General features: G+C 37.4%; 1 protein-coding gene across 1 annotated transcript; it reads right to left on the reverse strand.

The window, feature by feature from the left end:
* Positions 1–660: 660 nt before the first annotated feature.
* tmtopsb (teleost multiple tissue opsin b) lies at positions 661–72,309 on the reverse strand. Its single transcript, XM_030123876.1, has 4 exons — positions 71,733–72,309; positions 53,014–53,342; positions 23,790–24,023; positions 661–1,812 (listed from the first exon to the last, which is right to left on the reverse strand). The coding sequence occupies exons 1-4, from the start codon at positions 72,118–72,120 to the stop codon at positions 1,534–1,536; spliced, it is 1,230 nt and encodes a 409-aa protein (XP_029979736.1). The 5' UTR covers positions 72,121–72,309; the 3' UTR covers positions 661–1,533.
* Positions 72,310–144,179: the final 71,870 nt, after the last annotated feature.

Below are 144,179 nucleotides of genomic sequence, written 5' to 3' on the forward strand. Positions count from 1 at the left end.
CCCTGAAAAATCTTTCTTGCAAAATGTTATTTGTAAAAAGTAATACTGTGTTCCATTGCCAATTAATATCCTGAAAGACAAGAGCAACTTTGTTTTAGTTTTCTCAGAAAAGGGCATTTTTCAGATAGGTTTGGTTTTTTAAGCCATTGCAGCATCTGTTTAATAACTTTGTCTCTATTAAATCTCAAAAAATCTGTCCACTATTCAATTAGGAAAATAGAAAGTACAGAACGTTCAGTTAAATATCTCATGTATTTGTTAATGTGTGATCCAGGTTTTCCCTCCTCTCTGTTAAAGTGACTTTACTGGGTTGCATTGTTTAATTTATTACCGTACACCTCAGCTTGTTTATCCAGAACCTCTGCTGTCAGAATCCGGGTCAGATTCTGACCCCACAGCTCACAATTTCTTGGCTTTGTGGGACCAGGTCCAGACCATACCAGGTTTGTGCAGCTGAAGGCTTAACACCTGTGCCCGACTTTATCTGAAACATCATTAAATGGAACAAAAGCTCTAGAATATCAGGTAAAAATAGGAGACAATAAGGAGCCTATGCCTTCAAGTTTTTACCATTATTCAGCTAAAACACAAAAGTATGTGTGCATTATGTATTAAAGCAGAGGTGGGTTTAATACTACATGGTCTCCTGAGGTTCTCTCATATATAAAGAACTGCGATATAAGCTCTAAAATCGGTCCTACTATTAAATACAAAATAGACTTTATTTCATAGATAAATTAATTAAATATTTGTTTGTTGATGCAAAGGCTTTTGGCTACAGCAGTGATTTATAATTAATCCATCTAGACATGATATTTAGTGTTTCAAGGTCAGAGAATATCGTTTCTTGGTCATGTTCTTTGTCACCATGTCGTAAACTCAAAGGCCAGGAGCAGAATAAATAAGGGGTGTAGCATTTAAAGGAAGAATGTTTTCAGCCGCTGCATTTATCAACACCAGATCATTCAGACACTGTAACTTGTGTGATACGACTGTTGATGAATCATACGTAAACACTGTCGTAAAATGACGTAGATTGATAAATGAGGGCCTGTGTGTTCTGACCCTCTGACCTGCATTCAGAGGCTCAAATGCATTTAATGTAATTATTTGACCTGGTGTTGCATGAAGGCATAACTCCACAAGTCAGTGCAAGCGTCCCCAGAGGTAAGTGAGCTTTAATGCAACATTTGTGCTTCCATGTATGATGGCTGTGAAAGGAAAGCAATCGCCTGAACATGAAACACTGTTACAAGTTCAGCCTTCGTCTTACGCTGGCCTCTTGCTTGTAGCCTGTGGTAATAAGGGTGAATCTGGGATTTTGTGTGTTTGCAGTCTGTGGAGAGCAATAACAACTTCCCCTGGGATCAGAGCAACCCAGTTCGTATTTAAGACTCCCACTGAGCTCACTTTGCACTCAGTCTTTTCTGTTAATAAGAGGATTTGTGTATCAATTAGAGACTTGCACTCTGACGCTTTTCTCCTCTATGTAAATGTTCCTTCTCAGCACATGCTGCTGTGATTTGGTTGTTCTTATTCCCTGTAGTGAGCCACTAGGATCACTTTCGGTTTGGGACTGTTGGCAGCAGCGCCATGGAAACCACCGGAGTCTGGGTTTGACGGAGACGGAACTCCTTGACTTGCTTCCCTGGTGGAGTCGCGGATTGATAAGGATAGGGCAGGAGCAGATACACGGTGGTCCTTCTCCTGGCGTAGGGTGCGTAAAGTCCTGGTCACTCGTGACAGTGTCTTTATGGTGGAGCCGTGCTCTGGAGAGGAGCATCTGAGGAATGCCCTGAAACACCTGTAAAACTGTACACACACAAGCACCATATTATTGATACTGTAAAGCACAGGTGTCAAACATGCGGCCCGGTGGCCAAATCCGGCCCACCAAAGGGTCTATTCTGGCCCACGGGATGAATTTGTGAAATGCAAAAATTACAGTGAAGATATCAACAATCAGTGGTGTCAAAATTATTTTAATTAAGGTTCCACGTTCAGACACATACAGTCCAATAAGATTTCAAGTGGGTCAGAACCAGTAAAATATTATCATAATAACCTATAAATAATAACAACCCCAAATTTTCTTTGTTTTTTTGGTGTAAAAAAGTAAAATTACATGAAAATGTTTACATTACCAAACCATACTTTTAACAAAAAATGTGAATAACCTGAACAAATATGAAAAAATGGAAATGTCTTAAGAAACGTAAATGCAATTTTACAAACATTCTGCCTGTTACTAAATGTTTTGTGCGATTGTAATGCACATGTGTAAATGATAAACTGATAAAAACGAGGCAGAATATTGTTAAAATGTTAAAATTGCACTTGTTTTTCTTATGACAATTCAAGTTGTTCATATTATTTCGATTTTTAAGGAAACTTTGTAGATGTAAACCTGATCATTATATAATTTTACTTTTTTCACTGTTATTATTTTACTGGTCCAGCCCACTTGAGATCAAATTGAGCTGAATATGGCCCCTGAATGAAAATGAGTTTGACACCCCTTCTGTAATGTGACAGTATTGAAATCCATTTATAGGTTCAGAACATTCCCTTTAACTTAACTCTTTAAATTCTTGAGCTTCTCTTGCAAATTTAATGTAAAGTTGACAGTAGCTTGAAGATCATGTCACAGCAGGTTGAGCGATATATGATTTGGGTTGGATAGAAGCAAATGAACATTAGGGATGCTTCAATATATGTTTGTTCATTTATGTTTTAAAATAAGCCCAATACTTGATTCAACAAAATGGCATTTATTATTGTTTCTATTTCTAAAACCAATTTGAAACACAAAATGACTTGTTTTCATGTTCTCCATTTTGTACTGAAACAAAATTTAATGAGAAACAGACAACAGGGTAATCCAATCCCCCTGGATTAGCTGGAAAATGTATCATTCAAAGCTGAAAACAGAGATATTTTTCAAAACTAATACAAAGTTGACTTTTTTAGAGATACAAGGTTCTCATAGCCCCTTAAACATACACCAAAAATGCCAAATAGATTTAACTTAGCAAAAATTCAGATCCTTGTTGCAGGGGTCAGCAACTCTGGTCCCCAAGAGCCACTATCCTGCATGTTTTAGATGTATCCCTCTTCCAACACACCTGATTCAAATGATAAGTCTATTATCAAGCTCTGCAGAAGCCTGATAACAACTATCAGGTGTGCTGGAAGAGGGAAAAATCTAAAACATGCAGGATAGTGGCTCTTAAGGACCAGGGTTGGGCACCCCTGTTCTGTTGGATAGTAGTTAAAATGTTTCAACAAGTTCTGCAACAAGTTTTTTTACCCAGTTGCAGTGAGGAGTTTCTCATTTCTTTCCCCATAAAGACCCACTGCTACTTTTGTGTCAGTTCCCAAATAATTTTTTTCTCTCATTTTAACCTTTCGTAAGTGGTTTATCACCATTTATCATAACATTATCCTCTGTATTTTGCATTTTTCCTATATTTAATTTACTAATCATGTACTTTAACCATCATGCTGAGATTTCACTTGTGGATTATTACAACAAAAAAGAGAGAAAACTGACTTTTTCAGTAAAATCTATCATTAACTGAACATAAACCCAGTGTGTCCATCTACTGTCATTGATCCAACTCCATGGCTTTTACAAGTGAATCAATGTTGTAGAAGATGATGGTGTCTCCACGTTCACTACAGAGCCTCTGAACGTCCAAATGGGTCATATCTGATGACCATGAAAAGATGACAAACTGCATTTTACACCAATTATTGACATGGATTGATAGGATTAGTGGATCAACAGGTATTAACCCTTTCATGCATGAATTATGAGAACCTTAATCAAGATATTTTTTCCAAAGTGTTTTTATTCCTCTGTAGGCATGAAAAAAACAAAAACAAACAAAAAAAACAACAATGTGATTTAATTTTTTTTTTTATGAACCTATTTTTTTCATGGAGTTCCAAACATGTCCACTCAGCTGGACATCATGCATTTAATTTTAGAAGCAAAGAAACATGTATTTAATGATATACTACGAGGGAAAAACATTTTTAATGCTGCTAATCTGATGTTTTCTCACATTTTAACAGTACCTGCATGGAGATAATATGCAAAAAAAAAAAAAAACCTAAACAAAACTGTTAAGTACAGTTTAATAACAATTAGCTTTTTTTTTTTTTTTTTTAAACAATCAAGTATGTTACTGCAGATCAGGTTTATCTAGAACAGCAAAATTACAGTAAAGGTATGAATTACAGTGTATGGGATGATACATAAGCGTCCACTCTGTTGGCTGATATGGAACTAAAACAGCAAAATCCATAAATATACAAGAGAACCCATTCGAACAGCTGTCCACAGTAGGGACCACTATGCATGAAAGGGTTAAACATTTACATCAGTAGATTCTTTTGGTCTACAGTGTATATTTGGGTCTTTATGAGTTAAACAACCATCAAGGATTGGACTGTGTTTCAATGAAAAAAAGTCATGTGGTCTGATGAGTCCAGATTGACCCTGTTCCAGAGTGATGGGTGCACCGGGGTAAGAAAAGAGGTGGATGAAGTAATTACCCACCGTGCCTAGTGCCTACAGTACAAGCCTGTGGGGGCAGTGTTATGGTCTGGGGTTGGTTCAGTTGGTTCAGGTCTACGTTCGGTAACGTTAAGTGTCCATTAAATGAGTTCATCTGAACCTGACTATACTGAATGACCACAATGAACATCAGTAGATTTTTTCTTTGCTGATGACACAGGCATATTCCAAGATGACAACACCTGGATTCAACAGGATCAAATTGTGAGAGAGTGGTTCAGGGAATAATGAGACATCATTTATACACACGGATTGGACATCACCGAGTTCAGACCTGAACACAGTGAGAATCTTTGGGATGTGATGGAGCTGACTTTACACATCAATCTGACTCACCACCATCAATACATGATATTGGTGAGAAATTGTGTAGCTATGGGCATTTATTGTAATATTGTACATTATGTGGCATAAATAATGCAACAATGAATATGTCTTGTAATAAAAACTAAAGGTGAGCCAATGAAATATTGTATATGTGCATTGTTATTATTATTTTTTTAGCTAGGCAGTGTGTGATATATTAGAATATGATGGACTGCTGATGGATTAAACTGCCAAACAGTAGATATATAATACACAAGCATAAATTAAAACACACACATTAATACAGCACCAGCACTGCAATATTAACCCCAAAACATCATATATTACTAAAACCCTCACAAGGACCATACTTACTACACGTTTTCATACTAGAGCTACATTTTGTGGATAATCCTTTTACTTTTTTGATGTTCTGATTACATAACCTGGATGGAATTTTTTCAGGGTGTGGAAGATCTGAAGAGTACTTCCATTACTGAGTAACAGCAGGAGGTCTATCAGCTGCATGATCTACACTGTTACCCATGAAATTGGAATAAAAAAGTTTGACCTGTTCTAAAGAAATAGTTATATGACAATGTGATTTATTCTTGATAGATATGGTGTAACTGGGACCCAGTATGTAATCATTGGTCAAAGGTGATTACTACTGATGTGTTTAATTAGGAATGTGTCTGAAAAAATTATTCCACCTGTTTGTTCCAAAGATAAGGACTGAATTAGGGAAGAAATCTTTTAGGTTTTCAGCTCCTGATGCCTGGAACAAGCTTCAGTCTGAGCTCCATCTGCAAACGCTGATTCCTTTCAATGGTTTTAAAGAAAGAGCGGAATCCTTGGTTATCAAGGCTGTTGGTCTGTAAATGTTGTGATTTATTGTGTAAGTTTTAGTTTGCCTGCAAATGCTTTTCTTGTAAACTGAAATGATGTGACTGTATTGCTACCATCTTGGCCAGGTCTCCCTTAAAAAGATATCCCTCATCTCAGTAGGATCAACCTGGTTTAATAAAATAAAATTAAATTAAATCAAATTAAATTAAATGAAGTCAAATTAAATAAAGTAAAATTAAATAGAAGGTGGTGCAGTGGATGGCACTGTCGCCTCACAGCAAAAAGGTCCTGGGTTTGATACCAACCAGGGTCTTTTTTGTGTGGTGTTTGCATGGTCTCCCCATGTTTTTTCTCCATCCAAAGACATGCACTGATAGGTTAATTGGTCAACATAAAATTCCCCATAGGTGTGAAAGTGAGAGTAATTGGTTGTTTGTCTCTATATGTCAGCCCTGTGATGAAAGGACAACTGGTCCAAGGTGTACCCCGCCTTCACCCATAGGTAGCTGGCATAGGACCCTAGTGAGAATAAAGTGGGTTCAGAAGTTGAACGAATGAAAACAAAATAAAATAAAACAAGCGGTGCCAGGCGCACCAAAACCTACCCCTCACACTTATTGTATCTTATTTTGGCATAGATCCACCTGATGTCATCATGTCTATGCATATGCTGATGTCAGCATATCAATTTCCTCTATATAAGTGCCAAGTTTGAAGTAAACTGAAACAAAATTTCACCCATTATAAATAAATGGGAGAAGAAAAAATGCATAAAAAATTTGAACTTTGACTTACTTTTCCCAAAATGTAACCACATCTATTCTGGGTCACAGGCAAGCTATAAACCCAATTTGGTATGAATTCAACCAACGGTTTTGCTACTACAGACATTTGAAATTTCACCCATTATAAGTAAATGGGGGAAAAAAAAAAAAAAAAAAGATTTTAAAAATTCATAAAATTTTTTACTTGGCCTACAGTTCCCAAATATATTCAGATCTAGTCTGGGTCACTGGCATTGCATAAACCCACTTTGGTTTGAATTCAACCAAGTGTTTTGCTGCTACAGACATTTGAAATTTTGCCCATTATAAGTAAATGGGGGAAAAAAAGATTTTAAAAAATTCATGAAAAATTTAAACTTTGACCTACTTTTCCTAAAATGTAATGACATCTATTCTGGGTCACAGACAATCTATAAACCAAATTAGGTATGAATTCAAGCAATAGTTTTGCTGCTAGAGTGTTAACAAACAAACAAAGAAACAAACTGAACCAAAAACCATACCCCCTGCCCCCAGTCGGGGGGTGGGGTAATGAAACTGGGCGACAGTGTGTTAAAGTCACAGTAACAGCTGTTGTACCAGTGTAATATGGAGAGCACGATAAAGAAGGTACAAATTCAGATTAATTTCACTGATCCTGAGGGTAAACTCATTAAAAAATGCAGCTAGTGCCTGTAGTGTTTATGGTTGTGATTCTAAAACAGTTGCACAGTAAGCAGCAGTGGTGAGTGATTGGCATTCAGAGTAGTTTCTAACCAGTGTTCAGCCGTAGTGGAGATGCTCAGGTCTGCCTTGTTTCCTCTTTGGGCCCCCAGCAGGCAGCGTGCTCCCCTGGATAAACGTAGTGTACTTAGTATACTCTCAGATACCACACGTATACTTAAAGTCTACTACATTTCCCCAGGGCGCCGCAGATCAAACAGCCGCGCTGCTTTACACTCAACAAACTTTACCGTTACATCAACCACAGCGAGGCAGGAGTCATGAAAGTACGACTGAGACAAAGCAACATCCTCTGACTGACAGGCAACGTTTGTGATGCATTTTAAGTAAAATATTTAAGCTTCATTACATACGAGCCAATTAATTTTTATTACCCGGAGGAAATATTGCAGCTTTAGAAATTGGCTCTGTTTTAAATCTTAGACTGTTTCAAATCCCTGTGTGTTAATCTAGTGGAGAGCTCTGCGAGTGGAAAAGGAAAGAGCTGTTGGTTTTCAAAGGAAAACCCCAGAGGAAACAAAAAGGGTACATGTGTGAAGTGGGTGGTTAGTGTGAAGAAGAAAGGGATGTCTGAGGTGAATGAGGGGAAAAAGAAAAAAAGACAACACAGGGAGGTATAGAAGCAGAGGGACACGCTAACATCACGAGGGATAACAGCCGAGATATCTGACAAACAGACTGGGATCTAGAGACTTCGAGGACCCGTCACCTGTCGCTTTAAATCTGCCTGGGACTTTGTGGCTTTGACGTTAAAACACATCTACAGCACAGCAGCGCACATGAACATTAATGTACAGACATACACGTGAAAAAGAACAAAGAATATTTATATAAAAGACGATAATGGTTGACCCATCTTTTGAATATACCTTGGCATAATTTGTCATCCGAAGGTTTCACACAATGTTGCTTTTCACTGAAACTCACAATCACGCAACAAAAACAGACACTTCAATTACTCATAAAAAGCGTTTTTGAGAGGCCAGAACAAATGAAATTGCTGCTGTCATTTACTGTTTTTATCCACCGAAAGACTATGTTTACTTGCACAATAATAATACATGATTATAATGAATACATACATTCTGTTTGGATATTTTGTTTTATTTTGGATTTGGCATTTTCTCATTAAAATGTGGAGAAACATCAGGCCCTGCTGGGTGCAGAATCGGCTCGTTTGAAGGATTTAGATGCCAACTGTGAAGCACACCTGTTATAATATTTATTATACCATTAAACATGGTGCCAATTGATATTTATCCTCTTAAGAAACATATATTTTGTCGGCTTCCTGATTAAACCTGCTATGTGACTTTTGGCAAATTTTACAGGAGAAACTAAAAACTGTTTATATAACAGGAAACTGTGAAATATGACAAAAAAATATCTGTTCCCTTAATGTTGGTACTTATGATGGAATGTAAACAACTTTCACAGGAGACTGAAATTTGAAGCTATAATAGGGGAGATAGCAGGTTTTTATTCCCAACCAAAAATGTCACTTAGCAGGTTTTATCAGGAAGTCGACAATTTATACACTGTTTTTTTTTTTTTTTTGGCAAAATAGTCACAAATACATACGTATATGCTTACTCTGCATCAACAACAAAAACAATCATAAAAGGAGCCAATACACAGTTAGATTTTTCTGGAATATAATATAATAAACATAATATTTTCTGTCAGATGCAGATAAACACTCATGGTGTGTGCTGATGTTGTCCAGTGTCATTCTGACCAGTGACAAGTGAAGTTCTAATAATGCTGATTACTTTGTTACAATGTCACTTTTAAAGGGGTCATATTTTGCTAAACCCACTTTTATTAGTCTTTGGTTCATTTATTTGTGTATTTGGACCCTAATTGTTAATACAGTTTGAATTTGAACCCTCCAGGTGCTGCAAAGCTATCTTTATATTCAATCCAGCAAAAACTGAGTGGATTTCAACAACCCGTTTTAATTACTTCTTAATTTGTTATGCTTTATGACTAGTTACGTCATGACATTTGCACATACACTACAAATAAAAAGTTAAGGATATTTCTTTTTTTTGTCTTTTTTTGTCATTTTTGCCATTTGTAAATAAAACTGTCTGGTCATTAAAAAATGTGTTTCAATTCAATTCACACACAAAAAAGTAAAAAGCACTGTGCAAGAATCCCAACTGAAAAAAATAGCCCAAAAATTAAAAGTATCCTTAACTTTTTGTTTGTAGGGTATAAAGTCAAGACTTTGGTCGAACATTTCTCAGAGTACACCATAATTGTTTGTCAACAGCAGTGGTTGAAGTCCATACTGAAAATATGTCCAAACTTCGAACTCATTACCATACTTAAGACTATAAGCCGCTACTTTTTTCTCACACTTTGAACCCTGCGGCTTATACAATGATGCGGCTTGAGAATAGATTTTTATGGACTAATGGCCTCCAGGGGGCGCTCTAGCAGGAAGCGCAAAAGCGAGACAGACAGGTAGAAGAGGTGATGCGAAGAGAAGTTTTAAGCTTAACTTAACAATCATTTTGCGTGTCATCATGGAAAACACACAAAGAAATGCATATGATGCAGCTTTTAAGTTAAAGCCAATTGATGTGTCTGTCCATGATGAAAACAGAGCTGCTGCACAGAAGTGCCATTGAGAGCGACAATGGAAGAGAGACTGAGAAGATGTGTGACGGAGCCTTTCTGAGGCTGTTCAACTCCGACACTGAAGAAAACGACTGTAGTGGTTTCAATTCACAGAAGGAAAATGAAGATAGCGATCAATGACTTTTATGAGTTTTTTAACCAGCCGTTTTACTGCTGTTTTACTGCCGAGTTACAGGCACTGTTTGGAAAAAAGCAGTGAAGGTATTTACATACACTACCAGTCAAAAGTTTTAGAACACCCCAATTTTTCCAGTTTTGTATTGAAATTCAAGCAGTTCAAGTGCAATGAACAGCTTGAAATGGTACAAAGGTAAGCGGTGAACTGCCAGAGGTAAAAAAAAAAAAAAAAAAGGTAAGGTTAAACAAAACTGAAAAATAATGTACATTTCAGAATTATACAAAAAGGCGAACAAGAAATGGGTTAACAACTTACAGCAGTTCTGCAGCAATGGAGGTTGATCAAGCCTCGAAAGTTGTTCCTACCAATTCCTCCAGGTGTCCCAATGATTCTGAATTCCCTCCAACCCCCTCTGTCTGCAGAAAAGTAGTGTTGGAACACACTTTGGTACCATACCATTGTGAGCATTATTTGAACAGTATTGTACTGCAGAAAGTAGTGTGTTACTACAAAAATGGAAAAGAGGAAAAGGCAATTAACGATAGAGAAGAGACAGACCATCAGAACACTGAAAATGTAGCTCTGTCCTACAGAGAAATTGCCAAGAAAGTCCAGGTGTCAGTAAGTCCAGTTTCCTTCACCATCCAAAGGCACTCAGAAACTGTGAGAAATGCTGACAGGAAGAGGTCTGGCAGAGCCAAAGACACAACAGAATCAGAAGACAAGTTTATGACAGTCAACAGCTGGAGTGAGAGGAGACTCACAGGACAACAGCTTCATACACAGTGAAAATAGTGGTCGTAGTAACAAGTCTGAGTTTCAACTGTGAAGAGAAGACTTCCAGTTGCAGGTTTGATGGGTTGAGTTGCAGCAAGAAAGCCACTGCTGAGACTTCAGAATAAGAAAAAGAGGCTTGGCTGGGCCATGAAACACCACCAGTGGACTACTGAAGACTGGAAGAAGGTGTTATGGACTGATCAAACCATTCACCGTCAGCATTTCCCCCAGTTTCTGAGTGCCTTTGGATGGTGAAGGAAATTGGACTTACTGACACCTGGACTTTCTTGGACATTTCTCTGTAGGACAGACCTACATTTTTAAGTGTTCTGATGGTCTGTCTCTCTTCTATCATTAATTGCCTTTTCCTCACCATTTTTAGAGTAACACACTACTTTCTGCAGTACAATACTGTTCAAATAATGCTCACATTGGTATGGTACCAAAGTGTGTTCCAACACTACTTTTCTGCAGACAGAGGGGGTTGGAGGGAATTCAGAATCATTGGGACACCTGGAGGAATTGGTAGGAACAACTTTCGAGGCTTGATCAACCTCCATTGCTGCAGAACTGCTGTAAGTTGTTAACCCATTTCTTGTTTGCCTTTTTGTATAATTCTGAAATGTACATTATTTTTCAGTTTTGTTTAACCTTACCTTTCTTTTTTTTTTAACCTGTGGCAGTTCACCGCTTACCTTTGTACCAATTCAAGCTGTTCATTGGACTGGAACTGCTTGAATTTCAATACAAAACTGGAAAAATTGGGGTGTTCTAAAACTTTAGACCAGTAGTGTAAATATTTAAATAATCTTTCTGTTTATCATCTTTCTGTGTAAATATCTCATGTTACAATGTGGAAACCTGCAGCTTATATTCAGGTGCAGTCTATATATGTACAAATATTTTTTTCTTTTAAAATTTGGTGGATGCGGCTTATATTCAGGTGTGGCTTATAGTCAGGTGCGACTTATAGCCTGGAAAGTATGGTACCTAAAATGTTCAGTTGTTGGTCGTATTAACGAACACAAGTGACAGAAAGAACAGTCAACAACCTGAAAGGGGTGGGGCATGAAGTGGCTCATTTGGACTTGCGCTTAAAACGACCTTTCTCCTGTCATTTCTCAGAAATAGGGTTGAAGATGGACCTGTGGAGTTGAATTAATGAAGAATTCAGATCCAAGCAGAGCATTTGGGCCCTTTAGATCCACCACCCTGTGCAATGAATTTGCACACGTTTTAATACACGCAAACCTTTGATAGATCTGGCCCAAAATGCGTTATCCCGTTTCTGGGCTAGTTGGTTAAAAGTGTACACTTGCTAAGTGCCGTGTTACAGGGCTGATATTAATGAAGACGTTGGGGGTCTGCATTAGAAGGAGGATATATTCTTGTAGCTTCAGTTCACTTTAATTGTGTGAATTATTTCCTTCGATATATTATTTCTATTTGAAAAAGAAGTTTGATAATATCTTTGATGATATCAGATTTTTCCCCTGGACATTTTGCTCCAACAAAAATGAATTTATAGTGTGAGGATTGATCTGCTCACTGAGTTTTATTCTCTTCTCTCTATGTATGGATATAGATGACCTCAGGACATAATACAACAGAGGATAGAGTGTGTGAGCCTTTGAGAGATGGGTGAATGAATAAGAGCGATATGGGAGGCGGAGTCAGTGAACCAGTGTGTGTATGTGTGTGTGTGATGAGGTATGAGTGTGGTAGAGAGTGGATGAGGGAGCAGAGCTAAGTTTTTCTATACATTCTTTTTGTCCTGTTGTTGTCATGGTTACAGCCAACAGCAGCAATTACAGTTCTGTTAATAAAGTCAGTAAAGTGGAATAACCCAGATTATGAATATAATAATTCTTCATTCTAACCGTATCGCTGACAGATTAATTAATTTGAAGGAAAGAATATTATATAATGTATTTCCTTTGACATATTATGTACATTAGAAGAAAAAAAAAGATTTTGAACACAATTTTGATAATGTCTTTGGTAATAGTGGCGGATTCAGAAAAAAAAAATGGAAGGGGGGGTTGGAGGCAAGTAGGGGATCAATGGGGTAAAGCAAATCAAAATCAAAATCATCATTTATTAATCAAATCACATAAAACTGTATTGTTTTTTTTTAACCACATATTAATAAAATGAATACAAAATTAATACTTTTGGAACCAAATCAAAGAGTTGGTGTTAATAAGGTTGTGCTCAGTTATGGTAAATTCCATCGCATTCCAATGATATAAAATTAGAACACCATATAGACTCATGTCATAAATTTATCTCCTTGAAATGGAAGCGGGAACAGCAGTAACAGCAGGAGCGGAATCGTTTGTATGTTTGTTAACAAATAGTTGTGTTAACATTAATGAATGCAACCAGTCCAGAAACATACTTTGCGTTCGTTATGCCTGTGTGTTTGCTGAACCATCATAAGCTTGCTAATTGCGCTAAAGGGTGTGCTAAAGTTGCATTCACTAGTTAACCCAGAAACGAGCCCCTGGTTAAATAAAGGTTAAAAATAAAAATTAGAAAAGGACTTTTCTACTTAAAACCTACTTTGTTTTCATAAAACTTCAGAGCTTTCTGAGTAAAATATCTTTGTTATTGCATTTTCAATTCTACAGTGATGAAATATTATCGGATATATTGTATATTGCACTACACTATCACTACAAGAAGTGACAAGTATCTTTAAGGACACTTTATTCTAATTCTGATCCTCTCAGATCCACAGCAGACGGTCTAAGCCTGTGCTGCCATATGGACAGGTACTCTGGGACTTTTTACTCAGGGTGGGCGCATGACAGAAATCCATCAGCCACATTGTAACACATGCTCTCCACCTTCAAGTGGCGTTCTTGAAGGACACTCAACACTCTGGGCTGTTTTTGGTTGCTGTCTGAGGTTATTTTCACAACCCAAATTGAAGGCTGATTTGGACGTTTGGTTGGATTAGTGTGACCTGCTGTATTTCATTGACAAAAGAACCTGAAATCAAGGCTCATTATCCTTCGCAGCCTGACATATTTATACACACCTGCTACCTGATCAGAATAGAAATTCAATTTATTTTGTTCCAATAAGACAGTAAAACTTTCCAAATATAATCTTATTCAGATGAACATAAAGAGATAATTCAGTGTTACTGCAAACCAGACAACAGGGTCATTCATATTAGTTAATGTGATGTGAGTTAATGCCTGCTGATGGTTAGTGTCAGACACACTGGAAAAAATCAAAATCTTACCAAGTGTCTTTTTCTCATTTGTAGTCAAAATATCTTATCACGCTTAAAATAAGACAGAATCACCTAAAGAGTAACTTTTTGATTAATTCAAGCCAAAAAAAAAAAAAAAAAATCTGCCAATGGAACAAGTGAAAATTATCTTGGTAAGGTTTCTTGAAATAAGATTTTCAACATCTGTTATCTAAAAATAAGTTCTTATATCTCACTGAAAAGTCACTCTTTAGGTGATTATGTCTTATTTTAAGTGTGATGAGATATTTTGACTAGAAATGAGGAAAAGACTCTTGGTAAGATTTAGATTTTTTCCAGTGCAGATAGTGCAAGTGCTATTAGTTTAACTTTGATTAATGTTTGCTGACATTATTCTATTTTCTTATCTTGCTAGCCAGTTAATTAGGTAGTTTTGCAAGCCAGGCAGTATTTTTCTTTTTTTAGCAAACCTTCTCATTTTTAACAAGTGGTTCCAGGCACAACAAACCCCGCCCCTCACACATATTGTAGCTTATTTTGGCATTTTCGATCCAGCTGATGTCATCATGTCTATGCATGTGCTGATGTCAGCATATCAACTGGTTCTATTTTTGTGCCACGTTTGAGGTAAATTGAAACAAAATTGATGTTTTTATAGACGTGAAATTTCACTCATTATAAGTAAATGGGAAAAAAAGATTGTACAAATTCATAAAAAAAAGTTTAACTTTGACCTACTGTTCCCAAAATATAATCAGATCTATTCTGGGTCACTGGAAATCTATAAACCCAATTTGGTATGAATTCAACCAACAGCTCTGCTGCTAAAGTGTTAACAAACAAACAAACCAAACCAAAAACAATACCCATGCCTCCCCTACAGGAGGCGGGGTAATAACTTCTTGCTGTTTTTGTTATTTCAGAGAAACTGTTACGGAAATATTATTTGTCACCTTCCAGTTTTCAGAAAGCAAGACAAAAACAACTGATATTTCTTTTTACTTCACAAGTTGTGTGGCCTTCTCAGTTTACACCACCCACTGAACATTTTTTTTTTTTTGGTCAATTTTGATACCTCTATCTTATATCTTTATTGATTCTTCAGTGGCAGGTCATTTGTTTTTGTACTTTCTACAGCAACACCATTTCAAATTTCAGAACTGTGTTTTTCCTTAAGTTTGGGCGCTGTGTTCTTTAGATTCCCTTTACAGTATTCTTGACATCTCTCTGAAGCTGCCTCTTCAGTTTCGATGTCTCTACATCCATGCAGTCAGTCTGATGTCCTTGTATGGGGCTCATGTCAAAAAGAAAATGGGATTTGTAAGAATATAGATGATAATACTTCTGCAGCTTAAAAAACGGATCATGGCTCTGATGCAGACTTTTATGAGGAAAATAAGAAAGTGCTGGTGAATGAGGCCTGGCATCTCTTTTGGAATAAAGGCGAAAAAGCATATTTTGTGAATGCCAACATTTGTACTCTATCTTCACATTTACTAAAAAGATCACAGTTTTTACTTTTGTGAAAATCTGTGAAGTAGATCTACCACTGAAACACATTTTGAGGTTCCATTCTACAGTGTTATTTGTACAGTTCTGACTGCCGTCCTTGGGGCATCACATTTATTTCTTCTCATATAATAATGTTCCCTCATCAAATCCTCTTCAATGCATTCACAGACAGGAACTTGATTGAAAGATGCTGTACGAGGCATTCATTTCTTCACATCCAGGCAGTGAATCTGTGCAGCGCTTGAAGTCTTCAACTCGCCTCAACACACTGCTGCCATAGTTATGGGCTGGGAGGAACTGAAGACTGAAAGCGCCACACAGCGAAGACTTGACAGAGGGTCTGTTTATCTCCGCCGGCCCTGAAAGTTCAGTTAGTCGCTTAATCACCCCACCACCACGACCACAGACACACACACACACACACAAGCCAAATAACTTCACAACGCAACAACCAGACAGAGCAGCGTCGTAACATGTCAGTCATCAAAAGACAGTTAAATGTCTTCCAAGCTGAGAAGTGACAAAGAGAAAGGCAGTCAGAGGGAAAAAAGAAAAATGCAAAACACACTGAGGTAGGAACAGATAAAAACGAGACAGATAAAAAGAATGTGTGAGAGAGGAAGGAAAGGTCACCTATGCGTTGTGTCTCCTCCTGATAGTAACATCACATGCTAATCAAAATCAAAGCTACATTACCTTTAAGAGATTAAAAAGAACTTTCTTCTTCTTCCTCCTGCAGTCACCTTTCTCCTTCTTGTCTTTCAGCTTTCTGTCATTACTTTCTACTTATTCATTCACTCTCATTTTACTACTTTTCTGGGTCCCTGGTTGCCCTCAGCTTCTCTTTTCCTTCCCTCTTTCCGTCACACCTTCCCAAAATTCATCTTCTTTTTTCCTTATATTTTCCCCTTTCATTCCTCCATTTTTTCACATCTGCAAACATTAGTCTTTTTTTTGTTTGTTTTGTTTTTGACACGTATTCCTGAATAAACATAACTAGAAAACATTCCTAGCAGTGGAGAATCAAGGATTATCTGTCCTCTGTGCATGTGTTTACACATATTATATTCATTTACTAATGACTGTGGTAATGATTTATTGATGTCCAAATGTTGCACAGAAGACCTTGAAGTTTCCTCTGATATCATTAAAGAAAATGCCTGACATCAACCAGATTAGTTTTATTTATCCTGCGCTGTGTCCTTGAATGTTAGTGATGTGCATCAGTCACAGGGAGTCGGCATGTTTCTTCTGTGTGAAGGTATAAATGAGGAACCAGCGCACTGAGCATGAAGGCCTATTTGCTCCTACATTAACCTATACTGGGTGCAAATCTCAACGCTTCAATTACTTGACGGGGGTTTTGGCCTCTTTGCTTAAATGAGAGGGACCGGTCTAAGTAATTAGATCTAGTCTTTTGTAAGACAGAGCAGCTGATTCTTGTCTACACAAGTTCTGTTAAAGTACTTTTTTTAATTGGGCACTTATCATAAACATACACAGGAGGTTGGCCAAGGAAAGGTTAACATCTAGATTAGTGGTTCCCAACCTTTTTTGGCTCGTGACCCCATGTTAACATAAATGTCTGGTGACCCCAGACATTCAAAACAGTGACATTTTTTTGCTGAAATTAATTTGTTTTTGATCATGTAATAAGTAAGTACGTAAGTAAATTTTATTAATAGAGCACTTTTCACAGTCACAAATAGTTTGCTATACTGTGTTGCAAATAAACGTTAATTTTAGATGATATTTAGTCTATATAATGTATATTATTATGGACGGAGGCAGAAAAGCCAGGTGTAGATTACTGCAAAAAGTGAGAATTTTATTTTCCTTGGTCAGGATATGTACAGTCAGTCCAGCTTGGATTTACAAGGTTGACAGTTAATACTGAACAAACAAGAACTCAAACTATGAATTATGAAAGAGCTGCAGCATCTGAAACCGACCACAATGAACATTTGACAGATAAACAGTACCACAGTGCTTCAGTTTCAGCTTCACAGTTTGTCAAGTCTTTTATGTAATGTGATTGTCTCTGTCAACTCACCATACACTTTTTATTAGTATTTTTTTCCTTTTATCAATTACTAGAAATTTCAAGCAACCCCATTTGAATTCCAGGTGGCTCCACATGGGTTCCCAACCCCAAGGTTGAAAAACACTGATCTAGATCCAACAATTAATTTAAAATCACCTTTTGAAGACTTACATGTTTTGAAAGTACAGTACTTCTAGGTTCCAGCACAAGTTGTATTTTTTTTTTTAGAAAAATGTTTTTAAAATACTTAGATGGTATTACATACATTCTTAGTCTGCCAGTACAATTCAAAGCATAACTTTAATCCTCTTCTACTGGACCTATATTATACATGTGATAAGTTGTAAGATCAATTTAAAAACCTTTTGCTTCTCCTTTTACAGTGGTTACAAATGTCTATTACACTGAGATAAATATGTGTTCAAATGTATTAAATCAGTTTATTATGGTATTTGACTTTGTAGATATTATATATGTAATGTATATACTAATAAATATACTGAATAAACAATTGAAACTTGTAATTATTCTCCCTTGTCCATCCATTACTGAAACACTGAGAAAAACCCTTACTATTTTATGCCCTTATATACTGAAAAAATACAAACTGTTTGCAAAATAGACACCTTAGAGGACCAACAGTAAAGATTTTACAGTTTTATGAAAATTGGAACCACACTTTAAGGCAGGTTTTATAAAGTAGTCAAAAAGAGATGTTAATTTTCTGAGGGGTTTTTACAATTTTACACACACATCTAAAAGTGCTCATTTTGCCTGCAAAATGAGGTATCATTCATCTTTCTACCATAAATAATTGTGGAAGGGCAAATAAAAATGTGTAAGGCTGTCCATGCGTTACTGCTTGGCCAGCCCCACAGTTTTGATTTTGCCCTTTTGTGTGTTCATTTAAGCTTCATAACTACAGAGGCTAAGACCGGGGATGACTGGAAGATGACTAAATCACACTGCCCTGTGAGGAAATCCAAAGACCTCCACACATGATCTTACAAAAGAATAGATTTTTTAAAGTGGGGTCATATGGGGTATCTAGATGGTGTCTGACATGATCCCCTGGGAGAACTAGCACGACAATGGCACCGGCAAGGCTTTGTGCTGCTTTATCTCCTATGAAAAATCCTCCTTTAAAAAAATCAATATCTCCTTAAGTGTATCCTATATTTAGAATATTTCACCACTTTGCCTTGTTGTAACACTGTCCTTTCCTACAGAGGACTGAAACCTCGAAGTGCTCTTAAAACCACCTCATTCAACCAACAATACCAGTGATTCTGCTGCCGTCACAATCAACCAGCCTTCTTGAGTTAAGTGTATATGGCTTGGTGTGTGAGAAAGTTTGTTAAATCCAGTGTGACTGTCATGGAAGTTTTCTAGCACTCTGGACACAATTTGAAGCAAAAATTCTTGAGTCTTTGCACTGGCTCCCTGTTAAGATGAAGACACGCCAACCTGATGGCAGATCATCGCCAGAAAAGGTAGCCGGACTATCAGTCGGCTCCCGTCGCAGGTGAAAACTGAGGAGAAATCACACAATGCTAACAGTGTTCCCTTCATGGAATGAATGCAGTCCATACACTGACTGGCACTCATTCAGATACGATATGAGCAGTTCATGGCCTATTATAGAAGACAGTAATAGTGTGTAGTACCTTGGCATAGCTGTATTCACATGGAAACTTCTCGTTCACTGATTCACTAGTCAAGGGCTTTCCCTCCACCAATCAGACTGGTCTGACTGAACGACAGGTAGTGGCCAAATACACATGTTGAATCAGCCGAAAAGACTGGCGATGACATTAACAACAGCCAATTGCTCAGAACATACCAACCAGACTCATGTCACCGACCTCGCCAGACTGCCCAACGACGTCCGACCGCCGAAAATCAGGTTGGTGTGCCTTTGCCTTTAAATTTGGAATTGATTTTAAGATTTTATATCGTTTGTTTTTTCAGCTTTGAATGGACTGGCCCCACAGTACATCACAGACCTCATCCAAATTTATACCCCAGCATGCACACTGAGGTCTGAGGGCCAGCTCCAGCTCATGACACCACAGACAAGACTTAAAACCAGGGGGGACAGGGCTGTCTCTGTGGTCGGCCCCAGACTCTGGAATGCCCTGCCCTCCACGTCAGAACAGCCCCCATGGTGGGGTGTTTGAAGTCTCATCTTAAGACCCACTTTTGTTCTCTGGCTTTTAACTTTAATATCTATCTATCTATCTATCTATCTATCTATCTATCTATCTATCTATCTATCTATCTATCTATCTATCTATCTATCTATCTATCTATCTATCTATCTATCTATCTATCTATCTATCTATCTATCTATCTATCTATTTTTTTACATATGTAAAGATATAGTGAGACAACAGATCCCACTTCCAGAGTCCTGCTGATGCCTGGTTCGTACAGAACACTAGGTCATCACCATGAAAGGTCAAATTGTCAGTGGTTGGTTTTACGTTCCACTTATGCATGCATTTATCTTTTCCAGTGAGGTTGTACTTTTACAGTATGTATTGATCACAACAGGTGGTATGTTAAAATGAGAATCTTAACATGCATTGTTGAAATTCCCTTGTCATGACAACCACAGAGGCTGATGGAGGCATCTGTAAAAGACAGAAGACTACTGCTCTTTTCATACTAATTCAGTGGAACTGGAACAAAATAGAACAATGCAACAGGTTAAGATTCTTGATGAAAACGGAACAAAGTCTGGCAGACTCTCATTGACATACAGGTGTGTAGAAACCCCTAGTTATAAACTTAATCAGTTAGTTAATTACATAATTTCATAAGTCTACATCAACATCAAAGTGACCAGTAAAAAGCTCCAAATAACTTGTGTTAAGTGACTCTTGGGGTAATACACTGTTGTCCATGAAGTTGGAATAAAGTATTTTCACCGTTTATTATGAGATGATTGTGACAAAGTGATGTATTCTTGATAGATAAAGCGTAAATGGGATTTAGTAAGTAAGAATTTCACCTGGTCAAAGGTGATTACTGATGTGCATACATAGAATAAAAAGAAGAATATGATTTAAAAACTAAAAAATATTCCAACTTTCTGGGCAACAATGATTGTACTGATTAGATTAGATTAGTTTATGTTAGATTAGTTTATTATATTATATTATATTACTTTAGATTAGATTCAATTCAATTAGGTAGAACTTTATAGACCCCCCAAGAAATATTCCCTTTGTTAGAGCCAGTGTTTGTTTAGTCTTGTTTTAGTCAAACGGATATTAAATCCGGGCCATATTTAAACATATAAGTGACAGTAGTGCACTTTAATGGATACCACTACGCTACAAAGTCTGTTCTGAGCTACTGCTGACATGGCAGAGCAACATAGTCTCACTCTTCACAGTATATATATAGACTCTTTTGACCTGTTTACCTTGACACCAGACATTTAAAAACAACTTTTAAAAAGAAGAACTTAATTTAAAAAAAATTCAATAATTTTACAGTGGTGCCATTTTTGTGGTTTTTGATCTAAAATTTTGAGAACTTGCTTGCAGAGTGAAAACAGAGATCTAGTGATTGAATCAGTGTCCTAGCCCCAAGTAGTGATGCAGTAGGACAAATGCGAAAGAACCATTGTATGTAAATATAAATGAGCTGCCTTAAATGAGCTGATGGAAACAATTATATAATAACAAAAGAAAACAAGCAAATAATGAACAGTTTCTACAACTAACACACTACTGAACCCAGGAATCAAACCGTGTTACAGCGACAACACAGTGGAGAGAGACCTGTTGAGCTACAAAACACAGCAAAACCTAAAACATCTACATTTTAAAACATCTAAATCGATACAGATTCTCGCTCTTACTGCAGGCAGTTGTCTCAGTGTCTTTGTCAGTCTATACTCCTTTTTTTTTTTTTTTTTACATGACTTAACAGCAAAACACCTTACACAAATCCCTGCAGGTTAAAACTGATTGACTGAATACGATGAAAAACCGACTTCAAGAAATGTGCAAGCCCAGCAACATTAACAATACATCCTATTAAAGTGTGTCTGTGAGGGTTGTGAGCGGTAGTCGGAAAATCAAAATGTATATGAAATGACAGTTTGTACTCTGTGTTGACGATATATTCATTCAGTACATCCAACATGGAACAAGCCATCTACTGTAATAAAGTGGTGATGGAAATAAGTGCCTCATAAACCCCCCTTGGTAGTTCAGTTTGATGTGTCCTTTTTAAAGTCTATATGATACAAACTACAGCTACAGCTCTGATCCTCTTATCTATACAAACTTCTGAAACTCGCTGAGTCCAACACTTTCCACAATGCCTGTGTAAGATAAATGTACAAGGTAATATTTAGACTAAATGACAGACTCTGTCATCTCATTCCAATTTATTTACCTACTCACGTACACGACACGAGAGGGAAACATCATACAAGGGGAAAGAAACGGAAACTGAAATGCTCAAGTCGTAGTGTGACAGTTAAAGGTCCGCAGAGTTGGAATGAGATTGAGAGCTCCATAAAAGAGTCTGCATCCTAGTCCATATTTAACCCTTAGGGCCCTGTGACTGAATCACATGACATATTCATCATAGCGTTGGAAGTCGGTCACGTAGACTACTGCAATAATTGCATTTGAAAGTGTGGACTTGAAACACTCTCCCACTTTTTATTTGATGTTGATAGAGCAAATACAACCAGAGATATGACGGTTTGAACTCGGAGTAAACAAACATGAATAAAAGTATGAAAATGAGGTGGGGGGGTGTTGTATTTCTGACCATATCCATGTCATTTTGGTCCTTTTTCAAAACGGAAAAAACTGGCTGAATCTGCAGAACCTAATCCACAGACTGCATTAGCATTACAGGTAAGGGTGAGAATGACCCCCCCCTGAAATGGATGTGGAACCCGGGAGGACCGGGTGGGTTAGCGAAAATGCCTAAAGATATGCTTTTATGTCAAATATTTGTTTATAGTTTTAATTTATTACAATTCTGATTTTATATACCTAATATTTGGAACCAATATTCACTTTAAAGTCTTTAAAAAGGTTCGTTAAACATCTTTATGCTATTTATGCAATAAATCATATACATTTTTCAAATCAGATTTTATATTTTTTATATGTTTTTTGGTCTTTTGTGTTGACATAATAGGTTAAAGTGAAAAAATAGTAGGCAGATGTGATAGATGAAGTTGTGCTGGAAAAAAAGATACCAAACATGGGTATAATAAACATTTCTTTATATAGTATATAAAGGCAAAATCAAAAGTACTCAAAAATGGCCAAAATAGGCTCAGACCCCTAAGGGTTTAAAAGCAATTAAAACAAAAACTGCTTTTGAAATATGTTTAATTTAAGCCCGTGTCATTGAATTTTTGCCTCAGGTGCCTGATGTGCTGATGTGTTGATACTGTCTAAAGTCTATACTCTCTGTATTCATGGAATTACCTTAGGTTGTTTTAGAGCATTGGTTAGGTTTTAGTTTAGGAAGAAATAGGGATTGTTTTCATAATCAATTGTACTGTTTGCTTAATGTCTTGGGCCCCTGTTATTAGCTATGGATAGCTTCTGGGGTTACCCTTTTTACTAAATCATATCTTGCTGTAAAATATGAATACAAGTTGCATATATATTTTATATGATTTGTAAAAAAAAAAAAAAAAAAAAAAGTGAACTGAACTGAGCTTAAGATTCACTGGAACACAGTTTGTCTAATTTAGTTAGAACTGTGCAATATGATACAATAATTAGATGACATGTCCCTCTGTAATGAGCAAAATGTGCAATGAAAAATGATGGAGTACTTTGACTTTCAGCTGTTGGTTCATGTCCTTCTGAGACCCATCAATGTATTTTTGTCCTCTGTAGGAGACAAAAGTTTGACAGTTTAACTTAAAAAAATGCTGTCCATTGCAAAAGGACATTCCATTAAAAAAAATACATAAATAAATAAAAACAGCTTTAAAAATGTATCTGAAAAAACTGTTGTATTATGGAGTTTCTAATCAAGACAATTGTTTAATGTAAAAAAGTTAAAATTTTCACTTTCCTGGGTCTCAGGAGGATATTATTGATGAGATCTTGGAGAAACCACATGAGCAGTAGGAACACATGTTACCCTAGAAGAGGAACTCAGCATAAAGACAAGAGTGACAGCATAAAGAAATACCACAACAGAGAATATCACACCTGTTTGTTCATGAATATGTAGATAAAAGGGTTGACGACCGTGGAGAACTTGGCGAGCAGCGAGGGCGTGATGCTCGCTTCTGGAGTAATAAGGTCATGAGGGCCGAAGGTGGCGAGCAGGGCCGCGACCCCGTACGGCAGCCAGCAGACCAGATAGCAGATCACCATGGTGACGACCATCACCAGCACCCGTTGCTCTCTGCGACGTGGCACCACCGAACTCACACTGCTGACCTGAGAAAGACAAAACACACTTTACTGATCCCTAAACCGACACAGAATGAAGTTAATCAGGAGGAAGAAGAAACAATGTTGGAGCTTGTTTGAACTCTTGAACTCATGTCCCACAGTTCAGTCATAATGAGCACTTCATTATGGTTTTTACACCAGCTGGGCTCCATGCAAGTTCCAGTTCCCAAACCTAAATTTGAACAAGACTGTTACAGAAAAAGCTGGTTCAGAATCTGAAAAGTTGGTTCTCAGATGGAACCAAAAATCCTCCTCGCAAACCATGGCATCATCAGTGGTTGTGTCATATTCTAGATTGTGGGAAATAATTTTCATGATCTGCTCAGACCATGGATGTCACACCATACAGCCTAATCTGACCTCAAACAGGCCAGACCAGTAAAATAACAGCATAATAACCTCTAACAGGGTGCTTGCTCTTTATCCAAATGAAAATTCCAGACCTTTACCAGACTTTTTTGAAACTGCAATGTTTTTCCCCAAGACTTTGACTTTATGTACTTTTATACTTGTGTCCCCACTTCTTTGGTTGAAATTGTACCGGTCGTGTGTAGTCGAAAAGTTCATTTTACTAAAAAGTATGAATGAATGAATGCAGAATTTGCAGTAAATTATGTTTTACTCACAGAAACATTTTCAAAACCTATGAAAAGTGCATGAATATCACACAAACAAGTTTCACTAGAATCATTCCAGTACTGACCGGTCAGTGAAATTATATCAAGTTTTTTATATGTTTCCCCATGCATTTCTTATCTTACAAGATTGTGTGCCTTTGAACATACTCTATCATACTCTAAAACAGTGTTTGAAACTGCTACAAAATTTTCTTGTGTTAAACTTAAGTACAGTATGAAAATGTTTACCTTTATAAACTAGGGCTGCACGATTTTGGCAAAAAAAAAAAAAAAAATCCCGATTTTTTTCCTCTAAAAACTCGATTTTCGATTTTGATTTTTGGGTAAAACTACAAAAGACAGCAGAAGTCAGCATGTCGTTTTCGTGAGCAGCCCACAATGCAAGGCACTGCTCTGACCTCAAATCTGTGATTGTATCACGTGATGAACCCACAGAAGTTTATTTTTTCTTAATTAAATCTTTATTGAATGAAGTAGAGTATACAAACAATGTATACAACAAGAAAATAACATAAGTTTGCCAGGGGGAATACACTATAATACAATGTCCAAATCAGAGCAAATACTTATGTTTTTTATACCTTTTTTATACCTGCCTTTTTGTTTCCAGATTTATCTAACAGCTTTAAATAAAGTTCAACATCTTTCAAAAAATAAATAATATTTGGTTTTGTGTTACAGAACTTACATTTGTGAATGAAAAAATTAGCAAGTAAGAGGACTAAATTAATTATTATATATATGTTTTTTTTTTTGTTTTTGTTTTAAATTTATTTATGTATTTATTTTTCCTGGGTATCTGGGCCCACAGAAGTGATACCAGTGTAAGTCAGTGACAGGCATCAGTCGTGCGTGCGTGGACCACGTTAATATGAGTGATCCACATGCGGTTCTATTTAAACTGGGGGATCTGTGCGTGGAATAGACCGACCCAGGACACGCTGGAGGGATTCTATCTGTGGAGCTGGTGCATGTGTGTGGGCACAGGGCTGTGTGGGCTCCTCTGCTGAGGCTGATGACCCCGAGACCCGGACCCGGATCGGAAGAAGACAGTACGGTACGGATCCGTGACAACGGAAGATGAGTGATCCGCATGCAGTTCTATTTCAGTTGCGGGATCCGTGCGTGAAGCCACGACTTACAGTGCTGTAAGTACTGCGGGTTCATTAACAGATTTAAAGTCCAGTCATTACACGGACTTCTGTGACAAACCGCTGTCACTGATAGGAGGAGGAGCCTACGGGAGCCCGCAAGCGCGCGGCCCGCAGGCACGAGAGAGATGAAATCGATTTTACGATTTCCCTTTTTTAAAAATCGTCCTAATTAAAAAATCCGATTTCGATTTAAAATTGATTAATCGTGCAACCCTATTGTAAACTATTTCACAAAAAATGTGAATAACCTGAACATTCATGAACAACCTGTAATTTCTTAAGAACATTAAGTGCAATTTTAACAATATTATACATCATCTTATTTATACATGTGCATTAAAACTTACAGATCACAGTGAATCTATAAAGGCACACAACATTTAGTAACAGGCATCTGGACCTCAAAAATCTATATTATAAAAGCTAAATGGCTTCTGTGTGTGTGTGCGTGTGTGTGTGTCCGGGGATTCACATAATATCCATTAAGAGCTGACTTCTGCACTTTGGCATACTTATACATTTTTGGTCAAGGAAGAGACAAGCGAAAAAAGCAAACTGATAGGACCAGTATTTTGAGAGATATTAGTAATTTTGGAATACAATAGCCTTACAATCACACTGCTATGGCCAGAATACTTTGGCGGTGACTGCTGGACAAATGTGGTACAGCATGCATGAATACACAACAGCATAAAAACCACCACATTTAAAACCTGTGGATCCCCATGGGTCAACACACTAGTATAGCATGTAACTTTATAACCAAAACAACTTGTCAAGACTCAATGACACCCTTGACTGACAAAGTCTTTAGTGTAATTTTTGCACTTTGCAAATTCATTCTGTGAACTGGATTGAACCCTTTGCGTGGCTGGCTTTGTCCCGCAGGCTGTATGTTTGACAACCCTGACTCAAACAGATCTTTCTCTGTATGTATAGTTACAGAAATTACATGATATCTATATGACTTTAGTTAGACAGAATGTTCATTGTGTGTCCTCAGAGAAGTACTAAGGCTTCCACCATGTATTAATCTCTTATCATTTAAACAAAATAACCATTGATAAGTGTGAAATTTCCCTACGGTAGGATACATAAAGTCTTATCTTATCTTATTGCACCATTGCTAGAGATATGAGCCAAAGTAATCCTTTTCCGAAGAAGGGAGACAGATCTACCAGACAGACCTTCCATTGTTTTATCACAGAGTGAGCCCTGAAAAAAGGCTGTTCTTTCAGTTTGGATTTATTGATCATTGCTGTATGATTCACAACTCTATTCTCCATCTTACAAGAATGAATCACCTGTAATAATTCAGATCCTGGTTTCGAGTGATATTATATTAACAAGTGGGAGGAAGAGGAAGACACTGGACATCCTCCCGCTTTGGTTCAGCTTTTAAAACTGATGTGAACGTGGGCTGGTTTGTCAGAAAGCTCTGAGGTTTTGATTGGTTTGAACCAGAACCATGACTGTCTGAAAGCAGTACATAGGACTACCAGTGGAAGTACAGCAGATAATGTGTTCACTGAAGTGTTATTATAGTTTTAACATTCACTTTCATTTTTCTTTGTGCAAAACTAAGTAAAGAGATGATTAGTTTGTGCAGAGTTTTATTTCATTAGTTGCTTTTCCATTGACCGTCAAATTGCGGAAATATAACTTGCACATAAAAATTTACCTAATGGAAAAATGACAATTTTTCGATTAAAAGTTTTTGCGCTGGCAAGAGATGGTTTTTCGGGCGTAGCGCAAATGGTATATCACGCAAAACTGCAATGGAAAGACCTTTTTTCGTAACTAGAGTCAGGTGAATTAAAAAAACGGATGTTGATGTACGTTGCAACAAGCGAAGAAGAAGAAGAAACATGTTGTGGTATGTGTGGACACACCAGGAAACCCAATCATTTTTTTAATTTAGTATGAGATAGAGGGGTAATATATAATAATAATAATGAATATATCTGTAAATCAACACCATATTTACGTTTGTCGCCATGTTTATGAAATGACTTCTCGTGTCATCTTGCGATAATAAACAAATCATCGCATTTGTGATTTAATGGAAAAACTGACATTACACACTACTGTTTTTTTCGACATTTAGTGAATATTGGTAAAGTTTGGCGCAGATGTCCAATGGAAAAGTGACTATTGTTAGGAAAATAAAAAAGAAGCTGATTTTACATGTATCTGAATACATTTTTAAATTTTTATTTCAGTTAATGAGATTATTATGACTACCTGTTTTAGTTTTAACCATAAAGATCCAAACATCCACTGTCTGTTGTACAGGAGTGAATGAGAGGACCCATGTGCACGGTGCTGAAGGGAGGAACAGGAAAATCAGACATGAATGACAAACAAAACCTGAGGGTGGAGGAATGGCAGGATTAGGAGCATGATGGGATGAAAAAGCCTGGAAGAGTCTTTGGAGATGTTGAGGTATGACATGTAATGATCTGGTGCCGCACAGCTGCAGAGGAGACCCTTAAATAGTCGATGGTAAGATGCTGCAGCTGTGTGGAGCGCAGCAGGTGTGTCTGAAAACTGAGGGAGGGCTCAGCGGCCGTGACACTGTTGACATAAACCATCTACTGATATAGATGTTTAATATCTGTTGAACCACTAATCCTACTATATAATGCACGCTGTCCGTCCGATCGATGTTGCAGCATGGGAGGGCGTTTGTACGGATTTTCCTCAGCCTTCACAGGCCCAATCGCCGCGAAACTCGCCAAATGAATAGAAACATTACCTGACTATCTACTAGGCACAATTTTATGTCCGTATTCAAATGTTGTGAGGTATTCTGGGCGATTTTAGCCTCTCCTGCAATCGTACAATGGCACCACGGGTACAAGGCCGCTAGTCCTATCAATACATGTAAATCACGGGTGTAAAATGCAGTTTGTCATCTTTTCATGGTCATCAGATATGACCCATTTGGACGTTCAGAGGCTCTGTAGTGAACGTGGAAACACCGTCACCTTCTATAACATTGATTCACCAGTAAAACCCATGGAGTTGGATCAATAACAGTGGGTGGAGACACTTGTTTTATATTCAGCAATTTATATCTTTGCTGAAAAAGTCACTTTTTCTTCAGTTTTCTCTGTTTTTGATACAAAAACCCTCAACTATAATCTGAGCTTTCATGAACATCTACATGATCAGTAAATTAAATATAGGAAAATACCTGATTTTCACTGAAAAAGTGCAAGGTAAAGAGGATAATATTACAAGAAATGGTGATAAATCACTTAAGAAAGGTTAAATACAGACAAATAATCATTTGGGAACTGCCACAAAAGTAGTACAGGATGTTTATGGGTTAATCTTCATTCGGTAACCCTGCAGTGTCTGACTGGGATAACTAACAGATGAGCGCTACAGTTAAAATATTTAAATGGATGTAGTTTAGATTGTATTTCAGGCACGTTAAATTCTGAAGCTAGAAAATATTGTATTACATTTCTTCTGACATGTAACTGTAACTTTAGTTTAGCCTTAGTTTTCTAGGAAAAGAATGTATGATAAAAAAAAAAAGTTATGGTCTGTACTTTTTTGATGGAATTCTTCCCCTAAGATAAAGTTTGTGGATTTTATGGTTGGGGTTGGTTTCTGTTTTTAATGTGACTAAAACAACCTACAACAATTTAAACATGACTCAAATATAACCGTCACTTTAGCTCCACTGTGAATTAGCATTGATCAGGTCGATGTTAAATTGTTAAAAATCATCACAAATGACACACTGGAAATGGAAAAGTTGTGTTTTTGGTTAAATATATAAAAAAAAAAAATCATGTATTTCAAAGAGTTACTATTATCATTTCCTGTTTGTAGTTCAGTCAGATGAGATAACAGACAGCGTATTACTCAACAACAAAGTAATATCTACTGTTCCTGATGGAAACCTCCAGCAAACGACTTCCGAACATGTCTGCTGATTTGGAGAGTCCTGCACAGGTGGGAGTGAGCTGTCATGACTCCAAAACAGTGGTGTTGAAGAGGCTCCAACTATACAAGCCATACAAGAAGGATTTATTTTTGCAATAAGGGTACACTACAAGATAGTAAATAAATCATTCAGTAAGTTGGAGACACAAGTGGAGTCGTAATCCTCGCTACAAGGTGGAAACCAGTTAGGCGATGCAGAAGACCTCCCACTGACTCCTGAAAGGAGGCTGCAAGCATGAATTTACCCCCCGCGTCTATTCCTGCTGTTTTCTCCTGTTTCTTGCTCTAACTACCTCAATGTGCAAAACAGAAACAGACAGAGCAGAAGTGTTCATTTATAGAACCGAGGCCAAAGGGAGAAGTGTGGTTTTGCATGAAATTAATATCCGAAGCAAACACCTGCGACGAAAGTATGATTTATTCTGCTATCCTATAAATATGCATAACATTGGACGTCTCTGTCACCAAAATGGGTTGTTTTATCATTGTTAACCTTTTAACATTCAGTCTTTTGTGGAAATGTAACCTTAAAAACCAGTGTAAGATAACTGCATAGATCAGACCTCATTTGAAAGGAATCATCTTCTAGCTTCTGTGTTTAAAGTGAGGCTAAAACACAACCTAGACAAGATCACTTTCAACAAATGTAACCCTGTTAAAAGGTTAAATGCAAGTAGTAGCAGCAAATATTCTCCTCAAGTCAGTGAAAAATGCCCCTATTTTTTTTTTACAGAAACTGCAATCTGATTCAACAGCAACAAAATGGTCTAATTTAGATGTAATAAAAAAGTAAACATTGCTATTAATAAATAATAAATAATACACATCTAAAATATGTCAAGAGACAGACCAAAACATAAGAAGATTATTTGAAGTCTCTGTGTTTAGTCGTTTTCTATTTGGCAGTCCAAACACAAGTGTTCAGATGTCTGAGCATCCCTGAACAAACCCACAGGGAGCATGTGTTCAAAGAAACCCCTATTGTTTTTCTCTGAGACGTTTACAGCATGTGACCGAGATAAAAATGAACTGTCTCTGCATGTCATCTTTATTTAACAGTTAAATAATTTAAAAACAAGGGCTGTGTAGAAATCCAATAAAGTCAAATACAGCACGTTGTGGGCGTGGGCAATATAGTCAAATTATCTCCCACCCACAATGGAATAGATATCATCACAAATGCTTTGTTGTATAAAGTCAATTAAGAAACAGTTTCAGTGAACCACACATCATCACATTTGATTATCATTATTTTTTTTAATGAGTCTTTCCATACAAACATTACCTGTTTAGAATTCTGTGTTACCTTCACTGTCTTCCGTGATTCTTTGTGTTGGATTTGTGTAAATTTTCCAACTACATCTGTGTGTGCTACCTGTGTCACACAAAGTGCCCACATGACAAGAGACGTTTGTCATTTTGTCCCAGCCTCATGTCATGTATACACCTACAACTCCAGCCAACGGTGTTATTATTGAAAATGGGCGTGGGTAAATATCTGTTTCTATAAACATCTGGCCATGTATACATATGCATAATGTATTTTAAAGCCAAATACATGTGTACTTTATGTACAGGTATATTGCTATCAGAGCAAGAACCAATAATATATATATACAGCAAGGTTATAATAGTTTTGGATTTTTCATTATAGTTTAGTTTTATTTAGTTTTTACTTTTTTTTCTCTAATTCAGTTAGTTTTAGTTAGTTTTTAGAGCAGGTTTGCTAGTTTTTATTAGTTTTCGTTATTTTCTAAATGCTTAGTTTTAGTTTCTTCATATCTTTTATCTTCTTTACTGTCGAATTCAAATAAATCCCAGATAGGACTCTGCTGCTTTCTCCCAACTTTAGTCTCCATGTTTCCAGGTAGAGTGGGGACCAGAAGACACTTAAACGACAAGTGACGAGAAGTGACGGACCGTTAAATATCAAATGATGCCAGCAGCTAAAATTGCTTGAGGGAAATAAATCGATCTTATATCAATCCGACATTGACAAAGATGAAAACGAAGGGAATTTTATCCAGAATTTTTATAGTTATTTTATTTTACTATTTATTACAAGTTATTATTATTTTTTAGTTAGTTTTGTAAGCACACAATACAGTTTCAGTTAGTTATCGTTTTTTTCTTTTAATTATAGTTTTTATTTATTTCAGTTAACAAAAATGTTTTTACAATTCTAGTGTTCATCATTTCGTTAGTGTTCATTAACGATAATAACCTTGATATACAGTATATATTTGTATTTCACAAAAAAAAAAAAAAAAAATCATCCAGATTCATAAATACATAAAAAATACAAAACAAAAAATACAATACAATAAACCAGCTAAGCACACTCAAAAGTAAAAGACTAAAAACATAAAAGTCTAAATATAAATAAACTGGGGAAAAAGTAACAATAATAATAATAACAATAATAATAATAATAATAATAATAATAATAATAATAGGGGTAGCAACATAAGCATAATGATGCATACTGTAGCATAAATGATAGTAATAGGGCAGTATTCAGCATTTGATGTACAAACTCAAATTTTCTCCATACCAGAGACTAAAGGCAACCAAAATTCATTAAAGAGATGGCCACAGTTATATTTATCCAAGGTCAGTTGTTCTAAAGGTAAAAAAGAAGACAGCTGATCATGGACCCAATAATATTTAAAGGTTCCTTGTGTGATATTTAACGACATCTTGCAGTGAAGCTGTAGATTGGAACCAAATAGAGTCCCTCATTACAACCATAGAACTGTGGTCTATACTCAGACAGTAAATTATGTTAATAATACAGAATATCACATTTTATGAAACAGAAAAACAGGATCTGACCTACTGTAGTAACATGGAGACAACCTGCTGTAGATAAAATGGGCCATTTTTAACAGTTTGCAATTAAATACTAATGAAAACTAATAATATCATATTACAGGGTGTCCCATAAGTCTCCATACATAGGAAAAATAAATGTTTCTTGACATAAACCATTTTTATTTATATAATATGCTCTATATGACTGCCATTTTGTCGGGAACACATTTCAATGCGTGTCTGCTGAAGAACTATAAAGAAGAAATATAAAGAAATACATGTTAGAACCATATATGTATGGAATGTATTATGTCTCCTATGTATGGAGACTTATGGGACACCCTGTAGTAAGTTATCCATAAGGTCTAAAGTGCCATCATTTGCCATGTGAATCTGTGTAAAACTTGGCTGCACAACCTTTATTAAATATACAAATTCTGTAAATCATCCTTGACCTTGCACTGCCTGGAGCCACAGCAGAGAATATGTAGCATAAACTGTAATGGAACTTGTCAGTATCAGGTAATAATACAGTAGAACCTGTCAAAAGATCACAGACATGCTCCATCACCTCTCTAGTGTACATCAGTGATGCTAACCGTGTCACTATCAGGGTGGTGGAAAAGAATTATTTATTAGAGAAAGGTGTAATCGGTGGGAAACAGCTGTGAAAGTGGAGACAGAAGTGTGATACTGGTGTGATTCTGGCTTCAGAAAAGTTGGTCATTCTTGGGCTTTGGTGTCCATTTCCCAGATTAGAATTGAAATTCTCAAAACTACTTATTCAATCTTCACACCATTGTGTCCCTTGTGCACATCAAACAAACAGTTTCTCATTTCTTTGAACAAGTTGCAAATACTTTAGTACATCCATACAAATGATTATGTACAATTCTCTGCTGTTTCTTTATTCTTTATTTTTGATTTATTTTATTTTTTATCAATGTTTTTTTTTAAGTCTCTCAAACATACAAAAAGTAAGACAAACACTGAGACATATAGCAGAGGTATAAGACATCACCAAAAAATAAAAAATAAATAAAATTTAAATAAAAAAAAAATGTAATTAAAGGGTTCCACTTTGTAATTACCCAATCACTTTGTACACAGCACACATTATCCAGAGTCAAGGTGCATTTTCAGCTGTTCTACATAAGAAATAAAAGGATGCCATACCACATTAAACTTCCCCATTGATCCATTCATTGTGTATCTAATCTTTTCAATTTTAAAGAAAAACATGACATCACATATCCATCTGCCAAAGGAGGGGGGTTTGTCATTCTTCCAATTTAAAAGAATGAGTCGCCGTGCTAAAGGGGAGGAGTCAGCTATACTATTTAATTGTGGCCTTTGTAGAGGGAGATCTACTAACGGTACGTCAAAAAGTCCGATAAAAGGGCAGGAGTCAATGGTCAGACCTGAAATTGCTGAAATACCCTTCAAATAATGAAGACAAGAATGCAGTTAGACTGTGATATGGGGGTAGCAGGTGTTTGTCTATATCTGTCACAAATAGGATTAACCCCTGGGAAAATTTTGGATAACTTAACTTTAAACATGTGAAGTCTGTGTACAATTTTAAATTGAATAAGACTATGCTTTGCACAAATAGAGGTGGAGTAGATTCTTTGAAGTATGCTTAACCCCTTTTATTTTTGATTTTGCACTTCTTTTGTTCTTGTGGGCTTTTGTACTTTGCTGCTGTAAACCTGGAATATGCCCTTGTGGGACTAATAAAGGCATCTTTTGTCTTGTCTTGTTTCCTACATAATCAATTGCTTATGTCATGTTGATCAAAATGTATTATAATGAGCCTCTATTGAACAGCCTCACCCCCCCCCCCCCCACCACCACCACCACCACCACAACATTCAGGCATTAGTTCATCACATAAGCCTTTACATGCAAAATGGTTGAACAAGTTGTAATAATATGTCACAGCAGATGCCTGGAAAAGACAAAAGATTCTTTCCACGCTGCATCGCAAGAGAACGTATTCATTGTGATGTGAATGAGAATTTGTGGCACAAAAGACAGGAACGTCAGGAGGTGTAGGAAGACTGCACTGTTATTCCTACAGTACTGTTTTCCTTATGGAGACTGTCCTATGTTCACATTTATACTTCTGTTTTCTTGTTTTTTCTTTGTGCTATGCAGTGCTGTTTTTTCCTTTCTGCATCGCAATGATATGGTGTGTCCACAAATTACAGTCCAAACAATAAGAGCGTAAATGTGCATCTTGTCCAGTCTCTTGCAATCAATCTCTCACATACACTAAGGCGGTGGTTCCCAACCTTTTTTGGCTCATGACATCATTTTAACATCTCAATTTTCTGGCGACCCCAGACACTCAAAAAACAATTTTTTTTTTTGCTGAAATTAATTTGTTTTTGATCATGTAATAGTTTGCTATACTAATGTAAATAAATGTTAATTTCAGATGACATTTAGTCTATATAATGTATATTATTATGGATGGAGGCAGAAAAGCCAGGTGTAGATTATTACACAAAGTGAGAATTTTATTTTCCTTGGTCAGGATATGTACAGTCAGTCCAGCTTGGATTTACAAGGCTGACAATTAATACTGAACAAACAAGAACTCAAACTATGAATTATGAAAGAGCTGCAGCATCTGAAACTGACCACAATGAACATTTGAAAGATAAACAGAACCACAGTGCTTCAGTTTCAGCTTCAGAGTTTGTCATGTCTTTTATGGATTGTGATTGTCTCTCACAAGTCACCATATACTTTTTATCAGCAAGTTTGTTTGTTTTTTTTTTTTAATTAGCAATTACTTGAAATTTCAGGCGACCTCATTTGAATTCCAGGCGGCCCCATGTGGGGTTCCAACCCCACGGTTGAAAAACACTGTCCAAAGCAGACTGTCCTATATTCACATTTGTACTTTTGTTAGTTTGTTTTTTTCTTTGTGCTATGCAGTGCTGTCTTTTCCTTTCTGTATCGCAATGACAAGGTCTGTCAACAAATTACAGTCCAAACAGTAAAAGCATAAATGTGAATCTTGTCCAGTCTCTTGCAATCAGTCTCCCACCTACACTAAGGTGTAACTGACAATTTACAATAACTGTCATCCAAACTTTAGCCATAGTTGACATCAGAACAGAACATCCCTCCAGAGTACACTGGTATATTTGACAACACGACAAAGCATGGACTGTCTCATCCATGCACAATGGCACAGGGACTTGTCATTCTGATGGCACTGACATATTCATTGACACAGATATTTACTTTTTGAGCAAAAGACTGGCTTTTGCAGGTAATCCAAGGGCTTTTGTTGTTTGTATGAATTGTTTAGAAAAATGTAGTTTTGCAAATATCAAGGATGATTTGAGAAATGTATCAAAGCGACTGAGAAAAACTGTAATAGAACCTCCAGAGCTTCTGTTTATTAAATACAATGTAGTTTATCCTGGCAGACTGTAATTGGGGTTAATTAACAAGGCCATCAAATTATTATGCTGTGCAAATGTTTGATGACATTTCCTGTCTGGCCATGAAAATAAATTAAATATGCTTCCCAAAAAAAATAAAAAATTTAAAAAAATAAATAAAAAAAATAAAAAAAAATATGGTGACTTCTGGCTCCAATGCACAACGTCCTGGCTTAAAAATGTCAAAAGTCCACTCTCCCCAGCATAAAAACTACTACATCTACAACACATGGTTCCCCACAGATCACATACTAGTCTAACATAAGACTATAGATGAGTTTTAATGTTTACTAACAACAGTGATGCGTGCGCACCTCGGAGGCAAAAACACAAGTACCAGCTACCAGCCGGCTCACACACACCTCCAGGCTCTCCCCAGGAACTCTTGAACGAGCGAATATGTTTGCTCTAAAACTGTCCATTAACTGTCTCTGTCCAAAAGCCCATCCCATCTTCTCTTTCACGGCCGCATAATTTGACTTAACCGCATCAGGATAGGCTGTCCCATAGTAGAAAAGCAGACTGTCACAGACGGGTGGGGAGCAGAGGTTACGCTAGACATTTTTATTGTCCATCATTTTGACGGACAGGGTCGTAAAAATTCCGTCATAACATATTATTATCCGTCATTTCAAATTTTTATTTTTTAATGATAATGAGATATCTTTAGTAGTATTTAATGTTCAAAAACATCTCAATGATGCAGCAGCTGTAGTTGCTGCTGGCTGATAAACCAATGTGATATCACGACTCGCATAATTCTATACACCACTTTTAATTGGTGTGTTATCTGTAGACATTCTAAGCTTTCCTTGTGTTTGTTTACACAGTGTCAATCCCATGCACTGAGGGTTAGGGTTCAGGTTCTGTGAACCACAGATCTGGGCACAAATTGACGTGCCATAACACATGAAAGGTAGAAAATGCGCACATATAACACACCAAATGCCATAAGAACTGGAGTATAACTTCCTTCTCCGTCATCCTTCACCACATCAGTCCCTCTTTTTTCACTGTGTTTATCAGTGCCATCACATTTACCGGGCTTTAAAAGAACTAAGGAGACTGGGCTGTCTGCACAGTTTGCGCTAGCAAAGTAGCATCTAATTTTGGCTAAAGTTAGTTAAACAACAATTACCCTCAGTATTTTAATCTGTCAAAATGACGGACGGCCTTCAGAATTTTCCGTCATTTAAAAAAAAAAATCTGTCAATGGCGGAATATTTCCGGTATGCGACCTCTGTATAGTAGATCTCCAGTACTTACAGATCTGAAGTGTGCACTGCACAGACCAGCATTCTGAACTACATAATAGCCTTTCATGCATAAAACCTAAACCCCATTGATAATCTTCAGGATGTAGTTGAGACTGTACACAATGGTCCTTTTCTCCCATCAATACAAGATCTAAAACTCTTATGCAACTGGTGACGATAATAAATGTTGTGATATTTATTATGACATTGCATGAATATTGCATAAACAATGCAACAGCAAATGAGTCTTGTAATCAAAGCTAGAGGCTGTCCAATGAAATATTGTGTGTAGGACTATTTTTTTTGCCAACCAGTGTGTGACATGTCATACAGATATGTGCAGAAAAAGTTGAGTAGGTTAAGTAAAAAAGTCATATGTATTAACTCATAAAGACCCAGACATCCACTGGAGACCAAAAGCATCTACTGATCTAAAATGTTTAATACCTGTTGATCCACTAATCCTATCAATACATGGAAATAATTGGTGTAAAATAGTTTGTCATCTTTTCATAGTCATCAAATATGACCCATTTGGATGTTCAGAGGCTCTGTAGTTACCACGGAAACACTGTCATCTTCTACAACACTGATTCACTAGTAAAACCCATGGAGTTGGATCAATGACGGATGGACACAATTAGTTTATGTTCACTAGAAAAGTCAGTTTTTCTTCAGTTTTCTCCATTTCTGATATAACCATCAACTTTAATATGAACTTTTTATGAACATCTACATGACCAGTGAATTAAATATAGGGAAATACAGGATTTTCACTAAGAGATTGCAAACTACAGAGGATAATAGTACAATAAATGGTGATAAATCACTTTAGAAAGGTTAAATACGGAGAAAATTTCACTTGGAAACTGCCACAAAAGTAGCACTGGGTCTTTATGGGTTAAAATGTATTCCATTTAAATTGAGTTCCATTCTTTTATGTGACTTACGAAGTTTCAGCCAGTTTTCACGGTGAAAACTCAGCTTGGTTTCTCCATTTAGACCAAGGGCAAATTACCCATTCAGCCCTCGTGCAGTCAACCTTAACAAAACGCATTTTAAAAGGCCCTCTATGCTTCTCCAGATAGAAGTGAAAAGGTGCAAAGTCTAAAGTCTGATTGTCCATCATGTTGATGGGAAGGACAAAGGAGGCAAGAAAGTGTACAAATCTGTGCAGCACGGAAAGTTAACAGGAACATGATGCCCAACATTTGATCCTGAAGGGCCTGGGTGTTTAAATGAAATCTGTCTAATCGAGTATAGATGATAAAATCAACAGAAACCTTGGATGTTTTTATGTATGAGGGCAGTTGCACAATAAAGGAGTTTTCCTGGCCTGTTACAGACACATTACTGATTCCACACTGGAAAAAATCCAAATCTTACCAAGTGTATTTTTCTCATTTCTAGTGAAAATATCTCATCACACTTAAAATAAGACATAATCACCTAAAGAGTAAGTTTTCAGTGAGATATAAGAACTTATTTTTAGGCAATAGATCTTGAAAAACTTATTTCAAGATAATTTTCACTTGTTCCATTGGTTGATTTTTTTTGGTTTGTTTGAATTAAGCAAAAAAAAATAAAAAATCATTAGGCAAAAAATCTTTTCTGTAGCTGAGACAGAAGAAGAACAAAATTGCTGCTGCTGAAGTCAGTGATAGTTAAGACGGACGTAAACCTGTGGGACATGTAGTGATCAGGGTGTCAGCTGCCAAGGAATAAAGGAATAATTTAGAAGACAAAATGTTCTGCGCTATAAATCTTACACAATATTTTGGAGTTTTATATTACATTTCATATGCATTTTTTATGTATGTGCCCTGCAAGTGAGAAAAATCTGTGCTGTATAAGTGGAGGATTCTCTTACACACAGGTAACCTTACACCTAAGCTACTGAGTGACAGCGCTGCAAACATGTGAGCACAAACACACACAGGAGAATGTGCACAGTCCGCCGACAGCAGAACGATATTAGACACATTCCTCTCCTGAAGCCAGTGCTGATCACCTCCATCTTTTTCTTCTCCGCTTTGCATGAGATTATATTTGTATAGTTCATAACTGACTATTTCCATCATAACGTTTCTCCAAAGCTTAGGATTTTTAGTTCATTAACAGCAACGGTTATCTGCATTGAACTTTTGTTTTCAAATTTGGGCAATATTTGTTTTGGTGAGCACAAACACGAGTTGACAGAGCTTTGTTTTAGTGTGAGTTTATCAGCTGGTAATTTGGATAATAGATTCATAACCTGAAGTGGATTACCGCTAACAATAATTGCAATCAGGGCGCTGGTTCATCGAGGCAAACGGAAACGCTTGCAAATGCAAAACTAATATGTGAAACAAAGATATGATCTGACTGCCTTCAGGGTTTGCTGACAACTCAGCAAACAGCCTCCTCAGCCTTCCCTTTTGTCAGAGTTATGAAGCAGCGTTTGTGCCTTTCCTGAACTACAGGTCTGTGGCCTCATACAATAGTAATCTGGCATTCTTATTATAAATTGTAAATGTAGATTATGTTATTTATTCCATATGTCCTCAGGCTGTTGCTATTTTGACTTACATGTCTTGTAAAAGTTTGTTTTTTCCTGACAAACTTTAGGAGGAAAGGGCGTTTTAGTTGTAATATAGTGTAGTGGTTGAATTGGATCATTTAATCAGACATTAAGGACTTTACTGTAACACTAATGATTCAACACAGGTTAAGACAATTACAGGGACTTTTACCCTGTCCACATGGATACGGATATTTTTCTAAACTTGCCTTTCAAAAGAAAGTCTGTCTACACATAATTTGTTTTACATAATACCTTCATACACACCACAACAAAAACACAAACCCATGTGTTTGATGGACTTTTAGATGATGCACACGACAGATCAGGTACTACTGGATACAGCAGTCGCAGACGCTTATGTCTGTCATCAAGTACAGCAAGGACAACTTAATTTAGAAATATATGTTACCCTAAAAGTATTGATTCATATGATGGCGTATTAGGGCCGCATAAAATAAAAGCGCTTGTCACTACGAGAATAAAGTCGTAATATTCTGAGAACAAAGTCATAATATAATGAGAATAAAGTCGCAGTTTTTAAAAAAACTCATTATTTAATAAATTTAATGTCATACTTTTATGAGATTAACGTCTGAATATTTTGAAAATAAATTCAACCGGGTTTCCAGTTACAAGCGGCGACTTTCACTTCTGTTGGACTGGACGAACCCCAAATGAAAGTAGAACCTCACAAAATGTCCCAAGTTTTCCATTATGCAATGTGTGGGTACGACTTTATTCCCATAATTTATGATATTTTCCCCATCTGTTCGTATTCTCATAATATTATGACTTTATTCTCATAGTGACAAGCATTTTTATTTTCTTATGTGGCCCTAATACGCTGTTGTAGATTCAAGTTTTTCAAGTATATTATTAATATTACATGACAATGGTTCTCCAAACCTTTTTTTAAATGCCAAACCACTGTGGCCCAATTTACAATAGGACTTATACTGTACATAATATATATATATATATATATATATATATATATATATATATATATATATATATATATATATATACACATATATATCTATATATCTATATATATATATATATATATATATATATATATATATATATATATATATATATATATATATAGGTGGCAATTTCAATGAGATGCTACATATACTGTGTCTTTCATAAATTTCAACTTTGTATGTCCTATTGCAAACGTAAATACATTATCTCTGAAAACAAGGATACACTGTTGCCCATAATGTTGGAATGATTTTGTTTTCAGACACATTTTACTGGATAAAAATATTTTATTCCAACTTCTTATGGGCAACAGAGTAATTTCATTGAGATTTTCTTCACCTGTCACTTGAAAACCATAGAATCCAAATGTATGGAAACCCACACAAAAGCTCCCATCTTTAGCCATGGATATGTGACATACAGGCCTATACTTATCTCGTCTTAACACTGGTACACACTGTACATCCAAATGTGTCCAGGCTGACAGCGCTCTATTGCAAAAAATACTAAAGCTCACTAATAAAATGTATCTAAAAAAATTTCACACAATTGTGTTATCATTGCAAGTGTTAGCTCTAAGGAAACCTCTATAGTCTACATAGTTTATATAGTTTATATACTGTATCTGGCACTGTTGGTTTTTCAGGTGTTCACAGGTTCATGTTCAATAGACTAAGTAACACTGGGCAAGTTTGTAAAAATCATTGACAGATGTTTTAAATAAAACCCTGCTTTACTGAAATAAAATACTGTTTTTTAGTCAATAAATCATGCATTCTCAAACCGAGAAAAATCTTTGCAAAATATTTATACTGGCAGAGGTTGTGGATATTTAGTAGTTAAGTGTCTTGGCAGAACACTAAATAAAAATCAGTATTAATGATGAATAAAATTCAAGGAAAATATGTGACCATGTGGGAGAGAGGAAAACTTATCTGGTGCTTATGATTTTTTTCTAAAGATAAGTGAAGTATATTTTAACCTGTTATACTGTGGCATTTATTTGCCAAATGCATTTGCCTTGAAGGAGCCCAGAGACCTGAAAGTGTATGTTTCAAAAGAACTTTGCACAGACTTGAGTGTGCAGGGGCCTATTTCCAATTCTTTTTCTGTTTTCTTGTTTTAGAAGCTTCATTATTTACGAACTGACAGTGGATGAGCATTGAATTCTCCTTCATGTTAGGATGAGTGCGAAGATCTAAAATGTTAAAGGACCAGTTATTGAACTCTGAACTACAGGCCAGTCTCGAAGCCTCCTGTTTTATCTAAAGTTTTAGAAAAAGCGGTCGATGCCCAACTTCAACTGCACCGTAACTCTAATGGCATTTTTGAAAAATTCCAGTCTGGTTTTAAATCGTGTCACAGCACAGAAACTGCTGTTTTAACAATGTTTAATGATCTTTTAATTTCAGACACTGGTCGCTCTGCTGTACTTATTCTTTAAGATTTGACCGAAGCATTTGATACTGTGGACCATAAGGTTCTCCTGTCACGGCTGGAAACATGTGTAGGCATTAAAGGTACAGTACTCAAATGGTTCACGTCCTATTGGACTGGCCTGACTTTTTCTGTCAACCTTGGACCTGGTAATTCCAGTAAAGCCCCTCTGGGCAGCGGTGTGCCCCAAGACTCAATTTTAGGTCCTATTTTGTTTTCTTTGTATTTGTTGCCATTAGGCTCTATTTAAAAAAACAAAAAAACATTCCATTTCATTGCTTTGCTGATGATGTCCAAATTTATCTACCTCTAAATGTACACTACCAGTCAAAAGTTTGGACTCACCTTCTCATTTAAATGACATGAGATGGACCACAGATGGCCAAAAACTGGGAACTCCTTCAAGACTGTTGGAAAACATTTCAGGTGACGACCTCATGAAGCGCATCGAGAGAATGTCAAAAATGTGCAAAGCAGTAATGAAAGCAAAATGTGGCTATTTTGAAGAGTCTAAAATATAAAACATGCTTTGACTTATGTCACTTTTTTTTTTAACTACATAATTCCATATGTGTTCATTCATAATTTTGGTGCCTTCAGTGAGAATCTACAACGTAAACAGTCATAAAAATACAGAAAAAACTTGGTGAGTCCAAATTTTTGACTGGCAGTATAGTCAGATGCAGTTGAAGAACTACATATTGCCTGAATGAAGTTAAAGACTGGATGTCATTGAACTTTTTAAACTTTCCGACAAAAAACAGATATTGGTCTTTGGTGACTCACGTTTGCCTGTTCTCATTATCTCCGCCAAGTGTAATGGCGGAGGTTATGTTTTCAAGGTCTGTCTGTCTGCTTGTCTGTTAGCAAGATAACTCAAAAAGCTATGGACGGATTTTCATGAAATTTTCAGGAAATGTTGATACCGGCACAAGGAACAATTGATTACATTTAAGTGGTGATGGGGGGGGGCTGATCTGCCTTGGTGGAGGTCTGTGCTCTCCGAGTGCTTTTCTAGTTTTAAAAGTGCTTTTAACCAATTCTCTTCTTACTGAGGGGGCAAATGGAGAGAGTGATGGAAGGGAGTCAGAGGATCCAGCCTTACTTCAGCTGGACCACATGGTATGGTTTTAGTTTCCATACAGATTCCAGTGCAGTGACAAAACATGTTACTTAATAAAATAACATGTTTTCACTTGAAGCCTTTTGTTATAAGGTTAGATGAAGCAAATCTCTACTCTATTGCATAACAATTTAATAATACTTTAAAATTGTTATTGACTCCATTTTAGGGCTGCAAGATATTGGAAAAAACTGACATTGCGATTTTTTTTTAACCCTGCGATATATATTGCGATATGAAAAACTACTGAGGAGGATATAATATCTGTGTGGTGCCGACGTAAATGGTCAAACAAATTAGTTGTATTACCTCTTGTTGTGGCGACAGGTGCAAGGCACTGTCAACACAGAACACGTGTTTCAGTATCATCCTTCTTGTAGCTGAAATAATTCCAGATAGCTGACGTTGCTTTTCTTTTTTGCACCAAGTCTTTGTTTACGGTGATTTTCTTGTTTGTTGCTCATTTTTCAATGTTGTTACCAGTGACTCACTCCAAACTGATTAAGAATGATTGTGATTGGTGGATTGCTATGCGCAGTGTGTCTCATACCACTGAACTTAGATGAGAACATGTTGAGTTCATTTGCCTCCTACATTGCAGGACCTGTGATGTGACTATTGTGCATATGTACATCACAATGACGATGCTCAAACGATATATTGTGCAGCTCTACTCCATTTATACATATGGGATTCCACATACCACTCTGTCGATGTTCCCATGCCACCAGTGGCGATTTCTCATAGACTGCAAGGGAAGCCTGGCTTCCCCTAAAATTATGAAAATTAAATGGTTAAATATGTTCGGTTGTGTTGACATTTTATTGACTACAAATGTGTTAGAACACATTCATTTCACAGATGAGTTCATTCAGAATCAGCTTTATCACAAATCAACAGACGCGATGTTGTTCACTTCTCATTCATTCCCGCTGCGCTGTCTTTTCATTTGATCTCTGCTCAGTGCATTTGTCTGTAGATGCTGGGCGTCTCTGGGCTTCAATGGGACTGAGTGGAACAGTTTTTTTCATTGCCTCAAAACTGGACGGTAATTGGATAAATGCCACGATGTTGTCCCGCCCCCAGATGCCGGGCGTCTCTGGGGGTGAATGGAGCTGTGGGCGGAGCTCGGCCGGGCTGGATGCCAGAATCCCACGTGCTGATTGGAGGATCAGTCGAAAGGCTGAATCCCGTTTGATTGACAGCTGTTTTCAGATCTACTCCTTCACTGACACAGTTCAGTTTAATACCATCGTGCATTCTGCTGTGAAATTGAGAGAGAAACCACTACGAAATTACTTGTTAATTTCTTGCACTGTAAATAAAACACACTCATTGTACTTCCTTGTTTCAATTTAACATAATTTCAGCGTTTTCTTGTTTCAGTTGCATAATTTAATCATTTCTCGTTCGAGTTTAATATCGTTTTGTAGATAGTTAAATCAATCAAACTGTCACCTAGGTCGGAGTTAAAGGAGCATCTCTTGTTTAAAAAGGCTGAAGTCCTACACTCGCAACACAATGGGCCAAGGCAATCTAAGCAGCCTAGCTCTGCTGGACCAGTGTCCTCTCAATGAAAAGACGCCTACTTGGTACGATAAGGTCACTGACCATTTTCTTAAAAAGGAACGGAGGTACAAATGTATGTTTAAATAACTTGACATTTTTTTTTTAATTTTTTTTTTTTATGTAAGCCGACAATGAACTTCCCCTGTCTGAAAGACGAGCAGCCGCCACTGCATGCCACCCACCAAGACTTTTTGCCACCCCATGTCAAATTTTCTACATCCGCCACTGGTGAAAATCACTTGGTGTTTTTATGGATAGTGCTTTTAAACTTGACAAGCAAATTAGCTCTGTGGTTAAAACAAGCTTTTTCCAGCTCAGACTTTAAGCTAAACTAAGCCCTACTTGACACCCAGTCAGATCCAAAAAGTTGTGCATGCTCTGATTACATCTCGTTCGGACTACTGTAATTACAGCCTCGACCAGTCTGCAATCCGTAACTACAACTAGTCCAAATACTGCTGCACACCTGCTCACAGGGACTCAGCACCAGGTACACATCACACCTGTACTGTTCTGTCTCCACTGGTTACCTGTTGACTTTAGAATCAAGTTAAACATTTGACTCTTTGTTTTCAAATCTCTGCATGGACTTGCACCTTCCTATTTATCGGAAATACTAATTTTGTACGCTCCAGTCAGGACACTTAGGTCTGTCCCAGGTCTAGACTCAAGACCAGAAGGGACAGGGCTTTTGCTTTTGCTGGCCCTAAACTTTGGTTCTAATAGTTTGGGATTTTTCACTATAGTTCAGTTTTATTTAGTTTTGACTTTTTTTCTCTAATTCAGTTAGTTTTAATTAGTTTTAGAGCAGGTTTGCTAGTTTGTATTAGTTTTTGTTTTTCTAAATGCTTAGTTTTAGTTTAGTTTTTTCATATCTTTTATCTTCCTCACCGTCGTATTCGTATAAATCCCAGACAGGACTCTGCTGCTTCCTCCCAACTTTATTCTCCATAATTCAAGGTAGAGTGGGGATGAGAAGCCGACTCTAAACCACAAGTGACGAGAAGTGACGGACCGTGAAGTGCAACCAGCTAAAACTGCTCAAGCGAAATAAATCGATTTCATATCAATCCTACATTGACAAAGATGAAAATGAAGGGAATTTTATCCGTAATTTTCATATGTTTTAGTTAATTTTGTAAGCACACAATACAGTTTCAGTTAGTTATTGTTTTTTTTCTTTTAATTATAGTTTTTATTTATTTCAGTTAATGAAAATGTTTTTTTTCAATTCTACTTTTTGTTAACAATAAAAACCTTGCACTTTCTCACTGATCATTAGAGCTGCTCCTTCTGTTGAGTTTCAAATCTTTGCTTAAAACTCACTTTTTTGCACTGGCTTTTAATATGAGCTGAGCTGGACGATTTACTGTTATCTTAGAGTTTTAAATTATTGTCTTTAGTGTTTATTTTTAATGTTTTAATATTTTAATGTATGAACCATGTGTCAGTATTGTTTTATTGCATTTACTGTCTTTTACTTACATTCTGTTTCATGATTGTGTACAGCACTTTGGGGCAGTAGTGTCTGTTTTTAAATGTGCTCTAAAAAAAAAAAAAAATACTTGACCTTGAGCTGAAGAACTCTAATGGGAGCAGGTTTAAAGGAATTTTCAATCATGTTCAGCTACACAAAAAAGTATATGTAGAGAAACAGAGTTTTACCTTTAGGGTCAGGTAGTAAAAAACAAAATTCTGTCCATTGAACACACAAGCCGAAAGACCCATAAATGGACACGGGGTTAAATGTGTCTGGCTGCCACATGAGAAAAATGAGTCATCACTCATCCATCACCTTTCCCTTCTCCACCATCACATCTCTCTTTTTCCCTCGTCTCTTTCTCTATCACCTCCACCCCTGTGAAGATCAATCAACGTACCTGCCATCCGTTATAATGTGCCACTGACAGGAAGCAGGACTTCTCACCACACCTTTGTTTTCATTGTTTTTTTTTTACTTTAATTAAATCAGAAGGCATCATCGACTACCTGACATCACCCGAGGCATCAATTTCTCCACATGTCTAAAATCCTCCATTCTTCTTCACTCTATCATAAGTAATGTCTTCAGCAAATGTTTACTTATCACCCGAAAAACGGCACCAAATGAGGAAATGCCTCCATCTTATCTGTCTAGTGGTGAAAGTCAGTGTGTGATGGATGATGAAGAGCAGCATCTGAGCCTCCCTGAGGGAAAACTGCCAAAATTAATTAGTGGAATCTCCTATCATCACTGATGAGAAACTATGAGAAAGACACAATAACTAAAGCTCAGCGACAAAATATGTTCTAAACAGTACAAGACAGTGGATATTTAACTGCTTCTTTTGGTTTTTATAATCATTCTTAGGTCACATAAGGTTTTTTTTTTTTCAAAAGCCAAAAGTTCAAGGAGCGCTCCAGAGTCTTATTTTTCATATTTTCAAACAGAATGATACTGAACATGCAAATTGAAAGTAGAGCCCGACCGATATGGGATTTTTGGGGCCGATGCCGATATTTGGGGACAAAAAAAAGGCCGATATCCAATATATCAGCTGATATCCGATATTGGCTGATAATCGATATATTGCCTGACATATGAAATAAGAACATTGATCTACACAGGATATAATAATCTTATATCAGATTATTGCAAACAGGTGGATTAACAGTTGCATAAATCTTTGTTTTTCTCACAAAGATAATTTACACAACTTTCAAACGCTGTATAATAGTCTTATATTGGACTAGTTCGGAGCGGAGGGGTTAGTAGTCCATCCTTGCTGGAGTATGTGTGTGTGTGTGTCCGGGGGGGGGTGGTCCGTGATTCCGTGATTGTGTGTGTGTTTGTGTGTGTGTGGGGGGGTGATAGCGTGATTGTCCGAGCGGAAGTGAAAGTGAAACTGACACGCTTTACTGTTCCTCTAACTCCCTGGGCAGCACACACACACACACACACACACACACACACACACAGGAGCAGCGAGCGACAGAATCTCCGCAGCAAAAAAGTTAATAAATCGGTTACATATTGGCCAATGTTGATTAATCAGTGATACACTATAATCGGCCCAATTAATCGGCTGGCTGATTAATCGGTCGGGCTCTAATTGACAGGGTGCATTTTTGTTTAAAAAAATGTTATGAGCATTCACAAAGGTACAGTCTTTGTAGCAAAATGATTTTTGATGCAGTTTTTAGCATTCCAGTGAGGAAGGTAGGCACATAACATCAATATACATAACTCTCAAGGTTTCACTTGTTTTTTTAATATAAATATATATATATTTCTTTAAACAGGATTTTTTTTGATGGAGGCCCTGTTTCAGAATATAATAACAAGTTAAGTTTGGTGTGCTTGCAGCCACTGTAGAAACCCACAGAGGCATGGCACATGAGCCAGCAAATGGTGTGGTAAATTAAATTCTTGTGCAAACAGTGCAAATCAACAGCCAGTGTTCACAGAGATGAACACGAGTGCAAGTTGTGGCTGCAAACAAACACATCAAACCATTCCACACTGAGTTAGGGGAGGAAGTGTCACACGGCTGGGATGTGAGTGTAAGCTTTGTATGCATAGAGCTATAGAGCTGCATAACATTTCACATGAGAATAAACGCTGAGCTAATGTTGAACGTGACTAAAAAAGAAGGTAGCTATCAAGTCAAGATCCTCCTGGTGGCCACGAAGAAGGCCATCACAAAGAAAAGGCTTAAGACTGATGCTCTGTCTTATAAACAGTGGCTTTTAATCATAGATGAGATACACTACAAACAAAAAGTTAAGGATATTTTTAATTTTTGGGCTATTTTTTTCAGTATGGATTCTTGCACAGTGCTTTTCACTTTTTTGAGTGTGAATTGAATTGAAACACATTTTTTTAATGACCAGACATAGTTTTATTTACAAATGGCAAAAACAACAAAAAAAGTGACAAAAAAAAAAAAAGAAATATCCTTAACTTTTTGTTTGTAGTGTACTTGCCATGGAGCATCTTACATATAAACTGAAGTTGAAAGAAAATGTCTTTATGAAAAACTGGGGAAAATGGCCGACATTCAGAGACAAATGTACTTAAACATATTCTGACACCAACACAGGCTGTTCTTTTCATTTGTTTGTTTTTCTGTTCTTTTGTTTGTTTTCCTGCTCCTCAACCTGAGGAGATTGTATTGTACTGATAAAAATAAAAAATAAAGAAAAATTAATGAATTAGATAGATAAATAAGTAAGTAAGTAAGTAAGTAAGTAAATAAATAAATAAATAAATACATAAATAAATAAAATAAAAATAAAAAAATAAGAAGGTAGAAAGAAAAAAGTGTGCTAAATCATGGGTGTAGTAATGAAGACTTTAGAAATAGGAAGGATCACAAGGCCAAATTTTCAAGATGCTATCATACTATCATTTTATTTACTTGAACATTTCCTTATATATTACATCCTCCGTTGCTTGCTATATATTGATGCAAAATAAAACACTATGTGGTACTTTGCAGCAGCTATATAAAGGAAGCCATTTAGAAGTTCTCATTTTTAGAATAAGACTGAGGTCTGTCCTTGGTAACAGTGATAGCAGTTAAAGCCCTGGTCAACGTACACACACACACACATATACACACACACACACACACTCACACACTGGCTAAATAAAGACGCTTTGTCTGGTATGATTATCTGACAGTGGGGTGCTTATGTCAAGGTTTAATGAAGTGTCTCAGCAGGCAGTAATGAAGACGGTCGCCTGTAATGCTGTCATTAAGTCCAACCTGCAGACAGAGCCTCTGTGGCCGCTATGTCTAAATGAAGTCTGTGAAATGTTCACACTCAAAACTCCCACTATAAAAACAGATCTTTCTTCTGACCTGCTGCTACCTGGTTCTCAACTTTGTATTAGTGGAACTTCAATCTTCAAGTTTAACTTCACCCGAGTCCACCCACTGCATGATCCTGAATCCTGAGTGCTAAAAGAGGGTGAGTGGAGGTGTGGATGGAAGTGACAGAAATAGTTCAGGTACAGCCACAGGACAAAGAATCACACGACACTTATGCAGAACCATATTAGAGTTTGAAAGGCTAGTTTGGGTTTTTGTACCGCTTTATAAAAAAAAAAAAAAAAAATCACTTTTGGTTTAAGCCGCTTCCTCTGGTTGTCATATGGAACTGACGCCCTGAAGCACTCTTGACTTCCCAAACAAAAAGAATAATTCTGTTGCCAATGTTTGTTGTTGTGTTTTAACCTGCTATTTTAGAATCAAACCGACAAAGTAATCGATTGAGGCAGCACTTTCGCGAGGAAAAATTACATCCCCGGCAGGAGTCTGATTGTTCCGGATAAAAGCGATAAAACAGATTCAGTTCCCTGTCACAAAATGATTAAGGTTTGGCAGACTCTAAATGAAGGACAAGGGGGCCACACACCTCTGATTAGAGGCATTACTGTTGGTTTTTTATACAAATTGTCTAACATTGAGTGATCTACAGTGTTTGACTCTTTTTCAGCATCATGGTGGGAGGGCTAGAGCGGATTTTAAAGCAGAAAGTGGTGTGTTGAGCCATTTTCAATGATCGAATGCAGATTTTTATATATCATACTAAACACTAAACAGTAAAGGGTCAATACACGGTATTCAAAATCTCTCTGACAGGACATTTTAGAGATAATTTGACAGATTAGTATTGCTAAATGACCCACATTTTTACTTTTGAATTCATTTTTGCTTTAGTTGGACCATAAGGGATTATCCAAAACAAGGAGCTACTTTAAATTGAAATAAATGTTGGAATGGCAATCAATTAAAGTTCGCTCTCTGACGGGACATTACTGTGTTTTGACCCTCAAGCAGGCTGTTTTGTTTAGTATCACTTGAACAATATTAGCAATACTAAGTAACATTTCCTTCAGAAGGTGACTATATATCATATAATTTCCAAAAATATAAAATCCTTGCTAAATATTTGTTTTTTGGAAGCTAAATGGTAACTAGATCATGGAAATCTGACACCCCCAGTACTGCTTCTCAATGGGTGAACGGAATGACTTTTTATCTTCTATCTGAAAAAGTTAAGTTACACAACAAAGAACAGACTTGACAAGTTTTGGAAAATATGGACCATTTTCTACAACTTTCTTGGAAATAATAATATACCTGTTGATGGCTGGATGGATGACAGAAATTGATAGATATTGTATTTTATTTAATCTGATTTTTTTTTTCTTTTCTGTAATATGATTATTTGTTGTTTCTTTCTTGTGTGTGCACTTTGTATTTTTATTTACCTATGTACTCTTTCTGTGCCTTGCTGTTTATTTGTAACTTGTATTGATTTAAAAGAAGAAATCTCAGACAATGAATGATAAATACCTTCTAAAAATCTTTAGCGCTGCAGCAAAACAATCACTCGAAAATGGCTTCAGTTGCTGGGGGACTGGTTGAAAATTGTTGATAAAATTCCCAAAATAGAGAGATTAACATTTATGCTGAGGCTGCAAGCTGAACTTTGCATGATACGATGGGGCAAATGGATTGGTTTCTTTAAAGACAAGTAATGTGTGGTTTGTCTCATAGTCCTGTGAAGTGATGTGTGAACTGCTGCTCTAAAAATTTGATTGTGTAACTTGATTGATGTTTCATAACTGTAACCTGAATAATCTTTACTATTGGATTATGTCTATTGTCTGTTGTCTATCGCCGATTGTTTGTTATGTTTTGTGTAACAAAACAATAAATAAGTGTAAAAAAAAAAAAAGAAGAAATCTCAATAAATACATGTCTAAAAAAAAAAGATGACCATCTATAAAAAAACCTTTTTATAGCTAGTTTTGTCACTAATTGTCTCTGAACTATGTGAAAACATGAAAACATGTAGCCTGATAAACTCATATAATATCATCTTATCACTTTATCATGACACATTAATAAAAACAAAAGTAAAATAATAAAAAATAAAAATAAATAATATAAATAATAATAAATAAATAAATAAATAAATGAATAAATAAAAACATTATAAATAAATAAATAAATAATAATAAATAAAAAAATAAAAGTTCAATACAGAAAAAGTACAGAAAAGATGACTGTGCAATAGCAAAAAAGCTTCAGCATAAAATGTTTACTGCTCTGAAGTGAAATGTGACTTGACTTGAAAATGTGTGTTAGCCTTTTTCTTTGTATTTTTCAGTAAATTAATTGTGCACTGTACAGAAGACATAAGGATAAAGTACAACACACTCTTCAACACGGACACACACTGTACATTATATTCAGCTAATAAGACTTGGCTTCAGACACTTGAAAAGTGAAGATGAGAAGAAATAAGAGTTGGCAGCTCTAATAGATCAGGCTGTTGAAACGTCTAACCTAAGTGGAGGTGGTTGTGGTTGATGGTCAGCCGAGGCAAGGCATCATTTCTCATCTTTCAAGCGCAAGTCTTTGAAATGTAAATCATATTTTTCTTCTTTTGTAAACTTTGCAGCAATTAGTCTGGAGGTTTTTGACACTATACAGCAGTGCTTCCCAACCTCTTATTTTGAGGGACCCAAAAAAAAAAAAGTTAAAGCATTGTGACACAATTTAAAAAAAGCTTTTTTTTTTAAACATAACTTACGAAAAATGTAAGCATTCCTGATCACCACCACTTTATACTATTTTACTGAATAAATAAACTAGGAATTTCAATGAAATACTGTATTTGATAAATGGCAACTGATGAATGTTTTTTGAAAGAACTGAAATGCATGAAATCAATTTGGTGACTTTCTTGCTACCCACTTGTGGGTCGCCGCCCACTCTTTTGAAAGTGGATTCTATAGGAGAGCATGTAAAGTTGCAGAAAGTTTAAGGTATTTATGAACAAGTTTTTATTTTACACTTTTCTTTCACAACATGAAGTACTTTTACTGCCAGCTACCCAGACATCTGGACTTTGTTGGTCCAAAACACCTACTATGTATTCATTCACACCCTGAGGCAAACTTTCATTATGTGTGGTGTAACATATACATTTAACAAATCGCACCTGTCTGATGGCGTGCAGCAGCTTGCCGTAGGAGTAGAGGATGACACTAAACGGCAGGACCAGGCAGAATGTGAACAGGCAGACGATGTAGGAGATATTATTTGCCGTCTTGGTTTTCCAGTCCACGGAGCAGGTGGTACCAGGACCTTCAGGCCCGTATCTGCTCCAACCCAGCAGCGGAGGAACAGTCCAGGCCACAGAGTAGATCCAGGAGAAGCAAATGCCCGCAAGCGCTGGACGGTAGTCTCTGCCATCGGCAATGGTGGGCGCCATCATGGTGCAGTAGCGCTCGTAGGACAAAACAGCGAGGGAAATCAGGGACACGATGCCTGCGTAGAGAATGAGCACATAATAATAACTAGGGATGCACTGATTCCCCTTTTTTCCTGACCGAGTACAAGTACGACTACTTACATTTGAGTACTTGCCGATACTGAGTACCGATACGAGTACTTAATAATCCCATTCCAGTTCTTAGTTCCTTTTGTAAATGTGTTTTATTGTCGTTGTCATTAGTCTGACTGGAAAAAGTGCTGCTACTGACATTTAATGTGTTGGAATGAGCGTTTCACAATTAATCCACCAGGGGGCACCGCTCTGAATGAACTATACTGGACAAATACTATGAAGAAGAGTGAAGTTTTTTGAGAAGAAGAAAGTCAGAAATAACAAACATGGAGACGACAGAGGCAACACTAATGTGATACTAATATTGCAGTGTTTTCACTGGTAAGGTTTAAAAGCTTAGCTTCAGCAGGAAGAGAAAAGAGAAATGAGTGATAAGCTTCGTTTTCACTTCCACTGGCGGCGGTCCGCACCGCTCCGTACTCCCGGTGGTATTCTCCGTCTGGGTACTCATCCGCCAGCACCTGGAAAACGGATGGAATGTACACAGAGGACGGACAGAACGCTGCATCCGTATCGGTCTGTGTCTTTAACGTTACTGTCAGTCAGCGTTACTTTTATCACCGTCATTTATTTGGTTAAATCTCCACACTCTTCACACTCCACACACATTATTCCACCACCGCGTACCTGCTGCACTGAACTGTGAATGTCACACGGCCGTAAGTGGTATCAGTGCATTTGAATCGGATATCTTTTGCGAGTACGAATACAAGTACACACACTGAGTATCCGAGCCAATGCCCGATACTCGTATCAGTATTGGTGCATCCCTAATAATAACCACATCATTAACAACATCATCTGGAGCTCCACAAGGCTGCGTACTCTCACCACTCCTTTACATAACGTCACAAACAACTGTAAAAGTCATTTTCCAAACTATCATATTGTTATTTTCCGAACCATCATATTGTCAAATTTGCATATGACTTTTATTGTGAGCTTGTCAAGAGATACAGAAACTTCGTACTGTTCAGAACTATTTTTCAAACTGATGCACTGAAGTCTTTTTACAGTTAAATGTCACTAAAACCAATGACATGTGCATTGATTTTAGACACCATCACCCTGAACCTGCAAATACCAAAATCAGTGAGGCTGTTTGCATGACCAAATATGATAAGTGGGAGTAATCAGATAATTGTAATTGTTTACATGCACTTCAGAAATGTGACAATCAAAAATCCTGGTTTAGACGCTAAAGTCCATTATTGGATTTCTTTTGGAGTACGTACGTACATTGTGATGGTAGACTCAAACTTCATGTTCAACCTCCACTCATGTTTGACTATATAACTTCCATTTTCTACGATTATTTTAATTGTGTTTACTCATGCACAAACATAAAAGAATGAAATAAATCAGATTAACCTGTATTCGTGCAGTAAACCGTCAGAGTATTGAGGAGAAATCCAGGTGAGTTAATCTGATTTCTCATAATCAGATTACTGCAGTTATCTGATAAAGCAGATCAGATTATCCTGTTTACATGATCACTTGAGTATTCTGATGACTCCAGAAATTGGATAATAATCTGAGTATTGGTGTGCATGTTAACGGGCTCAATAATTATAAGTATTTGGGCACCATAATTGACGACAATCTGTCATTCAACAACAACAACACTGACATGTTAGTCAGGAGGGGGTCAGCTGCATTTGAGGAAACTAGGTAAATTCCAGGTGGACACATTCCTGATGACTGTCTTATACATCTTTTATTGAGTCAATTATCACATTTTCTTTCATTTGCTGATTTGTATCTATCAATCTGAAACAAAAACAACTCATTAACCAGAATTAGTCAGCAGTAAAATCATTATTACTCACTAAAAATCTCTTTCAGAATTATACAATAACCAGGTGTCAAAGAAGGCAAAATCTCTGTCTGAACGTACAGTCACGGAAAAAAATTTTAGACCACCTCTTGTTTTCTTCAATTTCTTGTTCATTTTAATGCCTGGTACAACTAAAGATACATTTGTTTGAACAAATATAATGATAACAACAAAAATAGCTCATAAGAGTTTAATTTCAGAGCTGATATCTATCCATTTTCCATGTTTTCTAGATAATAACCAAAATTACTTCAGTTCTTACATCAATAGCTATGGCATTGTACTGACAAAAACAGTGCTTTTAGGCATTCCATGTTTTCGTTTCTGTCTGTTTTAGTCACATGACACACACAGGAGTTAGTACTTGATTGCATAACCATTGTTCTTGATAACTTTTGATGGTCTAATAATTTTTTCCGCGACTGTAAGTTCCACCTCTAAACAGCACAGGTAGCATTATCAGTACTTTTCATTTTATTGAAGTATGGGCTTTTATTGCAGCACCAATTTTTATGACTGTCGTCTTGTGTCTCATTTTGTTATTGTCATTGTTGTTTCTTGTTTTTTAATTACTACTGCGGCAGAAACAATGCCCCCCCCACACACACACACACACACACACACACACACCTGGGACAAATCAAGGTCTTGAATCTTGATACAAATAAAGACTTAGAGGCAAAACACAATGGTTTTACTGTTAAATTTGTCAAACTTTTGGATGAGTTTAGTTGTTTTTAGTTTTTTGAAATGTCATTTTTATGTTTACATGCACGGAACCATTATTTTGGTCTTATTTATTTGCCTTTTGTAGTCATTGTTGCAGAAAAACTGTCAAAACAAAGAGACCAGTTCAGCTGCTGATTTATGTGTTGTGCTCTCCATTATTAATCTGCTGACGGAGTGGAACTGAACATATTTGTAATGACAGTGAAAGAAAATGCTGTGTATTAATGCTTCTTTTAAAGTTCCGCTGAGGCTGGGAGACATTGTATTGTGCATTATCGAAAGCATTAATACTTGTCATTGTTTCTTTTAAATATATAAATATACATGTTATTTGAAAGGAAACTGATAAATTTGACTCTCTTGTACTTTCTTTTTTTTTTTTTTTTTTTCTGTTATTTCTACACCAGGGGTGGCTGACACGTTTCACTTCTTTGCAGCATCAGTAGGCAGAAATCAGAAAAAAAAAAAAAAAGAAGTGAATTTGTCAGAAAATGTAAATACACACATTCCTCTCTGTCATAGCCATGGACGGTAGAAAATATAATGCAACCTGCTGCAGCACGATGGAAATGTGAAACCAAAATGTCATCATTAGGGGAGCAAGGTTATTATCGTTAACAAAAACTAACGAAATGACGAAAACTAGAATTGTAAAAACATTTCCGTTAACTGAAATAAATAAAAACTACAATTAAAAGAAAAAACGATAACAAACTAAAACTGTATTGTGTGCTTACAAAACTAACTGAAACGGATAAAATTATGGATAAAATTCCCTTCATTTTCATCTTTGTCAGTATCAGATTGATACGAAATCGATTTATTTCGCTCGCTTTATTTCGGTCCGTCACTTCTTGTCACTTGTGGTTTAGAGTCGTCTTCTCGTCCCCACTCTACCTGGAAACATAGAGACTAAAGTTGGGAGAAAGCAGCAGAGTCCTTTATTTGAATATGACAGCGAAGAAGATAAAAGATACGACAAAACTAAAACTAAACTGAACTAAAACTAAGCATTTACAAAAAAAAAAGAAAACTAATAAACACTAGCAAACCTGCTCTAAAAATGAATTAAAACTAACTGAATTAGAGAAAAAAAAGTAAAAACTAAATAAAACTAAACTATAGTGAAAAATCCAAAACTATTATAACCTAGTAGGGGAGCTGCCATGATGCTTCTGTGATGAGCCCACGCGTTCCAATAGTCGTACCATCATACTTTAAGCATATTAGAAGAAAATGGACATTTATTGTTCCAATAAGTCCAATTATGTGAAACATACCAGATGCTGTACTACATCCAGTTGCATCATGCAGCATGTGTTTTTTCTGTTGCTTTTCCTTTATACAATTGACTGCATGTGAGTAAAGCTGCTACATTTCAGTAAATTGTGGCTGGAAGGTCAAAGTTCAGGGTGCAAGAACAGAACAGAATGTGCTGTTCTGTCCTCTGTATACAACAGAACATAGACAAAGCAGCTGAATCACATAGAAGTAGAACGTATCTGGTTTAGAACGCAGAGTCTGTGCAGTACAGACACATCTGAGTCTTGATGATGATTGGTTATTACACCTGTCAATCATCTGTTTTTTGTGGATTGATCGAAGTTTTCTGGCACAGGGACAGATTAGTAATCAAACAGAGGTCGACTGAGGGTAGATTATTAAAGGCAATGATGGTTTGGGGCAGAAAAAAAATCTAAATTGATTCATCAACATTTGACTATCTATCTATCTATCTATCTATCTATCTATCTATCTATCTATCTATCTATCTATCTATCTATCTATCTATCTATCTATCTATCTATCTATCTGTCTGTCTGTCTGTCTGTCTGTCTGTCTGTCTGTCTGTCTGTCTGTCTGTCTGTCTGTCTGTCTGTCAGGATTTCACTTACTAATTATTGGAAACAGGATATAAGTTGAAATGAAGATCTAAATCAAGTCAGTAAATAAATATATAAATATGAATCATCAAACATCAAGCTCAAAGTTATAAATAAATGTAGAACTGAACATCATGCTGACTGTAAAAAATATCCAAGAGGTTTTTTTTTTGTTTTTTTTGTTTTTGAGCTCTTAATTTTTAAATCTAAAGTCAATAATTCCATTTGTTCATCTTCTATCAGCACCAACTTGCACTGATACTGATAGTTTATAAAATTGTCATGGGTTAGAGAATGACTGGACTCACGTGCATGGTGCTGAAGGAAGAAATGGGTTTTATTAACAGAGTAATGAGAACAAGGGAATCAAACTAAACCTGAGGGCGGAAATAAACAGAGTCTGTGGGGAGAAGAGGATTGAGGTGGTGGTGAGTCTGGGTGAGTCTATGGAGGTGAGGAGGTACGAGGTGGCATGATAATAAGTTTTTGGAAGAATGAGGTGAAATGGGATGAAATGATCTGGCACCGCAGAGGAGTCTTTATAGACTGATAATGCAGGTGTGCTCCATGTGGTGCGGTGCACAGCAGGTGAGTTGGATTGTTGAGGGAGGGGTCAGCAGTCACGCCGGAGCGGACTGTCACAAAAATGTCTTATCAACACTGATTAATCGGTCAATCTCTAAAGTCGACTTTAGATAAATGAAAAATTACCACCTACTGACAATTCAATGTTTGTCTGTCCTGGAGCTGATAAAAATAAGTTTTTGTCATTTTTGGCTAAAACGTGGTGTAAATTTGACTGTACTGCATTTCACAGGTACATACACAATACATCACAACCAAATGTCATTTATATAAAAGCGGTATTTAAGATTTTTGCTTTATTTTATATTTGAAATCAAGAAGGGGTAGAATCTGAATATGATGAAGTAACAAGTGATTTTGATCCATTATTTACTAGAGAACAAGGTCTAAAATAACTTATTCTGATCAATTTTGAGAGAAAATATGGAGAAAGAAGGTTAAAATGTCAGTGTGGTGTAAATGTAAAAACTTTGTGGAAAAAAAAAAAAAAAACATTTGAAAGAGGAGTTTTATAAGTTTTGAATGGCTGCCTCGATGACCTTAAACATCGAATAACAACAGCGATCAGCTCAGTGGATTGTGATATGCTGATATGCGTCTGGGAGGAATTCTCTTATCGCACTGATGTTGCCTGTGCTGCAGGTGGTGGACACAATGAATACTTGTAAGACAGGAAATTAAAGTTGGTTGTGAGTAGAATACTTGCGACCCTCCTGGAGTTTTCTGTTGCTTTTTCTTATTAAGATACTGCGTAATGAAATCGGTTCATTCTTTTTGAATAACCCTGTACATATATATAATTAACTTTGTATTCTCATTAAACATGTAATGCTGTCAGTGTTATGAATCGGTAGAATTATGTTTGTCTAGTCAACTCTACAAGGTCTCAGGAGCGTGCAATGCTTTGTTTTGTGGTTACATATTTCACATTTTCAAGCAAATTCAGTCTTTTTGTCAGTAGTGGAAAGTGTTTTCAATGACATAAAAACAAATTAAAAGCAACATGTACATTTGCACAAAACTACTGCATGCTTTAAAAGATGAAGCATCATCTCCAAGTCACTGATCCACACATAACCTATTTATTTATTTACATTATTATGTAATAGCCACAACTTACAGCATTTTCAATCAGACCTTATTAAAGGCCAGCGCAGTAAATTGCAAAATTGTGACTGAGGTTACCATTACATCATCAGTTATGGAGTAAACCATGAAGACATGCCTACTGAAGCCCAAACACAGACTCTGGTAACACTGATTCGCAGTGGAGGCAGACAGCTGCACAGCTCTGAGCAGACTTTCTCTACATATTAATCGCTAATTAATCCCTGCTGAAGCAACCAAATCTGAAATCAGGTCTAATCAGCATATAGGGACTTAAGTGCTGGTTCTGGGCCACTTTACCTCTTCCAGATGCAGAGGATTTGATTACAGACAATTAGCGCAGAGCGACATGCTTCTCATTGGCGGGTGACCAGAGTGTCTCTAGTGTGGACAGGACATGTGGTCATGAACAATATGAGCAAAGTGTGAGGACAATGGGAATGTCTGTTTGTACACACTAGGTTCTAAACTGAAAGCGTTACATGTGCATGTGTCTGAGGTTGTGCATGGGTGAGGAGGTTGTATGAGTGCTGCTGTCTGTTCATTACTGATGCACTCTGGTTACATAAAGCACACACTCTAAGTCTAACCTCTGGGGTCAAACAGATAATTATTTAACAAACTGCATTGAAGCCCCCTACTCTTCGTGGTAAATAAAATGCCTTTGTTGATGTCTGAAGAACACTTGAATGAATATGGATGAACACGAAGACACGACTATTCCAAAAGGTTGAAAGGTTTCTATTATGTAACAATGATTTCAAAGCTGCTTTTCTCTTTTGTGCTGTTTAAACTGTCAGGTCTCATGCATTACATACATGTTCATTTCCTTTTTAATTGTAAGGTCTTGACTTAATGTGTAATAATGTTGTTGCAATTTTCACAAATGTGTAATCAGTCTTAGTTGTCCCCTCTTTTTTGTTTATGACTACATCAGTGAACTGGTTCATGCATGAATAATGGAGGATTTCTCAGTTTTTGCAGAATTGTGCCAGCACTGAACTGAATTTTACTTTTTTTTTTTAAATATATGTTTTATGGAAGTCTTACTTACCAACTATCCGCCATACAACAAAGGATTAAAAACGGCTATAAGCCCACTGATGACAGTATGTCTTTTTTTGGATTGGCTTAATGAGTTATGCTACATCTAAGATGAATTATTACAAAAATTATAAGAAATAAATAATTGTTAAAAATGAGAATAACAGTACATGCTCTGATGGAAGGCAACATATAACACACAACACATGCACCTTACTACTACCTGTATATATCCTATTCATTGTACATACCTCTCATCTGTAATATAGAGTTAGCTTTTGTATATTTCTTTTTGTATATTCTGTTCATTTCAGAAGTTCTAGTAGTACTTTAGTAGCACGTGTGTATTAATATTTTATTCTGAAGCCTTTGCACAGTCCTGCTTTTTCTTAATATTCTGTGTGATATTTTTTTTCCTATACAGTCCCTTTTGCACTAAGTGTTTTGCTGTTAAACTGAACTGAGCTGCTAAACTGATTTTCATTATTCCTGTGACAATGACAATAAAGATCTATTCTATTCTATTCTATTCTATTCTATTCTATTCTATTCTATTCTATTCTATTCTATTCTATGTAACTTGTACTGTGTGGATGTGTAAAGTCGGAATTAATTAATTAAATACAGCACTGTGTAAACGTGCCTAAACATTGTTCAACATCTAAATCACAGGTGTCAAACATGCGGCCCAGGGGCCAAATCCGGCCCGCCAAAGGGTCCAGTTCGGCCCGTGGGATGAATTTGTGAAATGCAAAAATTACACTAAGATATGACCAATCCTTTTGGTTCAGGTTCCACATTCAGACCATTTCAATCTCAAGTGGGCAGGACCAGTCAAATACTATCATAATAACACACAAATAATGATAACTCCAAATTATTCTCTTTCATAATATAAATATTTTCATGTATTTACACTAAAACAAAGTATAATTTTGCAAAAAATGTAAATAACCTGAACAAATATGAACAACCTGAAATGTCTTAAGAGAAGTAAGTACAATTTTAACAAGATTCTGTCTGTTATTAAATGTTTTGTGTGCTTGTACATCCACTGTGATCTGTACATTATAATGTACATGTGTAAATGTTAAATTGAGGCTGGATATTGATCAAAATATGCTTATTTTTTTCAGTTTGTTCATGTTATTCACATTGTTTGAAAGGATAGTATGTAGATGTAAACTTTTTTCATAATGTAAATGTACTTTTTTCACTCTGAAACATACAGAAAAGTTTGACGTTGACATTATTTATACGCTATTATGTTATATTGTTATATATGTTATGTTATTTTACTGGTTCAGCCCGCTTCAAATCAAATTTAGCTGAATGTGGCCCCTGAAATAAAATGAGTTTGACACCCCTGATCTAAATAATCCTTTAAAAATACCACAGATGACACATCATTGTATTTTAGTGTAATTTAAGTCAGCTGTTGCCTGATGTCCACATATGTAGATGGCTGGTTCTTGAGGTGTAAAACTTATTTGACTCTAAATTCATCTTTGCAAGGCATGATCAGGGTTTAACCTGCAATTAAAATTAAAACTACAGATGTCAAAATCTTCTATAGTTCTTTGCTGTCAGTCCAAATCTAAAGACTAAATATAAATACAGATGTCCTGTTGTTTTGTGGGATTATGGAAATGTGAGATTCTGTGCTGACACATGAAGTGGAGCAGTAGAGTCATGTCCAGGTCACAACTGACAGAATCTGATCAGCGATTCTTAATGGCATCTGTCAATCATATATTGACCCCAACTACATGCTTGAAAAAAATCCTGTGATTAGACCAAACTGGGGCCTCATGGGATAGATTTTGTACAGTCTGAAAATACAGGCAAATAGTAGATGCTGAAGTCTTCTCAGAACACCTCTATTACAATATGCTCAATATGGAATTTCTACTAAAATTCAAAATTCTCTGTCAAACTTAATCTGAACTGTCTCCGTCCCCGATTTGACTTGTTTTAACATGATAATCATCACTTTCTTAAATCACATAATTATGAAAACTCTTAAAATAAACCTGAACCACTTGAAGGCAGTGTTTGAGCAAGGACATGTTCAACAGTTTCCTGCACAGACTAACATTAACCTCCTAAGACCCAGCTATGGGCTTTCTGTCCATATCTGTGGACAAGAGTTTCACAACTTAAAAAAAAAAAAGAAAGAAAATAAAATTGTCCGTCACAAAAGACATTCCATAAAAATTTTAAAAACTGCATCTGAAAAAACTGTTGCATCATGATGTTTCCAATATAGGCACTTATTTAATAAAAAAAAAAAAAAAAAAATTGTACTTTGCTGACATTTCCTGGGTCTTGGGAGGTTATTTATCTTATTGGATAGTTTTTCAATTAAATATTTTTCATGACCATTACTGTTGACCAACTTGGTGTTACCTATTAGAGCTGCACAATATATCATTTGAGCATCTTCATCGCAATGTACGTGTGCGCAATAGTCACATCGCAGATCCTTCAATGTCGGAGGCAAATGAACTCAGCATGTTCTCATCTAATTTCCACCTGGGTACCTGACACACACTGGGCGCAGCGATCCACCAATCGCAATCGTTCTTAGTCAGTTTGCCGAAGCAGACCATGCCCCTACACATGGAGTGAGTCGCTGGTAAAAACATTGTCTATATTGTCTATAATTGTAGCACTGTGTGATGTTATTCTGCTTGGTTTAGTTATTGATGGATAAAGGGACATACTGTGCATTGTGTCCAAGAAGTCATCTATAGTTTTTAGTTTAGTTGGATTTAATAGGTCAATATTAAAATCGCCACAGGTAAATAATATTGTTTCTTTTACAGGGGAAAATAGTTTCTCCATCCATTCACTGAATAGTTCAATACTTGAACCAGGTGATCGATATACACAGCTTATAATATTTTTCTTCTTTTCATTGTGGATCTCTACAGTCATACATTCCATCGTTCCATCTATTTCTATTGTCATCTCTGTTAAGACCATACAGTTTACTGATTTATGAATACATAGCACAACCCCACCCCCCATTTTCTTTTTTCTGTTCATATACTGTATCTTAAGTCATAATCATCTAGACAAAAGTCAATACCTTTTTTCAATGTTAAACCAGGTTTCTGTGATGGCAATGATACTGAGTGGATGAGTGAATTGTTGTGAATATTCTTTGATGGAATTAAACTTTTATACATACTTCTGCTGTTAAAATGTATAACTGACAACTTACCTACTGATTAGATATCATTTTCATACGCTCTTGGGTGAAATAATTGCAATCTGTTGCTGTGGTTGAAAGAAAGTTATTATCAGGACCTATCTCTGTTCGTGGATCCATTGAAAAACGAGCAACGAACAAGAGAAAATCACTGAGGGGGGTGGGGGGGTTGGGGGGTGTAGAGTGAAAGTGAAACTAAAGAGGCTTTACTAGTTCCTCTATTGCCACATTTCCACTACGTGGAACTGGTTCGACTCTGCCTGTCTCCCGTTGTTGTGCACCTCATTTCCTTTCCCCTACCTTTGGAAACTTGTATTTGAGGGGATACAACGTTTGTTGCCCGCACCAGAACCGGAACTGGGCCTGGATGACGGCCTGGTGTTCACTCTGCTGCTACATTCACAAGCGCCAGTAAGTAACGTATCAAATGAGTCACATGCTGTGGACAAATGTTTGAGCATATTGGAAGGATTCCACCCTTTTAAAGAAATGGAAGCTTTGCAGGTGTTACATGTGGACCTGGTGTCGTCTTTTTGGACTGTTTCTGTGTCAACGCCATGTTGGCTACGTTCCGACCGTACGCGTGACGTCATCGTGCATGCGCAACAAAGGTGGAATCGATGAGCAGAACTGTTAAGCAGGCAGGCAAATGATTCCAAGGAATCGAGCTTCTGGGATCCGGTTCTCAAAAAGAACTGGTTCTGGATTCCCATCCCTAGTGTTTTCACTAGTAAGGTTTAAAAGCGAAGCTTCAGCAGGTAGGGAAAAGATAAATGAGTGATAAGTTTCATTTTCACTTCTGCTGGCAGTGGTCTGCACCGCTCCGTACCCCCGGCCCAGCCCTGGGTAGTTGTTCTAAATCTGTCAGTAGTTTTTCTCTAACTCACACAGTCGTTCTTGAACAGATCCTCTACCTCGATGTTTCCCGCTGGTATTCTCCATCTGGGTACACATCCACAAGCACCTGGAAAACGGATGGAATGTATGCAGAGGACGGACAGAACGCTGCGTCTGTATGTCTGTGTCTTTAACGTTACTTACAGTCAGCGTTACTTTTATCACCGTCATTTATTTTGAAAAATCTCCACACTCTTCACACTCCCCACACATTATTCCACTGCCGCGTACCTGCTGCACTGAACTGTGAATGTCACACGGCCGTAAGTGGTATCGGTGCATTTGTATCGGATTACTTTTATGAGTATGAATTCAAGTACACACACTGAGTATCAGAGCCGATGCCTGATACTGGTATCGGATCAGTGCATCCTTAATTTTTGCCATTCAAGGTAATAACTGTTACACTGTTATTATAGATCTGCCTCGATGTGCTTTGGAGAACTCTATTAGAATACAGTGACATTGAATGGGGTTGAATTAACTGTCCACAAATGGACACCACACATGAAAGAGTTTATTGATTATGAAAGTTGCAGATCATTTTTGTTAAATGGCCTGAATCTCTAATTGAGATACCAAAAAGAAAAAAAAAAAAAAAAAAAGGGCAACTTCTCTTAACAGCTCCCTCTTTCTCCAGTCGTTTGGTGTAATGTCTGTAGCGTCTGTGCTCGGAGCCAGGTGAGCATTCTGGGAGCGCCTCAGACCCTAATGCTGGCTTTGATTCAAACATGGCCCCCTTTGATTCTCCACCATGCATTTTAATGGGCTTTTCACCTGAGGTCTGATTTGTCTTCCCCAGCCCTAGAGTGGTGTGGAATAGATTTATGGTAAAATGAATGACCCCCTCATCACCACCACTACCACCACCTCCACCTCCTCCATCCGAGCCCTGACTCAGCACACACGCTAATCATCTTTCATTGTCTCTTGTGCTCTTTTTTTTCTCCATCTCATCTCAGTCTTTTCAGTCTCTCTCTCTCTCTCTAAGTCTTATTCCCGACCTGCTTTACCCTTTTCGACTCTTTCGCTTCAGATCTATCTAAGGGCAAAAGCAAAAACACTCAACACCATTTCTCTTAGTGTTACACAGTTGCCCTCTCAGCACAACTTCCAACAGTCTGTTAGAGCATTTGGATTCACTTTTACTGCAGCCCTGTGCAGTAATCATGTTCCTTTGACATTAGAGGGACGTGAAATCTGGTCATCAGTTTGCAATCTGATTTCCTCAGCCTCCTTTCATCTCTTAAAAAGGACAGTTTCTTGGCCATGAACATATGCTGCAAGAATACATTGTGTGCAACAAATATTACAAACAGTGCAGTATAAGTGTTCTGAGATTAAAGATCACTGCAGCAGTGCACCACAACAATAGAATCCTGTGTGGCCTGAAAACTTCAAATAAGCAAAGCACGGTAAAGTTTTGGACTGGAAACTTATTACCGACATTTTACAGTCACTGGGTTTCTACAGAGCATGCTATCCAGCGATCTAATCTTGTGTATAATTTGATTTATTCAACGATCCTTATAAATGTCAACTTCTCTTCCTCAATTTCAACCCAATTGCTAGGAAAAAATGCTACTACTGTATGTTTTTGTGAGCAATGATTATAATACCAGCCTTTGCAAACTAGAAATATGTTTCATTATGCATTTCTACACATGTTGCGGGGTGGGTGGGTGGGGGGGTTCTCCAAATCCAGAAACTTGACTCCAGTAGGTTATTAATCGAGAATCAAGAGGCCGCTCAATATTCACACCTCTACTTGTAATCAGGGTGGACTTTGTCCAAAAAAAAAAAAAAAAAAAGGGGGGGGGGGTTTACCTCCACCAACGATGTTATGTTTTCATTGGGGTTTGTCTGTCTTTGTTTGTTTGTTTGTTTGTTTGACTGTTAGCAAGATAACTCAAATAGTTATGGATGGATTTTGATGAAATTTTCAATAAATGTTGATACTGGCACAAGGAAAAAAGGATAAAATTTTGGTGGTGATTGGGGGGGAGGGGTACTGATCTGCCTTGGCAGAGGTCTGTGCTCTGAGTGCTTTTCTAGTTTTATTTTCGGGGTGGGGGGGGGTGGGGGGCAATAACACTGACATGAAACGAAAGTGAAACTTTTCCTCCATTTTTCAGTGGATCTTACACAAAATTTTCACAACTTCTAACTGGACCCCCTCCACTCCTCTATGGGCCCCCACAAATTCTGGGATGAATTTGTCACGTTTACCCCCCCTTTACAGCACCCCACTGCATGGGGACATTTGCGAATTGTGAGACTGCCGACAGTTCGGTTCAGGTGAACGTTAGTGCCAGTAACGTAGGATATAGGTGTAAGAAAACTGTCACAACCTGCCTGTTATTTCATTTGGTTGGTTGTCCCCCCCCCCCGAGGATGAAATTCATTGAGCAGAAGTAGGGATGTAAAAACCAGAGAGGGGGGGGGGGTTGATCCCCCCATCTCCCCCAAAAAATCGCACCCTGCTTGTAATGATAATTTCTATATAGTTTAAGTAAAGTGTATGTAATGAGGTGGGTCACACAGACTCTGGTATTGAAAAATCCACAAATATTTTAACTCCATATCTGTGGTAAGTTAAAAAAAAATCAAAAACACAAAAAAAAAACCCTATGGTGCCATTTTTTATTTTATTTGGCAACTTATGTTTCAATTCCAGACAAAGTTGGAATAATTCAGATGCATTCCTCATTTTATTCCTATTTATGCACATCAGTAATCACCTCTGACAAGGTATAATGATTACATGCTGAGTCCATTTACATGCACTCTAAAATCTGATCAGTATCTAATTTCTGGAAATATAAAGTGATTGTGTAAACAATATAATCTGATATGTTTCATCAGACAACGGCAGTTATCTGATCATGAGAAATTACTCAAACATATCTCAATTTCTCCACAATACTCTGATGTCTTCATGCATTTATGGTTAATCTGATTTATTTCAATCTGTTACATCTCTGCATATGTAAAAAAAAAAAAAAAAAAAAAAAAAAAAAACAAGTTGTAGAAAACAGAGGTGACACTCACAACATGAGTGGAAGACAATAACAAATAGTCTGAGTCTACCGTCAACCACGTATGTATGTATTCTGAAAGAAATCCAGAATAGAAACATGTAAACCAGGGTTTTCTGTTAGCTTTGTAATTATTACAATTATCTCATTACTCCCACTTATCTGATTTTTTATGGTCATGTAAATGGGTTCACTACAGAGTCCTAGCTACACTTCATCAAGAATAAATCGCATTATCACAGTCATTTTATGTGAAGAGGTAAAAAAAAAAAACAACAACTTTATGGGCAACAGTGTATTTCAATTCTAAATCGTTGTAATCTGATGTGGTCTTTTGAAAACACTTAAAGAAAATCTAAAAAAGAAAATCTTTGTTAATGAAGTAGTAGCAGGGATATAATATGTGCACTAATATAGAGATGTAAGAATGTAATAAAATAGTTAATACAAAAAATATTTTATCTTAACATATCTTATCTTGAAGGCTTATCTGATTCACACTCTATGCTAAAGCGCTTATAAAATGTCTCAGTGGTTGCTGTCTTACTTTATCATGTTCTAACTATGAAGAAAAGCTTAAAACCACAAATAAACTGAGACATTTATCACACAATTTTTGTTCTTTTTCTTCATGCTGCATAAAGCATGAAGACAAAATACAGAAAAAGAATATTAATTGATCTCTAAATTTAAAAAATCACTGACTCCAGGTATGTTTTTGTCTTGATATGTCTTGTTCCATCCTTCAAGGTTCTCCTATTTTATCAGTTTCATCTTTATGCATCTTTTACAAGTCTTTTCTTCTTCTTCCATCCTTTATGAATAATTTAAATAACTGCAAACCATTTGAATTGATAAAGAACAGATTGCAAATATAATAAACATTTGATAATGATTTGATATTTATCATGATCATTTCCTATATACTCATATATACACTTATATGAGACTGTTTATTGTAGCAAAATTTTATCACACACATAGGTAACTTTTCTTACAATTTAGCGCTATATAAATAAAATTTGATTTGATTTGATAACACCACTTTGGCCTTAATGGCGAGATGACACATGTTATGGGTTAACTCCATATCTGTGATTTGCAAAAAAACAAAAAAATTACAATGCCATTTTAAAAATTTTCATTCATTCCTTTTCTGAAGCCGTTTTATCCTCACTAGGGTCATAGGGGTCCCTTGGAGCCTATCCCAGCTACTTATGGGCAAAGGCGGGGTACACCCTGGACATGTCACCAGTTCATCGCAGGGTTGACGTATAGAGACAAATAATCACATTCACATCTGTAGGCAACTTAGATTAACCAATTAACCTATCAGTGCATGTCTTTGGATGGTGGGAGGAGCCAGAGTACTTGGAGAGAACCCACACAGACATGGGGAGAACATGCAAACTCTGCCCCCATCAACTAGAGTTGGAATTGAACCCAGGACCTTCTTGCTGTGAGGAACAAGCACTATCCACTGCACCACCATGTCACCCTTTTTTTTTTTTTTTTTTTCATTTGAATATTTTTTATTTTATTTTGGCAAATTAGGCTTCCATTTGACCAAATATTTCAGGTGTTACTTAACATTTACATCCACAAATACTGACTCTACCCTATTTCAGCTTTATTCCACTGGACTGTGTGAAAGAAAAGATGAATAGGAGAATAGGAGAGGGAATAAAGAGTCCTCTTTTATTTCCTGATGAGCGTATTCCTGTAGGAGTGAAGTGATGAGGCTTGATTACTGTCTGCCCTCCATCGTTCCATCGTCTTGGCCTGCATGGTTCACTCAGTCCGGTTTGGCCTCAGTAACAGCAGCAGGGTGGACAATGTGTCATTAGTGCATTAACAAACAGAACGGACTATCTTTGCGCTCACAGGCCAAGAGGTGAAACCAGAGGGGAGAGTTTTGTTTCCACTTGAGCCCTGCTATCCCAGAGTAGATCAATTTTCATTTCCAGATAGCCTACAGTCATCATGTGTGGTCACAGACTCTCTTAACAGGGGGATGTGTGTTCCTAAAAATCTACATAAGGCAGAATACATAAGACAAGACACAGTAGTGCTCTTCAGCAGCTGAATCACATCTAAGTGTAGTCCGCTTTGCATAATCATCATATTTGAGAGCAAATCTACCATTACTTTCTACACTCATATGCATTTCTAATGGTTGTTACATAAAGTTGGACAAAGATGCAATGCAATTCACACTAAACATCCACCTCAGGCAGTAATTATTTATGGTACTAAAAACACAACTTTGCTTGACCTTTGAGTTCAGCTCAGTTTTGCATATATTACAATCCGAATCCTCACGCAAAAGAAGCTACTTTTGTATTGTATTCAATCTAAGAAACACCAGCACTTTATTTCTTACTCTGCTGTTTAAATCAGCGAGAGGCAAGAACTTTCAGATTGAATTTCTCTTTGTTTTTTCACCCATCTGATCACATCGTCTGCCATCACTCAATCCCTCCAGAGCCGCTCTGATACATCTTAAATGCATCTCGACCAGTCTTCAAGAGCCAAAAATTCAATCTCATTCAGGTCTCTTCACCACTGAGCTTTTGAGCCACTTGCTTACAGTGTTTGATACTACTGGTTATTGCGTGCCATTGTTTATTTATTTCTTATTTATCTTTTTTGTGCTGCCGCAGCAGATCCTTCTAGTCTGTAGTGAAATAGTGAAAGTTCTCAAGTCACGGATGAAATGAAACTCGTCTCAGAGTGAATGTCAGTTTGGTGAAAGATGCACTTGTAACTTTCAGGGTTGTATTGGAAAGTTGTTGACCCTGCCAGCAGCTGTGTAATGATTTTATAGAGGAGTTTACTTGGAATTGGAAAAAAAAAAAAGGACTCAGGAGGGTGAAAACAGTCTGAGAAAATGCCTCATTGCAAGACCAGACTCTAAAGAGCAAATAAGAAGAAACAAAAAGAGAGCAGAGAAGGAGGAGAGACCTGTGTTTAGATCTATTAGATAATTTATTATTACATGCATCTCCATTGTAAGCAGAGATCATTTCTAATTTTCAATGGGCTGAAGAATGCTGACAGACAAAGCACAGTCACTCCCAATCATCTGTGTCTTTATGTGATTCTGTTAATCAAAAATTACTGAGCCGAGGACACGACATCCATCAGTCGTGGATGGTCCAGGTTAGTTCCTTATTCTACAAATTCACATCAAGTCACAGGTGTGTTTCCAACCTCACCAGATCACTGACTGCAGCCTTAAAATTCAAAGACCCCCCCCCCACAAAACCTCTAGGGATCTACATAAGAGTCTAGGCACAGATTTATAATGCATTATAATCTGAAATGCTTTTTCCATGTCATTTATCATTATTTTATGTTTATTTCCACTGCATGTCCCTACTTTCCAAAAAGAAATTGCTTCCTCTTTTCCTCTGGGGTAAAAAAACAAACAAACAAAAAAAAAACATCTGCAGCTGCATCTTAAAAACAATATTATTTATGTTTCTAAAGTACTGTATATTCTTTTATAATGGCAATGCTGCGATAAGAGAGGAGAGCTTTGCACCTTCACAAGTTAATGGGATTTTGATAGAATTGACTGGAGAATGAAATTGTTTAATAGGATTTTAATCAATGCCATTTTGTTTTAAGTAGGGTTTGTGTTGCCCGGAGCTGCAGGCGCTGAATTCATTTGCAAGTTGCACCCTGCAGCAAAATTACACATATCTACACAAAAGATTTTTTCCCGTTCATTTCTCTGGCGCACACCAACAGTTTTGTGGATAAACCATGCAGAGTCCGCTTTTGGAACATTTTACACTTATAGAGTTTTTACAGAAAAGATCGATAATTGGCAGAGGTCCTATGTGAGATGAGAAGTACCAATACTTTAAGAGGAGAAACGTAACGATATTCTATAAAAGATGTTTCCGTTAGAGGTTAAACGTGTGTCAACCCTGTCACATGACAAATGGAAATGGAGATGTGCTTACCCAAAAATGCGTTGATGAACCCGTACCAAACGCACCCAGCGCGTCCGATGAGCCACCGCCCCTGGGTGCTGGCGGCGAAGCTGAACGGGGTGCCCAACACACTGACCAGCAGGTCGCTGGCTGAGATGCTCACCAGCAGGAGGTTCATAGGCGTGCGCAAAGCCCGGTACCGGCAAAACAGCGTGAGCACGAGGAAGTTGCTGAGGAACCCGAAGGTGCCGATGAAGCCGAGGCACACCGCGACCACTAGGTGCCCGGTCGGGGTCAGGGATGGAGGAGGAAGAGAGCCGGACACCTCTTCGTACGCGTCCGTTGTCGTCTCTGCTGTGCCACCGACTCCTCCCCCGGGACAGTGCGCACAGATCAGGCTCACGTTGGAAACTATCATACCGGGCTGAACCGCGAAGTTTGGACCAACCCGAAGTTTCCAAAGCGGGACAGAACTATTAGGTCACGGCGCCGTTTACTCGGTCAACCCATCTGGAACCGCGGGGGCGCACGATGGAGTCCTGGTCTGCACCATGAAACAGGTTCTAGGAAAAGAAGGAAAAGAACATGAAACGCGCTGTATGCTGCGATTCCCAGTCTACAGGACCTAGTTGGCAAATGAGTGAGCGTTTAGAGAGCAGACGCGGGTGTCATGTTAGATCCGCCCCTCCGCCGTGCGCTCCTGGTTCCACAGAGGTGCGCTTCGTCTCGTGCGCGGCCACCGTTTAAGTGCGCCTGAGCTTTTATCACCCATAGCGCCTTGAAACGCCACGAGGGACAGGAAAACTCAAGTCAAGCTGGTGGGGTTTGTGTGTTGTGTGTGTGTGTGTGTGTGTGTGTGTGTGTGTGTGTGTGTGTGTGTGTGTGTGAGTGCGAGTGAGTAAGAGTCTCCACAATCAGACTCTACCCATCAGAGAAGAAGAGAAGAAGAAACAGCAAAAAAAAAAAAAAAAAAAAGGGAAACTGTTCAGAGACAGGTATGACGGAGAGGTTCAGAATTCCTTCTTACATTAGCCGATGAAAACCTTTGAGATCGAAGGAAATCCTTTTACCTGCGTTTAATTGAAAGACTAACACTGATTCCTCACATCAGGAATGGAGGAGTAGTTCTATATAGTACCTGACAAGAAATCATTATGTCATCCCCTCAGGGGCACAGGCTGACTGTCTAAGCCTTTACAAAATACTCACTAATCATTTCAACTGGAATAACACATGATAGATAGATAGATAGATAGATAGATAGATAGATAGATAGATAGATAGATAGATAGATAGATAGATAGATAGATAGATAGATAGATAGATAGATAGATGTTTATGTTTATGTTTATGCATTTGACAGACGCTTTTTTCCAAAGCGACTTACAGGGGAAAACCAATCAAATCAATCAATCAATCAATCAATCAAATGTTATTTATATAGCGCCAGATCACAACAAAAAAGTTATCTCATGACCCTTTATATATAGAGTTGGTCAAAACCAGAACCAACAGAATAGATAGATAGATAGATAGATAGATAGATAGATAGATAGATAGATAGATAGATAGATAGATAGATAGATAGATAGATAGATAGATAGATAGATAGATAGATCTTTCTTTCTTTCTTTCTTTCTTTCTTTCTTTCTTTCAAATCATACTACTACAACCACTACTACCACACTGTAAAACTGGATAGTTGAGTTTACTTAAAAAAATCTCTGGTAAGTCGTTGCCTTAAAAAATTTCAGTAATGAGTAATGAAAACTTGAGTGTATTAAACTTAAATGCTTGATTTGAATGGAATTGCTATTTTAAGTACAACACACTAAATGCCAGTTTAATTTAACTAAAAATTTGTTTCAATGTCAATTGCTTTGTATAATCATTAGACTAAATATCATCAGTTCATTGGACTCAATTCCAAGTTGATTAAAATTAAAATTAGAATCTTTTGCAATATAATAGGCTTTGTATAATTATTCAACTGAATATATTGTAGTGTGGATCAAAGTTGGGCAGTAAGTTAGCTTGATGTAATTTGCCAGGACAAGAAGCGCTTTGCATTTGGAAAGACATGAAGATTTACGTAGAACTAAATCAATTTTTGATGAACAGTGAATCCATTGTTTGTCCTATGGCTCTGACTCATGGTGCAGCTCAACAAAAATAATAAAACAAACACAAAAAGGCCAATGAACACTGACATATACACATTCAGTCCAAATGAACACTGAAGCCCCGCACAGAAAAAGAACACATTTACAACAACATGCCCACTACCCACAATGCAATGCGCAGATAAAAAGGTGTGGTCATGACTAAAACTGAGTGATTTAAATCCATTCAAGTGAAACTTTTTCATACTTTCAACTATGTCTACAAATTAGTAGAATATACTGAACATTTTATAGTAATGGAATAAAACTTAAATCACTGAAGTACATTGTAATTAAAGCATTTTAGTAAATACCAATTTTGGGCTTACAGTGTACTACTGTAAAAATAATAACAGTAAAAATCATAAAAATAACTTCATTTTCTCTCTGAAGAATTGGTAACTGCTGCTGAGTCTTCATTTCCTGCTGTAATATCTTATCACAGTTGTGGAAGAAAAGTGAGTACAAATTATCCAGAACAGAGTTTTATTGAAGCCACACTGTTTTATTTCAAATCATGTAAAAAGCGAGTTAAATAACATTATCAATAACAGATTAGATCTCTGGTTCTAAAAGTCCCCTCCAAAATGACTCTTTGCTGACTGCTTCACCAGTAGTGACGGCTCAGTGGATTAAGGTTCAAGTACTTTCTGTCTGGTCAAACTAAACACATTTTCAGTGAGCGCACCTCTCCAAAATAACTTCTGGATGATGAAAACAACATGTACAGTCAATACCTCATCAGTAATATTTCATCAATAGTGACTTTTGGATGTGGTTATACTTGTACATTTCAAATATTTAGAAGAGTATTATGAAAAAAAATCCAATTGGGATGAAAAGACTGACAGCTGTGGCCTCATGAATAGAACATTACAGGCATTTTAAGAAAGGAACAGCTCTGACGTCTTGGGTCGACAGCAGTCAGATAAAATGTTTGGTATGCAGGTAATGCATAAACTGAAATCCAGGCCCTTCATCTATTTACACACATGCACACACACACACACATGTTGCTCGCTCACTCTCTCATGTCTGCCTTTTCTCTTCGGTTCTCTTTGATTTCAGATGTAACCTTTCCAACACATACACTCTTGCACTCCGGTGACGAATGAATAATTAATAAAACAAATGAGTTGATTTAATGAAATTAGCTTCATAAAAAATGCAACAGTGTTCATAAAAACTTTAGTATAATGACACATTTCCAGGACTTTTGTCTCAGCAGGGACTAATATCCCTGTCATTACCATGCATTTTAAAGTTTCGTAACACAATGAGGATTATGCAAGTAGGCCTGCAGCGATATTGTTTTCTTTAGGCTTTGTACTAATAATAGATTTGTCTTTGTTCTACCCCCCTTATAATCTCAGAGTAATTCTTTTAAATAATAAATATATATAAATACATGAAGTCACTGGTTAAAATCAATATTTCACACTTAGGTTTGTAGTTTCAGACAGTCTAACATGGTGCACTAACATGAAGTTTCTGGGTTATTCTGTTCCGTCATGGATACAATCAAAAACTTTTTTAAAGCTTTGGATCTTTTATAACATTTTTTTCCCTACAAGTACAGAGTCAGCCTTAGGAAAATGATGCGACTAAAGCAGATGTATTAGAACATGAAATGATTACTTTATGGCATCTAACAAGAAAGTAATCATAGGATATGGTGTTTTATTTGGAGCCAACAGCAAAAGTACAAAAACTTTCAAGGTTTAAGAATTTCTTTAAGTCTCGCACATGTAAAGCAGAAAAGATTTCATTTATCCGCAGAAGGTATGTGTGTTTGTGTTTGAGAGACTGGGTGTGTGTGAGATGAGGAAACCTGTCAGCATAAGGTTTGTTGACATTCAAAGGGAATCATCAAAGCTTCAACTTGCAAGTCGGAATCAAAGGCATCACACTGTGACAACCAACCCCATTTCGCCCTCAAACCAGACCGTTAGTAGCTGCTTCCACAAAGCTAAACCTTGGCAATTCAGAAATAAATTGAATCTATTGCTCTTTTCCTTCAAACATGTGGATATGTGGATTTATGGACACACACACATCATGCAGACTTGAAGAAAACATTATGAAGTGAACCACGCCGATGTCTTACAATAACCCTTTTTCAGAGATTAACCCGTCAGTTGCTCATGAAGTCTGTGTGGACTGCTCTAAGCCCCACACAGTAGGACTGACCTGGAACACATGCACTTAAGCAAACCTGCACAACTGATTGAAGAAAACATGTTGACTTGTTGCACGTTTTGCACAAATGTGATGTCATGTCCGGAAACATTAAAGGCAGTGCATGAACATGAATGTACATAAATGAATGATGACAACATGGTATCTGTCTATGATCATGTGACTCCTTCAGTTAGATGGCACAGGCTGACTATGACAGAAAACAAAGCTGAGGCAGAGGATGATTTATATTTACCTTGTTTAGAATGTTTTTTTTTCATACAGTCATGCAAATGTTGAACCTTTGACATCAGCGCTGACACTGAGCATTTACACCAATTACACTCAGATTGACATTGTATAATATTTATATATACAGTGTGTGTGTGTATATATATATATATATATATATATATATATATATATATATATATATATATATATATATATATATATATGTATGTATATACATACAGGGTGGGGAAGCAAAATTTACAATGAACATTTAGGTGTTTTTTCTCAGCAGGCACTACGTCAATTGTTTGAAACCAAACATATATTGATGTCATAATCATACCTAACACTATTATCCATACCTTTTCAGAAACTTTCGCCCATATGAGTAATCAGGAAAGCAAACGTCAAAGAGTGTGTGATTTGCTGAATGCACTCGTCACACCAAAGGAGATTTCAAAACTAGTTGGAGTGTCCATAAAGACTGTTTATAATGGAAAGAAGAGAATGACTATGAGCAAAACTATTATGAGAAAGTCTGGAAGATACTATTAAAGAAGAATGGGAGAAGTTGTCACCCGAATATTTGAGGAACACTTGCGCAAGTTTCAGGAAGCGTGTGAAGGCAGTTATTGAGAAAGAAGGAGGACACATAGAATAAAAACATTTTCTATTATGTCAATTTTCTTGTGGCAAATAAATTCTCATGACTTTCAATAAACTAATTGGTCATAAACTGTCTTTCAATCCCTGCCTCAAAATATTGTAAATTTTGCTTCCCCACCCTGTGTGTGTGTGTATATATATATATATATATATATGTATACACACACACACCTGATCAAAATTTTAAGACCAGTTAAAAAATTTTGATTTTGCACTGTTGGATCTTAAGAAGCTTCTAAGTAGTTTCCAAATGCAAAAAAGAAGAAATGGGAGTGAGACATAAAACATTTTGGGTAAGGAATTTTTTGAAAACAACAATTAAACTGATATAGGCTGTTCATCAGCCGATCAAAAGTTTAAGACCACAGCCTTTAAAAAACCAAAATCTGAGTAAAAATGTGGATTCAATGTCATTTTCTGTCAGGTATTCACACTGTCATGACCTCCTGATGGCAAAGACAAAAAAGCTTTCTCTCTTTGACCGTGGTCGGATTGTTGTGTGTGCATATATATATATATATATATATATATATATATATATATATATATATATATATATATATATATATATATATGTGTGTGTGTATATATATATATTTTTCCCATTATGCGTACTTACACTGCAAACACAACCTTACTAGAAAGAAGCCAGATAGTCTATATCAGGGATATTCAATTAAAAGTCACTTAGGTCCAGTTATTAAAATTTCCTCCAAGTAAAAGGTCTGAACCAAAGTCTAGCTTTTGTCTTGTAGCCTTCCCCTATGTCTATATTTTCATATGGTTGCAAACAATATTTACTGTCAATTTCTAATGCTCTTTTACTATGAATAAAAATAGTCCCAAGAAAATAAATTTAAGGTCTTTGTTTCAGATTAAAGAAAACAGAAACCTCAGAATAAAATAAATGTAAAAAGTGCAACAGAGCTGAATAACCCTTTTTTCTCTTAAATTAAAGAGGTCCCAGTCTAAAGTATTGAAGGTCTACACTTCAAGTAAAAAAGTTAACATCTTCTGAAAAAATCAATAAAAAGTGGCTCTTTTAGGAAAAAAACAAGCACAAACACAGCATGGACTCAATATTTTTCTCTTCTTTTTTTCTCAAATCACAGAGGTCCCAGCTTAAAAAAAACTGAAGGCCTACTTTTCAAGTAAAAAAAAAGTCAACATCTTCAAAAAACAATAACTTAAAAATGGCTCTTTTAGGGAAAAAATGCAAACAGAGCCTTGAACACCACCTTTTCTCTTTTAATTATTCTTTTTTAAACTTTTCCACTGCTCTGCCAGTATTTTAAATCTTGGTTGAAATGGAGTCAGTTCCATTCTCATACAGATAAGTGGGCATTCATTGGTGATCCTAGAACGGTACTTGTTTTTGATCATGTTCATGGTGGAAAAAGCTGGCTCACAGCTGTAAGTCAATCTAAACCTAGTCAAGGTGTGCAGTGCTACTTTGGTTTAACCAGGAAACACACTCTCAGACAGTCTGTAGCCAGAAAGTAGCAGGATCAGTTGCCTCAAAATGCTCTCTTATTGCAGCATTTTCTTGCAGATCAGTGAGCTGAAGCTGCAGAGACCCTGCATGTGCCCACTTGAATATCTGGGACACCTCCTTCGAAAATCCTTTGACGTCTCTGATGAGGAAAGGATTCTGGAGTAGCCGGAGGAGCTGCTGCCCAAAGCTGAAGCTGTTGAACTTTTGACTGAAGTTTCTAATCAGCTTGTTTATGAAGTCAACATAGGGAGACACATCTCTCTCACCCTGAATCTGTTCCTGCAGTTTTGGGAAGCGTTCAAAGAGCGAACAACTGCCATCAAATCAGCAATTGAATTGTTCAGGCCCTGCAGCTTTAAATTGAGCTCATTAAGATGTGATGTAATGTCAACCTGAAGGGCAACCATATCCATCTAGTGCTCATCTTGTAGAAAAAGTGAAAACTGTGTTGCTCTCTGACTCTTGACCTGCTCTAAGAAAGCTGCTATTTCTTTTTGCACAGACCAGAAACGTCTCAGTGCGTTGCCTTTACTCAGCCACCTTACATTGTTGTGCAGCAGCAGGTCATTGGCATTTCAAAGTTTCAAATCAAAGTTTATTTCTATCGCACTTTACAACAACATAGCGAAGCCCGAAGTGCTTTACATCTAAAAGCATGATTAAATTACAAGATAAAAAAAACAGGTTAATCAGGTATCATAAACATGCATAAAACAATAGGACACAACACACATTGATAAAAGAGACCACAGATTAAAACCTAATAGTGTCTCAGTGCTAAGGGTTAAAAGCCAGTCTAAACAGGTGAGTCCTTAACCTGGATTTGAACAGGGGCAGGTCAGTGAGGACTCGCAAGTCAGGAGGCAACGAGTTCCACAGTTATGGAGCGGCAAAAGCAAATGAACGATCACCCACTGTTTGTATCGGGACCTGGGAACATCCAAAACCATCTGGGAGGACGATCGGAGGGCTCTGGTGGGGCGGTGAACTGTTAAAATCTCAGAAAAATATGGGGGAGCTAGACCATTCAAAGCTTTAAAAACAAACATTAAAATTGTAAAATCAATAGCATGAATGAAGAAGAGAATGACTAAAAGCAAAACTATTACGAGAAAGTCTGGAAGATACTTTTAAAGAATGGGAGAAGTTGTCACCTGAATATTTGAGGAACACTTGCGCAAGTTTCAGGAAGCGTGTGAAGGCAGTTATTGAGAAAGAAGGAGGACACATAGAATAAAAACATTTTCTATTATGTCAATTTTCTTGTGGCAAATAAATTCTCATGACTTTCAATAAACTAACTGGTCATACACTGTCTTTCAATCCCTGCCTCAAAATATTGTAAATTTTGCTTCCTCACCCTGTATATGTCCTCTCCTCTAGTGTGTTTCAAGTGGTGTTACACCCAGCAGGTCCTCACAGAGCTCCTTCTTATCTTTGTGACAAAATCTCACAGACACCAAAAGCTGGGGATTATCAGTAACATCTGTAGACTCATCAATGACCAAAGATATGCATGGTGCTCTCTGAAAAGCTGCATCCAGCTGTGTCACTACTTCATCTGATAATATTTCTGATTTTCTGGCTGTAAATGTATGCGTGATGAGTCGGGTAGATCTGTCAAACTGGGCTGGTGGTTTGGTTATTTTGCATACCCTCAGATCAGACTTCAGGGAAATGACTTTGTTCAAAGGAGCTGTGCTTTGTTTCGTAGTGGTGCTTCATGTTGCCACTTTTAATTAATGCCACATTTTCAGAGCATACGAGGCACACTGGTTTTGAACTGCTTGCCAGAATAATGAACATAAATTTCTCCATCCATTCATCTTTACAACAACGGTTTTCCGCATCAACCTTCCTTCTTTGGTGCAAGCCATGCTGTCATCACTGTCTCTTGGGGCGTTTTCACACAGTGTACTCGAGTCCATATCCGAGTACGCTGGACCCTAAAGTCCCCTTAATTTTATCCATGTGAATGCAGCCGTTCTGTGCTTGAGCAGTACCTGAGTCCAGTTGAGAAGGTAGTCCTGGGTACTGCCTGTACTCCAGCACGGTACATTGCCGTGTGAATGTGATCCATGCCCGAGTCCAGTAGTTACCTAACCACCAATCTGACAACGGAAGTGGGTTAATCACCATGAGACCACAGCAAGGTTATAATAGTTTTGGATTTTTCATTATAGTTTAGTTTTATTTAGTTTTGACTTTTTTTTCTCTAATTCAATTAGTTTTAATTAGTTTTTAGAGCAGGTTTGCTAGTTTTCATTAGTTTTTGTTGCTTTGTTTTAGTTTAGTTTTAGTTTTGTCGTATCTTATATCTTCCTCACCGTCATTTTCAAATAAATCCCAGACAGGACACTGCTGCTTTAGTTTTCATATTTCCACATAGAGTGGGGATGAGAAGACAACTCTAAACCACAAGTGACGAGAAGGGATGGACCGTTAAATATCATATGGTGCCAGCAGCTAAAATTTCTTGAGGGAAATAAATTGATTTCATATCAATCCAACTTTGACGAAGATGAAAACTAAGGGAATTTTATCCATAATTTTTACATGTTTTATTTAGTTTTGTAAGCACACAATACAGTTTCAGTTAGTTATTGTTTTTTTTTCTTTTAATTATAGTTTTTATTTATTTCAGTTAACGAAAATGTTTTTACAATTCTAATTTTCATCATTTCGTTAGTTTTCGTTGACGATAATAACCTTGGACCATAGATGGCGCTCCTGTTGTCTCTGGAAAAACCCTTGGATCTGCACAGCACAAGCTCATCTTATCAACCAAACCACTCTGTGATATATCAAGGACAACGAAGGTCATTCTGCTTCTCTTTGCCTCAAACAGGTTAACAGGTAGGTAAGGGTTTGTCTTCTTCTGACTTCCACATTTGTAGGATAGCGACAGAATTCCCTCCACATCGCCACCTACTGTTTCGTCCCTATAACACCCATTCGTACTCGGGCATGGGTCGCAGTACGTGTGTGTGAACGCAACATCTGCTGGAAAGGTGTGAGCATATCCAAGTACGGTACGGATTTGAGTATGCTGTGTGAAAGCGCCATTCTTCACTGCTCTGGTGCACTGGCCGTGCAGAGTAAACAATCTGATTGGCTCAACTGAGTGAAGCTGCTGTCGTATTAACTGGAGTAGCACCACCTGCTGTCTATAGCCGTGACCGTCAGAAAAAATGGTCCATGAAAATGATGTACTCTCGTGAATTTATCAGAGATTGGTCACAGGTACGGACAGAACCATCACTCGGTCCAGATCTGGACCATCACATCCCAAATATTCTCAATGAGGTTCAGGTCTGGACTCTGTGGTGTCCATTCTATGTGTGTAAATAATGTCTCATGCTCTTGAACTACCCTTTCACACTCTGATCCTGAGGAATCCTTGTATTTGTCATTTTGGAATATGTCTGTGTCATCAAGGAAGAAAAAAATCCACTTCTGTTCATTCTGGTCATTCAGTATATTCATGTTCAGCTCAACATCATAACCCCAGATCATAACACTGGCCCCACAGGCTTATACTGTAGGCACTAGGCATGATGGGTAATCACTTCATCCACCTCTCTTCTCACCCTGATTGCACCCATCACTCTGGAATAGGATGAATCTGGACTCATCAGACCAGGTGACCTGTATCCATTGAAACACAGTACAGTCTTTATGGTCTCAAGCAAATCAAAGCCCAAGTAGTTTTTATAAGGTTACAGCTGTTTTGAGTTCTCTTTACTTTGTGCACATTTAAACAGTCTCTTTTTCACTATTTAACATGGCTGTGAAACAGTGGTGATTTCTCATAGACTGCAAGGGAAGCCCGGCTTCCCCTAAAATTATGAAAATTAAATGGTTAAATATGTACGGTTGTGTTGACATTTCATTGACTGCAAATGTGTTAGAACACGTTCATCTCAAAGATGAGTTCGTTCAGAATCAGCTTTATCACAAATCAGCGGACGCAATGTTGTTCACTTCTCATACATTCCCGTTGCACTGTTTTCTCATTCGATCTCTGCTCAGTGCATTTGTCCGTAGACGCCGGGCGTCCATGCACTTCAATGGGACTGAGTGGAACAGTTTTTTTCATTGCCTCAAAACTGGACAATAATTGGTTAAATGCCACGAGGTTGTCCCGCCCCCAGACGGCAGGCGTCTCTGGGGGTGAATGGAGCTGTGGGCGGAGCTCGGCCGGGCTGGACACCAGAATCCCACGTGCTGATTGGAGGATCAGTCGAAAGGCTGAATCCTGTTTGATTGACAGCTGTTTTCAGATCTACTCCTTCACTGACACAGTTCAGTTTAATACCATCGCGCATTCTGCTGTGAAATCGAGAGAGAAACCACTACGAAATTACTCGTTCATTTCTTGCACTGTAAATAAAACACACTCATTGTACTTCCTTGTTTCAATTTAATATAATTTCAGCGTTTTCTTGTTTCAGTTACATAATTTAATCATTTCTTGTTCGAGTTTAATCTTGTTTTGTAGATAGTTTAATCAATCGTACTGTCGGCTAGGTCGGAGTGAAAGGAGCATCTCTTGTTTAAAAAGACTGAAGTCTTACATCCACAACACAATGGGCCAAGGCTGTCTAAGCAGCCTAGCTCTGCTGGACATTCAGGGACACTGGTCCAGTCCCTGGAAAAGACGCTACTTGGTACAATAAGGTCACTGAGCATTTTGTTAAAAAGGAACGGAGAGACGAATGTATGTTTAAATAACTTGACAATTTTTTTTTGATGTAAGCCGACAATGAGCTTCCCCTGTCTGAAAGATGAGCAGCCGCCACTGCTGTGAGCTCTACTGTGGATTTTTTGTGAGATTTTTTCCAACCACTTTTCCTTCATGAAGATGATGGTTCATCACTATCCATCTAGATATTAATAATGCATTGGACCATTTTTAACTTCATTTTAGTAGTTTAACCATTCTCTTTAGCTGTCTTCTTTGCTTGATACAGGCCAATAATTTGCCTCTTCTGAAACTGAGATCTGAGTTACATTTCTTTCCCAAAACCAGAGAATATGTCTCTGGAAATGGAAATGAGAAGCTACTCACTGCATCATTTAAAAGGTTAAAGAACTTGTTGCAACTGAAACATATTTGTCACTGCAGTAATGATCCAATGGCTGAGTTTAATCCAGCTGGTGTTTTTTTTTTTTTGTAACAAATCTCCAGCCTCTGCTCTTTCTAGAGTCAGTGTTCAAATTCTGAACATGAACTCAGACCTGGTAAAACTGATTTTTCTTCTGCACCATGGACATGGAATGAATTGCAAAACATCCTTTCACTTGAACATCCCTTTCTCTACATACATTTAATGGTGTATTTTCATATTGTTATGAAAGAAAGATGCTGCTGCTTTACATAAACCTCTTCAGAAAGCATTTGTCTCCTCTACGTATTCCACCTGTTCCGTTTCACTCCTTGTTTACTGTCTTTCTCATGTTGCCGTTGAGTGTGTTTTATATGTGATATTGCTTTTTTTTATGTGAAACTTTTGTTGCTGCATTTTGATTAGGACTCCCCAGAGGGGCAAGCGATCTGGTATCTCACTGAGAACTTCCTGGTTAAATAAAGAAAAAATAGGACCAGTGGCCCTGTAGCTCACAGGCATGATCTATCAAGAATCAATAACAACTTGAATGTGTGAGGTTGTCAGGTTCTGCTACTATGTTTGAGTCCTGTGGTCTTGATGCAGGAGATCAATCTCCCAGTAGAAGTGGGTGGTACTTTCACTTTCACTTTCAATTAAATGCAAGTTCATTAATGACTTCCTATCAGTGCTCATTAGTAACTATCAAGGGATTAGGTTTGATTTTTACATTGGTGGGGACACAAAAGTGCTCCAAGGCAGCACTCCTGAAAGTTGATGTTTTTTTTGCATTTGCAATCATAATTTCATGTCATGTAGAGCTGATCAAACCAACAAACAATCATAGTCAGAAAAAGAAAAAACTCAGTAATTTTCAAGTTTATAATGCATGTCTGAATATCTAAAGACAATACAAGAATTTAATGCATTCTGCAATGTTATTCTCATGGCTAACATATGCATTATTATTTAACCTCACCTGTGGATTTACAGCCTCTCCTCCCCTACCTCCTCCTGCCTCTCTACTCTCTGTCAACCGGACATAAATATGATGATGCATGACATATGAACAGATTAAGGATACAATGATCATAGAGTTTGATGGTACAGTCATTGCCTGAGCAAAAAAAGCTTTTACTTTCAATTATTACATGTAGGGATGGGAATTGAGAACCGGTTCTTTTTGAGAACCGGTTCCCAGTAGCTCGATTCCTTGGAATCATTTGTGTGCCTGCTTAATGATTCTGCTTATTGATTCTGCCTTCATTGTGCATGCGTGATGATGTCAGACGTACGCTGCATTGTTTTGGTCAGAACATAGCCAGCATGGCGTTGAGGCAGAAACTGTCTAAAAAGACGACACCAAGTCCACTTACTTGGAACACTTGCAAAGCTTCCATGTCTTCAAAAGGGTGGAAGTCCCTCCAATATCCTCAAACATTTGTCCACAGCATGTGAATCATTTACAGGAATATCACGTATTTGATACGCTACTTAGCAGAGTCTTGTGAATGTAGCAGCAGAGTGAACACCGGGCCGGTTCCGGTTCTGGCAACAAATGTCATAACTCCTCAAATACAAGTTTCCATTTTAGTGGGTACAACAACAGCTTGTCGAGTCATTCTAAGACACTGGAAAACATCAGAAACTCCACAGATGAAAGAATGGGTCTGTGCAATGACTGAAACTGCATCCTATGAATCTATGCTTAGTAGATTAAGTGATGACAGAGGGAAGGGGGTGACCCTTTGGGACACGTTTTGGGATGACATAAAAGTAGATAGGTCAGTATGTATGAGTATATGAGTGCATGTGCAGGTGTATGTGTCTGTTCAGGTATTTGCTGGTTGATGTTTTTATGTAGCCGCTTTCTTTTGTGTTTGCTGCCTGTCTATTTATTTATTTTTTTAAGTGTATTTTGTATTATTATAATTTTTCTATTTTTTTTTTACTTTTGATCTTTTGTGTTTGTGAGATGAAGCCTATGTCGAGTCTGTCCCTAGCTAGAGCTAGATGTTGATTGTATACTACATGTTCTTGTGTGCCATGTACCAAGGTCTTAAAAAAAGTTCAATAAAAACTTGAATTTCAAAAAAAAAAAAAAAAAAAAAAATACAAGTTTCTAAAGGTAAGAAGGGAAAGGAAATGAGGTGCACAACAATGGGAGACAAGCCAAGCCGAGTCGAACCGGTCCCATGTAGTAGAAATGCAGCAATAGAGGAATTGGTAAAGCGTCTTTAGTTTCACTTTCACTATATGCCCCCCCCCAGCCGGGCCCAGCGTCATCTGTTCTTATTATTTGTACATACTGTATAAGTTATATTTTCTGTGCAGAGATAGAAATATAAAAGACAGTTAAAGCAAACACACCCATTTGTACTCTTTTATTCCCTCACCCAATGAGAACCGATAAGAGAATCAATAAGGAATCGGATCGATAAGCAATATCGATAATGGAGTCGGAATCGTTAAATTCTTAACGATTCCCATCCCTAATTGCATGTAATTTATTCCCCAAAAATATGGATAAAATCACGTCTAGAGTCACATCTAGAATGTGAGGTTTTATTGTATTTTCCCAACAAACTTTCTTTATTTGTGTTTTTTATACAGTTGCTCTCTTCTATAGAAATACATGAAATTAATAAGTAAAATAACTTTTAAAAAGTGTTTGGGATTAAATAGTGTCTTTTATCCAATGTCTGTATTGTTGAGCCTCTATAGTTCCATACCCTAGAAGTAATTTACACTTTGACTCCTAATGAAGTGTCTTCTGACCAGTTTTCATTTCTTTGACATCCTTCAAATCTTAACTAATAAGCACATATGCGCAGACACGAGCACACACACACAAACAGACACATGTACATGTAAATATAAATGATACCACTGATATTAAAATCCATCTAGTTGATGTGACCCAGGCAGAACAAATGCCAAACATATTGCACTAGCGGTACAACTGTCTGACTAGCAGGTTCCTTTTACAAGTAAATGGAGTGACAATGGGGACCACCAATCGCATGTGCGTTAGCAAAACCGCAGAGCCAATCAGAGAGTGATATTTAGGTTAGAGGTGGGACTTCTAGCAGAGACCAACTGTTAACCCTTTGTGTGCCATAATCACTGACTAAACACTACAGACATATTGATAGTGAGTACACAGTAGTGGCTAGATATTGGTAGGAACATGTCCCTAGCGTCCCTACCCAATTCTACACCCTAGGTAACTATATTGAAATCACAAAGCATTTCCATTTTATAAGCCATCAAAATATGGCCCATTATGAGCAAATATTATATTATTTACATATTTTTTTTTAAATCATCAAATACTCCAAAATCTAAATTTCTCAAACATTTGAACAAACTTTGTAGATGTTGTCCCAAGGAAGCTACATATAAACTTTGAAATGAATTCAACCAGTAGATTTGTGAGAGAAGATGTTTGAAGAAATTGCTAACGAAGATGATGAAGATGACAAGAACAAAGATGACGATGGCAACAAAGACAATGACGATAATGACAACAACAAAGACGATGCTGGACACAATGCATTCACAATAGCTCATGAGCTATCGGTCAGCGAGATATATAAATAAATAAAAAAATACAGTGTAAATGAGGGGGAAATGCCAGAATTTGAGAATGCACGCCTTCCCTCTGCAGATCTCTCCTCTCTGTCCAAACCAAAAGACTAAATTAGAGTCAGGGGAGCTTCAGTGTTGATCCAGGGAGTAGAAGGGGTCAAGTGTTAACTGTCATTGGTGATTACAGCTGTCATTCAAGCCTGTCGTCTCTCTGAGAACACCTGAGATGAGACAAAACCTTCCATCATAGGACAGAATTTCTCCAGCCTTTAGACAGAATGAAAAGCGCTGCAGAAATCCCTGTCACTTCAGATCACTTGAATTGCATTGCACTGAAAGGGAATGATGGAATTTCAGACCAATGATGAAAACATTGCACACTGATGTCATAACCATGGAAATCTGCCAGTGGAGAAGGGGATATGTACCTAAAAATAGTTTTTCTTTCTGTAGCGTTTTTAGTTTTACTTCCTACAATTGAACACAAATATCTGTACTTTCTTCTCTGCATATTGTCAGAACAATCTCATTACTTGTTTTGGGTTCATTACTCTTTCTAATGCAAGTGAGGTGGATTATCAAGTATTTTTTTTAATTTTGCATCGCAAGATGTTTTCACAGCATTAAGTCGAGCTTCAGCTTAAATGGATAATACAATAACATATGGGAAAGACAACGTTGGAATATAGAACAGTGCATGTAACGCAAGACAGACGTAGCACTAACAAGAGAAAAGAGACAGGAAAGGGACTCTTGAGGGCAAAAAGAGGCTCTCACCAGATGAAGTAATATCAACATGGATGATGTATGATGTGCACTGGAACAGCCATTAGAAATTTACAAACACTATGTACTGTTATTCATGTTCAGAACTTGTGCTTTGGACAGATTTTCAGCCTAAAAACAAATATAAGCTGAAAATTACAATTGTTTTGATTATTTATAAGAATGCATTAATAAAATAAGACATTAATACTAACCATTAATTAATAAAAAATATTAATTATTGATGAATTAAAGAATTTTTTTTTGTATTTCAACATGCAACATATCTTTTGAGTTTTTCGGGTCTGAACTTCTGGACTGAAAATAAATACAAATTATTATAAGGAAATGAAAATTTAACCCTTCCTATTTTTGTTTGATTAAAACATAATGAAAATATGGATATTATTTTCCACTTTTGCAGTTAGATCAGCTAAATCCACCAAAAATCTGTATTTTTAAAAAAAATATGTATAAATAAAGTACATTTCTTATTGCCATGTGCTTCTTGAAGGCAGATTTAACACCTATCATTTGCCCTAAACTGAAATAAATCTGGGAATATGTGTCACATGTAATATTGTCAAATCAAAGCTGCTCTAAAGTTATGCACATATAAACATGCACAAATACTATGATCACATAAAATATAACCTCAAGGTTAGATGTTATACACACAAGAAATACAGAAATCAAAAGTAGCAGAATAACAAATCATCTAGTTTTTTGGAAGTCATTTCATCCAAAGTGCTTACCAGTGATCACATGCCATGCAAACAGATGGAGATGGAGGACAGAATTAGTTTCAGCCAAAACAAGCACTTTACTGGCATTTTCTATGTCAAGAGGCCACGTGAAGTGTTGGGAATTCATTACATCTGATCTTCTGAATCACTTATCTAGAACCTCAACATGCTCCACAACACATCAAAGTGGTTGTGATAGCTGAAGGTAATGAGATGGATTCACGCCCCTGCAATATGCTGTTTTATGTCTAACACTGTTTTTTATCCATATTAGATACGGAATACAGCCTAGCTATAATTATATACGATCAGGGAAGGAAATAGTGCATTTTGCAGCCCTGACACTTACAGAACTGGGTATGTTAGAGGGCAGCGCAACAGAGACGTTTTCACTGAGCCACTTAGTGAGATATTTATTTATTAGGTCTGTTAATCCTAATTAGCATTTAGACAATAATATTCATTATGAGTCAGAGTGATGTCCCTAAACTGTGATGAATGAGAGGAAACATGGCAACAAGACAAAAAAAAAAGCAAAAAAAAACAACAGTACAGATGGGAAATGAATAAGAGTGAAGACGGCAATGTAGGAGGCTGTCTTGTGCAGCATTCATTCAGCAACCCACATTATCCAGAGTTAATTAGTGTCTGTACTGTAAAAAGGTTGTAATCTGAGCTTCCAATTTGGTGCACGTGCAGAAGCTAATTAAGCTGAAAAGTAAAGATGCGCTGTAATTAGAGGTGCGTTTAAAGCAGTTTGCGGTTTGCCAGTTTCCCGCTGCTACTGATAAGGTGTATATTGTGCAGCTTGAATATGGAGTGCCATATAGGCGGACTGCTGTCGGAAAGCGGCGAGGAGGAGGTGTTGCTTTTCAGATGGTGGGAAACGTTGGAGCGAGGCCTCTCTGGTATCCCCCACAAACTCACAATATGATAAGCTGCCATTTTTGAAAATAAGCCAATATGTGGGTGTATGTGGGGGAGGGTAATATGGATTCAATGTGGAGAATTCTTCTTCATTTATTCACCATTTTTCATGTTAATAATGTACAAATCTGATTTGGGGTTTTATCTTGTCATTTCACAACTCAAATATAACACACGGCATTAATAAGAGCCTTGGACATAAAAATCAATGAGGACAATACTAAACAAACCACCAGCTGCATACAAAACAAGCAACATAGACTGCAGTACTTTGAAGTTGTGTAATGTTAAAGTGGTCATATTTTGCTAAACCCACTTTTATTAGTCTTTGGTACATTTATTTGTGTATTTGGGGACCCTAATGCCGCGTTTCCACTACATGGAACCGGTTTGACTCGACTCAACTCGGCTCGACTTAGATACCAGGTACTATTCCTGGAGACTGTTTCCATTACAGGATACTACCGACTTTATATTACCTGGACATCATAGCAACGCAGCGTGTAACTTCCGTGTCGTCTGCTCAGAGATTTGCTGATAAGCTCGCTCGTTGCGTGTAGTCTCATCAAGCACATGCTGAATTTTTACCTCTGAACCTCCTCAACAAACCATGGTGTAGTTTTGCAGGCTGTCATCATATGGATTAACCTACCGCTATATTTACTGTAAAGTTCCGCATCTGTTTTTTATAAAACAGCAGGTCACAGAGACAACTGTCTGACCAATCAGTGGTCTGCAGTGTTTACATGTCATGTTTTAGTATCTGTTCCCCTGTCTTGGAACCTCAGCGGAGGTGATACCAAAAAACTAGTACCGAGTACCAGAGTCCAGGTCCTTTTTTGTAGTGGAAACGCAAAAAGGCTGAGCCGAGCTGAGTCGAGTCGAGTTGAGCCACATAGTGGAAACATGGTATAATAGTTCAAAAAGTTTGAATTTGAACCCTCCAGGTGCTGCAAAGCTATTTTTATATTCATTCTGGCAAAAATCGAGTGGATTTCTACAATCTGTTTCAGTTCCTGCTTAGTTTGTTACGTTTTATATCTAGTTATGTCACAACATTTGCACATATAAGGTCAAGACTTCGGACGAACATTTCTCTGAGTGCAACATAATTGTTTATCAGCAGCAGTGGTTGTAGTCCATACTGAAAAAATATGTCCAAACTTCAAGCCGATTACCTAAAATGTACAGTTGTCGACTGAACGGGACAGAACAGCACAGTCAACAACCTGGAGGGGGAGGGGCATGAAGTGGCTCATGTGCATTTAAAGGGCCAGCGCTCAAAACCACCTTTCTGGTGTCATTACTCAGAAATAGGTTTGAAGATGAACCTGTGGAGTTGAATTAATGAAGAATTCAGACCCAAGCATAGCATTTACAGTTTATGTAGACCACAGGGAAATGTTTTGAAATGCATTATTCCATTTAAAAAAGTAAACTATCACTCCTTTAAGGTAAAATCAAACACAATCAAAAATACCTTCTATTTTCACCAATACTCTAGTCCAGCATATCCAGACCTATCTGCAAACTTGGTTAGTCCTGTGTCAGTGGTGTACATTGATGATATAATAGTGCATTTGTAAAATACTGTCTGGAGAGAAGATGTTTTGGTCAAATGTGTGCAGGTATTTTTGTCACAACTTTCATATTATTTTTTGTCTTTCCTAAGTGATTTACCATTTATTATTATTTTATCCTCTGTATTTTGCATTTTTCAATGACAATCATGTATTTCCCTATATCTAATTTACTGATCATGTAGATCAGGGGTCTCAAACTCCAGTCCTCGAGGGCCACTATCCTGCATGTTTTAGATGTATCCCTCTTCCAACACACCTGATTCAAATGATAAGCCTACCATCAAGCTCTGCAGAAGCCTGATAACGACCGTCAGGTGTGCTGGAAGAGGGAAACAACTAAAACATGCAGCATACCGGCCCTCGAGGATCTGAGTTTGAGACCCCTGATGTAGATGTTCATACAAGCTCGGAGTAAATTCAAAGGTTATTATAGCAAAACCTAGAAAACTGAAGAATAAGTAACTTTCTTAGCAAAATATATCATTAACTGAGTATAAACCAAGTGTCTCCACTTGGTCGCAACACCATGATCAATGTTTTTTTCCGGGGGTATTTTATATTATTTTTGCTTCTGTTTTGCTATCGCATTGATTGATGAACCCTGTGCTGTAGTGACTGTTGTTTCACGACCAAAAAAAAAACATTCCACTGTTATTTGTCAAACTACATGGGATTTCCTGGTGAATCAATGTTGTAAAAGATGATGGTGTTTCCACATCTGCATTTTCCATTAATTATTTACATGAATTGATTGTATTAGTGGATCAACAGGTATTTGTCATGTCGGCTTCCAGACAGTGTCTGGATTTTGTCTGTCTTTTCTGTTTTGTCTGTCATTTCCTGTTTTATTTTGTTAAGTTTCCCTCATGTGTCGTGTCTGGTGTCTTTACTTCCCCTCCTTGATTGTTTCACCTGTGCCTGATTACCTGCCTCCGCCCTGATGTGTGCCACCTGTGTCTAATTGTCTTCCCGCCCTCTTGTGTATTTAAACCCTGTGTCTTCCCCTCTGTCTTTGCCAGTTTGTTTGCTCCCTTGTGTGCTTACTTACCAGCGTTTCTTGGATCCTGTCTGTCCGTTGTGACCCGTTTTGTCTTCTGACCACCAATTCTACCTGTTCCTGTTCTGCCTGCTCGTCTGTTGTGACCTGGTTCATTTATCCGACTTCCGATTCTGCCTAACCCCTGTGTACCTCAGCCTCCAACGTTTACCTGTGTGTTCGACCCATCGCCTGGATTACTGACCGTGAGTTTAGCCTGTCCCTCATGTCCCGTTGCCTACTGTATTGCCTTCCCGTATATGACCTGGTCTGTTTTTTGACATCCCTCTGTTTTTTCCTAGTCGGGTTGCCGTTGGGATTTCTCCGGCTCGGCCATGCTAGCCGCCCGCTGACCCCGCTCACGGCCCAGATGTCTAGTCCTGAACTCGGTGTCTTCACAGATTTATTAATTATTCTGTGTTGTGCTTTTACCTTTGTGATTGTGTTCAATAAACACACTCGACTTAATGTCAGTCTTCTGGTCTTGCATTTGGGTTCAGCCTCTGTACTAGACCCGTTACAGTATTAACCCATAAAGACCCAAACATCCACCATCAACCAAAACCATCCACTGATCTACACTGTTTAATAGCTGTTGATCCACTAATCCTATCAATACATGTAAATAATTGAGGCAGAATACAGTTTGTCGTCACATATGACCCATTTGGATGTTCAGAGGCTCCGTAGTGAACATGGAAACACGGTCATCTTCAACATTGATTCACCAGTAAAACCCATGGAGTTGGATAAATAACAGTGGATGGACATGCTTGGTTTTATGTTCAGTTATTGATGTCTTTGCTGAAAAAAGTCATTTTCTTTTCAGTTTTCTCTGTTTCGAATATAATAACCAACTTCAAAATCTACGCTATCAGAAAATTAATGTAAGAAAACACGATGTTTACAGAAAATCTGTAAAATACAGAGGATAATACTACAATCAATGGTTATAAATCACTTAAGAAAAGTGAAATAAAGGAGAAAAAAAAATCATTTGGGAACTACTACGAAAGTCACATTGGGTCTTTATGGGTTAAACATTTTAGACCAGTACATGATTTTGGTCAGTAATGGATGTTTGAGTCTTTATGGGTTAAAATGACTAAATTCCTGCAAAAGAAAACAGCAATATAAAGACATGTCTTGGTCATTTTCAGGGTTTATTTACAGGTGGGAGGATGCTGTTTTCATGTTGTGAAGGGAACTTTCAAAGTGGCAATGCACATATAGGAAAGTGATTGACAATATTGTCACTGTTAATAGAAATATTCATCCTTATTCTGACACAGAACAAAACGACCAAATGGTGGCTTTCATAAAGGGCTCATTTTCCTCAGAAGTCATGTTCAGGGGGTGAAGCTCAAATGCTGTTAACATAATAACATCATATAAATGTGTTTAAGTCATATAAAAGTAGAAAATCTGACAAATTACTCACTTAAACTGGATACTGAAATTACAGAGGGATATTGCAACATATTTAAAATTAAGCAATATATTTGACAGGCCTATTAGACAAATGATAATGTTAGCATTCACCCCCAACCTAATTAATGCTAGGCCCATCATTGGAAAAAAAAAGACGTGTGGAGCTCGTTGTAAATCAATGTTCTTTTGCCATTTTACAAAACCTCTAACAACTGGTCAAAATAACACTGCTCTTACAATCCTCATACATACATACATACATACATACATACATACATATATATATATATATATATATATATATATATATATATATATATATATATATATATATATATATATATATACACACACACACACACACACACACACACACACACACACACACACACACATACATATATATATATACACACACACACACACACACATATCCACTAAATAGGGTTTTGTATGATTTTTGTTATCAACAGCTGCTCTGAAGACTGATCTTTAAACTACCACAGTTTTGTCTGAGCTGTGAACTCATCAAGCATGTTAACATCTAGCAATGCTATATTGCCAACTTAATAATGTAGAAGACATGTAGTGAATTCAGCATCAAAGCTGTCCTCACTGAGATCTGTCTGTAGTGGGGGACACAACAAAATGCTGACTTATTTATTATGACATATTATCACATCTTTTTGTGATTCTGAATGCCTTTTCTTATATCAGTAAGTATCAGTCAGTCATAGTAATGGCTATTGCAAACAGCTTCAGGCCTGGCTTTAAGTAGTGTTATGTTTACAGGTCAGCCATATGTTCCTCCAAATGAATTCCTGTTTACTCTGGTCAGACGCTGAGAGCAGATTCAAGGCTACAGTGGTTCAATAGAAAGTTCAGACCTTGGATGATAAAGATCCATGCAACACATCTATTCAGAATGTTAATCTGGCATAATGTTCTAAATGTGTTCTTTTCTTAAAAAAAAAAAAAAAAAAAAATCTTAAATACTTTACAGTAAAATTATTACAAATAGCTTCTTTAACTAAATGAATTAAATTTTAGTTGACAACTGGTGCTTTTCCAGAACTTAAAGCTGGCAACCAAAAACTGGTCATAGAGCTGTTTTTATTCTGTTGCCAATTGGCAGAAGCAGATATATTGCAATGATATGACACCTACATTGATTCTTCTAAGTGAAACAGAAGAAAAATGTTCTCAACAGAAAACTTGTAAAAAGACAGTAATGAAAACAAACAACTGATAATAAAAATGATGAAAAAGATTAAAAAGATGTAAAACACATCAAAATAAACCTATATAAAATGTGTAATAATCAACATAAAAATATATTTTTTGATAATGGATGTGTAAGTAAAAATGTAGATGTGAGCTGAAACTCTGTGGAAGCCATTGGTGGTTGACTAGTTGACTAGTTTAGTTGACTAAAACTAAAGATTAAAACTAAAAGCTATTCTCACGACTATGATAGAATTTTCTAGTAAATTCAACACTGGTGTGTGAAGCTTGTAGAGCAAATATGTAAGACAGCATTTTTTGGTTACAGGGAACTCAGCAGAACTAAATATGGCACAGACATGATCCAATTAAAGTAGGGGCTGAACGTCTGTGCAGATGTTGTCATTTGTACCATCTGCTCCTCCTCCGTCTGTACAACTGCATCTTCATGGATGCTTAACACCAAAGCCGCAGGCAAGATGTCATCTGAAGCACATCAGGATGAGTGACAAGTTTGGGGGCCAAGAAGGGGGCGTTCACAATATTCTGCCTGCCTCCAGGCAAATAGGTGGCTTTGATCAATTAGAGGACAAGGATGGAGAACATAATTATGGATATTCCGTCTCTTTTCTCTCCTTTTACCTTCCAGCAAGGTTTTTACTGATCCCCTCACACCAAATACGTGTAATCACCATGAAATATTGCAGCACTTCATTCATTACTTTCATGGAAGAACTTTACCTTCATTAGATTTTCATTTGCTCTGATAACCTTGATCACTTAACTGTTGTGAAAGCTGTTATTGTGCAGCTAGACCTGGTTCTTCTGTCAATAAATTTCCAAAGTGCAACTATGGCTTCTGTTGCAGAAAACATCAGATATGTCATTGAAATACTAATCATGTCTTGATAATCTCTGTCTGTCTGATGATTTGCTCAAGTTTCAAACTTTTGCAGCGTCTACAGGGTGAAAATTTCATCTGTATTGATGACATGTTGGCACGCATTTTGATATCACAGCAACAAAGGATTTGGCCAAGGTTTTAAGTTTGAGCACATGCAGTTCATGTCAATATTTCAGTAGAAAGATTTTAAAGTTTGATGAAGAAAAATTCCCTTTAAGCGAGTGACTTTGAAGACATTGTGTTTCACTGGTGTTATGGTAATTAATTTTTAGATTCTGATGCAAAATGTAACAAATACAATTTAAAATGTACTTTAGCTAGTGCTGATGTTAAAAAAAAGAGATCAACAAGACATTCAAGCCAATCCACTGATGACCAGATAGTCAAAGGGAGACCAGTAATGGATAATAGTAACCTAAGAAAACTGCAATAAACACCCTCTGTTTTACTGACTAACTTATTTATTTATTTATTTATCTCACTAAGGGAGAGACAGTTGAAAGTCACTCGTGTTCATTTGAGCTCCTTTTCCATCTTCCTTCTTTCTGTCTTTTCTGTCCTTCTCGAGTTCTTCCTCTCGTGCTGCCAGGGGACTCGTTTGGCTGTGAGTGAGTGGCTGAGTTGGGAAAAGCATCAGTATCCATTTATCCACACCATTACCCACATTCTACCAGCACCTCAGACACAAACAGGTCAGCCTCCAAGCTCCAGTCAACAAGATGACACTTTGACCTCTCCAGAGTGCTGGCATGTGATTACAGGAAACCAGAAGCGGAAGCACAAAGGGCCACATTTAGAGTTGCCAGGTGGAATGGGAATAGGATGCTTTACTTTGTACCTGAAGGGTTTGAGTGGTACAATTGTGCTTGCTTTTGTGTTACTGTACAGAGAAAAGACTTCGAAGCAAATAACCATTTGGTCTCAGAATCTCAAAGATGCACCTCTTTTCCTTTGATAACCATGCTTTTGAAAAAGAAAAAAAATGTCCACTGGTTTATATCATCTAATGCAGGGGTGTCCAATCCTGGTCCTCAAGGCCCAGTATCTTGCATGTTTTAGATGCATCCCTTTCAAATACTAAGCCTATCATAAAGCTCTGCAGAAGCCTGATAACGACCGTCAGGTGTGCTGGAAGAGGGAAACATCTAAAACATGCAGGATACTGGCCTTCGAGGACCAGGATTGGACACCCCTGATCTAATGCCTGGTCAATGCTAATGCTGATATTTACATATCAGGTATAGTATAACAGGTATTTCCCCATCCATCCATCCATCCATCCAACCAACCAACCAACCAACCAACACTTCATCATGACCTGAATCACCTCAGATGGCTCCTCTGGATGTAGAGGACCAGCAGTTCAACTTGTGCCTCATTTCCACCATGTGGTATTGGCTCGACTCGACTCGGCCTTATTGCGTTTCCATTATGAAAAAGGGCCTGGAATCTGGTACCCGGTACTAGTTTTTTGGTGTCACCTCCGCTGAGGTTCCAGGACTGGGGACCAGATACTAAAATGTGATGTGTAAACACTGCAGACCACTGATTGGTCAGAGAGTCGTCTCTGTGACCCACCATTTTACAAAAAACAGATGCGGAAGTTTACAGTAAATATAGCAGTAGGTTAATCCACATGATGACAGCCCGCAAAACTACACCATGGTTTGTCGAGGAGGTTCAGATGTAAAAATTCAGAATGAGCTTGACGAGACAACATGCAACGAGGGAGTTTTACAGTTACTCTCTGAGCAGACGACACGAAAGTAATGCGCTGCATCGCTACGACGTCCAGGTACTCTAAAAGTCGGTAGTATCCTGTAATGGAAGCAGTCTCCAGGAACAAGACCTGGTACCCAAGTCAAGTCAAGCCAGTTCCACATAGTGGAAACGTGACATTAGAGACTCTCTCAGATAGTAGAACTCTGCATCCGATCTCTGGAGGAAGTCGATCCACCCTGTGGATTAAAGTCATTTCTGCTTCTTGTATCTGTGATCTCATTAGACCAAAGTTGTGGATGGGAACATAGATGGACCAGTAAATTGAGAGTGTTGGCATTTGGCTCAGCGCCCTATTCACCACAACAGACCAGCACAGCTACCTCATTCCACCTGTGGATTTCATGCTCCATCCTTCCGTCACTTGTGAACAAGACCCCTAAGTATTCCAGCTCATTCCAATCCTGTAGAAGGTAGGAGGAGCCACTCTACACTTTTCTGGCTGAAAACCATGGTGTCAGACTTGGAAATGTTACTTTTCGTACCACCTGCTTCACAGTCAGCTGTAAACCACCAAGGACATGCTGGAGGTCACAGTTTGATGGAACCAACACACCACAGCATCTACAAAAAGCAGAGATTTGACCTGAGTCCACCGAATTGGACACCCTCCACCCAAGAACATGTCAGACTTACAACCAGCAATGCGAACTAAACTCTGCTTACATTCATACATGGATGAAATAATCTGTAGCAGCGGACCATAGATCCATACTATTGAACCCCCCCTCCAAAAGATACCCAGAGGGACACAATCCAATACCTTCTCCAAATCACAAAAACACATGTGGACTGGATGAGCAAACTCCTTGGAGCCAGCCCTGCTATGAACTGGTGATACATCCAGGGTGTACCCCGCCTTCGCCCAGTGGTAGCTGGGATATACTTCAACCCCCCCAACCCTCTTGAGGACAAAGTGGTTTAGAAGAATGAATGAAATTACAGTTATTTCAGCAAAACTAAGGTGAAGATCATGTCTGTGCCAGAATGTGATGTGGCTGGCTTTATGTTTATTAAAAAATGTAGTGAAATTTGTAATTTTGCTCAAGTTTTCTGTGAGACAGAGTATGTGGTGTTATATAAAGGCCATAAATGCACCAAATCATCACATTTGACGATTTGACATGTTAGCTGGCGGCAGAGATTTTTTTTTTTCTATTGGCAGGAAAACAACAATAACAACACACACATTTTATGGATCACCATAGCAACAATCATGTATAGCCTACAGCCAGGTTCATTAGACGTTTATAAATTTGTATTACAGATGTCTTTTTCTTGGCCACATATTGATTTTGAGTCTTATGTTGAGGATGAAAAACTTTTCTTCAACTTTTCTTGGCAGCAGCCTCTTCATCTCAGAGCCAATTAAAGTTTAGTAGAGGTTACCACCAGGGTCAGACATTAATAAGGGGTTGGGGCACTTTTTGCCCCAGGCCATGAAATTAATAATGAGCAGGGGAAATTCTTTAGAATCCCCGCTTTTTTTCCATCTCACCCTTTTCACTCTTTATTGGAGTTGTTACATATTCATTCATGAATGTGACTCTGTGTGTACCTTTGGGCCATCAGAGGTGATTTACAGGGAGTTCGGAACCATGTAAATGTATTGTTATTCAAAGGGGGTGAAAGAAATTCACTTCATTTCTTCAGAAAATAATTGAGATCTACAATATGCCCCAATGGGAATAAGGAAAATTTATCAAAACTGTAAAGACAGTTAAGATTTGTTAAACCCTGATGCCCTCTGGATTTAAAGAGATCTTAAATAAAAACAAAACAAATAAAAGAATGAAGAATCCTTTATTCATTTTTATTGTTTTTAATTCAGATCTTTGATCATATATATATATAAAGTGAATCCATTCTTCCTCAGTGTGATAACATTCTTGTAAAAAGTGTAATTCTCTCTTTTTGTACATTTGCATGTTCAGCAACTCTTAACACTGTTCCCTTAAGACCAACACTGAAGCAAGTGAAACACAACTAATTTGACAGACTGAATCTGAGTTTGGATTGACTTTAATCCAAAAACAGACACATTTACAAAGATGTGGATGTTATTATAATGTTATTTAGACAGAGGACAGTTTTCAGAAGACAGTATGATCTCATAAAAACTGCTTCATGGCACATATAAACATAAAAATGACTTGAACTCAAGCCTGCATCATAAGGTGATGTGCTGATGTTATACCAAATACCAGTTACTGATCCATGTAAACCTAATAGTTTTCTTAATTTGTGAGATTTAAGGGATCAACTCCCATCAAACCATGTGTTGTATCATATCGAACACTTGCTCTTTTGGCAATGTTCGATATGATAATAATGTTGAAAAGCGGCTGAGAGTGGGATGGATAGGGCTTAACGTTCAGGAGTGGAAATGTGTGACAGGAGTAGTTCAGGGACATCTGTTTAACAGAGAATCATAAGACAGAATCTGGACAATCAATAATGTCAACGCTAACCCTCAACTGCACACAGCTAATGATACCTCAATTATTATATTCAGTTTCTCTTACATGTGTTTTTGATGACAGTATTTGTCATTTATTGATTAAAAAAAACAACAGATACTGATTATCAGGCATAAAAACAAACAAAAAAGACCACAAAAGGAATACAGCCAGAACGTTCCAGTTTTATTGGGCAGCTCAAACCTGATTTAGTGCACCATTTCAGCCCTGATTTTTGATAAACCCACTAAGCACATTTTGCTTGACTGGTCCTTTTCAAACAACCTGATCACCATCCTTCCCACCATGCACTGCTTCACCCAAACCATCATCATCATCATCATCATCCTCATTGCCTTTCACCCCTGGCAGGGTATAGGCCACGCACAAGCAAACTCCACCTTTCTCTATCTTGGCCTCCTCCAAACCAACCCAAACCCAAACCACTGCTGAACAATGTCCCTGTTGAACTTACACATGGGTAAGTTTAGTTCCAGTCAAATAGAAGGTGATGTTATGGATGAATGAGTATCTATTGTTGTGGTTATTATTGTAGCACCATGCTCATGCAATTGCAGAACAAAGGGGTTTGACATTCTGATCTGCCTCTCTCCACTTAAGTGACTAAAAGGTGACAACTATGATACATGAGAAACTGCCATAAATTATTGGTTTCCATAACACTTCACAAATATGATTTCAGTATTTCTTTTAGAAAAAGACTTTGTCATCACAATAGTATTGCACCTTGAGAAATGTAAATTACAATTTGGAAGATCTGATTCACTTCAGTTTGGAGATACACTGTGCTGAAATTATTCTGAAGTGGAAAGTATTTTTGTACAGATTTCAGATAGCAATAATTTGCCAGATATACAACTGTGGATCTTCTTTTCCAGAAGTTGAAGAAATCTTGTAGTTTAGAACTAGTCCAGAAAATTTCATCTGCATTTACCATTAACAGCTCAAAAGTAATAACTTATTGAACTTACCATAATTTCCTGGACCACTTGTTTTTACAGGCATGCCCTATCTTCAAAGTCCCACTATCTCAAAAACCAAAAGTTGAAATTTTGTATGGGGTTTATTAGGATTAATTTCAGAAAGTATGAATCAAATGGGAGATGGTCAGTCACAGGGCTAAATCAATCATGTTGCTTAGTTTCCTGTCCTGTAATTTTCTTGCTATTTGACAGAAAACAGAGTGTAGTGCAGATGGTCTGTACATAAAGTGCTATATAAACAAAGACTGGCTGTTAGACTATTTTTTTATGATGTATATAATCCCATATGGTTAACTCTACATCAGCATCATAGTGGGAAGAGAAAGCTCTAGAACATGAAAGGGTGTTTCAGTCATTTTCACTTATATGGGTTTAATTACAGTGAAGTCATACAATCTTTGGTGACCTTTGTTCCTTTGTTAAAAACACCATATATATATATATATATATATATATATATATATATATGTATATGTATATATATATGTGTATATATATATATATATATATATACATACAGGGTGGGGAAGCAAAATTTACAATGAACATTTAGTTGTTTTTTCTCAGCAGGCACTACGTCAATTGTTTTGAAACCAAACATATATTGATGTCATAATCATACCTAACACTATTATCCATACCTTTTCAGAAACTTTTGCCCATATGAGTAATCAGGAAAGCAAACGTCAAAGAGTGTGTGATTTGCTGAATGCACTCGTCACACCAAAGGAGATTTCAAAAATAGTTGGAGGGTCCATAAAGACTGTTTATAATGTAAAGAAGAGAATGACTATGAGCAAAACTATTATGAGAAAGTCTGGAAGATACTATTAAAGAAGAATGGGAGAAGTTGTCACCCGAATATTTGAGGAACACTTGCACAAGTTTCAGGAAGCGTGTGAAGGCAGTTATTGAGAAAGAAGGAGGACACATAGAATAAAAACATTTTCTATTATGTCAATTTTCTTGTGGCAAATAAATTCTCATGACTTTCAATAAACTAATTGGTCATACACTGTCTTTCAATCCCTGCCTCAAAATATTGTAATTTTTGCTTCCCCACCCTGTATACAACACACACACACACACACACACACACACAAATGAAAAGTCATTCATCATACAGTGGTTCATCTGATCGAGACATGCCATGGCAGCTGACTGCAGCCACTAGGCCTCGCTGCAATCCACTTTCAGTAAAACTACACCATAGAGGGACACTAAGCAGCTGATCCTCTGCTAAGATTTCCCATTTGACGAGACCCCATATCGCTTAGGGCAATCATGATTGTATTAGTCAAGCTCTGCCTCCCCACCACATGTCAATATGCTTTAACAGTGGGTAAATAATATCAGCAGCCCTACCCATCACCACAGTGGATGGGTCACAATGAAGAAACCTTCATGTGAATAAGCAAACAAAGAGGAGCATCAGATAAAGACTTAACAGGAGATAAATAAAACCAAAGATGTCCCTGAGGATGTGGAGTAGGCAGACAATTTCACTCTCCACCTCCACCTAAAGGAGAGAACAGAAGACAGTAAACAGCAGCAGCCAGATGCTCTCTCTACCAATCAATAGAACACAAGGCCTGGAGTTATTTCTCTTTATATCTCCAGTGTTGCTCTCTAAGGTTATTGTGGAGTGTTGTCAAGGGACAACGTTAAGTGAAGGACCAGGGGACTGACCGCTAAAAAACCAAAAGTGTTTCATTACTAGTCTGTTGGTATTGCAAGCCCTTCGAAGGAAAATTAACCTGCAAGTCACTGTGGAGAGAATCGACGAGAGGGATCCTGCAGACACAACACAAAATGAAATGTATGTGTTTCTGTAAATTGTGCAGAGTGAACAGAGGAAATATGTTAGGTTAAAGGATAGATCTTGTGAGATGGAACATAACTTCTGCTTAACTCTTTCGGTGCCAGACAGTTAAGGGGCTAATAAGCCTTAAAAGTGCCACAGAATTTGGCCGTTCTTCAGTATTCCGTGTCGTTTTATAATCGAAGTCTGAATCGTCATCAGAACTCATTTTCTAGCAGATGGGACTGTTTGACAGATCGCTGTGTTTACAATATTACTACAAAATGGCCATCTAATTTGCATATGATTTCATTCCTGAATTCATTCATAAAATGTCCCAAGCAGAAAACGAAACGCGAGCTCTTCCTTGGTCAAAAACCGCTTGGTAACATCCGACCGATTGCTACTTAGATTCAAAACGCACCAGACACAGCCGATTCATTATTGATCGTAATTTGCAAGAAGATTTGAAAGAATGTCATCGAAATGTGAGAAAGAAATGGGGGTGGATGGTTTGTTTGTACACAAATATGGCGTGTTCTCCAAAGCCGATCTGATCGACCTGTGGCACTTTAAAGGTTGTATTCGTAAAGCCGATTTAATCGGCCCATGGCACTGAAAGAGTTAAATACCATTTTGACACTCTTCTACTTTTATGAGTGTTTCCATTTCATACAACTGATTGAATTTCCTCAAATAGTACCTGGAACCCTTACTTACCCCAGCAGCAAAAGTTACCAGGCCTTTATTTGTGGGTGGCTTGTATTAGAGCAGTGGTTCTTAACCTGGGGGGTGTGTCCCCCTCAGGGGGTCAGCAGAGATCCTGGGGGGGGGCTTTGTCTGCATTGAGGGAGGGGAGCGGACACTCTCTCACGGGTGTCCACAGGATGGGAGGGAAAAAAAACTGCTGAAAAATCATGGACTCACTGGCTATTAGTACAAGGGAGATGCAGCAGATGCCCCCCATGTCGAAATGCATGCAGTTGGACTGGTATTCTGCATTTCAGAGTCCTGGGAGATGGCAAGTTTCTGACGTCCAACTCAGTAAAATGCATTGGAACGCCTGTCCAAGCCGGAAGTCCTAGTTGCAAAGTCAGGCCAGATTGAAGTACCCTGACCTCACTGCAAACTACAATGTGATGTCAACGCAACAATGGCAGCACACAGTGTGTAAGTTTGTAATGAAAAGAAACTTTACAACGTGTAATTAGCTCATCTGTCATTTCGCCTCTTCCATCCCGTTTGCAGATATGACAACAGTGTGCTGTCGACAGTCAAAATGCCTCTTCAGTATCAAAGCAATTAGGAGCTTAGATTTGCTATCTCCATATTTGTTGTTTGTGTTCAACATGGATCGCCTGGAATACTTTGAGGTGGGATGTCGTTAACTCCAACTGAGATATATTCTACCTCCTGGGACTCTGGAATGCAGCATCACAGTGTTCCTCAACAGGGGCGGTACCCCCGCAACCTTTTAACTGACAGCTGCACCAGCCAATCAACTGGTACAACAGACCCACAGACTGACTGATAAGCAGGCCAAGTAGTTGGATGCAGGTGTGTGTGTAGGGGTGCTTTCTTTCACAGACAGGTGTGCAGGTGTGTTATGCCAGACAGATGTGTCCCAGCCACACCGGGGAGCGGTGGAGAACCTCGAGGGCGGAGATAGACACCAGCAACAGTGCATTGGAGGCTTTTGGACACAAAGTGACAGAAAAGCTGTGAGTCCCTAACCCATAAATTGTTAGCAGCAGGCTGAGATGAACCCTAAAAGCAGAGGTGGTGCACCCTGTGTTTGTAGGGCAGACTGCTGGCCATCTCCTGTGTTTCAGGTCCACAGGTGTCACTGAGAGCAGTTCAGCCCAAGTGGAGGCCAGATAGGAGAAGTACAACGGAAGTGAAATCTTCAGGCTAAACCGGTGGTTCCCAACTTTTTTTGGCTCGTGACCCCAGTTTAACATTACAATTTTCTTGCGACCCCAGACATTCAAAACAAAGACATTTTTTGCTAAAATTAATTTATTTTTGAACACGTAATAGTTTGGTATACTATGTAGCAAATAAACGTTTCAGATGACATTTAAGCTAAATAATGTATATTATTATGGACGGAGGCAGAAAAGCCAGGTGTAGATTACTGCGCAAAGTGAGAATTTTATTTTCCTTGGTCAGGATATGTACAGTCGGTCCGGGCTGCAAATTAATACTGAAAGAACAATAACTCAAACTATGAATTATGAAAGAGCTGCAGCATCTTAAGCCGACCACAATGAACATTTGAAAGATAAACAGTACCACAGTGCTTCAGTTTCAGCTTCACAGTTTGTCATGTCTTTTATGTATGTGATTGTCTCTCTCAACTCACCATATATTTTTATTAGTAAGTTTTTATTTTTATCAATTACTAGAAATTTCAGACAACACAATTTGAATTCCAGGTGACCCCACATCGTGGAGTACTGCTCACCCTTGTTACAAAGAACTTAAATGTCAGTATTTGGTGGATTGTGACTGACACTTGAACATTTGTTAATTAATTAAAAACCACCATCGTTTTACATGACCTAGAACACAGTGTTTATAAATGACCTGACTGTACTGTTGAACTATTATATTAAACTTGTACAAGGGCACATTGAGCTAAACTGGAAGCATATTATATGACAGGCAGAAGTTTATCCGTATTATTTTTTACACAGCCTTTATTTGACACATTGTTGAGATCTATTATTATTTAAGGAAGAAAGTATTTTTATTTCACATTTACTCTGACATTTTCCTTTTCATAATAAAGATACATAGAATATGCATATACGACATTAATATTCACTATTGATATGTTGTTTTATTGCACTCAGTTCATACAGATGGAATGACAATGAACCTTGAAATTGAACTGTAAATGAACTTTTGTTGTTTTTAAAGTAAGCATCCATTCTGTATAATGATCTCTCTGACTTTTTCTACATTAAAGTAGATTTTTCTGATAATGCTTATATTTTTGAACAACATCTATGCGCAATTTAGTATTTGTACACTGTTTTATTTCCACTTTTACATAGAAGATCTGAATATTTCTATCTCTGAATCATATAAAGGAACTAAAGAAAAAATCAGAAGAGCATATGTAAAAATGAGTCATCAGAGCAGATACATATTACATTCATTGTAAAATATTAATTAAAGTGTTGAATGCTGAGGAGGCATGAACAATACATCAAACATACACTTGAGCAGATGATCAAAGGTATGGGCTGTGTATGAACTGGTGTATTATCGACTACTGGCATACTGATTCTGATCTAAACTAATAAGTACCAGACTTATATAGTAACCTTCTTCGACCACCCACTATGCTGGAACGTGGACCATGGTTCACTGTTTACATTCATTAAAGCTGCAGTGCTCTATAATAATTAATTTCATTATTACCTTTGAGCATATTGTAATTCTAGTGATCTCAGCGGACATGAGATGATGCATCTACTCATTTTTTTCCTGAGTTTTCAGGCTGTAGAAAATGTACACTGTGACACCTCAGTGTTGGTTAATCACAGGCGTGTTCAGACTGATTTATGGTTAAATACGTGACTGACAGTTGTAATTACTGGACACTGTTTGGACACTGTCAGACGTTAATGGACACAATTCCGCTGTTCTCGTCAAAGCGCCGTCACTTTTCTGTGATGAAATGAAATGATGTCAGGTCCTCTGTTTTTATATTTAGTCTTTTGATTTGGATTGTGTTATATGGTATGTGAAAAATTGTTTTGTGTGATTATATTGTATGTTACTTGCATTGACTAGTTGTAAAGATTATTGTAAGGACCCCAGGAAGAAAAGATGTAGCTATGGTACAGTTAATGGGGCTCCTAAATAAAAAAAAAAAGAAAGAGAGCTGCAGAAGGAAGGGGTGTATTTTCTAATTCTGGCTTTGAGATCAGCCGTCAATCACACCTGCCAATCAAAGCATGATACAGCAGACATTAAAGCATATCCATCCTTTTTCTGAACCACTTTGTCCTCATGAGATGAAGGTGCGGTATACCCTAGAAGTGCAACCAATTCATCGCAGTGCTCACACAACTGCCTTAAACCTTATTAATAGAGCAATAATGTCAAGATGGACTTGCAGAACATTTTTTAAATCAAGTAAATTAAACCAGAATGACTCCTGGAAAAAACTGACTTAATGTCTTTATGAAAATGTTAAATGTTAGTCTGTAGGAGTCACTATTTAATGACTGCAAGTGGAATTACATTCCATATAAGCTTCACTATTGAGTGTCATAGGAACCAATACCAGTGGTCGATATAGAGTGTCTTATTTGTATTGTGCCACGCTTTACACATATGATATTTGTCTATTTATGAGCCATACAGTGTCAGTATCCCCCTGATTTCAATTCACCTGCTCACAAACTTATATTTTGCACTCTGTATAAAAACTCTGACTAATTTGCACTACAGGGTGTCCCATCAGTCTCCATACATAGGAAAAATAACGTTTCTTGACATAAACCATTTTTATTTATATAATATGCTCTATATGACTGCCATTTTGTCGGGAACACATTTCAATGCGTGTCCTCCACTGCTGAAGAACTATAAAGAAGAAATATAAAGAAATACATGTTAGAACCACATGTATTATGTCTCCTATATATGGAGACTTACGGGACACCCTGTACAATAATATATACATAAATCTATATTCTAAGACCGGATCCCTGTACACATCCACTCACTATATAAAACTCCAAAGTGCACACGGTACATATTACAATAGAAATCCTCTGTAAATCTCATCCCATTGTTGTCCTTGTCTCTAGTCAAACATTTGTCTATATTAGGTCTATGTTCAAGTGTGATTGGGTTCATGTTGTTTTGGGTTCATGTTGAAACATGTGAGCAAAGAAAAATGGAAGCCAAATTCCTTGTATGTGCTCACATACTTGGCCAATAAAGCTGATTGTGATTCTGATAAATTTACAAACCTAGAAATTCTGTGAAGATGGTAAAATAACATGTAATTTACTGTGAATCAGCTCAGTGGACTGCATCTGTTGTCTCCTGTGATAATCCCCATCAGTCACCACCTACAGTCATTACCTACACATGTTTCACTTCATTCTTCAAAAATGGGGTGAAAAAGTCTGGACATGTTGAAAGCTGCAGAGACATCTTCAAGCTCCTCCAAACAGGTCATGGAGAGAGGAAGTAACACTTCTGATGTGTAGTCTTTCTATTTATCCATTTTAGTTGGACAGAACAGTTTTACAAAAAAAAAACTGTGACTTTCTTGTCTTGTAAAATCTTTTAATTGACAGACATCATATATGTAAATTATGCATAATTCAAATAAGATTAAAAAAAAATAATACCGGGGGTGGGACCTCACCTCACCAAAGTTTCACTATCTGTTCTCAGTGGCGGCTGCTCGTCTTTCAGAGAGGGGCAGCTCATCGTCGGCTTACATAAAAAAAAAAAGTCAAGTTATTTAAACATAAATTCAGCCCTCCGTCCTTTTTAAGAAAATGGTCAGTGACCTTATCGTACCAAGTAAACAAGAAAACGCTGAATTATGTTAAATTGAGACAAGGAAGTACAATGAGTGTGTTTTATTTACAGTGCAAGAATGAACAAGTAATTTCGTAGTGGTTTCTCTCTCGATTTCACAGCAGAATGCGCAACGGTATTAAACTGAACTCTGTCAAGTGAAGGAGTTGATCTCAAAATAGCTGTCAATCAAATGAGGTTCAGCCTTTCGACTGATCCTCCAATCAACACATAGAAGCCCAGCGTCCAGCCCAGCCGAGGTCCGCCCACAGCTCCATTCACCCCCAGAGATGCCGAGCATCCGGGGGCGGGACAACATCATGGCATTTATCCAATTCTCGTCCAGTTTTGAGGCAATGAAAAAAACTGTTCCACTCAGTCCCATTGAAGTGTATGGACACTGGGCATCTATGGGCAAATGCACTGAGCAGAGATCGTATGAGAAAACAGCGCAACGGGAATGTATGAGAAGTGAACAACATCAAGTCTGTTGATGTGTGATAAAGCCCAATTCTGAACAAACTCATCTTTGAGATGAACGTGTTCTAACACATTTGTAGTCAATGAAATGTCAACACAACCGAACATATTTAACCATTTAATTTTCGTAATTTTAGGGGAAGCTGAGCTTCCCTTGCAGTCTATGAGAAATCACCTCTGTCTGTTCTAATATAAATAATGTAAATATCTACCAGCAGCAGCTAAATAAATGTTTCCATATTGATGCATCATATTAGTTTTCACGTATGACCCAGTGTTCTTAATACTATAGGAAATAGAATGTGGCCTTGGTCACAGCACTTCCTTAAGAGGCCTAACTTTTAAGTGTGACGGAGCATAACTGAGAGCAGCTGAAGGTGACTGTTGAGGTGGATTACAGAATCAGGAAACTCCCCAGCAACAGAGGACAGGTGAGAAAAAAAAGATTTGAAAAGGGCAGAGGGGAGAAGATGAAGGAAATAAATCTGTGACAAAAAAAAGATAAAAATCATTTTAATGTCCTTTCAAGGAAAAGAGGTCCTTGCGCCAGCCAATAAAAATGCAGAAGAGAAGATATGCAGTACATAAATACAAAAGGCTATGAGACAAAACATATAAATTATTCCCAACCACATAAACCTTCATCTTAAGGTTGAAATTTACACCCTGATGTGTGACATTAATCTGGCCTTATAACACCTTTTGCTTCGAAACTGACATGAGTGAGCATGTTCTTTGTTTTTGTTTTGGGCCTAAGTTATTTATTTATATATTTATTTTTACAATTTGACCCATTCTAAGTGTCAGATTTTAGTAGTCTTTGTTTTATCTTATTAACATTTTCTTGCACATGTCTAATGTATTAGTCTTTGGACCATTTTTTTCACACTGACCTTTCCAAACCTAATGGAACATGAGCATACTTTAATGACGAAAAACAGGAATCAGGTGATACAAGAAATTAAAGAAGACAAAGTGTGCAATCAGCTGCTTACTTGGCCTCGTCACCCCCAGTCTTATTCATAGACAAGTGCTATTTGTGTGCATTACAGTTGTCGCTCTCAGTGCTTTTGATTAAGTTTGTAAGGCCCTTCGCAGGAATCTTTCATGTCATTTTGAGAACATCCCTTTGCTTTCCTCTCCTCGCACCTCCCTCTCTTCCTCTGTGTCCTTTATTTCTTTTACCTCTCCTCAGGGGGAACACATTTTCCTCTCGGTTTGACACAATCGATTTCAACCCAGTTCAAGGATGAGTCATTTTCACTCTCTTTTCCTCTGTGTTCGTCTTCCTCGCTCACCCTCTTCCTCACTGTAGATGCTTATATAATTATCCAATTACTTCCTTTCTTCAATCAATTCAATCACATCAAATGAAATCAAATTTCAGTGCACTACTCGGCTCTTTAAAGTACAACTACTGCTGTCTTCAAAGAACGGAATTTGCTAATAAGATTGGCTAAAGCTGAGCAGGTGAAAGAGAAGAAACATTGACAGTCATTCATATGTATGAACTAGCCCTGATCTCTTCCACCTCAGGTAACATTCTCTACTTCTAAGTTTTTGTCTATATATCCTGAAATCAGAAATTAGTCCCATGGAGCTTTTCAACATTTGACACCCTTCTTCTTTAGATTCTTGTTTTAAAAGTCGACCACACTGCATACCCCCAGTTACAGCAGAGAAATGTGTTAACATTTGTTATTTTAGCAGTAAAACATGCCCCTTAAACCAGTGTAGTCAATGACTGAAAGTTCTGGAACAAGCATAACATGGCCACATTCTGTCCACAAAGTGCTTTAATGGGAATTGTTTCATTAAATAAAATATATGCGGTGTTATCTTAAACTCCCAGCAGGCAGCTTTCAGTACTGGCTAGTATTCACAGAGGAAATGAAGTATAAGTCTGTAATATATTTGACTCTTTGAGGTTTTTGGCAGCCACAGGGAGGGACGTTTGCATGCACAGTAGTTAACTTGGACTAAACTAGACTCACTCACCCACCTCATTTGATCTGGACTAAATTTACAGAGGTGAAACCTTCTCTAGATCATGTGGACCAAACAGTCCAGGAAATCTTGGTCCAAACTGAACCATGATTCAGTTCATTCACACTGTTAAAATGTTTGTGCAGAGTTTGAAGTTGTGATGGGCTGCAGGTAAGGACTCACATGCACTGTGCAATCAGGCTGACAATCTTTATTACAAAGTATTTAATGTGATACAAAAAAAAAAAAAAAAAAAAAATCAGGAAACTTCTTCACAAAAATGTAATATTTAACTCAGGCTTGGAACACAGAAATCTTAAAACTTACAAAAGTCTCACACAGCATGGACAGTGCAGACTGAGGAACTTGAAGTCCTCTTGAATGAAAGCAACAATCTGACAAAGACGGGAGAAACTTAGTTGCTTATATGGCTCTTTTTCTGATGAACTGTAGGTGCGGAAGTGTTGCAGGCGTGAGCTGAGGGAGGGTGAGTAGGCTGCAAAAACTGGTGTGGACCACGACAGAAGTTTTGAATAAGTAACAAGAAGTTCATTCTGAGGGCGACATGGAGGTGCAGTGGATAGCACTTGTACCTCACAGCAAGAAGGTCCTGGGTTCCATTCCAACACCAGTCGCTGGGGGTGGGACCTTTCTGTGTGGAGTTTGCATGTTCTCCCCGTGTCTGCATGGGTTCTCTCCAGGTACTCCGGCTTCCTCCCACCATCCAAAGACATGCACTGATAGGTTAATTGGTTAATCTAAATTGCCCATAGGTGTGAATGTGAGAGTGATTGTTTGTCTCTATACGTCAGCCCTGCAATGAACTGGCGACATGTCCAGGGTGTACCCCGCCTTCACCCGTAAGTAGCTGGGATAGGCTCCAAGCGACCCCCATGACCCTAGTGAGGATAAAGCGGGTTCAGCAAATGAATGAAAGTTCAAACTGAATTATTATATCCTTTATTCAAATAGATGAATCTTCATCAAAGTATCTTTTCCAGGAGTGATCTGACCAGAAAACAAAAGAAGAAAAGTAAAGGGAAACAACGCACATATAGATGATGAAGAGCAAACCCAACTGCACAAAATTTTGGTAATGTGAAAAAAAAAAACCCAGAAACTTTCGCTTGTGAAAACACCCTTTATTTGAAAAGGAACATCTTTTAGTTTCTGTGTTGAACATGTGACAGAAAGGCAACACAAACTGTACCTTTTAAACCATAGACTGTTTACTGAAAGAGCTCCATGTGCACCTGGGTATGTATGAATGATAATAAAGTCTCTATTCTATTCTATTCTATTCTATTCTATTCTATTCTATTCTATTCTATTCTATTTATGCCATTAAGTTGGTCACTACACCTGTCCATTAACCATTTCAATAACATCAGAGTAGAATCAAACTGATGTTAACGCAAATCTATCAAATAAAATCTAACTTAAAAATCTGAAGTCGCTTCTAGGAAATTTTCATTGGGTGTGTAGTTTGAGTACTCAGTGTTCATAGACTAACATGGACAGAATGGGATGTATGACCTATACCAGGGGAGACTGAGGCGTTTTGGCAATAAATTCAAAGGCATGTCACAGTTTATACTTTAAACATGGCTTAAATGTAACCCTGACCTTCATAGATAGTGCAGGGTCTGTCTGGGTGCATGTCACTGTATGGAGCAAACATAAGAACGATGCTATCAGTGCTGCTGTGGTGCAGGAATCTCCCATCAGAGAGTGAGTGTTAGAGAGGGAAACCATGTGTTTTAGTGGAGCAGGAGTGTCACACACCCCTCCACAAAACTATGACACAGATTTTCTAAAGAAATAAATTATGCTTTACTACTTTTATAACTGCCATATTCTGTATACTTTTACCTATTATTTCCTTGATTTTGCAAGTCAAATTATTCTCACCAGGTCAGCTCTATCAGACAACATATCTTCACCTCACTATCCTGAGGCCTGGAGAAGGAGTTTTAAATGAGTGATTTTTTTTTTTTACTTATTTAATTGGAATTATGCTTTTTAGAACATTTCTGAAATGTAAAACTGCCAGGTTTAGAAACAGTTTCTTTCCTACCACCATCTGTCTTTTACATAAGTGTCTGTAAGTGTGAAACTACCTTGGAATTGTGCAATAACCTTTTACTTATTTGTGCAATGTTAGTATATATTTAGTATTCTCTTGGTTTTAGATGTATTTATTTATGACACTACCTCATCAGTATTTTATAACCTATTTTATCTCGGGGGTTTTTTTTTTAGTGTTGACCCTGCATTGTAATTTTATTTTGCAGTGCATCTCGGACGTAATTTTGCTGAATGACAATACAGTGATTTGATTCTAATTCTGATTCTGAACATTTCCCTGTGGTCTACATAAACTGTAAATGCTATGCTTGAGTCTGAATTCTTCATTAATTCAACTCCACAGGTTCATCTTCAACCCTATTTCTGAGTAATGACACCAGAAGGGTTGTTTTGAGCGCTGGCCCTTTAAATGCAAATGAGCCACTTCATGCCCCACCCCCTCCAGGTTGTTGGCTGTGCTGCTCTGTCCCATCCAACCAACAGCTGAACATTTTAGGCAATCGGCTCAAAGTTTGGACATATTTTCAGTATTTACTACAACCGCTCCTGCTGACAAACAATTATGTCGTTCTTGGAGAAATGTTCGTCGGAAGTATTGACCTTATATATGCAAATTTTGTAATGTAACTAGTTTTAAAACGTAACAAATTAAGACGGAATAAAAATGGGTAGTAGAAATCCACTTGATTTTTGCCAGAATGAATATAAAAATGGCTTTGCAGGATCTGGAGGGTTCAAATTCAAACTTTATGAACTTTTAGGGTCCAAATGAACCAAAATCTAATAAAAGTAGGTTTAGCAAAATATGAGCCCTTTAACCCTTTCATGCACACTGGTCACTACAGTGGACAGCTGTTCAAAAGTGTTCTCTTGTATATTCATGGATTTTGTTGTTTTAGTTCCATATCAGCCAACACAGTGGACACTTATGCATCATCCCATACACTGCAATTCATACCATTACTGTAACTTTGCTAGTCTAGATAAACCTGATCTGCAGTAAGATGCTTGAGAGTAAAAAAAACTGCTAATTGTTATTAGACTGTAATTAACAGGGTTTTTTTTTTTGCATATTATCTCCATGCAGGTATGTTAAAATGTGAGAAAACATCAGATTAGCAGCATTAAAAATGTTTTTATTTCATAGTTTTCACACAGTTTATCAGTAAATACATGTTTCTTTGGTTCTAAAACTAAATACATGGTGTCTAGCTGAGTGGACATTTTTGTAACTCCATAAAAATAGGCTAACAAAAATCAATAGAATTATTATTTTTATGCCTAAAGAGGGATAAAAACAATAGAATTATTATTTTTATGCCTAAAGAGGGATAAAAACACTCAGGAAAATAATTGTGATTAAGGTTCTCATAATTCATGCATGAAAGGGTTAAAGTAACATAGAATGATGTGAGACCAGGTTATATATACAAATGGAACACATTTTCACAAGCAAGAGGCTCATGGTGAGGCATGCACCTGTATTTTCTTGAGAGTCTTTAATGTGGTGAATAGCTTGACTGTGAAATTGCAAAAACAAAGCACAATCTGTGGTTGGGACTGACAAAGAAATTGCAATATGTTACATATTAAGGTCCCTGCTGTGATCAATACACCCTCACTGTAAAAGGAGAATGCATGCATAAGTGAAAAGTAAAACCAGCCACTGACAACTGACTTATACATAGTAATGGCCTAGTATTTAAAAAACCCTGTACTTCTGTACCTGGCAGGCAGCAGCAAGTAAGAGTCTGGAAGTGTGGCCTGTTGTCTGAATATATCTTTGCATATGTAAAAATATACTTGCTTTAACCCCGATTCATTGATTTTTGTGTTTTAATTCAAACTATGTCCAGAGTGCTACAAACTTCCATGAAACAGCAGTCTATATCATTGGCAGCTGGAACACATGGTCCATCCCAGGAACTGATGGACAAGTTCCTGCAGAAACTGTGGTAACAATCTAACAGATCCAGGAAGCACATGACATCTGTCTAGGTCACAGGTGTCAAACATGCAGCCCGGGGGCCAAAACCAGCCCGCCAAAGTTTCCAAAGTTTCCGCAGGATGAATTTGCGAAGTGCAAGTTGGGACATCGAACTCAAAATAATATAACCTATAAATAATGAAAACACCAATTTTTTCTCTTTGATTTAGCGCATAAAACATTAAATTATGACAACATTTACATTAAGAAACTATCCTTTAACAATAAAATGTGAATAACCTGAACAAATATGAACAACCTGAAATGTCTAAAGAAATTTAAGTGCAATTTTAACAATATTTTGCCTGTTACTAGATGTCTTGCGCCTTTGTAGATCTGATCTGTAAAGCACATGTATAAATGATAAGTCAAGGCATACTATTGATAAAATTGTACTGTAAGACATAATCACCTAAAGAAGAACTTGTGAGATATAAGAACTTATTTTTAGACAATAGAGCTTGAAAATCTTATTTCAAGAAATCTTACCAAGATAATTTTCACTTGTTCCATTTGCAGATTTTTTTTTTGCTTGAATTAAGTAAAAAAAAAAAAAAAAAAAAAAAAAAAAGTTGAATTAAGCAAAAAAAAATCTGCCAATGCAACATGTGAAAATTATCTTGGTAAGATTTCTTGAAATGAGATTTTCAAGAAATATTGTCTAAAAATAAATACTTACATCTCACTGAAAAGTTACTCTTTAGGTGAATATGTCTTTTTTTAAGTGTGATAAGACATTTTGACTAGAAATGAGAAAAATATGCTTGGTAAGATTTTGATTTTTTCCAGTGTAATAAGTTACACTGTGCAGTCGTCAAGTTTGGAAAACATGAACAAAGTGTTCTGCAGCCCATAACTCATTGTGGAGCCAAATGCTGAAATGTGAATTGCTTTTCATGACAGGGGGACTTGAAGTGCATTTTTCAATAAAAAAACAAAATTGGTGACATTGGGCTGAACCACCCTGGTGCACCTGGTGTATGTGTCTGGTTTATTTAACCCACCGTCTAACCTGTATTTTATTTTCTATAGTCTTACATTTCTCCAAGGACATTCTATGAACACACTGATAAACTGGCTGTGTGTTGCCCACAATAATGTAATGCTCTATTAGAAAAATGAGACCGTAGTAAAGTTTGAAAGGATTAAATATCAAATTTGTGTTTTCTTTTTGTATTCTGGTACCTGAAAAATAAATCTGCTTTGATGTCTGGCACAATACTCCAAAAAGACCATGAAATCAAGCCAGAACCTTGGCTGAACCAAGTCACCTTGAATGAACCAGTGCACCTCACACTTAAGTTCACACAGACATTTTAACTGTCAAGAAACTAACTTTCCGTACCCCCCTCCCGGGCTATACACAGTCGATACATGAACCCATTAATGTAATCTATCAGAATCTGAGGAAGTGCAGACTTTGCCACCTGGTCATGAAGCTCATTCAGCAGCCCCTGCGCTGTTTCCAAACACAAGCATCTGTACATCCTCCCTGGCCTTTAGGGTCTTAACTTGACTTAACTTATATGGACTTTAGTGCACCCAAACTGATTTACACAGACCACAACCTAATAACCATCTGAACCCTTTGACCTGCCCCGAACATAGCATGATGCAGTGGTTTTCTAATCACATCATTTATGGTTTTATCTCTTTAAAGCAGGGCTGTCAAACTCATTTTAGTTCCGGGGCCACATACAGTCATTCAAAATCTGAATAACATGAACAACCATGATCAACCTGGGATTTCTTTACAAAATATAGTGCAATTCTTACAATATTATGCCCCAGTTTATCATTTGCACATGTGCATTACAATTTACTGGTCACAGTGGATCTACAAATACACAAAACATTTAGTAACAGACAGAATATTCTTTAATTGGCACTTAATTTTCTCAAGAAATTTCAGGTTGTACATTGTTGTTCATGTTATTCCCTTTTTTGTGAAAGGATTTTTTGTAAATATAAACATTTTCAAGTAATTTTACTTTTTTATACTAAAACAAAGATGAAAATGTGGAGTTGGACCCACAGGTGTGCCGGTTTTGGCCTGTGGGCTCCATAGTCCAGGGTATACTACAGTATACAGAGTATACCTACTTATTTTCCAGTTAGTATTGCATATACCCAATTCTAAATCCCCCCTGATGTGCACCATTCAGTAGTATCTGAGCCAAATTGCTAATTTTTTTTCTCCTAGGAAAGTGAAGCCATGACCCGCCCTATTCTACCTCTAACTGGCTAGTACTCATAGCCTTCACTGATTAGATTGGTTAACTTTAGGCATTAGGACAGATGAGTCAATCAGGGGCAGAGTAGGATGGGTCATGCCAAGGAAAATATTGCTAACTAGCGCCGGTCACCTCTGGAACCTGACTGGACACCTCAGGTGCCAGTGCCACCCCAGTTGATTGACAGGTCACTGCATGTCTTGTTGAAAGATGCACGATTATTGGAAATGTAAACGAGATAGGCAGAATAAACATCTTTCAAGGGAGTGGCACAAATTGAGAGAACCTACTTTCATGGAATACATAAATTTCAGGTAAGTTTTAAGGTGGTTTCTAAATGAGTCACTGTTTCAAACTACTGGCCATATGACTGCACATTTAGAGGAGAAGAGATGGCAACATCTTGATTAGGCATAAAGCATCATTAGTGGCAAAAAAAAAAAAAACCTCTTTCAAACTGATAAAAACAGTTTGAAACAGTATTTTTTTGTTGACTTGCTTTTTGGAATAGTTAATGGCAATACAGTCTCTTTGTGCAAGGAGTGATCCAAAAAATGGTCAATTACTTAGTGTTAAATTGAACGTATGATGTGTGTTCAATTTGGCGCTTTATATGTTCAACTGGCTCGCCCATTTTCCCTTGGATATTGACCCTTTCAAGTACTCTCATTAATGCCCCAGTCAGGCATGGCTGCCAGACTGTGTTCGGTCAGCTTTGGCAGGAACACAAACAAACTGGGAGTCATGTTTTTGTCTCCGAGTTATCTACCCTCTAAGTCACAGCTGAGAAGCATCAACAAAAGCGACATCATACAGCCAGATACAATGAAACGCTGACATCTTTTCAGGTCCATCTGCGTCAGTGGAGCTTGTGATTTACGTATAATGAGTTTGTTTCTCTCACAGACTTTCTCATTTATGTGATTGAATGGATTGCGCCCAAGTGCAGAATACAGACAGTAGATAGAGGGAGCAGAGAGTTAGCTCAGACTTTGACATGGGAACAGATGGACAGAAATATGGAGTCTGTGAAGAGCTACACTGAGTGACACATGCAAAAAAGCTGCAAAGTTAAGATTATTGATCTCCTTGGGAAGTAATCCTGCCCAACTATGTTCAGTATTTATGAGTAACTCTCTGATCCCAGTGCTGTGGTTAAGAATTTGTCTATTAAATAAAACTGTGCTTTGAGAAATTAGGCACAAAAATAACACCCATTGCTCATTCAAACTGAGGCCATTTATTGTAAGGATTAATCTTATCTGTCTAAGATGGGAGACAAGATCTGACACTGACAGAAACACAATGAGTCATTGTAGCTAAGTGTAAATTGAGGTTAGTCGAAAACTGCGGCTAAGGTCAACGTCACTTTGGAACACACTGTGCTTTGTGTTGTAGTGATTTAGTGATTTTCTTTCTGAGAACAACATAAGAAATGACTTATCTTATTATACATAGCCTGGCCAACAAAAAGATCCCATCTGAATTTAACTGAGCAAATAGTTTAGATCCTTTCAGAGGACAATTACAGCAGTGATTAATATGTTTCAGCTGCAACAGGTTCTTAACTCTAATGCAGCGAGTAGCTTCTCCTTTTCTAAACAACCATCAGTTCGACAGAGAGCATAAAGACTGAACTGATGTAACTGGTTGTGTATTTGAGCCCAAACACAACACACTAAGACTCACAGGTAACAATCAAAAATGGTCTTTATTAATACTTAAGCAGATGCAAACTGAGTTGAGGAAGACCTCAGGTGAGCGAGTGCATGAGCTGGAGGTAAACCTGGGCCTCCAATGTAGATGAGAAGAATACCTCATGCCTGGACAGGTAGGCTGGATTGGACATCCAGTAGAGCTGTCTGTGAAAAGGTGTGGTTTGAGGAAAACAAACCACCAAGGAAACTAGAACCGGACACTGGCTTGACCTACAATGTGGAATGGAACCGGACTCTGGCTTGGACTGGAACACAGATGTTAACAAGAGAAGCAGAGCTTGGCAAAAGCCGGAGCTGGCAAACGCCATGCCGTCACAGGCAGACAAGAAGCAGGATTCACTAAGGCAGAGCTCATAGAATAGAATAGAATAGGCTTTATTGTCATTACACCAGTTGTGCAATGACATTTCAGGTCGTCTCTGCTAGTGACAGTGCACTTACATCAAAATAACAACACAAAAGATGCAGATAAAATGGCAGATTTACTTACTGGCTCCCTCTGTTCTGCACCCCCCCATTTGAAAATATGCAGAAAGAAATGGCCACTGAGGCCGGGATTCAAAGCCCAATCTTCTGCGTTGTAGTCTAAAGTGATTTCTACTGAGCTATGTGTTAGTTGTGCACTAAGCTGACCTATTGGCTGTCTGATGATTGTCTTGATTCTTTTTGGGATGTGACATTTATTCCTGTGGGTGGTGCTTGGGTGCAAATTTTTGTGCCCCAAGGCTCTAATACAGTGGTTCTCATCCTTTTTTTCCCCCTTGTGTCATCATGAGACTCCTGCCCCCCTCCCCCGCCTGCATAAATTTTGTGACTGGGGGAGTGGGGGAGCATTATAGCTCTCCGTAGGTAACGCCCTCCTCAACTCATCATTATCCTCCTTGTCGCCCCCCGACATCTATCCCCCCCCTCTGGACAAAGTTTCTTCTGATATGGATACTTATACATTGTGTGGAATAACACTGACTAATGCCCCCAGATTTGTGCCTCAGCACTCCCCCTCTCAGCTTTCTCCTTCCAAAAGTCCCCCAACATTGTCCTGGTATTGCTCCCGTTGAGAAACACTACTTGAATATCTCTTTTATTGGAGGATGGGGGGTGGGTCAGCTGTGCACACGCCATTTATAATGAACATTTTTATGGTAATAGTAGTAAAAAATGAACTAAAGTCTAATAATCATGAAGCGACAACTGTCTATTCAAACAGCATTTGGATCTCCATGACAGGAAAACAAACAAGCAGCCACAGAAGGTATGGAATATAATATTATACAGTGGGAACTATAGAACTGCATGACATATGGTACAGCACACAGCCAGTGATTGAATGAATCACACAAAGTTGTCAAACATAATTAACTGGTGTGTGGAGATACATTTTACTACACTCACTGGCTGTTGGACATGTGTCAGCATCTTGTGAATCATTACCGCGTTTTCTCTGACAGATCGTCAAGTTCTACTTTGTCTTCTGTACTATACTGAGTAAAATTAAAATCCTCTTTTAATGCACTTATCCTTTAAATTAAGTACTTTAACTCTTCAAACCACAATGTACAGTCTTTTCTTCTTTGTGTCTGTAAGCCTTTGCATTATGTTAATTTATTCGTCTGGACGATTTTCCTTTTGACATCTTGATGTTTGTTAAGAATTTGTCATTGTTTTGTATACATATATATTTTCAATAAAGTTGGATTTTTTTTTTTTTTTTTTTTAATGTACAGACACACACACAATTTATTAAAAAAATTAAACTATTTACTCAGAGTAGTATTCAATCAATCAACAAAAATCATTGCTTTCACATTCAAATGTCTTTTCTCAATCAAAAGAAATATCTAGTTTAACACAAAATCCTTTTCAATACCCTCAAAATACCTAAAGTGGGCAATAACAATTTAAATTCTAAAACCCCAAACTCAAAAATTTGCAACCCAAAATGTTCATGTCGCAAGTCTGTTTGTTGCTCAGAAGTGGTGTAGCCTCAAACTAAATGGCTGTTTCACCCCAATGGGCAATAAAATAAAAAAAATGGTACCTGAACCACAAGCCTAATATTCATAAATCTGGTCAGACTGGCTTATTTTGAGCAAAAAAATTCTGCTAATGGGGTAAGAAAAACATTATTGGCTAGAATTCTTACATCAAGCAAAAGGTCTATCAACTAAAAACCATAATGTGCCTTAAAACTGGACAAAATGCTAGAATTTTAGCAAACAGTGCTTAGTACAAGAAATAAAATCACACTCATTTAAGAAGGAGTTTTAGTCTCTGACTGAGCTGGATATATGGATTTAAGTCTTAAAGTAAGAGTAACGAGTAGAAAAAGAAATTCTTAAAATAAGCATTTGATTCTCTTTATTGATCTAAAAATGACCGCTTCAACAGGGACTAGATCCCTGGTCTTCCACATTATACATTACTTACTGAGCTAATCCCACTGTTGCTGTTAGGAGATCAATTAGCTCCTCCTTATGCAGGGGGTGCAGATCACAGACAACCTCAGCTGGTCACTCCACACCACCTCCCTGGCAAAGAAGACACAGCAGCACCTGCACTTCCTGCGGCGGATGAGAAGAGCCTCCCTCCCCCCTCCCATCCTAACCACCTTCTACAGAGGGACCATCGAGAGCCTGCTGACCAGCTGCATCTCCGTCTGGTCTGGGAGCTGCAGGGCCTCAGACTGGAAGTCTCTGCAGAGAGTGGTGAGGACCAGGGCCGGACTGAGACTCATTTTCAGCCCTGGAGTTTCATACCTCAGACCAGCCCACTTTAGATCACGACCAATTCTTATTAAAATCATGGAATTCTAACCTTACATGTTATCTTCATCTGTCTCATTTGTGCCTAGTGGTTCAGGGTTGTGCTGCAGAGCTGCTCCTCTGTCATCAGTAGACTCTGCTCTCCCTTTCACACTTCCTCCAGTTTCTCTAGACTCGCCTGCACCTGGATCACAATAAAAAATAATATCTACAGACATTTTGACTTACTGAACCAATTCAGATATTTACATTGGCAAAATATGCAGGTTTATTTAATATTACTTTATGCTATTGCCTTTCAGTTGTGGGCTTTGTGTATTTACTGTCTCACTTTTAATAATAAAACATAAAATAGGTCAGTACTATGGTTTGGGTATAGAAAGTGGTTTTACTGGAACTAATGCTTGTTCACACAGTCTGTTCCAACAGCTCACCTTTTTCTTCCATCCTGACAGGAACAATCCCCTCATCACTACTGGCTCCTGGCTCTGCTTCTGACACTAAAGCACATTTTAAAAATGCTCAGAATTCTCAGCACAAATCTTCTATTTTCAAAGCCTTGGTGTCAGTTTCATTCATGTAGTGCTGAATCCTGGAGCATCTCAGAGCCCCTTTCATACTGAACAGGCCTACACCATACTCTTCACTGGAGCCTATTTCTTCTAATCCTCTTCCCTCTCTGAGCAGTCCTACCTGCCCACTCTGGACTTGTGGGCTCATGGCTGGTGTCTGCTGCTGGATCTGCTTTCTGACTCTGAGGAGCTACATGACAAAGTTTCCCAGTTCTGTGGCGTCGCATCATACTATTATTTAAAATGCAAATCGTTATGTTCCACGCCACAATGCCACATAATTCACTGACTCCATAATTAAGTAACTTGAAAGGTGGTTTACCCGGTTCATCGTCCTCATTAGTTGTTTCCAACCAGGAGGTCGTTTTTGTGAAAAAGTTGCAGATTTTGGCACATTTGGCTACATTTGCTTCCAGAGCTTTCCTCTTTTTAATTCTTGCCTTCTCCACACCACCCTTGCTCTTTCTATTCTCCATGTTTCAAACAGCAAACACAGCTGACCATCCACAGCCTACAGAGCACAGATCATATATGCTCCACAGCTACAGTACAGAGCTACTAACTGTATGTAAGGACAGATTACATCAGGTCTCGGTGCATCTGCAAAAAAGAGGAATAAAAAAAAACAGATAGCTAGTAGAGGGGGTGGGGCCCAGGAACAGCAGCTGCAGATTACGTGATCAACCCAGTGCTATGACTGCATCCGCTGCAGAACAGCCAGATTCAGCAATAGTTACTTCCCCCTGGCCATCAGACTGCTAAATGACAAATAACCCCCCCCCCCCCGCCCACACATCCACCTACCTCACAGACAATATCAGAATATCCTTTCTGATGGACAACTTTTCCACAGTGCACTTTTCTATATGGTCAATATTTCTGTGCAATATAAAAATATGCGCCATAACTACCTCCTGTTTGTGCAATAGCCCCCCCAGCTGCTACAATGTTTCTGTTCTGTCTACACAAATTACACTGGTTATTCTGTTTTGCACTATTTTATTCTGCTGTTTACATTCTGTTTATCTATTTATTCCTTATTGCACTCATTTATTGCACTCATTTATTTTTAGCTTGTTTTTAAAAGTTATATAGTCTATATTTTAATTCTGTGGATTCCGGAAGCCAAGCAACGACATTTTGTTGCCAAAATCTCACTGCTGTGGTTTTTTTTTTGTGCAATGATAATAAAGGAAGTCTAAGTCTAAGTCTTATGGAGGAGACGTGGGTGTCCAAGTTAAAATGGCTAAGAAACCACCTCTCAAACAAACTGCTATTAATCCATAACCATACATCCTATCTCTAAAATTCTTGCAGGTGAGACTTGTGGTGAGCCTTATGAATGCATTGATGTATAATATGTGGGAAAAAAAGTCAGAACTGAATAAGCAGTGATTGTGGGAACGTGGAGTTTGTCAAACATGTTAGTGACAGAAATTTAACCTGGGAGTGAATGAGGGAAAAAATTTGGCTTTTTTTTCATGTCGCTACGGCATTCCTACTGGCCGTAGGAATTTTTCAGTCATTTTTCAAATTAGTCAAGGGTCATGTTGACCAGTGTTATCACTTTTGTCATGTTTTAAGCCTGTAAATAACTATTGGCATTCAAGGCTATCCATAACCTTGCCCCTCCATATCTGTCTGACCTCCTTCATGTTGTCACTCCCTCTCATACCCTCAGATCTTCCTCCTCCATCCACCTCACTGTTCCCTCTTCCTGTCTCACCAGCATGGAGAGCAGAGCCTTCAGCCGCTCTGCTCCCCAACTCTGGCACTCCTTTCCACTGGAGCTCAGAAATACCACTTCACTCCCTCTCTTCAAATCCGAACTCAAAACCCAGCTGTTTAGGACCGCTTTCTCTGTGTGACCACAATTTCATTGTCTAATTTTTAACCTGCCTTTTGCTTTTTACTCTATTTTATTGCTTGCTTTATAGTCATTTTATGCTATACCTGTTTACTGTACGGTGTCCTTGAGTGCCAAGAAAGGCGCCAATAAATAAAATGTATTATTATTATTATTATTATTATTATTATTAATAATAATAATAATAATAATAATAATAATAATAATAATAATAATAATAAAAGTTTTTTGTTTTGTTTTTTTAAGTTAGTGGCTGTATTTCTTAAGATTCTTAAATTGAGAAGTTGTGCAAGTGGACAGTCTTAAAATAAAGAAAACAATCTGGATCCTTTGCTGGGATACTTTCCAAAATATTGCCATACTTTGTTACTAGTCAAATCATGCTTGATATTAGCTGGAAAATCTTATTAAGTTTATAAATATATATATTTTTTGGGTTTTTTTTTTTACAATATTTTTCTTATGTAAACATTTCTTAGCAAACTTTTTTTTTTCCTATTTAGATGAAAGATAAGACAAATGTTCTAAAAATAAGGCTTCTTTCACTTTCTTTTTTCCCTTTTTTTGCAGTGCAAGAGCTGCAATGTGCATTAATTGTACTTCTTGTTTTGTAACCTACAATAAACTAAGATCAGGCACTTTATTTTCTTATGTTACAGGCAGTGACGATTTCTCATAGATTGCAAGGGAAGCCCGGCTTCCCCTAAAATTACGAAAATTAAATGGTTAAATATGTACGGTTGTGTTGACATTTCATTGACTACAAATGTGTTAGAACACGTTCAATTCAAAGACGAGTTCGTTCAGAATCAGCTTTATTACAAATCAACGGACGCGATGTTGTTCACTTCTCATACATTCCTGTTGCGCTGTTTTCTCATTCGGTCTCTGCTCAGTGCATTTGTCCGTAGACGCCGGGCGTCTATGGGCTTCAATGGGACCGAGCGGAACAGTTTTTTTCATTGCCTCAAAACTGGACGGTAATTGGATAAATACCACGATGTTGTCCCGCCCCTGGACGCCGGGTGTCTCTGGGGGTGAATGGAGCTGTGGGCGGAGCTCGGCCGGGCTGGATGCCAGAATCCCACGTGCTGATTGGATGATCAGTCGAAAGGCTGAATCCTGTTTGATTGACAGCTATTTTCAAATCTACTCCTTCATTGACAGAGCTCAGTTTAAAACCGTCGCACATTCTGTTGTGAAATGGAGAGAGAAACCACTATAAAATTACTCGTTCATTTCTTGCACTGTAAATAAAACACACTCATTGTACTTCCTTGTTTCAATTTAACATAATTTCAGCGTTTTCTTGTTTCAGTTACATAATTTAATCATTTCTTGTTCAAGTTTAATATCGTTTTGTAGATAGTCAAATCAATCAAACTGTCGGCTAGGTCAGAGTGAAAGGAGCATCTGTTGTTTAAAAAGACTGAAGTCTTACACTCACAACGCAATGGGCCAAGGCTGTCTGAGCAGCCTAGCTCTGCTGGACATCGAGAGGACACTGGTCCAGTCCCTGGAAAAGACGCCTACTTGGTACGATAAGGTCACTGACCATTTTCTTAAAAAGGAACGGAGGGCCGAATTTATGTTTAAATAACTTGACAATTTTTTTTTATGTAAGCCGACAATGAGCTTCCCCTGTCTGAAAGACGAGCAGCCACCACTGGTTACAGGATAGTAGTAGTTGTTACTGCACACATAGTCAAGTCAACAAAATGAAGACTGATTAAGCTTTTTCAGCCACATTTACCTTGCAGGACGCAATCCATGCTCATTGGTCAACCTACTAAATTATAAAGTGAAGGAAGCCACAGTACAATTACATTCAAGTACAACCATTACTGTGATGAGCCAGTAAATGGATGGTGTTCATACATGGCTGTCACACTGCAATGATTCAAAGTGTAGTTAAAAACATATTTCCTTCAAGACTTCCACAGCTGCTATTTCACCCAGTTTCATTTATACAGTACCGCACACACACAATACATCATTTGACTGGCATATTATCAATACACCCGCATACACATAATGGAAATATATTTGACATGTCCTATAGTTTTACCTAATTTAGTCCTTTCATTGTGTCGCTGCAGAAAGAGGCAGAAATATTGGGCATCGATAACAATCATCGAGGGTTAAATGCATAAAGTAGGACTGTCATTATGTGCAGACGGAGCAAATATGAATTGTCATTTGTGAAGAGCATATTTGAGTCTTCCTTTTTTCCCCTTTTTTTGCACAGGAGATAACAGGTCAAGTGAGGAAATTTTCCAAATGATCGATAGCATGAATTGAGTGGGGTGTTATGAAAAGCCCAAAAGTAGTTTTCACCAGGTGTACGCTAGCGGATGAAGAAATGAATGTGTTTGCTGACGGCATTTTGAATGATGGTGAAATTATTTTTCTTCACACAAGGCTTTCAGACACAATGTGAAAAGAGGTAAGGCAGTGCACTTTGGCAGCAGGTGATGAAGAGTCGTCTATAAAATTGACTCTTTTGCCACGAGTGTTTGTGACACAACTACCAGTGAGTCACTTTTTCTGTCATTCAGTCCATACTATTGACTGATGCATTGAACCATTGTCTTTTTGATCACTGTAAGATGGCACAGATGCAAGTAAGTCCCAAGCAATCAACTGTTTATATCTCTGCTTGAGCTGATAGTTGATTAGGTGAACAAACCTATCTTGAGCCACAGACTCACACAGCCATCTGTCTACACACTGCTTTAGCTCTGTGAAATACCGGACAGATCTGGTGCTAAGAGTGTAACAGGAAACAAAAGTCATGGCTTGGATTGGTCATGATTTTTGAGTCACAGATTGGATCAGTTTTTTGTGCCCATAGCCTTAAAAGAAAACTTTTTTTTTTTTTTTTATCAATGATTAAATTTAATTTATTCATTTTCTGAACCTAAATATTCAATATTTAGTTAAAGTGCAATATGGCATGATGATACCTAAACATCCAACAGATCTGCTCATTTATTTAAGTGTAGTCCTTTGTTTAATGGAAAATTCAACCATAAATTCATAATAAAATTCTATATACCTGCAATCACAAAGTTACACAACCCAATATTATTCTCACTCATAGCAATCTCATAATTAAGTGTTTCATTTACAGGGCAGATGTTTTTCCTACAAATTGTATCTATGGGTCATTTATATCCCACACTATTATCCATCCTGTTTACCTGTATGTCTCCCTTGGTAGAACAAAACCAATAACCAACTTTATTGACTTTTATGAAAGAGTGGAACATGGGCCACAGGAGAACCTTTAAAATGTCGGTGTATATTCATTAACAAAAATGGTAACTTCGCATATTTCATTCATATCCAGTAGAGCAAATCAGATTTGTGTGGTCTCGCTCTCTCCTTCGTTATGTTATATGATGTAAACAGCAGGTCAGCTCATCCAGGGTTAACAAAACTCTTCTGAATGTGTTTTAGTGGTTTCTATCATTGAGTAACAAAAGTCAAACTATGTTTCACACTCTGATTATTGATCCTTCCATTATTCTCCCCTTATCCTAGTGCTGGTTGCTTGGGGTGACAGCCAGATCACAGATAAAGTATGGTATGTCACACCCTCCATTATTATTCTGTTATAAGGTTATACTATATATAAAACAAGAAAAAGAAGAAATGAATGAAATTCTTACCTTGGGTGTTCCTCTAGTACAGGGGTCGGCAACCTTTAAAAAAGAGCCATTTTTGTCTGGAAAAAAAGAAATAAATCTGACTGAAGCCATAACAATTTTTTTTAAATCCATCTACATTTTACCATGAGGTGGCTGCTCTGTTGTAGCCTATTTGTTATTAGTTTGCTATTTAACTTTGTTTCCATTACAATAATGCGATGTCGGGTGCATTTATTAAATTATAAAACTACAAGAAAGAAAACATTCAAGATTTGTACAATTTTTTAAATGATGGACACTACTTCCAAAACATAATTAAGTTGTGTAATGGAGAAAAAGTGCAACTTTCATGTATAGTGGCTTACTTTCAAACTACAAACAAATGCAAATTGATCATCTTGTATTGAATTTGGCCCGAAAATAATCCATTTTGGTTTTTATGCTGTCAAAAAATTATTTCATTCTGTGTAAAGCCTGCACATTTTTGCAGATTGACAAAGTTAGAGTAGATTTAAGCCTATAACGGTGTTTAAAAGTAATGACTCATTAAGTTCATTTCAAAATATTCCTTATGTTTTTTGACCAGAGGAGCCATAGAGCGATGCTAAAGAGTCATATGTGGCCCTGGAGCCACAGGTTGCAGACCCCTGCTCTAGTTAACTTCATACACAAGACCCAACAACATTTACAGAAGCAGAAAGAAAAAGAAACACTAGAATGAAAATATGTGAAATGAATCAGATACTGTCACTGAATTTTTGTAACACAAAAATATAGAAAGTTGGATTTTTTTTAATTTTTTTTTTAAATCGTAGTGCACACACACCCACATACACACACATAAAAAAAAACACCTAATACATGAGATATTAGTATTAAAAGACTTTAAAGTAAAACACAACACATTAAATGTTCATTTCACACATGTTTATACACCCCGATTTGCATTGTCCATGCATATTTTCCATGTGTATTTAGCCCAAATCTACATTAAAATGCAAATATTTGTTTAAAAAAATATTGCTTTTAGTCAGCACATCTCGACAACACATGTATGTTGTATGTAATTTATTGCATGTCTGTAAAAAAAATTGTAATTTTCCACAAGTCAGCTGCTAAATATTAATATAGTTGTACCTTGTTTTTCACACAACGAGCAGAGAAATGTTGTTGACCTCATGTTTAGCAACTTTTCAAATGCCAAATTATTTGAAATAATTGACAAAAAGCACATGTTATAATTAAATGTTGTAATTTTCTTCTGTATTGTATTAAGGGGAAATATTCATGCATCCACTTACATTCCCATACATGTTATTCTTAAAAACAGAATTTGGTATATATGAGTATTCAACAAGCAAATCAATAACGTTAATTACAGTCTCTTTGGTTATTATTATCAACATATTCAATCACAGACAAACAAATGTCACATTGGTAAATAAGGATGTGGGGGAACTGTGTGGTAATAGTTCAGTTAAACGTCTGCTGAAAATGGTTGGTCTGAGAGTCAAAAGCTGCATGTGTGTTGCATGTACAGTTTGTCCCATGCACCATCAGTGAATGTGACAGAGTGCTTACTGCTGTAGCAAAGCGCTGGGTGAGCGGGAGGGGGGGGGCTGGCTACTGAAGCGTGCTGTCCAGGGATCACACTGAGTAATCAGACCACAATGCACTGCAGCTTGCAATCAATTCTGGAGCTTGGGAATGGGTGAGTGACTGAGTGAGATGGGGGGGGGTGGACATAGTCTGGTCTGGCTGTACCATAATGGAAAAGTCACAGGTTTGATCCCTGAGGAAGCACAGACAAGACTTCCATTAGAGACTCCGGTCTGAACCCATCACTCGGCTCCGAGCTGTTTGAAGAACATTTGGTGATGAGAGCGACTTCAAGTCAAACATGTTTATTTGAACTCTGAAACTCTGGTCCACATTTATTTCTTTATTTATTTTCAGTGCAAAATATTACAAACAAACCAAGACAATCAGGACCGCAAGAACTAAAATACTCCTTAAAACTATCGTAAACAAAAAAAACACCAAAAAAAAAACAAACAAGTGGTGCCAGGCACAACAAACCCCACCCCTTGCACATATTTCGCCCATTATAAGTAAATGGGAAGATCTTTAAAAATTTCAGCTTTGACTTACCTTTCCCAAAACCTAATGACATCTATTCTGGGTCACTTGCAATCTATAAACCCAATCTGGTATGAATTCAACCAGTAGTTTTGCTGCTGAAGTATTAACAAACAAAGAAACAAACACACCGAACCAAAGACAATACCCCTTGCCTCTCCTTCGGGGGGTGGGGTAAAAATTGAATCGAGGTAAGATAGACGATTACTATAAACTACCAAAATGACATATTTGCATTTGATATTCATGGATGAAAAAAAATGCTGTTGATGATATTAAAAATTACAGTAAGAATTATGCATTTAGTTGGAGACAATGTCTGTCAATAGTAGCTTTTCCATTGACCCTCAAAATGCACAAATATAATTTGCGCATAAGAATTTACCTAATGGGAAAACAACAATTTTGCCAAAAGTCTCATTTTTCAATTTAAAGTTTTTGTGCTGGTAAGAGGTGGTTTTTCGGGTGCAGCGCAAATGGTAAATTACGCAAAACTGCAATGGAAAGATCTTTTTTCGCAACTAGAGACAGGTGAATTAAAAAAACGGATGTTGACGTACATTACAACAAGCGAAGAAGAAGAAGAAACATGCCGCGGTATGTGTGGACACACAAGGAAACCCAATAATTTTTTTTTTAATTTAGTACGAGATAGAGGGGTAATATCCTCCTGAGACCCAGGAAATATCAGCAAAGTACCAGCTTTTTTTTTGTTTTGTTTTTTTATTAATTAAGTGCCTATATTGGAAACATCATGATGCAACAGTTTTTCCAGATGCAGTTTTTAAAAGTTTTATGGAATGTCCTTTGTGGAGGACAGTTTCCTTTTCTTTTTTTTTTTTTTTGTATAAAGTTGTGAAACTTTTGTCCACAAATGTGGACAGAAAACCCATAGCTGGGTCTTAGGAGGTTAAATAATAATAATGAATATATCTCTAAATCAACACCTTACATTCATCGCCCTGTTTATGGAATGACTTCTCATGTCATCTCACGATAATAAATAAATCATTTCATTTGTGATTTAATGGAAAAACTGACATTATGCACTTCTGTTTTTTTGACATGTAGTAAATATCGGTAAAGTTTTGCGCAGATGTCCAATGGAAAAGCGACTACAGTCTGCTTTGCTGCTGTCTCCTCCCTCACCTTGCCACACCTCATCAGACACATTAAGTCCACCTGTTGTTCACAGCTGTGCCTAATCATCTGGCCACCATATAAGCAGCTCTGGTTCAGTTGCTCATGACCAGATTATTTACACATGATGCTTGACTGTCCAGAGTTATTTTCCCACTTGACTCATTGGTTCCGACCTCGCCAGTTATTGATCATGTCCTCTTGTCTCCGTCCTGGAAACTCAACCAGTAGTGGTGGTGTGATGAGGCCCAGTGAATGTGTCGAATCTTTCTGCCCAAATGCTTCACCAAAAGTCTGATCAGACAAAGCCCCTTCTAACTGCAGACATCTGCTGGTATGGTACATGTGGGCTAGTGGATTTCTTAATATAATTATTCAAGTATTATGTCAAAATCTCCATTTGAGATATTGTAAAGCTAGATGAAATGACAATCCAGATCATTCAAGATTCAAGATTCAAATTTTATTTGTCATTTCAGCATATATAATACACATTGTACTCAGGTCCCATTTGTCAGCAGCATTTGTAAATACTATAAAATACTGATAAAAAAAATAATAAAATACTGATCAAAAAACAGGTGTATCAGTGAAGTAACATTGGCTGTATATCAAAGTGTCAATAGATCACTTGTGGTATATCAGTAAAGTATTATGTATATATACAGTATGTAGCTGTATTTGTGGATGAACAGGTACAGAAAGTGCTTGTGTAGTTGGGATGTATTTCAGGTCGGGCATGGGTGGGCTCTTTGTTGATTTTTATTCAGGAATAAAAAAATTTTGACAACGTTGGGGCTCAGGCACTTCCTTCTTTTTGATTATAACTTCCCCAGCCTTAGAATTTGAAAACACTCGCTCATGAAACTGTTGAAGCAAACTGAATCTCGTAATGAGGTAGTCATGTAATTTTAGGAAACGGGGCCTCAGTTTGTATTTTGTCATGTGATACTCTGAAAAAACAATACAGGCCTCGAGACAGGCTTCATTTGGACACGCCCCCTTTGCTCGACACAGGCTTCAAGGCTTGAGTGTCAGACGTAACATCACTACCGACCAGCCTTCTGCCTTGGATTAAGAGATCTACTTTCAAGTTCCTCAAATTCTGTTTGACGTCTATGTCGGAGTTCGTTCCAATCCGCGTGTCAAACCAGCGTACCTCTGTAGCCCTGAGGTATCCTTCCTGTCTGCCACATCATAGATTTGTGTATGAGTCTAGCTCATGCACCCGCTCCTCCGAACTCATCTCAACCCAGCAAGTAAAAAAGAAAGAACTCTTGGTATTATTATCTTGTGTAAGTGCTGTGATTTACTGAAGTCTGTTACTGACTCTTAACTCACAGGTGTCTGAGTGTGTATACTGGGTCCTCCCTTTACACTACCTGTTACAATCCCATGATTCAGGTCGAATTTAGACAACTAAGCAACTTTGGGAGGGTTAGTAAAGGAGTACCATTAGATCTAAAATAAGAACATTATAGGACAAATATTCCAAGGATAAACACAGCATTTACCTTTGGTTTGAAAAGGGACTCACAAACACTAGTCTCCTGTATTGAAGTCTACAGAGTTTATTATTCCAACTTAACCATCTACAACAGTGGTTCCCAACCTTTTTGGCTCATGACCCCATTTTAACATCACAAATTTCTGGTGACCCCAGACATTCAAAATGGACTTTTTTTTTTGTTAGCTAAAATTAATTTGTTTTTGATCATGTAATAGTTTGCTATACTGTAACATTTAATTTGAATATTATTTTATTTCCAAATCATACATTTTTGTTTATTATTTTGACATTTGTTTATGTTGTAATTGACACATTATTTTATTAATTATTTACTGAATTTATATTATATATTCTTTTATTATGTTTCTTCTTGCCTTTTTCTTAATATTTTGGTTCCTGCCTATTGTTTATGGTACGACCTGTTTTGGCGTGACACGAGAGTTAAGTCCATGGTGGAGCGCGAGCAGCGTAGGTTGCCCTGAGCTGCTGACAATGAAGCTGGCTGAAACTGTCCTGCTGTTTGGTGATTATTAGCACGGAAGATAGCAAAACATCAACACCATGAATACCATTGTAACCCGCCTTACCCACAGCCCCGGTGAGACAAGCAATATTTTAGGGTTACAATACTATGTGGCAAATAAACGTTAATTTTAGTCCATTTAATGTATATTATTATGGGTTTTGTCTGTACTTATCACCTAATATGAGCCATCATTCATCAGTATATTTTTTTCTGGTTATATAAACATGCTAAAACTTCTCCATCAAAATGTTCATACTATTGTGATTTCATTGACATCCAACTTTGAATTATACACTGTTGTCCATGAAGTTGGAATTAAATATTTTTGCCTCTTCTCATGAAATGATTGTTACAATGTGATGTATTCTAATCAGATAAAGTGTAACTGTGACTCAGTCTGTAATCATTACACCTAGTCAAAGGTGTATAAGTACATAAAGCTGTATAAATGGGAATAAAAAGAGGAAAACAAAAAATATTCCAACTTTATGGGCAACAGTGTACCATTGAAATAAGTTAAAAAGGACATTCAGAGACTGCATAAGACATGACCAAATCAGTAGTCAAAGCAGTATCATATCTTTCAGTGTTATGAGGAAAAAAAAAAAAATTCCAAGGTCGACCCCTTTTTATGGATGTTACCAAATGTCATGGACGTATATGTCTTATCATTGAAAATGGTGCTGTAACTTTTGTACAGAGGTAAGGGCGGGGGGGGCAGTTATATATGTGGGGGTCCACATATAACATCCCACTCCTGGGTTCTATTCCTCTCTTCTACAGCGGATCTTACACAAAATTTTCACAATTTCTAACCTGTATCCACTGGACCCCCTCCACTGCTCTATGGGCCCCCCACAAATGCTGGGCCCCATGAATTTGTCACGTACCCCCCCCCCCCCCACACACACACACACACACACACACACACACTTTATAGCACCCCAGTGCATGGGGACGTTTGCGAATTCTGAGACTGTTCGGTTCAGGTGAATATTAGTGCCAGTAACGTAGGATATAGGTGGAAGAAAACTATCACAACCTGCCTGTTATTTGCATTGGTTGGTTGTCTCCCCTGAGGATCAAATTTATTGAGCAGACATAGGGATGTAAAAACCAGAGGGGGGGTTGACCCCACCACCCGCAACAAATCGCACCCTGAGTAAGGTTAACAATAACATTACTATAAGCAGCATTTACAATAGGGGGAAAAAAAGAAAACCAGACATGAGTAAGTTTGATCACAACACAAACTGTGAATGGTAATGCAGTAGAACTGATCACAATTAACAGCCACATTAAAAGGCTATTAAAAATACAAGGGAAGTTACTGACTATGGGCAGTAAAAAGTGTCCTTGTATAACACCATATATACTTTTGAGCTGCTTTTGGGACATAAAATGAATCACAGATAACTGTAGATGGAACCAGTTCAAAACAGAGATGGACTCAAACTTCACTTTAAATGTTAACAGAGTTTGCATGTAGACTTCTTAAGTTTTTCTACATTGTTACTCAATGTCCCATTTAAGAGTATGACAACCAGATCTTACATGTACTGAAACACAAATGTGAATACACTGAAACACAACAGTAAGCCTGTGAGAAAATAAAGTAAACTGTTACTGACGGCTCCTAAGTGCCGAAGTAAAGGCAGCCCAGTTGTTTATCTGTTCTCATCTCTATTCAAGCGTTTCTAATTAACCATAATTGATCACACTGATGATCAATAGGTGCATGCTTTTCTCAAGCTGCACTTCCTGCAGTGCAAGGCAGATATGTACCGAAACACACAGAGAAGTGGCCTAGTTATTGAAGTGAAGGACCAGTAAGCTGTTCAGCGCAGTAATACTCATCTGACAGCAGTCATTTTCATGGAAAGAAAAACTAAATATCCATTTCAAGTAGCTTTAAATATCTCATTTGTTCAACTGATTGCCTAATATAAAGTTATAACGTATTTATAATAAAATGGTGCATGTGACTGCACTTCTGTTTGGCACTTTCTCATGTTCTTTCCTACTTGTCTTCTATCATCATCATTGTTTACAGCCATAAAAACAATTACTTACATAAAATGTATAATAATTTTTGAACCAAGAAATCAGACAGTTAAACTCAGATAAAATGCACTTTTTCATCTTTTCATGGTCATCAAATATGACCCATTTTGACGTTCAGAGACTCCGTAGTGAACATGGAAACACCATCATCTTCTACAACATTGATTTACCAATAAAACTCACATGATTTGACAGATGACAGTGGTTGTAGATGCTTGTTTTTATGTTCAGTTAATGATATATTCTGCTGAAGAAGTCACCTTTTCTTTAGTTTTCTCTGTTGATATAACAACCTTTGAATTTACTCTGAGCTTTTAGGAACACCTACGTACATAATCAGTAAATTAAACATGAGAAAGTTCCTGATTTTCACTGAAAAATGCAAAATATAGAGGATAATGTTATAATAAATGGTGATAAATGACTTTATAATACAGCTAGCTTTCTGTTTGTGATGGATGGATGGATGGATGGATGGATGGATGGAAGGAAGTTACCACAAAAATAGCTGTATATCTTTAACCTGAATATGTCACACTGATAGCAATATTAAAACCTGAGGATTAGAGTAAAGATAAAAAAAGAACAAAAATCTATACAACAGTATAAAAACATGTAAAGGAGGACTCAATAAAGGATCATGAATACTACTTCCAATAAGTTTTATACCGTGATAAGGTTCACGTACGCTACAATAATTGAACATTAACGGTTAATATCAGAAATGTTGGTAGTATCCTGACAAGGTGTGAACATTGTCTCATAAAATATCATCTTTTTTCACAGCAGCCACCAGTGGCAGCCCACCTTGTCATTATTCATGGAAAAAGTGATCATAAATTGGACATGTTGAGGTGAGGTTGATGAACATGTGGGCGGGCCCTAGAGTCTGGTATTCAGTTCACAGAATGAGGAACAGATGCCTGATAGGCCTCTGTCCATTAAAACACCATCACCTTTTCTCAAGTCCTTGGAATGATGAGCCACCTGAGTGCTTCAGCGGCGCCGTGTTGATCCGTTGTTACATCAGCATCTCACTGGGCGATTGGCTTTCCATGTCCTGCTGTCATTTCCATGGCAATATTATGTATGGTTGTTAGCAAATGAATAATGTCACTGGAAATTGTCTCGGGATATATGAGAGAAATCAAAACCTTCAGGTAACAACATGCATCATCTGAAATGAAATATAGTGAAAGCTACTGCGAAAAAAAAAAAATTGCGAGGGAAATAGAAATAGGGCAGATGAAATGTTTAACCCTTTCATGCACAGTGGTCAGGACAGTGGACAGCTATTCAAAGCTGTTCTCTTGTTTGTTCATGGATTTGGATGTTTTAGTTGCATATCAGCCAACACAGTGGGCATCTGTTCATCATCCCATATACTGCCACTTATTGGCCAATCATGAGAAGTGCTTTTTTTTTTTTTTTTCTTAATTCATAACCAGGATGGCCGACTAAAAGTCAGAAAAGCTGAACAACTTTGCTATTATTGATAAACTTGATCTGCAATTGCTAATTGTTCTTAGGGTGTAATTACAATTTTTTTAAAGAAAAAGATTTTTTTTGCATAATATCTCCATTGAAGTGAGTAACAACTAGTATTAGAATGTGTTAAGATGTGGAAAAAACATCAGATTAGGAGAATTAAAAATGTTCTTATTGCATAGTTTTCTCACATTATGTAGTTTTCTGATATTGTTAGATACACATTTCTCTGCTTTGAATGTTAAATGCATGGTGTCCAGCTGAGTGGACATTTTTGTTACTATTGAAAATAAGTTCATTGAAAACTAGAAAAGCACTCGGAGAGCACAGAACTTTTTTTTTTTTTTTTTTATCAGTATTGTATTATTTTTATCAATATTTTATTGTATTTAAAAATGCTGCTGACAATTGGGACCTGAGTACAATGTGTATTATATCTGCTGAAATGACAAATAAAATTTGAATCTTGAATGATCTGGAGAGTTATTTCATCTAGCTTTACAATATCTCAAATTGAGATTTTGACACAATACTTGAATAACCAGAAAAGCACTCAGAGGGTGCAGACCTCCACCAAGGCAGATCAGTCCCCCCATACCCCCCAGTCACCAGCAAAATTTAATCATTTGTTCCTTGTGTATCAATATTTCCTGAAAATTTCATCCAAATGTATCCAAAACTTTTATGAGTTATCTTGCTACCTTACAGACAGACAGACAGACAGACAGACAAACCCAAATGAAAACATAACCTCCGCTGTTCCTCAGTGGAAGTAATAAAAATAAAAAAATAAAAAAAATAAATAAATAAAAAAAAATAAATAAATTGCATTGTTTTTTTCAGGCCTAAAGAGAAATAAAATCTTGTCAAAGATTCTCAAAATTCATGCATGAAAGGGTTAATACAATGTGTGTGGATGATGAGAAGCAGGTGAAGGATGAATAAAGAGAGAAAATACGGGATGGTGATTGACTGACACTGTAGTAACACACCTATGATCAGATCCATGAGTATTACTGCTCTGAACAAACTGATTCAAATGTGAAAAATGTTGTGTATTTTGAATTATTGGGTTAAATCGGATAGACAACCTAGAGATGGGAGATGAAAAAAAGAGAAATGAAAGAAGACACCCACAGTAGTGAGACATGGAAAGCAGCAGACTGTGTGGTCTGTCAGCTGCTTTCATTACTGTAGCACCGTTGAACTGTACAGCAACTGTGATACTGCTAAGACACAGATGAATCATGTCAGTGAGTCTTATGTGTGATGTTTAAAAGCATTGAATCTGCAGTTAGATAACATGCTTTTAAAACCTGTTCATATTAAATAAATCCATGTACATAGCATTCATTCTTCAGGGTTGTCTGACTCAGATCTGAAGAATGCTTAGGCAATTAATGCAGAGGTTCAAAGTAGAAACGTACACGTGGACTTTTCATGTATCTGTACTTTTCTAGAGTATGTGTTTCTCTGGCAAGATTTAACTTTTATTCCCCACACTTAAACATAAATATCTCTACTTCCTACTCCATACATCAGGGGTGTCAAGCATAAGGCCCGTGGGCCAAAAGTAGCCCGCCAAATGGTCCAATCCAGACTGTGGGATGAATTTGCAAAGTGCAAAACATACACTGAACAGTCAACGGTGTTCAGGTGCCACCTCCAAAACAATGTGATAGGTAAAATAATCACATAATACTCAGACAGACAGACAGACAGACAGACAGACAGATAGATAGATAGATAGATAGATAGATAGATAGATAGATAGATAGATAGATAGATAGATAGATAGATAGATAGATAGATAGATAGATAGATAGATAGATAGATAGATAGATAGATAGATAGACACAGACAGATCTTTCTTTTTCTTTCTTTCTTTCTTTCTTTCAAATCATATTACTATAACCACTACTACCACTACTGTAAAAATAATAACAGTAATAATCATAATAATAACTTCATTTTCACTCTGAAGAATTGGTAACTGCTGCTGAGTCTTCATTTCCTGCTGTAATATCTTATCACAGTTGTGGAAGAAAAGTGAGTACAATTTATCCAGAACAGAGTTTTATTGAAGCCAGTCATACATACATACATACATACATATATACATACATACATACATACATAGATAGATAGATAGATAGATAGATAGATAGATAGATAGATAGATAGATAGATAGATAGATAGATAGATAGATAGATAGATAGATAGATAGATAGATAGATAGATAGATAGATGGGTGAATGTGAGGCTTTGTAAAGCACTTTGGGCACCATGAAAGTGTAGAAAATGTGCTATACAGTTGTCCCTCACTGTAACGCGGTTCACCTTTCGCAGCCTCGCTGTTTCGCGGATTTTTTTTGTGCAATTTTGCATGCTTTTTTTTTTACAGCGTATGAACACGCATTGTGTTCTGCGTCCTGATTGGCTAAGGGAGAACCTACGCATTGTGTTCTGTGTCCTGATTGGCTAAGGGACTGTAGACCATTGTCAATCAATCTCCTCCATGCTGTGTCTCCTGTACAGTACAGAATGCGTTCTTCTTGCCAAATTTACATAAATGTTCGATCGCTAGCAGTGTGACTCTGAAGTGCTATATGTTTGCAAGTTTTCTCCCCGACAAAACCCACAATGTCAACAAGACATTCTGCACCGACAAAGGCACCTGCGGTCACACCCAAAAGGCAGAGGAAGATGCTAACCATCGCACAAAAAGTTGGACTTCTAGACATGCTGAAGGAAGGTAGAAGTTACGTGGCTGTAGGGTGCCATTACGGAATAAAAAATATCTTTGGTTCATTACATAAAGAAGGAGAAAAATAACTTAAGGATGACAGCAGCAATAAGTTTTAACAAAGATGCAAAAAGGGTTATAACTGTCCGCAACAAGACCATCGTAAGGTGGTGAGGTCAGATCAGCTAAGCAAGTTTATTATTGTTGTTGTATTGTCATCAGTTCGTCATCCGTCTGTCCATCCATATGTGCAAAGACTTTGGCATGGACTGAAAGCAGAGGGTTTTCAAGTGTTTTTTTTTTTTACTGCTGTGGTCCAAATGTGTTCAGTATGATGGCACCAGCCTGGTCCAATTACCACCAGTGTTGCTGCAGAAGCTCAGGATGAAACAACAAAGCAACTACTCCACCTACGACACAGATGGAAAGTACCTCATTTTATGAGATATCTAGACAGCATCTTAAATTGACTATATATAAAGCCCTACTTATTTTTTCCATTGCCACATCTATTTGTAGGTGTTGTCACAGATTGCCTTAAGAACTAATGTTTTTTCATGTTGACAGATTTCTTTTATATCCTGCAATCTTCACTGAAACTATCTATTTATACAGAAACCATCTAATGATCTACTTGCTTTTTATATGTATGATAACCTTCATCATCATTATTCATTTATCCATATGGTTGTGATTTTGTTTATTGTATAGTTACATAGATGGTAGAGATTTCTATAATTGGTTCTAACAGCTGCAGTCGTAGTATATCCACTGTTAATACTTGTTTTTGGAGTAGTAGCATTAACAGTTATGGACATTCTTTCTAGCTGTTGGTAATTATACAAGCAACATCTGTTCTAAGAGTCTGGTTTAGACCAGCTCTAAATGTCAAGTGTCACGTGATAACATTTGTTATGATGTGACACTATATAAATGAATAAATTAGATTTGATGATTTGCTTTATGTTTAATCATCTCATTTCAAAATGGCTGGAGATACGTGGCTTTCAAGGCTGACCCTGGCTCATTTATAGCATTTCTGCTGGCCCACAGCCCTGACCTGATGAAGACCCACACTGGCAGACAAGCAGATAGATGTAGCATCAGACGGTTTACGGCCTGAGGGATGCTCCAGCTGTGCACTCTGCTGGACGGCCTGACACTCCTCCAGTGTGACACCGTGTACTTTTCTGTGGAGCTGTCAATCCGGCAGTAAATGGATAGTAACAGATGGCAAACATTCACTGAAGAAACCTATTCATTACTGACTGAAGGAATGGTAGCTGGAAAGTAAGAAAGACTGAAAACGAAGAAATTATCAGCACACATACAGGATACAATGTCATTTTTAAAAAATAAAAAGATCAAATTAATCAGATAATTAGAATGTGCTATTTTTTACTTACAAAAACATAAAAAGCTTCAGTATTAAAATGCCATTTTTATGACTTTACTTTGTTATAGCTTAGCCAATACACAGACCACATGCATACTAGTGTGTGGTGCTTTTGAATTTGCACACATCTACATGCAACTAATGTACAGATTTCTGTTCCTACATGCATAACACAGTTTTATTAATATAATATAAACCAGTAGAATCTGCTTAGTCATGCGTACATAAAATCAAATGTGCGTTCATCATCAAAGAAGTGCAGACAATTGCAATGTCATATAGAAACTGTGATATGGTTGGACTGTTTTTTTTTTTTGTTTGTTTGTTTTTTTCATCAGTGTGTGAGTGTGTATGTGTGTGATAGAAATAGAATAGGGTTTTATGTGGATTGTTTATGCTATTGTTATTATACTTTAAGTAAGTAAATTTTATTTATAGAGCACTTTTCACAGAGTCACAAAGTGCTTTATCAAATCAAATCAAAATCAAATCAAATTTACAGAAACCCTTTAACTGCCTGCTCGACCATATGGTTGAGTTGCACATCAATTTTTTTTTGATGGGGTAGTTAAAGGGTTAAAAGTATTTTCTCCTTGAAAAGCCAAATCACTGACAGAGGTTGCAAATTAGCTAAATGCTATTTACTCTTTGTGCAGAACATCAGATGTTTTATATGTCATCTATGTTTCACTGCATTGTCCCACATGAATAAATAAATATAAAATAGCGTGACAATATAAATATCATGATATGAAACCAATTATACACAACATTTACAGAGGTTAATTCAACACGATGGGGCAGTCGCTGACTTTGAAATGTTATAAAGAAGTTGGCAAGGATTATGATATCTATGTTTCAAATAGTAATTAGGGACAGAAAACAAGAACTGTAATTTAGAGACTGATCTAATGAAATCGTGTTGTATGTCACACCAGTTCTTTAGGCATTTGGTGTTCCATATGTGTGCATTTTCGACCTTTCGCTTGTTATTCAACACAATTCGGTTGCATGTCAACTGACGCCAAGATCCCCAGTTCACATATCCCTAACCCTAACCCTCAGTGCATGGTATTTGACGTGGCGTGAACATACACGTGGAAAGCTTATAATGCGTAAAGATAACGCACCAATTAAAAGTGGCATATATATTTATGTGAATCGTGATCTCACGTTGGTAATTTAAGTACATGAATCTACAATCCGTACAACATAATCTGAAATCTTAAGTTGCATTCAAAAACTTTTGAGGCCACATTGACCTTTGGCCACCAAAGTGTAATAAGTTCATTCTTGAGATCAAGTGACATTTGAGCCAAAATTTATAGATAATCTTTAAGTGTTCCAGGTATATTGCATTTGTAAAAATGCAAAAGCCGAAGGTCATAAAACTTGACCTTTAACCCTCGGCCACCAAATTATTTTCAGTTCATCTTTGAGTTCAAATAAATGTTTGTGCCAAATCTGAAGACATTTGATTGGTTGATGAATTTAGATGTGTGGACACTTTATTTTTTTCTGTTATTTAAATCTTCCTATTTCTTCTCCTGTGAAATGCTCTATTCCTGCTACATGGTGGGAGCTGGAAAACACCCCTTTTTGGAGTTTGGTTTGGGCCCACCTCAAGGCCGGCGGTAGGCGTGGGCAGAGGTGGGCTAAGCCCACCCAAATGTCTGTCTTGCCCACCCAATCAAAAGTTTAGGGAAAACGTTTATCCAATAGAAAAACATAATAGACTACACTTGCCTCTTATTTGCGATTGGATGGGCAGCCTACAGCCCTCCCTATTCCGTCAATGACTGGTTGCCATTATTGTTTTGCATTTCCTGAGCTTTCTTCACTGACAGCAGCTTACAGTCTGTTTCTGGGCTACAGAGAGTTAAACGTCCCTCCTTGGTCTCTCCTGCACCTGTCGAGGTCACTGCTGCACCTGTCGTGGTTTCTGTTTAACACCGCGATTCTCTCAATCGGAATTTCACTGTATCTGTGGCTTGTTGATGTGCTCTTGGGCTGAGCATCGTCTCTGGGCTCCCACAGACCAGCCGGCCCAGTTTGGCGGCCACTCACATCACGTTCTGTACGCACACACTGACTAAAGCAGCCCCAATAAAACACACACATTGGGTAACACAACACCAGTAAAACCAAAAAACATACACAGCGCCAGTAAAACACACACACACACACACACAGTCTCTCAACCGTCGCCCAAGGAAAGGACAAAAACTGAGTGAGGGGCAAATGACCTCTGTCACTAAATTATATTAATTATTATAATAATTTCGTCATGATGGTCTATATGTATATAGTTCTACTGACATTTGAATCTAAATTTCAGGATTTTAGATGGAAAAAGAAAGATTTGTTTTTCTCTTTGTCATTTGTCACTTTTCAGATTGAATTTGAATACGTTTTTTTGGTTTGTGAAATATGAAAAAATATAATTTAGTTTTTTTATTTTTTACTTTTGGCCCAGTTTCAGTTGTTTGTGCAGTTGTTCTGTCTGTGCCACTTTTCAGTCTGAGTTTGAACATGAGTAGACTACCTTCTTTTTGTATGAATTCTGGCCACAGTGAGAATAATTTATTTTATGAGTATTTAGTATTCTTTTATTTTCCATGCTCATCCAATGAAAAGAAATATGCACAAAGGACTTTTAAAATAATTTTTATTTTATATTAAAGAGTAAATGAACACAGATGAGCTGCCCAACAAGTGAATTTCTCTTTGGGGATCAATAAAGGGATTCTTGTACTTACATAAACCCCAAACCACTTCTTTTCAGTGCCGTCAGGACTGCAATTCAAATTGTGAGCCTTCAGGCCACTATTGCTATCGTCTGTACACACCAACCAAGTTGTCCACCTGTTATTTCAGCCAACCCACCCTAATATGACAGGCTAGAACCAGCCCTGGCCCACCCACCATTCTGTATGTGATCAGAAAAATTTAAGTGTGCTGAGTTCTCATTTAACTGTTCATATCACTGTTAGCACTGAATAAAACTGGTCTATATATAATTGAATATAACTGAATAAATATAAGTATGATATTTTTTTTTTTTTTACATTGATTATTTCAAAATTTCTTTTCTTTGCTAACTGGTCAGAGTCAATGTTTTATGTCATAAGTCCAAAAACAAAAATGAGCTAATTTCCTGAGTCAAATGTAAGAGTTAGACTACATATAGAGGACATGTCCACCATAAAACAAATGTCACAAAGAGACAAATTTAGCTTAGTTAATTCTGTCAGTCTAACAGCAACATTTGATGATGTCTGCAGTCTTGGGTTTTGTACTTTTGAAACTGTAGAAATATGGGAAAATCTGCCATAATTTAAGAACAATGAGAATGAGCCGGCAAAGGTGTTTTATTGCGTAACACGCAGGAATCTCAGGGGAAGTTCATCTGCAGCAACTGTCTTAACATGAATCAGAATACATAATTTTTTCAAGGTTCATTTCTAA

Source organism: Sphaeramia orbicularis, chromosome 20 (genome assembly GCF_902148855.1).
Source record: "Sphaeramia orbicularis chromosome 20, fSphaOr1.1, whole genome shotgun sequence".
Lineage (NCBI taxonomy): Eukaryota > Metazoa > Chordata > Actinopteri > Kurtiformes > Apogonidae > Sphaeramia > Sphaeramia orbicularis.

Excerpts from the sequence above, each read along its gene's own strand:
- tmtopsb (XM_030123876.1), bottom strand. The coding sequence starts at position 72,120 with ATGATAGTTTCCAACGTGAGCCTGATCTGTGCGCACTGTCCCGGGGGA. Across the intron at positions 53,343-71,732 it reads GTTCATCAACGCATTTTTGG|GCATCGTGTCCCTGATTTCC; the intron begins GTAAGCACATCT and ends TTCTCTACGCAG. Across the intron at positions 1,813-23,789 it reads ACATATTCATGAACAAACAG|TTTTACAGGTGTTTCAGGGC; the intron begins GTGTGATATTCT and ends GTGTGTGTACAG.